General features: G+C 39.1%; 2 protein-coding genes and 2 long non-coding RNA genes across 10 annotated transcripts; 2 read left to right on the top strand and 2 right to left on the bottom strand.

Moving 5' to 3' along the window:
* Window positions 1-13917: 13917 nt before the first annotated feature.
* LOC126410034 (uncharacterized) lies at window positions 13918-15836 on the bottom strand. Its single transcript, XR_007573281.1, has 4 exons — window positions 15444-15836; window positions 15020-15203; window positions 14738-14948; window positions 13918-14349 (listed from the first exon to the last, which is right to left on the bottom strand). It is a non-coding gene; the product is annotated as an uncharacterized LOC126410034 (long non-coding RNA).
* A 20348-nt stretch (window positions 15837-36184) lies between these two features.
* LOC116252613 (uncharacterized) lies at window positions 36185-125521 on the bottom strand. 7 transcript variants are annotated; one of them, XM_031626992.2, is made up of 17 exons: window positions 125185-125520; window positions 122844-123067; window positions 109065-109201; window positions 108841-108951; window positions 108631-108732; window positions 108374-108470; window positions 108073-108273; window positions 95522-95690; window positions 95172-95253; window positions 94988-95081; window positions 83310-83406; window positions 67343-67436; window positions 61751-61823; window positions 40850-41023; window positions 40629-40751; window positions 37776-37938; window positions 36185-36321 (listed from the first exon to the last, which is right to left on the bottom strand). In XM_031626992.2, exons 1-16 carry the CDS (start codon window positions 125195-125197, stop codon window positions 37777-37779), a joined length of 1953 nt encoding a protein of 650 aa, XP_031482852.1. In that variant the 5' UTR covers window positions 125198-125520; the 3' UTR covers window positions 36185-36321; window position 37776. The 7 variants fall into 7 exon arrangements, with proteins under 7 accessions (XP_031482852.1, XP_031482853.1, XP_031482855.1 ...); XM_031626993.2 differs by lacking the exon at window positions 36185-36321 and having other exon boundaries at window positions 37292-37938; window positions 125185-125279; window positions 125374-125508; XM_031626995.2 differs by lacking the exon at window positions 36185-36321 and having other exon boundaries at window positions 37292-37938; window positions 94988-95078; window positions 125185-125521.
* LOC126409983 (uncharacterized) lies at window positions 113617-117773 on the top strand. Its single transcript, XM_050077263.1, has 2 exons — window positions 113617-115930; window positions 116023-117773. The coding sequence occupies exon 1, from the start codon at window positions 114602-114604 to the stop codon at window positions 115679-115681; it is 1080 nt and encodes a 359-aa protein (XP_049933220.1). The 5' UTR covers window positions 113617-114601; the 3' UTR covers window positions 115682-115930; window positions 116023-117773.
* A 730-nt stretch (window positions 125522-126251) lies between the features above and the next one.
* LOC126410019 (uncharacterized) lies at window positions 126252-130971 on the top strand. Its single transcript, XR_007573242.1, has 4 exons — window positions 126252-126827; window positions 130058-130217; window positions 130305-130449; window positions 130576-130971. It is a non-coding gene; the product is annotated as an uncharacterized LOC126410019 (long non-coding RNA).
* Window positions 130972-144179: the final 13208 nt, after the last annotated feature.

Here is a 144179-nt window from a genome sequence, read left to right as displayed (position 1 = left end):
CTGAAACTATTGTTTATTCAATAGATCGGTACGCATAAAGGTGCTCTTGCACATTGTTATTTTCTTCGCCTCTTCTGCGCGAGAGCATCAGTTTGGACTCTTAAGGTTTCATCTTCTTGAGATTTCCTTGCTCTTTATGAGGAGCTTCCTTTGAAGAGTCTAAGACCTCCTTACGAGTGTACAAGTATCATCAATCTCAAAAAGCCCAACTCTTTTCCTCGAATGGCTGATTACACCTTAATGGGCTCTTTTTTCACTTGTGAACTCGTCTCCCAGTGAGGAAGAAGCCCATCATCAGTCAACTCCACCCTGATAGGCAGACTACTGTTCTCATTTTTATTGTTTCCTCAATTAAATGAGGTTGACCCATCCATTTTATTAGCCTCCTTCATAAGTACTGTATCAAGAGTCCAAAACGTGTCATGAGCAGGGCCTTGAACTAGACCTAGCTATTCTCTCATGTCTTTGATATGCATGTTGACCTGCAGCGAGTGCAAAATCTAATCCTACATGCGTAATAACGTAGCTTAGGAGAGTACTTGCCTGCCATCCACACAATTTCTGAAACAAGCAAGAGCTCCAGTGATACCTCGATTTAGATCAACATTACCCATACTGCTCATCAAGACTCGGTCATTCCAAAGCTCACATGGAGCGATACGGAGCCGAATAAAAACCTGTTAGGATCATTTGGTGGGCCGACATATGTCAATGAGAAATTTCAGACATTATGGCTGTCATAATGTAAATATCCGCTTAAGTGATTGCGTTTTGGGATATTACGTCATTTTATATGGTATGACACAATTTTATAATGTATAGATACCTGTAGCAATTACAGACTCTTTGATGGGTTGAATCCGTAATTGCTCATAATATAAAAGGGTAGTGGTCCCTGGGGTCGTGCACGGTTGCTTGAAACATTGCTTTCTAGGGATGTCTCTTCCCCACACGTGCTCCGCACATACCCTAGAAGATCCTACTGCGATCTCACTGTCCGGTTATTCAAATGGATTCAGGTACGTTTCCGCTACAGTTAAAGTTTTTGATTCAATGATTTAGCATGAACAAGATCCGGTTTTGGGGCATATTTGTTTTTGTGTATGCATGAGGAAAATCTCCCTACAATTGGTATTAGAGCCATGTGTTCATTGTTGAATCATTGGATTTTTTTTTGGATGAATTTTTGTGCTTTCTTCCCTTTTCCAATCTTCTTCTTTCTTCGTTTGCAACCAAAAAAAAAAAAAATCAAAGGGGCGACGGCCTCCATTGCCCAAGGCCGTGGGCGATGGAAGCCGTCGGGCTTCCGTTGCAACCGGAGAAAGAGGCAGTGGGAGGGGTGACGGCCTGCGAGGTCACCGTCGCCGGAAGAGACCGTGCGACCCACCGGCTGTCGGGCCTCCGGCATGGGCGATGGAAGTCGTCCTCATCTCTTATTCTTGCATTATTATCATTATAATTGTATATTCATAGAATGATTGGCTCATGAGGTTGGTTCACTTCACGAGTGCACCCACACCTCCAATTGCCTCCACACGAGGTCTACACATAACATTAATAGTCATAGCTAGCCATCATATAATACGGGTACAATTACCCTCCAATTTCAATCAATTGCATTATTGCCCACGGCTAAGCTTGGGCAACGGGATGGGCTGCCGCCGAACCGGGGAAAACCTGGCCCGGGACGGGGAAAACCTAGCCTAGGCCGGACCCGGGCCTGATAGGCCGGCCTGGCCCAACTCCTGCTCTCCATCTCCACTCCCTCCCCGCTCCCCCTCCTTCTCCACTCCACTCCCGACTCCCCACTCTCGCTCCCCCTCCCCTTCTCTCCCTCTCTCTCTGCTCCCGTTCCCCCTCTCCCTCTCCCTCTCTGCTCCCGTTCCCCCCTCTGCTTCCCCTCTCCCTCTCTGCTCCCCCTCTCTCTCTCTCCCTCTCCCTCCTCCTCTGTCTCCCTCTCCCTCCTCCGTCTCCCTCCCCCTCCTCCTCCGTCTCCTCCTCCATCAGAGCGCGACGGGAGGGCGACCAGGCCCGATGCCCAGGCCTATCCACGGCAATACATATGCAAAAAATCACAACATTCACATCCATAAAAATTCACATCTTATCAAACACATCAATCAAATCTTTCAAAACTTGGCCAAATCCTAGAGAGTAGTCTCGATCCGTGATGGCTCGTAACTGTCCAATGTTGATGCTCTCTAATGCACAATCGGGGTCGAAGAGACACTCGACTCGATACCGCACCTCATCTGTCCTAAGCAGTTATCAATTCTAACATGCACATGCAAATGCGTAACAATTTTCAAAACAAGCTTCTAATAGTTTTCCAAAACAAAACTTGTCACATGATAAATCATTCACAATCACACACATCAGTCATATCTTTCAAAACTTAGCCAAACCACAAAGAGTAGTCTCGATCCGTGATTGGCTCGTATCTGTCCTAGGCAATTATCATTCTAGAATGCTTTCTAATGCATAATTGGAATCGAGGAGATACTCGACTCGATACCTCACTTCATCTGTCCTAAATAGTTATCAATTCTAACGTGCACATGCAATTGCGTAGTCATTTAACAAAAACAAAACTAATAACATATATTCATTCAATCACATTACAATTATTCAATCACATCACAATCCGAGGATCTAACGATCCTGGAACACACATTCACAAATTGGCCCCAGGTAGGGATTTGCCTGGAATGCCGCCATACCTGTCGCGCGTCTACAAAACACTTCAAAACTACAACTTGCGTTGCTCAAGGTCTACTTGACGTGCCCAGTGTACCTACAACCACAGTCAAACGATAAGTTCTCTATTCGCATCGCTTTACAATCGATACAAATATGAAAATACCATCATCGAGGCATGTCTTCACCTCAAATGGGTGTTGACCCACGAAGCCCTCCAAAAAGGGTCTCTTCCCAACCCTCGAGTTTGACACCAACGATTAGAACTCAAAACTTGTATTCGACTTATCACATGTGCGATTCTCACTTGTTTTCCTTAGTTGAGGCTGTAACGCGCGGCGTTTGGGCGGAGCGGGTCGGGTCAGGGTCCAGACCCGGACCCTAGCCCCACGCGAGTGGAGCCCGACGCTGTCCCTCCTCCCTTGCTTTCTCTTCTCCCTCGCTTTCCTCTTACCGTCTCTTCCTTACCCACGACCGGAGCACAGGGAAGAAGGCGACGACGACGGCGGCGACGGCGACGACGGCGACATTGAGGTGAACCCTGTCGTCCCCTGCCTCTTCCTCTCTTCTCTTTTCTTCTCCTTCCCGTTTGCTTTTCCCTCCTCCCTCTCCCACTGTCACTCGTCTCCCTCTCCCACTGTCTCTCGTCTCCCCTCTCCACCGAACGACTCCCCTCACTCTCCACCGTCTCTCTCTCCTCTCCCGTCCTCTCCCCTCACGGCCTTCTTTTCCCCTTTTGACCGAACCCTCTTCCCTATCAGTCCCCCTCCGTTTTTCCCTCTTTCTCCCTCTATTCGACCTCCCTCTCTGTCCACGCTTCACGCTCTCTCCCCATTTTCTGCTCGTTTTCTATTTTCTCCAATCAAGCACTTTCTCTCACTGATTTTTCACTATGCTATCACTGTTGGATCCGTTTTCAGCTTGGGGATTTGTCTTCCCCCTCGCAACAGCAATTAGAGAAGGCCTTGGTAGTGGCGGCATTGGAGGATTTTAGTCGTTTGGGGACCACTTGGACGCGTGAGGTGGCTACCGGGAGGATTACAGCAGTTTAGACCTTCAATCGGGGTGAGCAAGGCGAAATTGAACCTATTTTATGATATATTTTTCTTTGGAACGCGCATAATTATTGTTTGAGCATGCTAGAGCTTAGAATTGATTATTTGGAACACATGTTAGTGATTTCGTTTTTGGGGAAAAGCTTGCGATTATGTTGGGAAGCGAAGATTCATATATTGGATGATCATTTAAGCATGATAGATTAATTTTCGAAGCATTAGGGGAAACATGGTAGAGTTTGTGAGGTTGTGGGGAAGATTTAGGACCGTTTTAGTGAGCTTGTAGCACGCGTTTTTGTGAACGGGTGCATCTTGGAGTTAAATGGGGATAACGTACATAAGTTGGATGTATCTTTGGGGTAGACGCCTTGATTTAAGATAAAGGGAGTTTTGAGAAAGGCGTTAGTGATAGACGAATTGATGACTTTGAGTTTTGGCATCTATTGGCACGGCTAGGAGTGGGAAGTGACCCTATTGGAGAACTTGTGGGTTGACACTACCCGTCGACACCCTCTTGAGGCGATGACACGTGCCTCAATGATTTTGTTTTGTTTTTGTTTGAATTGTTGAGGTAAGTAGTAGGAATTTTATCTTGTGTTTGTGTCTACAGGTACACCGGGTACAACCCGTCGACCTTGAGCTACCGGATTCGAAGCTCAAGGCATTTTGAAAGATTCTTGTGAACTCGCCACAGGTATGGCGACATCCCAGGCAAATCCCTGCCTGGGCAAGTGAATGAATGTGTGTTACTAGGATCATGGGATCCTAGGATTTGTGATATGAATTGATTGAGTGTTCCGTGAATGAATATGTATATGCATGTACATAAAATTGATATATGATATGAATTGTTTTGAAAGGCTTATGGTAATTGTTTTGATAATGTTACGCATTGCATGTGCATGCTAGAATTGATAACTGTTTAGGACAGATGAGGCGGGGTATCGAGTCGAGTGTCTCCTCGACCCCAATTGCGCATTAGAAAGCATTCTAGAATGATAACTGCATAGGACAGCTACGAGCCCACCACATATTGAGACTACTCTCTGTGGTTTGGCTAAGTTTTCAAAGATGTGATTGTTATGATGATGAATGTGAATGTTATGTTTATTGATTACCCATTGCCGCGGGCAATGATGCAAATGTTTTTACAGTGGGTGGTTGTACCCATATTGTTATGACGGCTAGCCAAAACTGTTGTGGTTATGTGTAACCCTCGTGTGGAGGCAATTGGAGGTGTGGGTTCACTCGTGAAGTGAACTAACCTCATGAGCTAGCCAGTTAATTGTGTTTGTGCAAGTATAAGTATAAGAATGAAAGAATAAGAGATGAGAGGCCAGTGGGATGTGACTATGTGTATAGGAGTTGTCCCGCTTTCGCCACTGGTCTCGCCTGTTCGGAGCGCAGGCGGTGCAAGGCCCCAGGGTACTGTTGTGTGATGTGCTTGGAGCGTAGGCTCCCGCCTTCCCAACCTAGGTGTCCTAGGGAAGACTGAGTATCTCTCCTTGGAATTCACACATCCATGGATGAGTGCTCTACCGCTGCAGCGGATAGATAGATCCATACTGTTCTGGGCCACCACGGGGGTTGTCTCTCGGCTGTGGGCCGCCCGCGGTGTGCACGTGCCTGTATTTGCACCCACAGGAACTGTAAATTCACTGATAGTAATGAAACTGCAATGTATGTGATTGAAATATATATGATTGTTGTGCATGTGACTGTTGTGCTTATGAATGCAAGTGACATGTTGATGATGCCTTGCATGTGATTGAAATTATGTTATTGTAGCCATTGAGTGGCGTCTGCATGTCGTGTCTTGACACGACATAATGATAGATTGTTCTGATGTTTGTTTGTGTACTGAGCCCGACCTAAGAGGGCTTGGACTTTTCCTGGCTTGTTGCCATACTGCGAAAGTTAAGCCTTCAGTTGTTTTCTTTTTTCAGGTTTTGGTGTACCCGGGGCAGCAGGCTGAGCAGATGGCTACATTCACGTCCTACTGGGGAGGTTTTGGGTTTTGTTTTGTTCTTGTAGTGCCGGCGCGTCGGGTTTTTGGTTTTACTGATGCCTTGTTTTGATGAGGCATCGATGTTGTGATTTTGGGACATTTTTGTCAAATGTACAATTGAATTGAAATGCTATATAATGGAAAGTTTGCCCCATTGTTTTGAATTGCTTGGCTCATTCCTTTTTGAACTATTGTGTAGTCACACCTCGATGTTGGATGTTAGAAAAAAAAAATGTTTGAGTGTCAAAAAGGTCGGGGTGTGACAGTTTTGGTATCAGAGCCATGGCAAACCCCACTATGGATGTGAGTTAAAGCCTATTTGTGAAGCCGTGTTGCCCAGGTACGCATTCATTTGATTAGATTGTTATTGTGGTTATGCTTTTTCACGTATAAGTACGTAATGTGATCTATGTTTTGAACTTCGTGCTAAGGCAAGTTGTGATTTGATTTGTGAGATTAGTCATAGACTGGATTTGAGATTAAGGCTCTTGTTTGTACAGATGGAATATCATCGTAAGGGTAAGAAGCGAGTTAGGCCGTCCACAGAGGCACAGAGAGAGCCTAGTCCGGCCCATTCTGATGCGCATACCCCACGCGATGACAGTACGTCAGGGCACCAGTATGCCCAACTGGGTGGGGCGCTCAAACCCCACTGAGGCATACTCCACCTGTGGATCAACAGTCTATTTTGCTGACCACGTTGCAAACACTGACCTCCCTTGTGCAGTCCATGGTCAGTAACCAAAGGAGTAATGCGTCTCCTTCAGGAGACACCACTGCGCCACTTAAGGAGAAGGCGTCAGCGGTGTCGTTTCAACAATTCATGGCGATGCAGCCGCCTATCTTTTCAGGAGGGTGCAGTCACGATAAGGCAAAGCAGTGGATTGAGGAAGTTGAACGCATCTTTGTGCTTCTGAAGATGCCTGAGGAAGACAAAGTGAACTATGGCACTTACCTGCTGAAAGGTGATGTCATGGATTGGTGGAAATCAACTCTTGAGATCCGGTATGCAGGCCAACCGTCAATTTCTTGGAAGCAGTTTAGAGATTCCTTCCTCAACACCTACTACCCAGTGCATGCTAGAGACAAGAACATGCAAGAGTTTCTTGATCTACAGCAAAATCAAATGAGCTTGGAGGAATATATTACAAGATATCGACACTTGGAGGCGTATTGCCCACACTTCTACACCACAGACGGACTTAGAGCAGGTAAGTTTGTGCGCGGTCTGCGGGAGGGATTGCGAACCAAAGTTTTGACGAGCAGACCTCGTGACTTGGACGAGGCGGTCACTATGGCAAGATGTATAGAAGAAGACTGGGCGAGGACACAGAAGGATCACCAGAAGAAAACGGGCCAGCATTCACAAGGTGGACGAACCCAGGTGAAGCGCCACCACTTTGCAGGCAGGACAAGGCCTTATGAGAGGCGGGATGACCGAACTTTCAGACGGAACCAGCCAACCCGTAGTGAGGCCACCCAGGGGTCAGTGGCTACTCCGACTTCTCAGAGGTGCCCTACTTGTTCACGTGTGCACCCTGGGAAGCCGTGCTATCGAGAGATCGGAGCTTGCTTACACTGTGGAAGGATGGGGCACTTTATCAAGGATTGTCCCTTAAAGAAAGAAAGAGAGTTGAAGAAGCCAGAGGCCGGTCCTTCTAGCGCACGACAGACGACTGGACGTGTCTATGCTACTACCGTGGAGGAGCTTCAGGCACACGACCTTGTTGAAGGTACTTTACTTGTTGGTTCTCATATTGCTAGAGTGTTGTTTGATGCTGGGGCGACCCATTCGTTTATATCTAGTCGATTTGTTACTTCACTAGAAGTGTCTGCTAGGAAGATGCCGTATGTTTTGAAAGTTGTTAGCCCTATGCATGCCCAAGAGTCGTGTAGTGAGTATCTATCTGATGTGGACGTGGAGATCCATCAACATCACTTACCTGCACAGTTGGTGATCATGAGTTTTAACGAATTTGATGTGATTTTGGGCATGGATTGGTTATATGCACATTATGCTAATATAGATTGCAGGAAGAAGCAGTTGTTGACTGATGAAATGCAACCTGTGGAGTTCCATGCTCGTAAGGCCAGTCGAACTGATAAGATAATGGTGTCTGCATTGAAAGCTAAACGATTGATAGAAAAAAGAAGTGTTGCTTTCTTGGTCAACGTGTTGACCAATGAGACGGAACCGGTGAGGTTACCGGATGTGGCAATTGTGAGTGAGTACCCTGATGTGTTTCCTGAGGAACTGTCAAGTTTGCCTCCAACACGAGAAGTGGAGTTCAAGATAGAGTTGTCACCAGGAACAACTCCTATTTCTAAGGCACCCTATCGAATGGCACCAGCAGAGCTAGAAGAATTGAAGAAGCAACTGCAGGAGCTCTTAGACGAGGGCTTCATCCGACCTAGTGTGTCACCGTGGGGAGCACCAGTGTTGTTTGTGAAGAAGAAAGATGAGACAATGCGTTTGTGTATTGACTACCGCATGTTGAATCAAGTCACCATCAAGAATAAGTATCCGCTTCCTAGAATTGAAGACTTGTTTGATCAGCTTAAGGATGCAAAGGTTTTCTCCAAGATCGATCTGAGGACAGGTTATCATAAACTCTTGATACGGGAGGAAGATGTTGCTAAGACTGCATTTCGAACCAGATATGGGCACTATGAATTCAGGGTCATGCCTTTTGGGTTGACCAATGCTCCCGCAGCGTTCATGGACCTCATGAATCGGGTTTTCCAAGAGTTCTTGGACCGATTTGTTATTGTTTTTGTTGATGATATTTTGGTGTACTCAGAGAGTGTGACAGAGCATAGAGATCACTTGAGAAGTGTATTGGGTCTTTTGCGCAAGCATAAGTTATATGCCAAGTATTCAAAATGTGAATTTTGGCTAGAGAAGGTAAACTTTTTGGGTCATGTAATCTCTAAGAATGGAGTATCCGTCGATCCGGCTAAGGTGTCAGCTGTGCAGGACTGGAGGACGCCATGTAGTGTAACCGAGGTTAGAAGCTTTTTGGGATTGGCAGGATATTATCGCAAGTTTATACAACACTTTTCGAAAATAGCTACACCTATGACTAAGCTATTGAGAAAAGGAGTGAAGTTTATTTGGAATGAAGAGTGCGAGAGGAGTTTTCAAACTCTGAAGGACAAGCTTACTGCTGCTCCTATTCTGACGCTTTCATCAGGTCATTCGGGTTTTGTACTGTACACAGATGCATCAGGAATCGGTTATGGTTGTGTACTGATGCAAAATGGCCGTGTGGTGGCTTATGCATCAAGGCAGTTGAAGACGCACGAACAACACTATCCCACTCACGATTTGGAGTTGGGAGCAGTTGTGTTTGCACTAAAGATTTGGAGGCATTATCTCTATGGGGCAACATTTGAAGTGTTTACAGATCACAAGTCTTTGAAATATATATTCTCCCAAAGTGATCTTAATTTGAGGCAAAGAAGATGGACTGAATACCTAAAAGATTATAATTTCACGATATCATATCATCCAGGCAAGGCGAATGTGGTGGCTGATGCTTTGAGCAGGCAAGCTAAGGCAACGATGTACAGTATGTTAGCATGTTCTTGAAATTTGTTACAAGATGTGATAGCATGGCAACCTTACCTTTGTGGCGAGAACAAAGCAACGATGAGTGCCGTGGTACAACACCCTTTGATGGAAGAGCTTGTATTGAAGCAAAAGGAAGATCCTGATTTTGCTAAGAACGTGGAAGAGTGTAAGAAGGTAGATGCTTTCTGGCATCAAGATGAAGAGGGTTCATTGTGGTTTCGACATAGATTGTGGGTCCCTAGAGATGAAGGGGTGAAGCGACGGTTGCTTGATGAAGCTCATAAATCTAAGTTTTCTATACACCCTGGCAGTACAAAGATGTTTCAGGATATGAAGAGAAATTTTTGGTGGCCTGGAATGAAGCGTGAAATTGCAGAATATGTGGCAAAGTGCTTGGTTTGCCAACAAGTAAAAGCAAAACATCAACGGCCCGGAGGCTTGTTGCAGAGAATCGATGTCCCGGTGTGGAAATGGGAAGACATTACAATGGATTTTGTAGTTGGATTGCCTCACACCCGAAGACAGCATGATGCCATATGGGTGATTGTAGATCGACTGACGAAATCCGCTCATTTTCTGTCTATTAGAATTAATCAGTCTTTGGAAAGTCTCGCAGAGTTATATATTGGCGAGATAGTGAGATTGCATGGTGTGCCAAGGTCTATCATTTCGGATCGAGATCCACGTTTTACCTCTAGATTTTGGGGGCATTTGCAGAAGGCTTTGGGTACCAAGCTTAAGCTAAGCACAGCGTTCCACCCCCAAACTGATGGGCAATCGGAGAGGACCATTCAGACCTTAGAGGACATGTTGCGTGCTTGTGTCTTAGAGTGGAAAGGAGAATGGGACAAACATGTGAAACTGGCATAATTTGCATATAATAACAGTTACCACTCTAGTATTGAGATGGCACCTTTTGAGGCTTTGTATGGAAGGCCGTGCAGATCGCCAGCTTGTTGGACCGAATTGGGTGATGGAAAAATCGAAAACCCATTAGTTTTGCAACACTACACCGACCAAGTGCAATTGATAAGGAAAAAGTTGTTGACTGCTCAGAGTAGACAGAAAAGCTATGCCGACATTCGTCGTAGAGAATTGACTTTTGAGGTTGGTGATCATGTGTTTTTGAAGATTTCCCCTACTAGAGGTGTCTTTCATTTTGGGGTGAAGGGAAAGTTGAGCCCGAGGTTCGTAGGACCTTTTGAGATATTAGAGAAGATTGGCGAGGTGACCTATAGATTGGCACTACCACCAGACTTGAGTCATGTTCATGACGTTTTTCATGTTTCCATGCTTCGAAAGTACATACCAGATCCGACACATGTGATTGATTTTCAAGGTATTCAGGTGCAAGATGATCTGACGATGGAAGAAAAACCTATTAAAATTGTGGATCGAAGAGAGCAAGTGCTTCGCACGAAGAGAATTCCTTTAGTGAAGGTGGAATGACAGTACCATGGATTGAAGGAGAGCACATGGGAACCTGAGGAGGACATGCGGAAGAGATATCCGCACTTGTTCTTCAATTGAGGTATGATCTAATTTCGAGGACGAAATTTTTTTGTTAGGAGGGTAGGATGTAACGCGCGGCGTTTGGGCGGAGCGGGTCGGGTCAGGGTCCAGACCCGGACCCTAGCCCCACGCGAGTGGAGCCCGACGCTGTCCCTCCTCCCTCGCTTTCTCTTCTCCCTCGCTTTCCTCTTACCGTCTCTTCCTTACCCACGACCGGAGCACAGGGAAGAAGGCGACGACGACGGCGGCGACGGCGACGACGGCGGCATTGAGGTGAACCCTGTCGTCCCCTGCCTCTTCCTCTCTTCTCTTTTCTTCTCCTTCCCGTTTGCTTTTCCCTCCTCCCTCTCCCATTGTCACTCGTCTCCCTCTCCCACTGTCTCTCGTCTCCCCTCTCCACCGAACGACTCCCCTCACTCTCCACCGTCTCTCTCTCCTCTCCCGTCCTCTCCCCTCACTGCCTTCTTTTCCCCTTTTGACCGAACCCTCTCCCCTATCAGTCCCCCTCCGTTTTTCCCTCTTTCTCCCTCTATTCGACCTCCCTCTCTGTCCACGCTTCACGCTCTCTCCCCATTTTCTGCTCGTTTTCTATTTTCTCCAATCAAGCACTTTCTCTCACTGATTTTTCACTATGCTATCACTGTTGGATCCGTTTTCAGCTTGGGGATTTGTCTTCCCCCTCGTAACAGCAATTAGAGAAGGCCTTGGTAGTGGCGGCATTGGAGGATTTTAGCCGTTTGGGGACCACTTGGACGCGTGAAGTGGCTACCGGGAGGATTACAGCAGTTTAGACCTTCAATCGGAGTGAGCAAGGCGAAATTGAACCTATTTTATGATATATTTCTCTTTGGAACGCGCATAATTATTGTTTGAGCATGCTAGAGCTTAAAATTGATTATTTGGAACACATGTTAGTGATTTCGTTTTTGGGGAAAAGCTTGCGATTATGTTGGGAAGCGAAGATTCATATATTGGATGATCATTTAAGCATGATAGATTAATTTTCGAAGCATTAGGGGAAACATGGTAGAGTTTGTGAGGTTGTGGGGAAGATTTAGGACTGTTTTAGTGAGCTTGTAGCACGTGATTTTGTGTACGGGTGCATCTTGGAGTTAAATAGGGATAACGTACATAAGTTGGATGTATCTTTGGGGTAGACGCCTTGATTTAAGATAAAGGGAGTTTTGAGAAAGGCGTTAGTGATAGACGAATTGATGGCTTTGAGTTTTGACATCTATTGGCACGGCTAGGAGTGGGAAGTGACCCTATTGGAGAACTTGTGAGTTGACACTACCTGTCGACACCCTCTTGAGGCGATGACACATGCCTCAATGATTTTGTTTTGTTTTTGTTTGAATTGTTGAGGTAAGTAGTAGGAATCTTATCTAGTGTTTGTGTCTACAGGTACACCGGGTACAACCCGTCGACCTTGACCTACCGGATTCGAAGCTCGAGGCATTTTGGAAGATTCTTGTGAACTCGCCACAGGTATGGCGACATCCCAGGCAAATCCCTGCCTGGGCAAGTGAATGAATGTGTGTTCCTAGGATCATGGGATCCTAGGATTTGTGATATGAATTGATTGAGTGTTCCGTGAATGAATATGTATATGCATGTACATAAAATTGATATATGATATGAATTGTTTTGAAAGGCTTATGGTAATTGTTTTGATAATGTTACGCATTGCATGTGCATGCTAGAATTGATAACTGTTTAGGACAGATGAGACGGGGTATCGAGTCGAGTGTCTCCTCGACCCCAATTGTGCATTAGAAAGCATTCTAGAATGATAACTGCATAGGACAGCTACGAGCCCACCACAGATTGAGACTACTCTCTGTGGTTTGGCTAAGTTTTCAAAGATGTGATTGTTATGATGATGAATGTGAATGTTATGTTTATTGATTACCCATTGCCGCGGGCAATGATGCAAATGTTTGTACAGTGGGTGGTTATACCCATATTGTTATGACGGCTAGCCAAAACTGTTGTGGTTATGTGTAACACTCGTGTGGAGGCAATTGGAGGTGTGGGTTCACTCGTGAAGTGAACTAACCTCATGAGCTAGCCAGTTAATTGTGTTTGTGCAAGTATAAGTATAAGAATGAAAGAATAAGAGATGAGAGGCCAGTGGGATGTGACTATGTGTATAGGAGTTGTCCCGCTTTCGCCACTGGTCTCGCCTGTTCGGAGCGCAGGCGGTGCAAGGCCCCAGGGTACTGTTGTGTGATGTGCTTGGAGCGTAGGCTCCCGCCTTCCCAACCTGGGTGTCCTAGGGAAGGCTGAGTATCTCTCCTTGGAATTCACACATCCATGGATGAGTGCTCTACCGCTGCAGCGGATAGATGGATCCATACTGTTCTGGGCCACCACGGGGGTTGTCTCTCGGCTGTGGGCCGCCCGCGGTGTGCACGTGCCTGTGTTTGCTCCCACAGGAACTGTAAATTCACTGATAGTAATGAAACTGCAATGTATGTGATTGAAATATATAGGATTGTTGTGCATGTGACTGTTGTGCTTATGAATGCAAGTGACATGTTGATGATGCCTTGCATGTGATTGAAATTATGTTATTGTAGCCATTGAGTGGCGTCTGCATGTCGTGTCTTGACACGACATAATGATAGATTGTTCTGATGTTTGTTTGTGTACTGAGCCCGACCTAAGAGGGCTTGGACTTTTCCTGGCTTGTTGCCATACTGTGAAGGCTAAGCCTTCAGTTGTTTCCTTTTTTCAGGTTTTGGTGTACCCGGGGCAGCAGGCTGAGCAGATGGCTACATTCACGTCCTACTAGGGAGGTTTTGGGTTTTGTTTTGTTCTTGTAGTGCCGGCGCGTCGGGTTTTTGGTTTTACTGATGCCTTGTTTTGATGAGGCATCGATGTTGTGATTTTGGGGCATTTTTGTCAAATGTACAATTGAATTGAAATGCTATATAATGGAAAGCTTGTCCCATTGTTTTGAATTGTTTGGCTCATTCCTTTTTGAACTATTGTGTAGTCACACCTCGATGTTGGATGTTAGAAAAAAAAAATGTTTGAGTGTCAAAAAGGTCGGGGTGTGACAGAGGCGTCTTCCCCACTATAAGATTCTCAACATACAACATATATGTACATCAATAGCAACATATCTCTCAAGCTCACTAAAACGATTCTAAACATTTACCACTTAAGCTTGAAAGATCATGATAGACATGAATCGACGCTTCTCCAACATAATCCTAAATTTTCCCCAAAAAACAAAGTCGCTAATATGCATCCTAAATCATCAATTCTACATTTTAGCATGCTCAAACAATAATTATACATGCTCCAACAATAAATATTCAACAATTTAAGTTCCATTAAGCCTCGCTCACCCCAAATTTAGTGTCCAAACTGCCGCAATGCTCCCGACAGCCACCTCCAATGGTCGATTGAGCGTTAACACCAAGGATTCCTCGCCACCATCACAACTAATGTCTTCACTTCACTGGTATAAGGAAAAAAAATGCATCCCTAAACTGCAAATCGACCAAACGGCCACAAAAGAGTCAAAAACGACAAAAAGGGAGTTCAAGAGAGGGGTCTGTCATTAAAAGAGGCCCACGATAGTTGTGTGGGAGGCTGAAAATGAGTGAGAGAGGGCGCTGACAGAGAGGAGAGACTGAGAGTGAGGGTTCGGACAAAAGGGGAGAGACAAGAGAGGGAAGCAAATGAGAGGGACCGTGCGGGTGAGAGCTGGCGGGAAGGGGAAGAGGTGCATAGACGGAGAGGGCGAGAGAGTGGGAGAGGCAGAGAGAGGGAAATAGCATGGGAGAGTGGGCATGCAAGGGGAGGAGGAGAAGAAGAAAGAAGGGGAAAGAAGAAGAAAGAGGTAGAGAGAGAGAGAGAGAGGTTGGGAGGGTTTACCGGAGCGCCACCGCCGCTGCCGCCCTTCCTCTGCCGGCCTAGTGGTTGTCGCAACCACACCCTCTGCTGTCGGTTGTTCCTCCCGCCTCTTGTTTCTTCTTGCGATGCCACAGAGGAAGGAACGAAGAGGGAGACGAGGAAGAAGAACTCCCTTGCGTTGGGCTCACACGCGGGTGGGTTCGGGTCCAGGTCTAGACCCGATCTGGCCCACCTGAAAAAAGAGTCGAGCATTACATCCTACTCTCCTTAAAAGAAATTTCGTCCTCGAAATTTAGATCATACCTCAATGCAAGAACAAGTGTGGATACTTCTTTCGCATCTCCTCCTCAAGTTCCCATGTGCTCTCCTTCAACCCATGGTGTTGTCATTCCACTTTCACTAAAGGAATTCTCTCTGTGCGAAGCACTTGCTCTCTTTGATCCACAATTCTAATAGACTTTTCTTTTATTGTTAAATCATCTTGCACCTGATCACCTTGAAAATCAATCACATGTGTAGGATCCAGTACGTACTTTCGAAGCATGGAAACATGAAAAACATCATGAACATGACTCAAGTCAGGTGGTAGTGCCAATTTGTACGCCACCTCTCCAATCTTCTCTAATATCTCAAAAGGTCTGATGAACCTCGAGTTCAACTTTCTCTTAATACCAAATCAAAAAACACCTTTAGTAGGTGAAATTTTCAAGAACACGTGATCACCAACCTCAAAAGCCAACGTCGAATGTCGGCATAGTTTTTCAGTCTACTCTGTGCAGTCAACAACTTTTTCCTTATCAATTGTACTTGGTCGGTGTAATGTTGCAATACTAAAGGGTTCTCGATCTTTCCATCACCCAATTCGGTCCAACAAGCTGGCGATCTGCATGGCTTTCCAGACAATGCCTCAAAAAGTGTCATACCAATACTATAGTGTGTGTGTGTGTGTGCACGTATGTATATGAAAGCTTGTGAAAATGAAGTATTAACTTCAATGGAAAGGAAAAAAAATCTTAAAAAGATATATGCACATATACAAATACATACTATCATGCATACACATATATGAAAGTTTATATAAAGAGAGTATTTGCTCGAAGAGGAAGAGTTCTTAGAGGAAAAAATACAGATATATATATAAGAAATTTGTAGAAGAAGACTTTTAACTTGAAGAGAGAAACAAAAGATTCTAGAGAAAGAAAATGAAACATACATATATATAAACATTCATAAAATAATATGTTGGACCATAGAGAGACAAAGACATAGAAAAATAATCATATGCACATATATGTAAATAATGTGTATATGTGTATATGTCTTCATGAAAGTTGAAATAAAAAAAAAAACTTGAAGACATCCGACTTCGATTTTTATATAGGCCGGAGAGGAAGTTGGTCATGCAAGAGCCTAACCTAAGTCTTTAAGATTTGTTTTTGAAAATCTTTTGAAAAACATGATTTCAAATATTTTATATATGAACATAAAGTCATATTTATTTCTTTTTGTTACAAGTGAGTATATTTCTTCCACCATTGGGTATGCAAGAAAATCAAATATAAATAACATGAGGAGCAACACAACAAAACACTCATTAGGGTTCCTAATCGGATGATTAAGAAATAAACTAAACGTAAGAATGACATGAAGATGCATTTTTAACATGTACATATTCGTGAAGGGCTTTCTCGGGTTGAACATATTCCAACCTCAAAATCAATATAAGAATGAAGAAATATTCCAACCTAAGCACTCATTCTCACCATTCATTTATATATAAATGAGAAAAATCAACCAACCATGAGTGAACAACATCTCAAAGCAAAGCAACATTTAAGAGAATAGAGAAACATATTTCAATCCTAAAATAAGACATCATTTCACATTCTCATGCTCCCGATGCACTCAAAAATAGCTTTTGTGAAGAATGGATGAAATAATGAGAAGAAATGGAGTGAGATATTGATTACATACCTCTAATGATAATGATTTAGAAGATGAATCTCTTACTTTGGATGATCTTAGAGTTGCTTTAGGTGAAGCTCCAAGGTGATAAAGATATGCCTCCAAGAGATCTTGTGTTCCTTTGAAGAGTTGGACCTTGAAGAAGCTTGCTCCCAAGGTTCGAGAAGAAAAAGAGAATAAGAGAGAAATGGAGAAAAAGAGCTAAGAGAAAACTCTAAATCTTCAAATGATGGAGCACTAGAGATTCTCTGAGGGTTAGCTCATGCTTAAAGAAGAAGATTGTGTGAGCATTTATAGAGAGTTTTGAAGCCAAAACTCAAAATTTAAAATTTTTTTAATTTTACAACATTTTATCATGCAAATTCCAAGTATTTTTTGAATCATTTTTTAATGTATTTTTAAATAGGCTTTGATCACATGGGATTGTCCATTGGCCCTGCAAATACCTATTTTGGGTGTGGGTAGAGCTACTGCCCACCCAACAGGCCCAAAACTGCCCCTTAGCATGGAAATGGAGCCTACGCCATATGCAAGCCCCGACTTGGCCACATGCACGCGTCGGTGAGCAGCACGCGACAGCGTCATGCGTCGCGTGGCGCGTGTTTCTGCGATATTTTATATTGCAGCAGTGCGCAACATCTTGTTACGTGAGTGTATTTTTATTTTTTAAGTACGAAATAAATGTGAAAAGAAATATAATGCAATAAAATAAAATAAGATAAAATGGATAAATAAATAAAAGGGGTTGTTCATATAAAAAGCATAAAACCATTTTTTTCATTTAAAATATGTATAAAATTGGTTTTTGTTATAAACGGGTGGCTGACTCCGTTTTTGAGTGGCTCCATGCTCGTTTTAAATCTGGATTGAGTTTAATTGATCATGACACATTTTAGTGAGTGGTTTAGGCTCAAAAACACATTTGTGGCATGAGAGCGAGATATATACTCAAAAAGAGGGTTCATGCATGCGCATGCGGTGCTCGATAGCATCAAAGTTTGTCGTTTTGATCTCGGCTTTGGATTTTGAGTTTGAAATTTAGATCTAGACTTGTATTTTGGATCTAATTCAGATCCGATAGTTAGGTTTTGGGTAAGGGTTTAGAGATTCCTTTTGGATCGAATAGTCGCGAACTTGTTTTGGGTATAGGATTTGGCTTAGGGTCTAAAAATAAAATACAGTCTTTTGAAAAAAAAATTGGGGTGATAACAAAGATCATGCTGCTCTCACTTTGGATGACTTTTTGATAGAATTTAGGATAAACTATTACCCTCCAATATATATAGAAAGTAAAACATGGAATTTTTATCAGCTCCAAGACAACATTATTATAGATGAATATAAACCAAAGTTTACGGGTTTGGTAAGTTTTCTTACCGGTATCAAACTGGTTGTGGTAAGAAACGCCAAAGATTTGAACAAGGGCAGAATTGGAAAGTCAAGGAAAGATTGCTAACAATAGGATAATGAGAGTTCCCTCAGCGACTCCATGAGAGGTGGGAAGCTCTAAACTATGAACAAAGGGCTACTAATGTTAGACCTATACGTGGAAGTGGAGCAAGTAAAACTCAAGGGTCTCAAGAGCCATATCAGCGACTGTCTAAAATGACATCTAGAGGCACTAGTTATTTGGCAACCAGACCATGGAGAGCTCTACACAGTGCAGATAGAGGTCCTAGCTATGTTGCTTTTAGTGAAGGATCGACTGCAGGGACATCTGGATCTACAACACTATGTGACATTTCAGAGCTCCACACTCTGGGGAATGTTAAAAAAGATCTTAAGGGTGTTATGAATGTGTCTAGTTGGGATATTGCAGAACAAGTTGTCCTATTTTTCTAGAAGGCACAGTGAAGACATCATCTTCTCAAGTCTAAAATGTAGCTCTTTCAGGTTATGGCAGGTCTATATGTTTGACATCAGCCAATTGAGGACGTGCTAGCTTGTAACAGATCAGAACTCAAGGTAGAGGCCATGTCTTTACCATGTCAGTTGAGGAGGTCAGAGCTACCTAGATGTTATTTCAGGTTGCTGTCTTTTTTATATGGAGGTGAGTGTTTTTTTAGATTCAGGGTTAAATTATTTTTTTGTATCCCTTAGAGCTACGACTCGTTTAATTCAGAAACCCAACACCTTACATCCCTTTTTAGCAGTTAAATATCCTTTCAGGAATGTAAAGACAATTGGGGAGGTTTATTTTGCTTGCATTATTTATTGGGGTGACTATCAAATTTATGCATATTTCATACCCATATACATTTAAGAATTCAATATTATATTGGGCATGGATTGCTTATTCAAATACCGGGCTTCCGTAGACTGCAATAAGGAAATGCCACTTGTTGTATTTCAAATAATACTCTCTCTAGAACAGTTCGTATTTAAAAACTAAGTATATTTACAAATTAAGAACTAATTTTCATATCAAAACTATTTTTAGGCAAAAGATAACTATTTTTCCTACTAAACTATATTAAAAATTACAAAAAATTGTTGCAAAAACAAGACATGACATTATAGTGTAAACTTTCTTTCTCTAGAACTTTAAAACAGTAAATAGCAGTTCACACCTTAATTTAGCTAAAACTAATTACTATAAACTAAGTATTGCCTAAAAGTACTACTTCAAGCATAGATATTCTACTAACTATAATATAAATTGTAGTAAAAAAACTCAACAAGAAACAAAATAATATGCACAATCTATGCCTAGTACAGGACAATGCAGTAAAGAGCAGTTTGAACTGTTTAATTAGCTTTATCTAAAGATTAGCAACACTATTTACTTAAAAACTAATTCAAATGAAGGATAAATATTGAAGACAATGAGGAAAACAAGATTTAAATCAGAAAATTATAGTTAACTACTGAACACACTGTCCTAAACCAGCCATCAAGCTTGTAAACTATTGTAGAACACCAAAAACTATAAATCTAAGACTAAAGAACAATAACAAGCATAAAATTCAACATAATAACTAATTCTACTTCTAAATTATCCCACAACTTAGTAAACTGAAAAATGTTTATTTAAACTAAAAACCTACTATAGAAAATATAGTAATCACACTAGGTGCTTAAGTAGAACATGTGTCGATACTACACTAAACACTGGAAAATGTAGTAAATGAGCATCTATACTCTTAAATTAAATATGACTAACTATTACCACCTAATATTCAATTTAAAAATGATTTAAACAAAAGATAACTATGTAATTTGATGCACTATAGCATAAATTGTAGTAAATCTTAAAAAACATTAAAAAAAACCTACACCCTAAACACAGTCCTAACTTAAGCAACAACAAAATTACAAGATTTACATAACTACACTACTATTTGTCTTACTTATACATTATTCTCATAGAAAGCATAATAGACATTACCTTCTATAAACACAAAAAAGAAGCCAAAACTAATAAACTTACTAAAAGTGGAGCCTCACACTTAATCATAAAGTAACACACAATAAGCACCTAGTATGAATGCTACAACATAGTATAAAACAAGTTAATTATATAATCTACCTAGAGCAGCAGGATTTACCCTCAATCGGCAGATTAGCAAGCGTTGGGCATGTCCCACACATGCCAGCTGGTAGGTTCTAGGTGATCTACAAAAGCCCCAAATTTACTATACCATATCATTAAGAAATTAATAATTAGCTAAACACAGAAAACAAAGGCTAGAAATGCATGTAACTAAAAGAAATAAACTAAAATAAGTGTTGGTCGCAGCCAACACCTTGTTATTATTGCTGAAAGCAATGAAATCCCTAAATCTAGCAGCCAATTTACTACTTAATTAACAAGATACAACTAAAATTTACCTAATCTAGGTTAATGTACACTAACCTTAATTACTCATTGCTGGAAATAGATGACATAATAAAAAATAATTACTAAATGTTGTTGGATGCAGCCAACAGCCCCTCCAAACAGCTAGAGAGCTGCCAGTGACTACCTCACACAACCACCACTCAAAAACTCAGACCTAACTAAAAAAATACTGAAGAAAATTACATAAAAACACAGATTGCAATCACTTTCCTAAGCTGCTACAACAAGAAACAATAGAAATATAGCTGCAAATCAAATCTAATATGTTAGAAAAATAAAGATGGTACTACTGCATGGTGGAAACAAGCAAATACTCATACTAATTTACTCTAATCAGCTAACCTAGTTGAAATTGTGCAGCATAAAAAACAAAAACAAGGAATGCACCATGTTTTTAGAAAACCCAAGTGTTGGTTATCATAAAATGGACCCAAAACAAAGATCTACAAACTAAATTTTCAGCATCCTATGCTAAATGATGGAATAATACAAAAAGACCTATGATCTAATGTGCAAGGCTAAAAATCAAGAAAACATACCTAATATTGGCATCGGATGTCCTTGAACCTCAAATGGAAACCAGCTACTGATGCATAGAATCCTTCATTGACTTTACTCGTCCATCCTCCAAGCTGGGTCTATAGGTTTTAGAGAAAAAGTCATGGAGAGAATTTGGGGATGCATAGAATCCTTCATTGACTTTACTCGTCCATCCTCCAAGCTGGGTCTATAGGTTTTAGAGAAAAAGTCATGGAGAGAATTTGGGTCATAGTGGAAATGGAGGAGCTCCTTCAAGGGGCGTTGCCTGGGAGCACCAATAAGGGCGTTGCCTGGGAGCACCAATGGCTTCTTCCTCTTGCAAGCTTCACCAAGTGAAACGACCGAGAGAGAGGAGGGACCTGGTCGTGCTCCCTTTTTTACTCAAGAGCTAAGGTTTCGGGATTTTTAGTTTTTCTTTTAAAAAACAGTTATTCATTAATGCTTGATTTTCAAAATACTACTTATTTCTTTTCTTTTCTATGTAATTCATCTAGTTTCTACATAAACTAAGATTTATCAAAACAAATGCATATTCTTAATTTAATCATATGCAAGATAGATTCAAGGGCCTACATTCAACCAAAATATAGGTTTTTAGGACAGAAAAAGATGATTTTACCCTTAAGAGCTAAATTTCACTATTTTGCAAATAGTTTCTTCGTTTTAACAATAATTTCAATCAAATTCAAACTACGACAACTTAACGCTACACAAAGACAAACATGATGATTTACACATAAAATAACCTCAAAATTACATGAAATAATATTAATGTATTTCACACACTATCAAGAACCATGTTGCGAGAAGACACAAGCCAGCCAAATAATGATGTAGGCGTGGAGGAAGAAAACGAATGGCATTGCTTTAGTAACCAGCTAGTACTACCGTCTACACTAAAACTAACTAGAACTAACTTCTTGAAAAGAATACTAATACTCCTAATAATATGTTTTCATTCTACACACCTTGGAAACAAGCTTAGATGGTTTGTACATGGAGGACTGTGCCTTGGAAATGGTGTCTTTACATGTATAGCCCCTTACCATCCTTGTTGGGGCTATGGTTTCTCCACGCTCTTGCCTGCTAGTTTTGCCCAAGCGGTGGTCTCCCTTGCAACTTTCTTCATGTCCTTACATCATGGCAGATACTTTCTTTAGGATGCCATGGGTCTATGGTAATGCATAAAATACATGATATTTGGGACATTATTTGCATGTAAATATTTGTGTTTTTTAGTTTAAAACCCATCTTGTTGTTGTTCAAGTATCATGGAGTCACGTTCAAATTTAGACAAAATTAGAGTTAAAGTAAAAAAGGTAGAGACATTTCAGTGTTTGGATCATATTTAGTAGGGAACTAGATTATGACCTGCAGTTTGATAGGTTTAATTCTATCCTGGATAAATTTAGATGTCTCTAATCTCTTTAGGACTATAACTATCTAATTTTAAGTTTCATTATTTACAACATGAGTCTTATCGGATTGGATTGGATTCGGATCGGATATCTATCTGAATTGCTTTAAAAACTTTGACATAGAAAGAAATTTAACATCTAATTAAGAAATCTTATCGGATTCAAATTTAAGAAATAACATCCAATTGCATTTGGATACAAAATTGATTTATAAATATCCAATGGGATAGTAAGCATCTTAACAAACTTATGTCCAAATCATGAGCTAATATCTGATCCAATTCAGTACATCCAAATTCGAGCAATGGGCCGATATTTGAATACATCTGAATCTGAACCAATCTGAACAATGAGCTGATATATGTATACATCTGAATCCAAACCATGAGTCCATATCCATATACACTCGAATTCGAACCATGAGGATATCTCATGAGGCGGACTGTAGGTTTTGAAATTGTAACCTGTCACAATGGTAGAATGTTTTGGTAAAAGGCGAAATCACAAGTACCAACTTTACCTCCACAATATTAGATGAACATAAATTATATAAAGTCATACCTTATCTGGAGCTAATGATTTGCTTGGGTCTTGAAACATAACCCATGAGAAAGCTGGGCACTTTTGGCAAAAGCTGTTGCCAAAAGAACAAATATAAAATTTTGAAATTAGTTATGAACATAATTCTTATATAGAAATTGGCATGCAAATAGGAACAACAGCATGGGTCGACCAACCTCAGAAGGCAACGTGTTCATACAATCATACTTTGTATATTCTTCTTTACTGTTAGGTATTCTCATTGAAATATTATGGGTTTCAATTAGATTCATTATTTTTCCATTAACCAATAGAAAGCACAAGTTTGTTCTTAGCCAATCGATCTTCACCTTTCGTATCTCATATCCCCCAACCTGTAGTAAGATTGAATCAAATTTGAATCTCATGCTAATCATATGAAATCCTATAAGCTTTTCAAAAAAATATTTAAAATGAAGAACCAATATTATATAAACAAGCTTATAAAAACTAAAAAACCGCAATTTTTAAACAATATTACCATAAAATATGGTAAAGAAAACAAACTTAAGTATATGAGAATAATGACCTATGATCACTATTTGAGAGTCCAATTTTTTTAACTTATGTTTTGTATAATTGAGACTCCAAATTCATATTTCAGATAAGTTTTTTGTTTCCTAACATTTCATATAAGATTTTTATTACCTAAACAATTTTTTTAATTAAATCAAAGATGCATATTCTAATAATTAAATAAATTATTTGACTAGATAAACTGAAATATAGTTCATTCATGCAATCAATTAATAAACAAATGGATTGCCTACAAAACCAACTGCAAATAATATAAAACATTTTAAACAAAAATTGCTAACAAAGGTTGAAGTTATTTATAACAAAATACTACAAGTATAAAAATAACAATAGTAATATAAAAATAATTTGAAAACAAAAAAATAAAATAATTAATTAGAAACTGAGGGTAATAACTTAATATGAGCTAGTATTATATAAAAAATTTTAATAATAGTAATGGGTCACCAAAGTTGCCGCACACTATTTGAGACTTACAATCTCCATAACGATATTTTGCACAGGTAGACTTTAAAACATGGAAAATGTAATATACCGTAATATGTTTTAATTGATTAATAAAAACATGAACACCACCACTATAATGAACTTTAAAATATTGTTACATATGATTTTGCCAATCTGAAAATAAAAAATTTTCGTTAATAGAAAAGGTTGTTTTTTTATTTAATCAGTTAATAGATATTTCACTTAACTAAACAAATAGTTAATTTGATACAATAAAACCAATTATTTCAACAAAGAACGATCAACTGAGATAGTTTCCTAAAGTAATGCATATGTTTAATATGAAATAATATGGCTCCCCTTGTTTAAAAACTCTCAATATTCTTACCTAAGATCCTGAATAGGAAGTAGGAACTAACGTTGTAACGTTTAGGGCTGCACACGAGCCGAGTCGAGCTCAGCTCGACTTTTTGTAGGGCTTCACAACTTCAACTCAAACAAGGGAGCGTGGCTGCATGGTGAAGAGAGAGAAAAAGGATGAAGAGAGGGAAAAAAAGGAGGGAAAACTAAAAACTCAAAACAAAAAGTCGAGATTAAAGTCGGCTTGCGCGGGTGAAGAGAGGGAAGAAAGAGAGAAAACTAAAAACGCAAAACAAAAAGTCGAGATTAAAGTCAAGCCAAGTCGAGTTTAGTTGAGTTGAGTTTGACCAACTCGAACTTGACTCATTAACGTACTCCAGATTATCTTTAAGCTCGAGCTCGACTCATATAAAGAATGAGTCGAGCTAGAGTCGAGTTTATTCGAGCGAGTTCGAGTCGAGCCCGAGTTGGCTCGACTCGTTGTGCAGCCCTGACAATGACCGCCGATATCTTTAGTAATACAAAAAACTAACAATGGATATGCACGTTTTACTCAGTTAAAGAACTATTTAATAAATAAATACGAAAATAAAAAAAATGGTCTATTACATTGCAGATATGAAAATTGATATAGCTAAAAGAAATTTTAAATTCAAACGACTATTGTTGCCGCTGTCAAATTTTGTATAGTCTTCAAATGAACTTAAAATTGACTGGGTAATTAATTAAATGAATTTAATTCTTATACATGTATAATCTTATATAAAGTGGTAGCAACATATACATTTATTTTTCATTTTAAAAAATAAGTAAAACCATTTAAAAATTAAAGGCACACTGAACTTGACTTACATGTAACTATATGGTTACCAACTAGTGAGGAAAAGAGTAAAGATTTAAATATTTTCAAACAATATTGTTATTGTCTCCTTCTTTTCAAGTTCCGCTTATTCACATGTTTCTTTCCAAGTACGTTTATGGAACCATTGGCTCTTCCATTCCAGGTTTGTGGAAACTATTGGGTCATTCTCTGTCTGCGTCTCTCTTGTTTCTTCTTGGTTTGTGGAAACTATTGGGTCATTCTCTGTCTGCGTCTCTCTTGCTTCTTCTTGAAGACGCCACCCAACGAAAAAGAGTCATTGTTTCTTCATGAAGGCACCACCTAACAAAAATTATGTCACCTGAGTGCGGGGTGCGAGTGTTGGTGCGGTACATCTTAAAAAATTTAGTTGCGACGAGAGTATTTTATTATTTTTAAAATATAATAATATAAACAACAAAATTATTAAATAACAAGATCAAAATTGCAATTTGCTAATCATGATATCATTATCAATCATCAATTCAAAATTCAACAACAAATATATATCATCAATTCAACATTCAACAAGAAATATATATCATCAATTCAACATTCGACAACAAATATATACCATCAATTCACCTTCATCCACATCCACACTACATGAAGAGCCTATTGCAGGAGAATCTGAAACAACTTCTTTTCTTTTCGTTCTGTTTGCCATCTTTTGTGGTTTTACCTTCAAAGTTCAAAATAAAAAATTTCAAATATAACAAATTTAAGAATACATAGCAGCACTGGTTTTTTAATAAAAAACAAGCAGAGAACCAAAGACTATAAACATTAAACAAATTTAAGAATAGATAGCAGCACTGGTTTTTAATCAAAAACAAGGAGAGAGCCAAAGACTATAAACATTAAACAAATTTAAGAATAGATAGCGGCACTGGTTTTTCAATATAGCCTTGTAGACAAGCAAGCTCCTACGTGTGGCAGAATTCCTAGTTGACATCATACAAAGGAATGTATGCAACTTTCTGATCATGTGAACTTGCAAACTTGAATGATTGTGCTATGATAGAAACACCAACCTCATCAATAAATCCTTTTATTGTCCTACACAAAATAGAAAAAATGTACTTTGCATTTGTGTGTGGTGTTCTTTCTGTCTCAACGATCTTTTCTTTTTTCATCCTATATAGATGAAATCATGACTCCTCCTACCAAAGAGGAAGAGAAAGACATTGTGCACTCTTAATTTAGCAAGAAAACTTTTCCCTGCAGCCCTGCTGTTTCACGCACTGCATCCCATGTTCCCATGTCATTTTGATCTTACTGATAACTCTGGTGGATATTGATTATAAATGATTGATTATAAATGAATCTGTTTATGTACGCAGGATCTACTCATGTCAATTGCAATATGGATCTTAAATTACAAAATTGTGAGTGAATCTATTTATGTACGCAGGACTAGAAACATGTAGTCCCAAGAATGCTATTTAGAGCAAACAAGGCAATTGATGGCATGATTTGATCAACAAACTAATGGGATACTGTGAAGACTGAAGAGCATGAAATAAAAGTGAAATGTTGCATCCAAAATTCCTGCTTAAATGACACAACAGAAACCTACCAAGTACCAATCCATGCTAAATAAGACAAACAGAAACAGTATTGGGGAAAAAGAATCACCTCCCCAACTACAAAGGGATCGTAGGCCAGAAATGGCCGTGGGAATAAACAGCAAAGGACTGAAGTCTGAAGGAGTCGATGGCAAGCCGCTGCTTCGACCGGCAGTGACAATAGAAAACAAGAAAACCCAAAAATGAGAAAAAAAAAGAGAGAACCAGACCAAACGAGAAAACCCAAATACACCATTCTTGAAACAGAAATGAGAAAACCGGGAGAGGGAGAGTGGGCAAGAGAGATTGCCAGTCTACTTACCACTTACCAGTAACACAAAGAAGAACTGAGAAGAAGGGACGAAGAAGAAACGCCGGCTCCACCCAATGCGACGAAGAAGAGGACGGCGGCACGAAGAAGAGGACGGCGGCTCCAGCCTCCAGCCCTCCACCAATGCGACAAAGAAGGAGGGAGTCAAGGGACGAAGAAGAAGAAGGGAGTCAGGAAGAAGGGCAGAAGGTCGAAGAAGGGGATGAAGATTGAAGCCCTGCCTGAGGGTCGAAGAAGAAGAGGGACGAAAAAGGGGGAGCCGGGGAGGTCGTCCGGTCGATTGTTAAAACTTTTAACTTTTAAAAATAATAAAAAAAACCTAAAATATGGACAAAAGTATATTTATTTTCCTTTGACCGCACCCGACTCGCGTCAAATCGGGTGCGAGTCAGAAAAGAACGGTTTTGGTCTGGTGCGGATGACCGCACCTGACTCTTGTTTGACTCAATTGAGTGCGCACCGGTGGCGCACTCGCACCCGCATTGTGTCGACGCAGGTGCGAAGGCAAAATTGATGCACCCAGGTTTCATAGAACAAAAACGAGACATTGTTTCTTCATGAAGACACCAGGGAAGAAAAGAAAATGGGCGACTGCTGACTGTTGAGGTTGACTGGGAAGAGGAGATATCAGATACCAGTGGTGAGAGGGAGGAGGGAGCTTCTTATTTGGTTGAGATTGTTTAAAGTCTGATATTAGCAAGACTGTGGTTTCTTTAGAATGTGGCCAGCCTTATTCGTTTGCAGACCCCGGGTTAGGACCTTGTTCTCTAACAACTGCTTATTGTTTAGTTTCTATTATCTACCCTCTTTTTTGTCATCCTTGGAGATAATTTTTCATTTGTAGATAGAAAATGTAAAGAGCAGTGGTGTACGTTGCGGCTAGACGAACACAAGGGATTGTATAATGACGTGATCGTGAGGAGGTAAAGGGAGGAATTGAACATTTATAATGGTGGAGGAGCAGGAAAGAGATTGAGAGGCCAAAGAAAATTTAGGGGTCTGCTCCTTGTCTCTGCTTTTCCTTTTCCAGCTTTGTTAATTTGGCCACACCATTTAAGTCGATTGAAATATTAGCTTGATCTAATCATTTTGTTACTATAAAATATATGTAATATCTCTACATGGGGAAAAACTATTTTCAATTAAAGTTATGTTAAATTATATATATATATAATGATATATGCTAATAAAGCACCACATGGTGTCAATTTTGTAAATCAAACTTCCATTGTTTGATTAAGAAACATTATTGTGAACAGTTGCGAGATCAAACTGAATGTAATTAATTAATTATTAAAATCGTAACATAATTTTTTTATTGCTTATTTCATTTTCTTGTTAGATGATTTTGATTTGTGTACACTCTTGCCTAAAAACAAAGTATCATTGACATCTGCATACATTATTTGTGTTTAAGATATTTATTTAATTAAAATTTTCTTTGCATTTGATAGCATTATCCTCTATATTGCGTCAACATGGTCAAAGTATATATCAAAATATACAGAACATTAGGCAAGTTCAGGCATTGAAAGGTAGATCTTGTAAGCTCGTATTATGTGGTGAAGATGTTTTCTCGTTAAGGTTGTGATGGAGTGACTCGTTCTGTCTCATGTTGCATCAAAAAACAACAAACAAGTAAAATTTTGAAAATTGAAGTTTGAATGGTCTAGGTTATGAAGCTTGATGATGTGACGTAACATATATATACTTTCTTATATTTGTTCAACCTCTTCTCTCATCCCCTGTCTCTCTCGTCCCCTCTCAATAAGCTTAGAAAATACCGCCGGTTACTTGAGTTTCGGCTGGTGTGAAGTTAATGTTGGATTTCTATTGTTCATTTGGCATTTACTGTACATTTCTATACATATTACCTTCTTATAATTCTTATTATTTAAAATGGATAAATCCTTGCAGGCTTTATTTTGAAAGATTTGACCGTTCATTCTCTCTCAAGCAATGGTCATGTTTCGAGGAGTTGATTCAGCTTATACAAGAAGCATGTTACACACTGTTTTGTTCAAGAAAATAGTGAAAACATACGATAATTTTCCTTGGTAATTATTACTTTATTAAATTAAATATAGCACCAAGATCCAACCTAAATGGCTTGGTACTTACAATCTGAGCGTGCAATTGCACTTGTCTTTATTGGACATGTTAGTTCCTTAACTATGATGTTGAAAATACAATTTGTAGGCAACCTGGATACATTCTTTCATTATTTACTACATTACTTTAATATTGGCACATGTTTAAAAGAATATGTTATTGGCTTATATATATATTTCAAAATTAGCTAATTAATAAAATTAGATTACAGATCAAATTCCAATAGAATTTAAGAGCATATTCAAATCAGTTTTGCATATGGCTTAGAATTCAGACTCCAATCAGATTCAGATAGGACTTAAAAGTTGGATTGGGGGATGAGACTTAAAAGTCGAAAACAGATCGGATTCAGATATAACTTAAAAGTCAGATGCAGATGTAGATTTAAAAGTCAAAATTTGGATATGGTATAGTGTTCTCTTCATCCACATTCAAGTCCAAGTCCGACTTCGAATATATAAATATTTGAAAAATCGAATATGATAAAAGGTATATTTGATTTGAATCTGATCCATTGACATCTCTACTCTTAGGGTGCCAAGTCCAATACTCAAGTCCAGCCCGACACCCAGATATCTTGGTCTTGCTCCATCACAGAATCGCCTCAATGGGACCAACCCAAAGTGCCTGCCATGCTCATTAATGTATATATCGGATCAGGTCTCATTTCATGGATGCCTTTGCCCAGGTGGTTAAATTATTTTGCCCTTGCACTTGACCTGATGAAACTCATGTCCACTCTATAGACTAGTTTGATACCCTAACGCCTGTTCAATTCATTATGTAATCTATATCTGCATTCTTGGGGCACCTGTGGATATGTTGATTGTGTTTTACCTAATCCATTGGGCTCGATAACCTATCCTTGGGCTGGACATGAAGCCTCCTTTTGCTATATTTCTTGGCTCGGGCATTCTCACACTTGGTTGGATCCATACTTGCGTCTACATCATTGCATGGATGAAAACTAGACAGAAAGGAAAGAAAATGGTGGAAGTAAGGGTGTTTGGATGGGGAGAGGGGAGGGCAAGAAAAGTACTATAAAAGGGTGGGTTTTGATGCAAAGAAATAGAAAGGAATAAAAGGGAAAGGAAATGAGTCTTCCTTTCACTTTGAATCCCTCAAAAGATGGAGAGATTCATAGGGAAAGAAAGAGTTCTCTCTCTCTCTCTCTCTCTCTCTCTCTCTCTAGGTGGTCAGCCACACCAGTGCTCTTTGATGGCCAAGCTCCTGCCTTCACAGCTCCCGCCCTTGCTTCCCTCACCGCGGAAGCCAGCCTTACCTTTGCGATCGAGTCCTGCCTACTCTCTGTCGTGGCCCCCCGAGGTACCTTGCTTGCCCCTTCCTTTTTCAGCCTTGCTAGTTGGGGATTCATGTGCGTCCACCTCGAGATGCCCCGACCCGGTGTCCACCTCGAGATGCCCCGACCCGGTGTTGTCTGCTGCTCAGCCAGACCTTGGCGACGTTCGGTCCTTTGCGCTGTCACCATCGGCTGCCCACCCCTCAGCAGGGGGTCGCACCCTTGTGGTCACTGTTGTTGCTTGCTCTTCTTCGACTGAGGCCTCCACTGACTTGACCTCTAGCTTTTCGTCACCCCCAGTCAGCCCATCTCCCTCTGTTGCATGTTTCCTGCTCTTTACGTTTGTTATTGGCCCCCCTCTGCCCCCTTACCACTCAGGACCTCTTCCTTTGGATATTTGAAATGTATTTCTTCTGTTTCTTTTGACAGTAGCTTTACCACCGACTTGCTTTCTCTGCATATACTGCTCCCTCGACTCAGTCGTGGCTCTCCTAGCAACCCTGCCTGCCTGCCCCTCCCACCTGTTAGCCCTGCCCTCCCTTACATCCATTCTGTTGACACTTTTTCCCCCACCATGCAGTCTGATTCCGTGTCCACCACTGCACGGCCAACATCCCCTCTCTCTCTTGTTCAGTTGCCTGGTCCCACCACTAGACATGTTGTTTGTCCCTCCGTACCCAATAGGTTGCCACCTGGTGCCCCTTTGTTGGACGCTGAGCATGGCATCTCCCTTCCGGATGCACTGGCCGCTCTTAAGGTCTCTCTCCCGCAGGAGCAACTTGATTTGTTGCGTTCTTTTTTGTTGTCATTGTCGCACCGGTCTAACACTCCAGCCTTGCCAGGTTGCGGCGGGAATTGCGTAGGATTGGGGCTTTTGCAGCCTCTATCCTCCCTCCCAGTACTGCTAGGACGGCCAGGCGTGTGTCGCTTCACGTGGTTTCCCCATGAGGGTAGCATGTTGGAATGTGCGGGGCCTGAGTGCCCATTATCGGCGTAGATATCTCTCTTCTTGGGCCCGTCAGCATGGACCTTCAGTGCTTATCGTGGTTGAGACCAAGTTGTCTGTCATCTCTCATGCTTGTGTTTGTACTTTATTGCGTCAACCGTCCTTCGGGTTCCTGCCGGCTAATGGTGTCGTTGGCAGCATCCTGCTGACTTGGTCTCCATCTCTTACGGGGGTTGTTGTGCATGTTGGTAGATACTCTATCTTAGCTACTCTCAATGGTCTCTAGCCCAATGGCCCAGTCTTAGTTACTGCGGTCTATGGCTCTTGCGTTGGAGCTTTGCGTGACCGGCTGTGGGCTGAACTGCATCATGTTCGTCAGCTTGTTGCTTCACCTTGGCTGTTGGCAGGAGACTTCAATTGTTTGCTTAGCCTTGCTGACTCGTCCTCTCCTATCACTTCTGGTACGTCTATGTCTGTTTTTCGCTCGTTTGTTGATGAGTTCGGTCTTTTTGACGTGTCTCTGAATAATGGTATGTTTACTTGGTCCAACAATAGGAATCCTCCTATTTTTCGTAGGCTGGACCGTATCTTTCTCTCGCCTGAATTGTTCTTTGCTTTTCCTTCGTCCTCATTGGTTCTTGGACCGAGACACTTGTCTGATCATGCTCCGCTACTCCTTTCCCTTCTTTGGGGTACGGCTGGTACCGGGCGCGCCAGGTTTCGTTTTGAGCTTTGGTGGCTCCGAGATGAATCATTTGTGACTGTTGTCCCTAATTGGTGGGCTCGCACCGTCAATGGTAGGTGGGCTGCTTTCAAGCTCTCGCGGAAGTTGCACACCATCAGGAGGGAGGTCTTCGCCTGGAAACGTATTTTCTGGAGCAGCAAATTTTCTGAGGTGTCCATTTGGGATGAGGAGATCCTGTCCCTCCAGTCTTCCAACTATAGTTCTGCGGACCAATCCTCTCGTCTCCTTTGTCTCCAGTGTCTTGCCTAGGAGTGGCGGATTAGAGAGTTCATTCACTGGCAGCAGCATTCTAGGCTGGGTTGGCTTGCGTACGGAGACCAGAATTCTAGATTCTTCCACTTGGCCGCCTCTCAAAGGTGCCTTCAGATGTTGCTCCAGTCCATGGTTATCGGGCACAAGGTTTTTTTTGGTGATGACATTCTTCTGGCTTTGACCGCTCATTTTAGGGATTTCTACTCTAAACCTCTCTGCTTCCATGACCCGCTGCCGGATTTTCACCTCTCCTTCCTCTCTGTCTCGTGTGCGGTCTCTCTTGAGCGGCCCTTCCTGCACCAAGAGACCAAGAACGCTGTTTAGGCCCTTGGCTCTGGTAAGGCGCCAGGCATTGATGGTTTCCCTATCAAATTTTTTCGTACCTTTTGGGAGGCTTGTAGCGCTGATGTGTTTGCGTTTTGTGATGAGTTTGCCTCCAGTTCCATATTTCTTAAGGAATTTAACCAAGCTACCTGCGTCTTAGGCACGCCTTACAAAATTATTGCTAAGTTGCTCTCTTTGCGACTTACGCCGGTCATGCTTTCTATTATTAACCCCTTCCAGGTTGCTTTCATCAAGGGTCGGCGTTTACAAGACGCTGTTGTCCTGGCCAATGAAGTTGTTCACTCCTCCATAGTCTGTGACTTCTTTCCTTCATCATTAAATTGGACATCTCTAAGGCCTTTGATTCAGTTAGTTGAGAGTTCCTTTCTTACCTCCTCACCTGTCTTGCTTTTGGTCCGTCGTTTAGACAGTGGATCCTTTCGTTGGTCACTGGGGCCCAGCTTGCAGTCTCCTTCAATGGGAAGTGTGGTGATTTCTTCAGTCTCGAGCATGGCCTCCGTCAGGGTTGTCCGTTATCGCCCTTGCTTTTCAACTTGGTTGCTGAGAGCTTTTCTGCTTTATTTCATCACGCAATGGACGTTGGCTTCCTCACACCGCATTCACTCCCCCACTTTCAGATCGTCTCCACCCTTCAGTATGCTGATGACTTTCTCCTGTTTGGCAATGCTTCCCGTCAACAGATTGTGAGAACTTGGCTCATTATTTGGATTTTTGAGTTTATTTCGAGTCTTTCTATTGATTCTGCTAAATGTCACATTTCCCTCATTCATGCGGATCCGGCTACAGTGCTTCTCGCTGAAGCATGCTTTGGGTGTAAGGCAGCTGGCCTGCCCATGGATTACTTGGGGTTCCAGATTACGTTGTCGCCTTCTGCGCCCTCCTTTTGGAGTAGAGTGAAGCAAAAACTTATTGATCGTCTACAGTGTTGGTAGGGAAAACTTCTTTCTCTCCCATGCCGTATTACTTTTGCTAAACATTGTCTTGCGTCTGTCCCCCTCCATGCTCTAGTTGTCTTTCGGCCTCCTGGGATTGTTCTGAGTAGGTTTGATAAGATTATTCATAAGTTTATCTGGGATGGTGATCGGCCTTCGGATCGCCTTGCGCATTGGGATATGGTTGTCTTTACGCGTCCTCTTGGGGGTGCTGGGGTTACCAACCTTAGTCGGGCATGTGAGTCTTCTCTGTGTTCTTGGTGGTGGCGTTTGGCAACTAAACATTCTCCCATCATCCTATTCATCTACTCCAAATTCAACCTACCTTCCCCTAGTGTTTGGAATAGTTCTATCTCTCACACCTTTCCCTCTCACTTTTGGTGCAGCATACTTTCTGCCCTTCTTCTTTTCCTCCGCCTTGCTGACCTTTCATCGTTCACATCCCCATCCTGGCCTTTTTCACCTACCCGTGAGTTCACTTTTTCTTCTTGCTACCTCACCTCCTTTGGTCCTTCTGTTGCGTTGCTCTCACCCTGTTCTCTTTGGTTTCCTGACCCCTCTCCTCGTGCCATTGCTTTTGTCTGGCTTCTACTTACTGACCACATTAATACTTTTGACCACTTACAGTGCCTTAGAATCAGTTTGGCTAACCAGTGTCTCTTGTGTCTTGCCGTGGCTGAGTTTCGGGTCCACCTTTTTACTTCTTACCTGTTCTTCTCTAGTGTTCTTGCTTTTACCTGGCCTTCCCTTGTTAGTAGTCTTCCAGACCCACCATCCATTTGTCTTATTTTCCTGTTTTGTCCTTCCCCTCACCTGTCTGCTTTCTGGGGTCGTATTTGGAGGTTGTAGATCGTTTCAACTTGGTGGCGCATTTGAGAGGAGCGCAACAATAGGGTCTTCAGGGGCACATTCTCTTCGCCAGATTCGGTGGCTCGTCTTGTGTAGGGAGATGTCCATTTTGCCATTCAGTTGAGGCGCCGCTGTCCGTCTGCAGCTGAGTAACTATTTCGCTCTGCCTTTGCTCTCTATTCACACATCTCTTATTTCATTGTGCATTATATTATATATTTCGTCTTTTACTTCTTTGTTTGCGGTTTGTTTTTGTATCTAAGGGACTTCTTGTCCCCAAATTTTGTTATATATTCTTATTTTATCGGCTCTCTCTCTCTCTCTCTCTCTCTCTCTCTCTCTCTCTAAGGCCTCCAGCATTATATATCTCTCTAAGAGGCGTCCAGCCTTTTCAACCAGATTTGACCTTTTTTCAAGAGTTAACTACTTACAAGTGGTGGTGACAACGTCGGAAATTAGAGGTTTCAAAATAAAAGTTACAATAATCTAGGGTAGGGCCACATTTTATGGTAAGTTCCATGTAACCCACTTATGATACCTTTGTAATTTCTTATTTAGACATTCAATTTGATGATTCATCTTTAAACATAGGCAATTAAACCACAAAGGTACAATGAGATCACGAGGAACCGGTAGGAATCCAGCCGCATATTGGACAGCCTATATATATATATATATATATATATATATATATATTTCATGTATTACTATCATTTGCACATCTGACATACTTTATTTAACATTTATAAATTGTTTGAAGTTTAAGCTAATTTGCTTATATATGTAATATTTTTCTGGAAATGTCGTTTATTAAAATTGTAACAGAGGGTGAACATAGACAGGCAATTTTAACATAAAAGCCACGGATAAGCTGATTATTCACGTTGACTTTATCAACTAATAATTTCACGTCTCAATTTAGGCCTTTTAGGCGTTCAAAAACAGACAAAGGTTTGGCAGTCGGTTTCCAGGAAATTATAAGTATTTCCATGTTTGATGACTATTAAGAAGCACTACTATTGAACCATAAACTCGTTCTTTTTATACGATGTAACCTTTTAACTTAAATAATTTAACATTAATGAATTTAAAGCTTCAAACTTTTAATCATGTTTAATGGGTTTTTATAAATTTATTGTTACCGGTTATAGATTGATAATAATTTATCTTTATTGAGAAATATGCTTCTAAATACACCTTAACATTTGACAATTCATTTTTTTTTATTAACAGTTTTTTTAACTAACCAGTAAAACCTGTCCTTGCTTAGGTCCCAAGTGTCACTAACTGCTGATTCCTACCGTAATGTTTATTAATTTGTAACTATTGTTTACCTTTCTTTTCTACTTAAAGTGCACTTTTACAGTCAAAGTGTCATTTTCGTGAAAAAATAAAACACCATGTTCTCTGACAGAGCCTAGAAAACTCTTAAAAAGCGAAAACTAATATAAGGAACTACGATTCTGATAGCTTGAAAGAGACACAAGAAAAAACATCTTGTTGTTTCTTCAACAATTTCTGATCTCTAGTAAACCTCTTAGTAGCATTCAAAACCAGATACGCTAGCCACACAGACTTAACACACCGACAGCTTATATGCTCCAGACTGCAAGCCCCTTAAATAAAAAAAAATATGCATAGAAACAAGCTATATACCACTCTTCCATAGCAAGCTCAATCTGCAAGCATCACAATAGAGACATGAGATTATTGAACTCCATCTGAATCTATGAAAGATGGTTGATTAGAGGTGGACCAAGAAAAGGGGTACACGAGTTAATGGAAATCCAATCTTTGTTGTAGTTGCTGACAGCAGTGAAGGTAGCTTTGAAGCATTGGAATAGGTTTAGTAAATATAATAAGAAAGGTTACTCAAGTGAGGAAGTCTTTATCCAGAGTTCCGTCTGCTCTAGCAATCCACCTCAATGATGTTGGCCTTGCAGAGACAGAAAGGAACCTGCGCCTTCCATTTTCAAAGTCAAAGGCTTTCGTTTAGACATGGCCTCAAGCAAAGGTCCAAAGGGAAAAAGCCCTTGCAAAGCGAAGCAAGAGGGCTTTGCTCATACAAAGCACTCACAGCTTTGAATGGTTGAAAGTCATGTCACGTCAAAGCAAAACCTTCTTTCAGAGTGCTTCTTTTTTGTGAGCTCATACTTTTCATTGATTTCAGGAAAAGAACTCATCAAAGTTTGAGGGTCATTGCAATTGTCTTTCATGGTTCTTGATATTCACTGATCTAGGTCTGAAAACTGAAAAGTGCTGATCCTTAAAAAAAAGGAGAAATTACAATTGTATGTCATGTTGACCCTGACCAAAGAGTAAATATCATTATGTAATAATTAACTCATAATTGAATGGCATTAGTGCTTCTCCAAAACGACAGTTTTTTTGCATTTCAAAGGGAGTCGAGTTAAAGCATGTGATAGTCAAAGAAAGTGTGGGAAGAACTAAAAATGACGTCAGACTTTTAAGGTAAGAATCTATCGCTGTGGTGACCGTGAGGACAGTATGATGCAACCATGGGATTGACATCGTAGTAGTTCTTTGGGGTACACAAACAAGAGACAAACGCTCTCGATCAACAGTGTACAAGAAATTCATGTCGACCTCAGCATCTTCACAGATTCTAAAGAATTGAGTGCTCAAGAATGAAAACAAATACTTTCTCTAGATAAGTCTCATGGGCCGAAGGGGAAGAAGTATCCCCCACACTTTTTTGTGCTTGTACAGCGCATCTGAAAGAATATCATGTTACTAGGTGACCCTCCCGATAAGATACATAAATATGATACCCCAGTATCCTAGCTTCACTCATCAATCGACAGCCATGACATATATTCTGATGGTGTCTTATGTTAAGTTGTGTCACAAACCAAGTGACCTTGATCTTCTCCGTGCTTGCTACAATTGTATTTTGAATGTATATTTTTGTCAAAAAAATCACATGCACACATGTGAGAGAGTGAGAGAGTAAGAGATTAAGAGAGGGAAAGCTGACCCACCAACGGCAAGCATATAAACCTAAAACTGATTTCACAAACATTAGATGATTACTGAATCAAAACACACTATAAATGACTCAAGGCCAGAAAGAGAGAGAGGAAGGGAGATACTGCAAACAGAGTACCATCACCTCAGGATCTACAGGAACGAAATATTTCTGCTCGCATGACATCAATGGGCATGTGATCAAGGGTGTATCTTTCAGGACCAAGATAAACGCCTGTTTTCTCCAACAGTGCAAGTGCTTCATCTCTACCATATCGACTGGTATACAGCCTTAAATATTCAATATCCTGCACACCACATTCAGACAAATGAGCAACAACTTCCACTAATGTGACGATTCAGTTTAATAAGCCTTAAACAAGAAAAAAAACAACCAAAAAAATTTGCAATTATAGGTGAAAAAGAGGATGCCTATGCACTGGCTCGTTCAGAAACATAAGACGGAATATTACAAAGGAAAAGGTGCATAGCGAGTTATTTATGTTGGCCTTCCATTTTCTCAAATCCAAGAGCTCTGGACAAAATACACCAAAAAGGTCAGGTGCATGTGTAAACACCAGTACATCCTTGCAATGTTGTCAAAGACAACGGGTGTTGAGCCTGCTATGAGGGGAGGCATAAGCCTCCAGGCTTTGAAGCTTAAGATTCATGATCAATAGAGTAAAATATATATTAATAAAAATAATGAATAAAATCAATATAAGTTTTTAGAATTAGTAGTGAAATGGAAAAGCCCATCTAAGTCATGTAATGGATCTTTCCAATTTGTTACAATAGTTTTTAAATTTTGCTGCAACTGATGTGCCACTGATATCATATACGCTAAAAGAACATTGTTGTTGAAGCATCAAAAGAACCAACTGCTTCATGCTTCTCGAAGCTTATAATGCATAAAAATTAACAAAAAACAAAAAGGCATTTGAAAATGTACTTGTTATATGTTCCAATATAACGACCACCAACATTGATTTTCACCCCATTGAACTTGAAACAAGTTTTAGAACTCAATCTAAACAAACCTAGTAACGCTTTAAGCTAGCAGTATGTATATGACTTTTTTTAGCAAATAAGACTGTTAAAATTGAGATTTCAACTGAAAAGAAATCATCCTAAATTGTATGGACAATTATAATGCTTACAGATTATTATCCATTTTAACTTATATAAGTGATTTCCCACTTTTTGAAAGAATTCTACATATCAGATTCTGGTCATAATTACAGTGTTAAATCAATAGGAAAGTAAGAAAACGGGAGAAAATCAAGGAACCAGCAGCAACTCCCTCAACCGTATGTATATGGATCTCGAGTATTATGAACCCAGATATAATCACATCCATCTATTACACCTTAACACCATCCTTGAGTTGGTTACGAACTATGAACAATTACTTCACTAGTCAGAATTGATATTTTATTATCCCTTACTGTAAAAAAATTCAAAATGACATGGTTCGATCTCATTGTCTTCAACCTTTTGCCTAATAAAGTATTAATCTATTTCAATATGTTTTATGCAATTATGATGAATGGGATTGAAAACAATACTAATGGCACTCTATCGCATAACAAGAGGGACAGAGATTTATTCCCAGTCACGAAGCATACATCAAACCTCATGTAGCTTCAACAGTCCCCTCTCCCATGGATTTGCATTCTTTTGTACTTGATCCTGCGACAACTTTTTGTTTTTCAGTACTCCATGACACAAGATTATTTCTAATAAATATATAATACCCAGACACATATCTCCTCTCATTAGTATGTCCAGCAGAATCTACATCTGTAGCAGTAATAAGTTGAACTCTATTTGCAATTTGAGTTCTATAATAACAAGCTCCTCACCAATATGCATGTCTGACCCTTGGTGCGTATAAACTGATACGTAAAAGGGAATAGACAATGTCTAGCCAAAGCGAGATACTGAAGCATTTCAACAATACTTTGGTTCCTGATTAGGTCATCAAACAAATCTCCATCTTCAGAGCACACAGTAGGAGTATCTATAGGCTTACAATTCCTCACTTCTGCCCTACCCAATAGATCATAAGCATGATTACATTGAACTAGAGTCAAAACATCTTGTTTGTCCAGCTCTGTCACAATAAAATATCACAATGCCCAAGATCTTTCATTTGAAAGTTTGCATCAATAAGTTTTTTCACTTTTGGTTATGATTATCAATGGCATCAAAATATACAAGAAAAAACTAGTTATATTCTTCTCTTAAAGTTAAAAAGGTTATGATCATGGAAACCATAACTTTTGAATCTTGGGTGAGAAACTCTCGAACCAAAAACATGATGCCTGTCTCAAATCAAAAACATGCGGCAATGTGAAGATGAAATATACAACCAAACACACACAAGTCATCATATCCAGAATGTTGTCCAGAACACAAGCACCCATAAGAGTATCAAAGTGGGCTTCACAGAGTTATATATATATATATAGTAGTTTCACAGATATCACGATAATTTTTGAAAATATCGCAATACTAATGTGAAAAACAAGAAAAACGAAAAAAAAGTGAACAATAGGATATTTTGAAAAAAATAGGAAAATATATTTATCGCATTATTATAGTGGGCGTTTCTTTTTGTGATTTTTTTCATTTTTTAATTTTTTAGCATTAATATTATTATGGATTCAAATTTAAACTTAAATTAAATTTATGTTTCATCATTTTTATCATCATTAAAATATTCATTTTATCACTTTTACATAGTTTATCATTTTATTTATGTTTCCTATTAGTTTCTATTTTATTTCATTTATACCTTTATTTTAATTTTTTTAAAGTTTTCTGAATGTTTTCCAAGACTTTCCCAAAAAACAACTTTGCAGAAAAATACCCAAGAAAAATCTCGCCATTAGAAACCTGAGAATGATATTTGTTGAAAAATGAAAACCTATCATACAAGGCAACATGAGGAACATTTTTGATGAATAACCACCAGCACTATGTGATGTGGTACCTGCAAACCACTCAAAATACGCTCTAATCGAGCAGAAGCAACTGGCTGACTTGAAGAAGAGAAAACTTCACCCGGATAGAATAAAACTCCATCACCTGGTGGCAGGCCGCGCCGAAATCTTATCTGCACAGTCCATAATATGCGCAACAGAAAACTGTTTTGTTTAGAGGCAGATGAATTGCATGTCTCCAGTTTCTAGTCATCTAATGGGTAAGACATACCTCAGCATTGGGAACCATTGCCCTTTCATAGCAGTTTGCACCCCAATAAAGAAAGCCAGTAGCACCTTCTTTCCAGACTCGCCACATGACTGCACGATGCTGTGTGCCTCGCATTCCTAGATGCCAGTTTGGGTGAGGATCAGAAGGTCCCATGCACACATACGTCCACCATTCCTGCAAAAGAGAAATCAAGACTTAAGTTGCAGAGCATCCTCATGCACACACAGACAACCAGCTTTCAGACACGGACAACACATGAATCAAGTGTTAAAGCATATGGGTCCCTTAGTATTTTATGTTCGCCAAAGGCTATATTTGTCAGATTTGTTATAATCCGTTTTAAGGTTCCTCTCATCATAATTTTTGTTAGTGAGGGGCAGGTTGGTCGTCTACAGTAATAAGTGTGTCTTAAACTAGGGTTACAGACCTTTATTTAGTGATCTTCTTGTTGTTCTTTACTTGTAAATTGTAATTGTTGCCTGCTGCTGCTGCTGCTACACAAGCATCCTGATAATGAAGTTCTGTAACTCAAGACTCTTGTTCCTTAGTTAAACGTGGTATCAGAGGCTGAGTTTAGCAGATGGACTGGTAGCTGCTGGTTTCTTGAAGTGACTGTTTGCGTTCTCATGGCAGATGTTGATCTTTAACGTTAAATCAGTAAGAAGAAATCGAATGAGGAAGTTGAGAGAAGCTAGAGAAGAGAGAAAGAGAGAGAAGGGAGCAGTCAGTCGTACGGCTGCTTCTCTTCTATTAGAATAAAAAAAAGTAATTAGGGTTAAGTCTAAGCCCTTGCATAAATAGTCCAACAAGTAATTAAAAATGCAAAGAGCTACCTAATAGTAAAGTTCCAAAATACAAAAAACCTCAAACCAGTACGTTTTCTCAACACTCCCACTCAAGCTGGAGCTTGATCTTTTGAAGCAACATATTAAGTAGAAATAATCCCTACTTGAACTAAGTCCCTAATATAGTGATAATCCACCTCCATATGTTTGGTCTGTTAGTGGAAGACACGATTATTGGCTATGTAAATAGCCGCTTTATTGTCACAGTGCATTTTTATAGGCAGTTCTATTTGAATTCCAAGATCTTCTAGCATGGCTCTCACCCAAGTGATTTCAGTGGCAGTTTGAGCCATGGCTCGGTATTCTGACTCTGCACTAGACCGGGCCACAACAGCTTGCTTTTTACTTCTCCAAGAAACTAAGTTACCTCCAACAAAGATACAAAATCCTATTGGGACTTTCTGTTATCAATAGATCTTGCATAATCTGCATCAGAATAAGCTTTTATCTGGAATGATGAACTTCTTCTAAATAATAGACCTTTTCTAGGAGAACTTTTTAGAAATTTCAATAGTAGCATAGCTGCATTGCAATGGGCTTTTCTTGGCTTGTCCATAAACTGGCTCAGTTTTCCCACAGCAAAAAATATATCAAGTCGAGTAATGGTTACATATAGTGGCTTTCCAATCAGTGACCGATATGATTTGCTATCAACAGGTTCAGATTTATCATCATATAAGTGAATACAAGAATTCATAGAAACAGAAATAGATGCCAGTTTGGTTCAAGTCATATTATGATCCAATTTTCGTGCGTAGTAGTTCTGCTTGAGAATACTTGAAGATCAGATTTGCTCAACCCAATTCATGAAATTCTTTATGCAGATCTGCCTGGGCTATCACAAAGTAAATTGCAGCCAACTATCTTTCTTATCATAGAATCCATACCAATACAAATATAGATGTAATAATGTATATAACACATGACTGATGAACACCCTGCAGAAGTTGTTGTACTTATAATATCTGAGACATAATGATATTGGGAAGCATCAGCAGGTAACTGATCAATAGATGTGGAGAAAATGACCTAAAATCTGAAGAAAGTTGGGCAGAAACGTCCAGTATACTATGTTAAGGTAGCTTTCGTTTATAGCACAAATTTTACTTATCAATTTGATGGGTGGTAGATTCTAAGTAATCTCAGTGATTGAACTAAAAATTTCTTAAGACTGGATCAAGCCAGGAATGAATGTCTGCTGGTGTATGTGGTTCTGAGATAGTTTTGTTTTCCTTATATTCTTAAGTGGACTTTAGAACCAGAATTTTTGTGAACACAATAAACGAAATACGGACCTGTTAAGATGAAAGTTCCTATTTCCTGATACAGTACACTTAAAAGTGCAGTGGGAACTCAAATATCATGCGACCACATGTTAACACCTAGAAGGAGCCATCTCCTGGTCCCTTAATCGCAGATTCATAGAGGAGCTAGTCTACCACTTTGGGTCAATGTTGTAAAAAGCGTATCATAAGCCGTATCTGTCTCGCTTTAAGGTAAGTCGTATCGTAAAATATCGTATTTTTTCTAATTAAATAAAAAATAGAAAAAAAATCAAAAAATTCATAAAAAATTGGTAAAAAATCAAGAATAATATGTTCTTCATAAAAACATTTTTTACAGAATGATAGACTTATTATTGCTATAAAGCATTGTCTACAAAAAACGTGTACGGGTATTAAACGGCGAGGCATTGTCTTCATAAAGTTACGCGTTCATCATTCATAAGCATCAAAATTCATAACAATATCAATCTAGAAAGCACAAGTCAACAATTACAAAACATATATCATAATTTCATAACCATAGATTCATAAGTCATAAGGTCCATAAGTCAATGAGATTGTGAATCGGGCCCAAACAAGACAAATGCTTCAAGAGATACACCCTTGAATCTTCTACCAACTTTACAAAATAATACTTAAAAGACCTCAAACAAGATGAGAATAAAACATATATTGATCTCAACAAAAGATACAAGAAGAGGCTAAAAAGTCATAAGCAAAACAAGGGACAACAGTCCCTTATTATAGTACAAGGAAAGCAAGAGAGGAAGAAGGGAGATGGCTGTTGGGCCATCTCCAACGGCAAGAAATCAAGCCGTAGGAAACTGATCCAACAGCTAGTTTTCCCTTTTAATAATAAAAAAGGTGAAAACAAAAGAAAAGAAAAAGTACAAAAAGAAAGAGTAAATTACAAACACGACCTAGGTACCCTAAATTACACACACACACACACACACACAGACACACACACACACACACACACACACACACACACACACACACACACACACACATATATATATATAAGACATATATTAGTACACTAATATATGTAATATACATACATGTAGATGTATATATAGATAGGAATACATACATTCTAACTGAGATACCACATCAAAAAACAAGTTTTAAATGTTATGTATTACATCACAAGATGATAATAAAATTGAGAAAATGTTCAATGCCAATACATATGAAATGAAAGCACTCTCGACTTTAGTTCATAATCTTCATCAGATTCATTCTCATCTCCATCCCCATCTTCTTCTTCATCTTCATCTTCATGAATTTGAAGATCCTCACCAACATATCCAGCAAGCTCCTCTTCATCAGCAAATTCTGTTGCTTCAGCTTCAAGGTTGAAGCATTGAAGATCTTCACCATCAAATATTGTAGTTGGCTCTTCCTCAATCCATGGTTCTAGATCTTCAAAGTTTTCTAAGCTGATAGGATCAAACCGAAGTGTGTGCTTTCTTGCTGATGCTTTTTGTAATTGTCAATGTTAAATAAGAGAAAACTTGTTAACAGAAAATTATATATAAATATATTGTAAAACAAATGTAAATATTAAGTTATATTACCTTTGTTTCAACCTCATATTATATCGAACAAAGACAAGGTCATTCAACCTTTTATGTTTGAGCCTATTCTTTTTCTTGTTGTGGATATGTTGGAAAACACTCCAATTCCTTTCGCATTCACTAGAACTGCATGTCTGGTTGAAGACTTTAATTGCAAAAAGTCTTAGGTATGGACAATCATGCCCAAACATATTCCACCACAAATCTAAACAAAAATAAAACAAATCTCATGTAAAAGTTAAAACAACAAAAAAGAATCAAATGTAACAAATGCAAAGTAAATTAAAAATTTCTATGTATGTAGCTGGACGCATGGTTGTCCTGGCTTGAACAGCGGAGTCTATTCCCATGTCTCCAAAACAACTATCATATAGATCCAACTCATTGTGCACAATATCTTGTACTCTAGAATCTGTCATTAACACTTCAATAAATTTAACAAACCATGCGTGACTTCTCCGTGCTTCTTAAATTATTAAAAAATCTAATTGCAGGATTCAGATAGTAAGCTGCTGTATGAAGAGGATGATAAAGTTGCCCAGTCCACCTTTTATCTATAATCTTCCATATGGGCATATATAATTTTTTTCTTCTCTTTCAAGTTGTCTCGAATTGCCTCTTCTGCTTTATCCATAGCCTCATATAAGTACCCTACGGAAAGCTTATCCTCGCTGTCAGCTAACCTGAGGACTTTAACTAATGTTACATAGACCTTCAATAGCTTCACACATGATTCCCAAAATTTGTTATTAGGTATAATATCCACAACTAAAGAAGAATTTCTTTTATGAGCATGTGGATATGCAGAACATCTGCCTCAACGAAGTTCTTTGTTTCAATTATAATTTGCACAATCAATACATTTGTGGCAAATCTAGTTTGTGCAAGTTGTATTAATTCAACTCCTTTTGTAAATTTTCTAATCAACTCAATACATATGCAAGATTACAGATAAATTTTGTAATCTCTTGGCATTCGTCAACAGTTGATTTCGTATCATGCATCTAATTAAGATCTTGAAGCAGTAGATAAACACAATGAGTGGCACATAGACTCCAATAAAATCTTCTATACTTTTGAAGTAACATATCCCCTGTAGCTCTATAACTTGCAGCATTATCTATAATAAACTGTACAATGTTTACAGGTCCAACCTCTTGTACGACATTATCAAAAGCATTGAACAAAATCTCAGCAGTCTTCGGAAGATCAGACAAATCAAGAGATTTCAAGAACATTGTACCTTTAAAGCAATAAACAAGAAAATTCACAAGTGGTCTTGACCGTGTATTAGTCCATCCATCTGACAAAATGGAGCAACCTGTTTCCTTCTAGCATAATTTCAACTGATTGCAATGTTCCAATACTTCTTTCATCGTAGCTTCAAGAAGTTTGCCCCTCAACTGATCATATGATGGCATTTTGAATCCGAGGCCTATAGAAGCAATTGCATCTGCCATGGCTTGAAACTAAAAAGAATTAACTGCATTAAAGGGAATACATGCATCATAAAACCATTTCTCTACCATCAGTTGTGCCTGATGTAGCATATCTTTAGATGTCATAGCAGCACGAATCTGGGGTTGACAACCTGGGCCAATATATGAAGGTAAAAAGTTCCTAATAAAACCAACACTAGACCTACCACTAGGTCGATGACCACGCTTAATATCTGGTGTACCTCTTCTGTTCCTTCCAGATGGGTCAGTTCGACGTCCTTCATACATGATTCCTTTCCCTCTACTTCTTGAGCTCTCCACTTCTGTTCTTAGACTCCTTCATACATGATTCATTTCCCTCTACTTCTTGAGCTCTCCACTTCTGTTCTTAGATTGTTGTTATATTCATCATGTTCAACATTTTTGTTACAGGAGAGATGAGAAGAAGGAGAGAGAGAGAGAGAGAGAAACTGCACGAACTATTCCATTAAGTTGCACCCTTCTCACGTTAAATGAGAATTAGGGTAAAAGGAGGAACTTACAAAATCAGTCCAAGACTGGAACAACTATTAATAAAAGCTGTTAATACAACTTTTAAATATTCAAAAGACCACTTATTATAAATGTTATTCAACACTCCCCCTCAAGCTGGAGCGTAGATGTTAATCATGCTCAGCTTGTCACAACATCTAGAGAACTCTGTAATAGGCAAGGCTTTAGTAAAGATATCAACTCTTTGATCCTCTGAGGCTACATGCACAGTGGAGATGATTCCCCCTTGAACCATACCACGAATATAATGACAATCTACTTCAAGGTGCTTTGTCCTCTCATGAAATACATGATTATTGGCAATGTAGGTGGCAGCTTTGTTATCACAAAACATTTTCATAGGTAAAAAAGTTGGAATACCAAGACTCTCAAGTAGGGATCTAGACCAAGTCATTTCGGCAGCAGTTTGAACCATTGCACGATATTCTGACTCCGCACTAAACCTAGAAACAACACTTTGTTTCTTACTTCTCTAGGAAATGAGATTTCCTCCCACAAACACACAAAACCCTATGGTAGACTTCCTGCCATCAATTGAGCATGCATAATCTGCATCACTGTAAGCTTCAACATCAAAAGATGTACCTTTTTTGAAGAAAAGACCTTTGCCAGGGGGAGGACTTCAAATATTTGACAATCAACATAGTTGCATCTCAATGTGATTGTTTTGGTTTTTCCATGAATTGGCTTAATTTTCCCACAACAAAGCTAATATCTGGTCGAGTCACTGTCACATAAAGAAGCTTACCAATCAACGATCTGTAGGCCTGTGAAGCTACCACTTTTGAGTGATCCTCATATAGATGTACTCGTGGATTCATAGGAAGAGTTGCTGGTTTAGCTCCTAGCATCCCTGTGTCTTGTAAAAGATCAAGAACATACTTCCTTTGTGACAGCACAACTCCTTCCTTGCTACGAACAACTTCGATGCCAAGAAAATACCGTAGCTGATCAAGATCTTTGGTGACAAAGTGTTTTTGCAAAAAACTTCTTTGTTAGAGCTACCTCCTGCTCACATTCACCTGTCAAAATAATATCATCAACATACACCACTAGCACAATCCCACGAAGCATACTTTCCAGTCTTGATAAATGGTTCATCTTCCTCAAGTAAATATTTTTTTTGATGTCCAGTGACTAGTGATTGACATCATGAATGACGACCAGATTTCATAATTAAGACCATCCAACTTAACTGTGAAACCAAATGAGAATGGATTGCCTCCAATTTTAAACTCATGAGAGGAATCAGGTTTGAGATTTTCAGCCATTGTAAGTCTATCCACAAGAGTTCAACCGAAAAGAGAATATATAAAGCAGAATAATGCTGATCAAAAAAGAACCAAGGACTAGCGCCACACAGCAAAAAAAAAAAAAATTTGTAGATGAGCAGCAATGTTTCCAAATAATATATAGATGACCACAAGATAACAGCCACGCCACGACAACCAAAAACACAACAGAGATTACTGTCCACCACAAGATTGTTAAGAAATATGATTTCTTATTGTTGTTATCTCTTAATTAGGTATTATCTTAGTTAAGAGCTAGTTTAGGATTAGTTAGGAATTAGTTTAGGATTTAGTTTATTTCTTTCTTTTCTCTTTATTTTTTATTTTTTATTTTTTATTTTTTATTATTTCTGCCAAACTAGCCGTTGGCAGTTCCAACAGCTCTATTAAGAGCTGTTGGAACTAGCCCAACGGCTAGTTTAGCTCATCTCTTCTTATTCTCTCTTATAAATATCCTTGTAACAGTCTTTGTAAAGGAGAAGCTGTGTTTTACAGCCTTTATATTGTTTATTGAATGAGTATTACTCTTCTTCACTTGGCCTTAGTGCCTTTTTGGTATTGTATGTATTCTTTGTGACTGTTATAGTCACTTTTCACATGGTATCAGAGCCATTGGGCTGATTCTCAAAGCTTGTTAAAGGCTGCTGCTGAGATTTTATGTTGCTGGTTTGATTGAAGAGATTCTTTGCTGGAGGATATAATTTCTTGAAGGCCTTTTTGCTGCGGTTGCTCACCAACTGTTTGGTGAAATTTCTAGAAGAGTTTTTTCTTGACTTCCTTGGAGATTATTGTTTCAAGTATTGCTCTCATGGAAGACTCCAAAGTTTCAATTGAAGGAGGAAGCTATTATGCTCCATACAAGCTTGACGGAACCAATTATACACTATGGGCAAAATGTTTGGAAATGCATATCAAAGGAAAATATTTATGGGGCTTCATAAGAGGTACGTCTATCCCTCCCACTCTCAAGTTGACCAAAATAGAAAATGGGATTGAAAAACAACTAGATGGAGTGGAAAGACAAAATGCTATGAATGAATATTACAAAAAATTAGACGATTGGGAAGCTAAAAATTCTAGGATTAAAGAATGGATTTATGGAAGTATTGAACCTAGAATTGCCCAAAATCTTATGTATTATGAAAAGGCTAGTGAAGTTTGGGAATATCTTAAGGGAATGTTCACCCAAAAAGATATGGCCCGAAAGTATCTTTTGATTCAAAAGGCCCAAAGTATCAAGCAAGGAGAGAAAAATGTTAGAGAATTTTTCATGGAAATCTCTAGTGTATGGAATGAGTTAGATCAACTAAGTCCCGAACTAGGGTTGGACTGCAAATGCCATGAGATTAGAAGAAATGAAATAGATGAATTTCGGTTTTTTCAATTCCTTCAAGGGCTACGGCCCGAATTTGAACAAATAAGGTCAGCCCTTCTTTCTTCATCCTCTCCTCCACTCATTCATGAACTTCTTACAAAGCTAAGTGGAGAGGAAACTAGAATGAAATTATCCAAAGAAATGGATAAAGATAGTGTTCTTGTCTCAAAACAAGAAGAAGAAAGAGCCTTAGCCGCCTCTAGACCTGGAAACAACATCAAGTCTTTTAGACCTCCTCACTTTAAGAATCAAATTAGAGGAGAATATAAAGTTATTTGCCACTTTTGTCATGAACCGGGTCACATAAGACCTAGTTGCCCAAAGTTGAACAACAATGAAGGACAATCGCGGAATCTTGGAGGAAATTTTCTCAAAGGAGGAACTTCATATCCACAAGGAGGGCAACACAACCGGGGAATTTCATTTCCTCAAGGTGGACATTACAACATTAGACAATTTGATCAAAGAAAGGCCGCAAATGTCACAAATGAAGGATGTGATCTATCATCTATATCCACAACGTTGAATCAAATCATGACAGCCCTTCAACCCATGATCAAGGAGTCAAATTCCGGAGCACTAGCAACAACGGCATCCATCTCCAACACTCCTGGTATGTTTTCTTGGCTTTTAGATTCTGGTGCATCTTTTCATATGACACCAAATATATCATCTTTGACCAAATTTGAAAGAACAAGAAAAGAATCAAATGTTGTTACCGCCGATGGAACTTCTTTAAGTGTTAAAGGGATTGGGAATTTTGAAAAAGAATTTGGAAAACAAAAATTTTTTGTTCCAAAAGTTAGTTATGTTCCTAAACTTAATCTTAACTTACTTTCTGTGTCACAAATCTCAGATCTTGGATTTGATGTTGTTTTCTCATCAAATAAATGTTTGGTGCAGGATCACCAAACCGGGAGATTGATTGGGGAAGGTTTTAGAAAAGGGGACCTTTACTACATGGACAATTTATGCATCCCCAAAGAAAAGTTTTGTCACTATGTTGAAAATGTGGACATCAATGTTTGGCACCAAAGATTAGGTCATCCAAATGTTAGAAAATTGTCTATGATGAACCCTACCAAGAATATTTGTATTGAAAATTTTAAATGTAATGATTGTATACATGGAAAAATGAAATCTTTATCTTTTGGAGAAAGGAACTTCTTCTCTTCTTTGCCTTTTGAGCTTGTTCATTCCGATGTATGGGGACCCTCTCCTATCATGTCAAAAGGAGGGCTATCATATTATGTGATCTTTGTTGATGACTTCACTAGGTATTGTTGGATATATTTCCTAAAACATAAATCCGAAGTTTTTGAGATATTCAAAAATTTTCACATGTTAGTACAAACACAATTCAATGCTAAATTAAAAATTTTAAGGACTGATTCCGGAGGTGAATACATTTCAAATGAGTTCGAAAGATATTTGAAAAACTATGGGATAGTCCACCAAAAATCTTGTCCAAGAACACCTCAACAAAATGGACTTTCAGAAAGAAAACATAGGCACATAATTGAAACAACAAGAACCCTTCTTATTTCCAAAAATGTGCCTAAAAACTTTTGGGCTGAAACCGCACTTGCCTCTGTTTATCTTATAAACAGAATGCCTTCAAAAGTTTTACATAATACCACTCCGTTTGAAAAATTATTCAAGTATGAACCCGATTTCAATAGACTTCGTATTTTTGGATGCAAATGTTTTGTTCTTAATGACAAGGCTGATAAGCTAAGTTCAAAAGTTATTGAATGTGCTTTTATTGGTTATTCTGAAACCCAAAAAGGCTACAAATGTTATGACTCAATTAAAGACAAGATCATTGTCTCAAGGAATGTAAGGTTTTGTGAAGATGAAAGTGGTTTTAAAAATTGTGGGGAGTCACAACACAATAATGATTATTCCTTTTTATTTAAGTTCCTTTCTCAATGTGATGATGAAATGCATGATGGTGATGATAGCAACACTGGTGGTAATGATAGTAGAATGGCCAAGGATATAATCACTTATCATAGAAGAAACCGGCAACAAGAAGTTGGTGAAGAAGAACATCATGAGACCATTGATCTCCAACCAACTCAAAGTGGAGAAAACCTTAGGAGATCCACTAGAAATGTAAGACAACCCAATAGGTTTGTGTCTTATGAAACTTTTACTCCATCTCATAGAGCTAGAATTAATGCCATTCACTCTCACTTTGAACCTTCTACTTTTAATGAAGCATCCAAATATATTGAGTGGAAGAATGCCATGTTAGAAGAATTGGATGCCTTGAGAAAAGCCCAAACTTGGGAAATACAAGATTTACCTATAGGGAAAAAGACTATTGGATGCAAGTGGGTATACAAGGTGAAAACTAAAAGTGATGGATCCCTAGAAAGGTATAAAGCAAGGCTTGTTGCCAAAGGTTACACTCAAGAATATGGTATTGACTATGAGGAAACATTTGCCCCTGTAGCTAGAATGACTACTGTTAGGACCCTTATTGCTTTAGCATCTGTTAAAAACTGGAATATCTATCAAATGGATGTTAAAAATGCCTTTTTAAATGGGGATCTTATGGAAGAGGTTTATATGGAAGTACCACCAGGGTTGTCTGTTCCTCAAAGGAAAGTTCTTAGACTTAAGAAGGCTCTTTATGGCCTCAAACAAGCTCCTAAAGCTTGGTTTGACCGTTTTAATTCTGTTATTTCTGATTATGGGTTTCATTCTTGCTTAACTGACACTGCCTTGTTTGTTAAGTATACTACTGCAGGTATCATAATTCTTCTACTGTATGTTGATGATATGATCATTACAGGTAGTGATAAGGAAGGTATTAAAGAATGTAAGAAATTACTACAAGAAACTTTTGAAATGAAAGATTTAGGTTTTCTAACGTACTTCTTGGGTATTGAGGTTGCATACTCTACTAGAGGATATTTTTTGTCACAAACTAAGTTTGCTGCAGAGATCATTGCTAAATCAGGCATAACAGATGATAAGGTCACAGAAACTCCTGAAGCAGTAGGAAGCAAGATGAAGATTGATGATGGAGTTCCACTTGCCAATCCCACTCCTTACCGACAACTTGTGGGATCCTTGATGTACCTTAGCATCACTCGGCCTGACATTGCTCATGCAGTTCATACTGTGAGTCAATTTCAACATGCTCCATCAACCGTTCATATGGGAGCTGTTCTTCGTATCATCAGATATATTAAGGGAACAATAAACAAGGGAGTATTTATGTCTTCCTCTTCCTCCTTGAACTTGATTGCTTATACTGATGCTGATTGGGGAGGAGATCCTAATGATAGACACTCAACTACTGGATTTTGTGTTTTTCTAGGAGAATCACTCATCTCATGGAAATGCAAAAAGCAACAGAAAGTCTCACTATCCTCTACTGAAGCTGAATATCGAGCCATGGCTTCTACAACTATGGAAATTGTCTGGCTTCGCCAAATGCTCCTTGATATGGGAATAAAGATAGAAGAACCCACTGATTTATGCTGCGACAACAAGAGTTCTATCTACATTGCCAAGAATCAAACATTCCATGAACGAACAAAGCATATAGAAATGGACTGTCACTATGTTCGTGAAGAATTTTTGAAGAAGACTATCAAACTTCCATATGTCTCCTCCGAGTTCCAGCTGGCTGATTTCTTCACAAAGCCTCTATGTTCTCCCAGATTCAACTTTCTTTTAGATAAACTTTCGGTGATAGCACCGTAAGTTTAAGGGGGGGTGTTAAGAAATATGATTTCTTATTGTTGTTATCTCTTAATTAGGTATTATCTTAGTTAAGAGCTAGTTTAGGATTAGTTAGGAATTAGTTTAGGATTTAGTTTATTTCTTTCTTTTCTCTTTATTTTTTATTTTTTATTTTTTTATTTTTTTATTATTTCTGCCAAACTAGCCGTTGGCAGTTCCAACAGCTCTATTAAGAGCTGTTGGAACTAGCCCAACGGCTAGTTTAGCTCATCTCTTCTTATTCTCTCTTATAAATATCCTTGTAACAGTCTTTGTAAAGGAGAAGCTGTGTTTTACAGCCTTTATATTGTTTATTGAATGAGTATTACTCTTCTTCACTTGGCCTTAGTGCCTTTTTGGTATTGTATGTATTCTTTGTGACTGTTATAGTCACTTTTCACAAAGATAACAGTCACACAACGACTACCAAAAACACAACAGATTGTTGTCTGCCGGATGACAGCCACACCACGACTACCAAGATAAAATCTTACTCACGTGTAGATGCGCAGCACTTCTTCCCACACAGCAGATTGCTGTCCACCACCGACCAAGACTTCTGCATCAACATCCATGACTCCTCAACCAGAAGTCCTTCATTTGGCTGATCCACCATCTTATGTCCGTCCAAAAGATATTAAACGAAGCAGACTCCAAAAGATATTAAACGATGCAGACTCCCAGACAGCTGCGCGATTTTTTATTTTTATTCATTTTTTGTTGATATCCACGGTTGGAGTCTATTCACGCATATTTCTGTGCGTGGACAGACTCCTTGCTGATGTTGCCGACCAGAACAGGTTGAAGACAAAGAGGGAAAGGATAAGAGAAGGAAGAGAGATCGCCGGAGAAGAGCGCAAGAAGTTGGACAGTCGCCGGTGGTCACGTCGCCCGCTTTGATACCATGTTATAAGAGAGATGAGAAGAAGGAGAGAGAGAGAGAGAGAGAGAGAGAGAGAGAGAGAGAGAGAGAGGGAGACACTACACAAACTATTCCATTAAGCTGCACCCTTCTCACGTTAAATGAGAATTAGGGTAAAAGGAGGAAATTACACAATCAGTCCAAGAATGGAAAAGCTGTTAATACAACTTTTAAATATTCAAAAGACCACTTATTACAAATGTTATTCAACAATTTTGATAAGCTTCTTCTTCTTCATCTTTCCAAGGCTCATTATAGCAATTCATCTGTCTCTTCCATTTGTTTTTGTACATTTTTTTGACGTAAAACATTAAGCATATCTAAACATCGCTGACGCACAAATGAAGGCAAAGGTTTGCTTGGTTTTCTAACGCATGGAGCTACATCTTTGGATGTCCCAGCCAAATGGTGTTTCATTCTAATAATCTCTCCTGAAAATGTATTCCCACAAAAGCTACATTTGATTTTTAACCAGTCATTCTCCTTCACCCTTTCGCCATTGCCATGTGGGATAAGACGATGTCATATCTTCACAAAAAAAAGAAAACCTACCGTAAACTTAACGAAAAACAATCGAAATCTTTCAATATATGGTAAAAATATATGAATATATGGTAAAAACAAGAGATTTCATACCTTACGGAAAAGAAATAAAAAAAAAACCCTTTCCTCCCAATGGGAATCAGCCACCCACACACAAAATCCACGGTTTAATCGATGGTTTCCCTCCAAGGCGGCACAATCTCTAGGTTAGAAATGAAGAAGGGGCAGGTTTTCATATAGACAACTGGAAAAAGAGAGGTTCGGGCCCCCTTTTTTCGAAATTAGCCCGTATTGTATGATACAGTGCGTATTGCACTGTATCGTACGACATGGGGCCTGTATCACACGATACGTGCAACACAGGTATGATACACCCCCTATTTATGATACAGGGGTGTATTGTATCGTGTTATATGAACGATACGTACAACACTGCTTTGGGTGGTTCTAATAGTGTGACCCCGCTGGTGGAATGGTGATCTGGGATATCAATAGGCTACCTTCGATCTATGTGGATTGCCTGATGAAGTTATGTTATGCATGTGTATTGTGCCGACAGAGTTTCCTCTTCATGCTCAGCATGATGAGCATGGGTAGTTGCCATTTGGATTGTCAGTATGACTTTGTAACCCATGATGGGTCTTGTATACTTCATTTGAGCTAGTAAGTTATATTGTTATACCTCCAGGATGTGGCATGAAACATGCAGCTCATGGGCAGAAACCATGAGTTGCATATAAATTTGGTTCACATATTTGTACATCTACTTTGCTGAACCATGTTATACCCATCATTGGATATTGCCACACGAAAAGACACCTGACCCCCTCCCTTATGCCTATACAGGTAATTCTTGATGGATTGTTGGCTCTTGAAAAGACTTCCTTAGTTGTTAGGATGGACTAGCATTAGGGATCTAGCATTGAGTTGGGTTTGGGATTTTGTAAATGTTTTGCCGATGGAGTCTAAGTGTTTGCTGTATGGGCCCTAAAGGAGTTCTTTAAACAATTGTCCCAACAACTTTTGGGTCGTTGTGTACTTGTCACTACTCAAGTTTTGGTTTTGTTTTAATGGTTAAATGTTTATTTCCACCATGTCAAAAAAAAAGGGTGTCCAAAACTTGGGTCCTGACATCCATGGTTGCTGACATTTTTGAGCAACATGGGTTCGCTATTTGTTAGTTGAATAATTAGGTTAGTAGATTTGAACTACATAGTTATATGACAATCAATATGCAGTGAATATATCTTTCTACCCAATTTATCATAGTCAGAACAAACACATCTTATAGACCAATATTTCATGAGATAGAAGGTTGAGAGTAGAGAATTGAGCCACTTTTCATTAAATATCAAGTAGCTGACGTTTTGACCAAAGGTCTTAGACAACAAAGGCTTCGCTTCTTAAAGAGAAAGTTGTTCGTGGTCCAAAACCAAGCACAGCGAGGGAGGATATTAAGGCAATGTAGCACGTGGATTTGGTCATGTTGGTTACATTAGTAATATTGACTTGTATGTATGGGTATTTTAGTCCATTATTGTAACAATAATTCTTTGTTATTAGAAGATCAAGGCTTTTTCAATTATAATAGCCAAAACTTGATGTCTCATCTTCTTCTCAACTTATTCCCTTTTGTGGAAGACTTTGTGCCTTTGTGGCGAATATTGAAATTTGATCATGCAGAAACCAAAGAATAAGATATATCAAAATTTCACTAGATAGAAAGATAAGGAGGTTGTGAGCCTCAAGTAGCCAGTCTATTCAAAGAAGGATTAGCAAAGCACAATTTTTAGTATTTAGGTGGCAAGTAGTCTCTGGTTCAAAAACCTATACAACTTGAAACTTGAAAGAAAATGTTAAGACAAATTGGATCTTGATTCACTTCTAACCCGAATCTGAATGTGATATGTATTAGTGTATTCCTTTTACGAATATGGTTACAATAATGTTTATATATGATTCGGGGGCATTATTATTTCTAACACATAATTGAACGAAATTAGGTCACACCCCTTGTATTGACCCTTGTGACTTGTGTGCCTCTTGTTTTCTTTTGCATAACTTTTCTGATGGAACAAATTGTAGCAGCTGATTTTCCTGAACTTAACATACATGACAACAGCAAATATATACCTGTACCCCACAGACTACAGGACTAAATGTTGCAACTTCAGACTGCTTAATAAGCCAGAGGTCAGTTCCTTTCATATGAGACACAAGAGGTGAGGTAGTATATGTATTTTCCCCAAACAACAAAATGATAATTAACAATCAATAAGCTATGATTCTAACAAGGATTTGACAAAAAAAAAAAAGCAAGTTGTCCATTGCCACCCCTACACCTGAGTCGATATCTTGAAGGGTCCATGTTACTTCCTATGAAAATTGTTGAAACAGTAAAAGCAAATAGAAAGATGTAACGTGGAAAAACCCCTCAACTAGAGGGAAAAAACCACGGGTGAGGAGGACTGGTGCCCACTAGCCGCCAGACACTCTCTCTCTTTAATTATCATTCACACCGAAATTAGGGTTCACACAGCTTAAGTAGGGCCATAATAGTAACACACTGGATCGGGTTCAGATACAGATCCGGATCCAAACCCGGATAGGTGACCCAACTACAACATATATTAACACTCCCCCTCAAGTTGGGCATACATAACAAACATGCCCAACTTGGATACATTTCTCTCAAATGGAGTCACAGGTAAGGGTTTAGTCAGAATATCAGCAGTTTGGTCTTCAGATTTCATATATGGTAGAATCAACTCTCGGGCATCAATTCTCTCTCGGATGAAGTGACGGTCAATCTCAACATGCTTTGTTCGGTCATGTAACACAGAGTTATTGGCCAGATTGATTGCGGACTTGTTATCACAGCACATCTTCATAGGTCCTTCAATCTCTATCCCAATATCAGTCAGTAATACTCTCAGCCACAGTAATTCTGACACTCCAGTAGAAACAGCCCTATATTCAGCCTCTGCACTTGAGCGGGAACAAACATCTTGTCTCTTGCTTCTCCACACAACAAGATTTCCCCCTAAGTAAACGCAGTACCATGAAGTAGATCTTCTAGTATCAACACAGCCTGCCCAGTCTGCATCTGAATACCCTTCAATCTCAATAGGCCCTTGTTTCACATATAGAAGCCGCTTGTCAGGATTCCTCTTCAAGTAACACAAGATTCTGTCGACAGCATTCAAGTGAGTATCTGTAGGCGCATGCATGAACTGACTCATCACGTTTACGGCAAATGTGATATCAAGTCTAGTCAGAGTGAGGTAGATCAATCTTCCAACCAGACGTTGATACCTCCCGTTAGCTTCTTCACAAAGAGGTTCTCCATCCTTAATATTGAGTTTGTGTCTAACATCCAAAGGAGTAGAAACCGGTCTACACCCTAGTTTTCCTGTCTCCTTTAATAAATCCAAAGTATACTTTCTTTGATTTAGCACCAGAGTCGTACCTGATCTAGCAATTTCAATACCAAAAAAATATCTTAGTTTGCCAAGGTTCTTGAGATCAAATTCAGCAGCCAGTAAACCCTTTAATCTTGTTATCTCATCTTCATCATCACCTGTAACAATCATATCATCAACATAGACTAACAAAAGAATAACCTTACCATCCTTCTTCTTTACAAATAGAGTATGATCTCTGTTTCCTTGATTGTAGCCATGTTTTCTCATCACAAGTCTAAGACGTTCAAACCATGCTCGGGGAGATTGCTTGAGCCCATACAAAGCCTTCTTCAATTTACAGCATTTTCCTGGCTTTTCATATCCTGGGGGCATACACATATACACATCTTCTTCAAGTTCTCCGTTGAGAAAAGCATTCTTAACATCAAGTTGGCACATCTTCCACCCCTTCAACACTGCTAGAAAAATAATAACTCTAACAGTCTTCATCTTCGCAACAGGAGCAAACGTCTCCAAGTAATCAATCTCATATTTCTGACTAAACCCCTTGGCAACCAGACGAGCTTTGTACCTCTCAACATTCCCATCTGGTTTGTACTTAATGGTGTAGACCCACTTGGATCCCACCAGATGAGCCGCTTCAGGAATCTCTACCGCTTCCCATGTCCGATTTCTGCTCAAGGCTTCCATCTCTTCTTGCATAGCATGAGTCCACGTGGGATCACTCTGAGCCTCTGTAACAATCCTGGGAATCACAACCAATGAAAAAGAAGATACAAAACATTTGTAATTCGTGCTCAGTCTAGAATATGACACAAAGTTACCAATAGAGTGTTGAGTACATGACCTGACACCCTATCACAGGGCAATGGGAAGCTCCTCATTTTCAGTTTTTGTCTGATGTTTGAATGTCTTCCTCAACAGGTTTCTTTTGATCACGACTTGGGTCATCCAGGGAAGAAGTAGGATTGGGATTAGGAGTAGAATTTTCACCATCAGTCACCCTGTTTGTACGGACTCTTCGCCTAGAGTACACCTACCCAAACAAACGGTTACATTCCTCTTTCGTCCCAGTGGAACACTCTTCATTCCTCTCATGTTCAAGCACCTCAACAGCTTGTGGACTCTCTTCTTGCTTGTAATCCAAAAAATTTGTAAATTGAATTTCCTGACTCGGAAATTACTCTTCCCTTGACATAGACTTCTCCCCCTGAAGAGTATTCTCACAAAAGTAAGAGACATGTTCCAAAAATGTGACATCCTTGATAACATAAACTCGACCAGTGGTAGCATCAAGACACTTATACCTCTTTTGAGTAGGAGGATATCCAACAAAAACACCTTTAATTGACCTCGGATCAAGTTTCCTACCATGAGGACTGTGATCATGAATAAAGCAAACACACCCAAAGACACAAGGTAGAAGGAGAAAGGGTGGATGACTCTCTGGAAGCATAGAGTGAGGAGTCTGCCCATTTAGCACATGACTAGGCGTACGATTGATCAAATATGCACTAGTGAGAACTGCATCACCCCAATATTCTTTTGAAAGATTCCTTTGAAACAAGAGTGCCCTGGTAACATTGAGTAACTAACGATTTTTCCTCTCAACAACTCCATTTTGTGGAGGGGTATAACTGCAGGACGTCTCATGAACAATCCTCTTTTTTCGAAAGAAATCTTCAACAGCTTGACATACGTACTCACGAGTCACGAGCATTATCAGACCGAAAGGTCTTAACAGAACTACCATACTGAGTCTCCACATGAAGAATGAAGGTCTCTATGACATGAGGCACTTCAACTCCTTTGTAATCTTGCTGACAGACAGAAGATTCAAGGGAAGATGAGGAACATGTAAGGCACCATGCACTAAAAAATTGTTTAACAAGGAAAAACTCCATTTTCCCACCACAGAGGTAAAGGAACCATTGGCAAGAGAAACACGTTCCTTTCCTGATGAGAGCTTATACTCATGGAAGAGCTTAGGATTGCCAGTCATGTGGTGGGTGGCACCACTGGCAACAATCCATTCTCCCATATAAGAATTACCTTTTTCTCCAGAAACCGCAAGAGCATGGTTGACTTTTACATCATCTGTTGCTTCAGCCTAACCAATATCAATCAGACTCAGATAAGCACGAAGATCACAAATTTGTTCAGCAGAGATATAAGCTTTCTCTCCACTAGAGTTGGCAACATCAGAAGTAGCTTTCCACAGGTTTCCCTCGACTATTCTTCTTTTCTGGATAGAGGTCCCAACAAAAATCTATAGTATGACCAGTCTTCTTGCAGTGAGTGCACTTGCAAGGAGGTCGGGCAGCTCCTACAGGACCACGACTAACAAGGGCAGACATCTCATTGTATGAGATGTGATTCCCCTTTTTTCCAATAATAATAAGGCGTCGTTGCTCTTCAGCCTCTACCCGAGAGTAAACCTCTTCAATACTAGGTAGTATGTCAGAATTAAGGATTTGACTCCTTATGCCTTCGAAGTCCTCATTCAACCCTGCTAGAAATAGGAATACCCTATTCTCCCATTCTTTAGTTAAATGACGCACCTAATCTTGGGGACAATCCCAAGTGTCATCAGATTAGTAGTCAAGGTCCTCCCACTTAGATTTCAAGGCAGCATAGAAATTTGCGACAGAGTGTTCACCTTGCCATAGAGAATAGACATCCTTCATCAACTGATACACCCAAACAATTCTCTTCTTTTGGCTGTACATCTGCTCAAGTATAACCCACATATCCCTCGCAGTCCTCAGAATAAGGGGTTGAATCTCGGGTGACACAGAGTTGACAATCCAAGTCTTAACTTGGTTGTCCTCAAGAAACCATGTGTCCCAAGCAACATTCGTCTCATTCGGTTCAATTTTCCTCTTGTTTATATACGCAATTCTGCCTCGACTTGCGGTCCCCATGGTCATAGCAGCGGACCATTGCATGTAGTTTTCTTTGGTAAGACGAATAGTGGTGACCTGAACAGGTATATTTTCAGTTCTAACACCCCCAACCTCAGTCTGACTAGTGTTCACAGTGGAGGAGGATGATTCAGCCATGATCACGAATCAATACTGCAGAGAAAGAAACAACAAGCAAACAAGAACAACCATGCGTCAAGCAGGGCAGTGGCAGGTGTCCCCTAGCACGGCCCAAAAGCACCAATGGCAGAAGAAAACAGGCTAGGCGATAGCGGACGGCGACACGGGCGGCGCTAGACAGGATGAGAGCAGCGGCAGAGCTGGCGGCGCTCAGGCGATGGCAGAAGCTTGACGATGACTGAGGCAACGCGGACGATGGGCAATACAGGGTGGCGGCGGAGCAAGGGCAGCGGTGGCAGCGGCAGCGACGGCGGCAGTGGCAGCGGCGGCAGCGGTGATGGCGGAACAAGGGCAGCGGCGGGATCTGGTCGATGGTAAATGCTATGCGACGCTGGATATCGGAACAGTGTCGGACTATGAAGGACCAGCTGCGGATGATGAAGGGCGTCAAGCGAAGGAAAGGTCAGGGCCGGAACTTCACGGCCAGCAAAAAATTTCACAAACTAGGCACGGACTCTGATACCATGTAGAAACCGTAAAAGCAAATAGAAAGAAGAACACACAGATGTAACATGGAAAACCCCTCAACTAGAGGGAAAAAACCACGGGTGAGGAGGATTGGTGCCCACTAGCCACCAGACACTCTCTCTCTTTAATTATCATTCACACACTGAAATTAGGGTTTACACAGCTTAAGTAGGGCAATAATAGTAACACACTGGATCGAGTCCAGATACAAATCCGGATCCAGACCCGGATAGGTGACCCAACTACAACATATGTCAACAAAACTAAAGAAACAAGTAGTTGCACATGCATCAAGGGAGACAAACTGCAATCTAATAGCAGCATACCTCACCATTCTCAGGTTGCAGTTCAGATGTTATATCCTTGACCAAATCCTCACGATTACCTAAGACCCATTCACTGCAACAATACAACAATGAAATAAAATCGCTACATTGTCTTAGGAGCTACCATTAGCAAGATTATGCACTCATGATTTTTATGCCCGAAGAATTTTAAGTCAAGCATGCTACTGCAACAAGTATCCAACTACCTGCAAATTCAAATTCATGCAACTGACTCTAAACACCAAACAGAAACCAACATAGATCTGAAAATTAAAATCAGAAAGCTGCAGCAGTTTTGGATGTTTTAGATGGATTTAAGTGAACAACTGGCCTAGTTAGGTTGATACGCTAAGACAATTTCACTGAAACTCAACATAAAGAAATAATAGCTAAGAGGCAAACAAGATTCATCAATAGTTTTGCTACTATGCAACCAAATGCACTTAGTTCCAATATACAGGCTTAGTGGTACAGGCCTACCTATGACCCCCTCTCAAGATGGAACCCAGGGCTGAGAGGTAGCTGGACCAAGTGGACGATGAGAAAGGTGAAGCAGAGGAGAACATCTGAGAAGGATGAAGATGACGCCGTCCACCATGGAATGGAAGACACTGTGCCTCATTGACAGCCTGCCTTTGTTTGCTGTCAGGTGAGCGACCACTGCCAAAAGGAACCTTTGAAGGCTGCCAGCCCTTCATTGTTATTTGTTACCCTGGTTCCTCTGTTACATGCTAGCTCAGGTTGGTAAGGTTTCTAACCTCCCTGCCATCTCGCTGCCGGGTGGGAAACTTGTTCTGCAACCTTAGACCTGTCTGGTTGGCCATAGCTGACCAGTCTTGGTCTAGTGCTGGCAGCCTTGTCCTAAGGGAGTCGCTTGGGTGGTTTGCACTTTGTACACATAACTTGCTGGACTTAGGTAAGTTCATGCCAAACATCTTGCATTCTTTATTTCTTACATAATTTCTTATTATTAACTAAATCCACTCAATTCAATTACCTGTAGATAATGTTGTGTTGCTACGAGTTGTAATATGTGCCATGCCTTTATATTTTGTTTGTATGCTTAAGTGTAAGGGGTGGGAATCATGTTGTATCATGTGGGGTTTTAAGGCTAGGTCTTGTCTAGCCTGGCTGAAGTTTTACAATTACTCTTGAGGTCACGTGTGGGAGATAATAGAGCCTTGATACTAGGAGCATCCTATCACTTACCCAACACCTAGATGGGATTGCTTGGTATGCTAAACTACTTACATTGTATCACAAAACAAGAGTTAAAGAAACATATTGATTATCATAACTAGCAAACCCGTAAATGGGATTCAAGCCAGCTGACTACTAGGGCAAGAATCACTGAGTTGACACAGCAAAATAAGTTTTTATAGTGCACTTTTACTACAAGTTGATGAAAAATTGGACACATCTATAATAACAAATAAACATCAAGTAAATGTAATTAAATTACTATAGTTTATGAATGCAACTACAAATAGTAACTAATAAATAACATGCAATGAATTAGTCTATTTTTTTATAATCAACTATAGCTTCCTTCTTAGTGATATTGTGTAATGGTTAGATGTAACGTTCCAATGTCATACACAACTAAACATGAAAAGGAAATAGATATAGAGTTCTTTTTCTTTTTCTTTTTTGTGTAGTAGAAGCAGAACAATCACATACCTACGTAGTTGGTGTAGGCCCAATTTGTATATTGCGTACAGATAACTTGTCTATGTAATTAGTGCATAGCACGATTTGTCCTAACCATAAGTGTATACATTGTTTTATATGTATACAAAGTAAAAGTAAAAAAAAGCCTACTCCCCAACTGTAGTTTGAAAAGTTATAGTCACAAATAACAAGTTATTTTTGAAAAAAACGAGAAAAAAAACGTGAGAAAATGAAATGTCATTTAAAACTTTAAAAAACGGGTTTTTTTTTTAAAAAACGTGAAAATGAAAAAAACGAGTTTTTTCACTTTTTTTCATTTTTTTCATTTTTTAATGCCATTTTTTTTTAATTTTCTACTTTTTATTTGTTGCAAATCTACTTATCTTTTGATGTTTGTGTTATTATTTTCTCACTTATTTTATTTTTCCACATTTTTAGTTTTTTTAATGTTTTTAAAAAATACTGTTTTTTTCCATATTTTTCGAATCTGCTGTATTATACCCAAGAAAAACCTCGCCGTTTAAAACTCTGAGATGTTATTTATAACTATGGTTTGAAGTAGTCTCAAAGCTTCTTCTTCTTTTCCCTTCCTCCAATATTTCACCCATTCCTTTTGTTTATATACCTGCATCCACCCTATTTTTTCAGATTCAGAATGAGGATCATTAGACCCTATTGACTCTTCAGGACGATCTTCATATTGGTAGATTGAGTTATCAAAATGGTGGTATGTTTCTATTAGTTCTTCTAAGTTGTTGTCCATAGGTGGCCCGGTGATGCTAATTTCGTTGGGTGATTCAATGAGGTATTTATCTTTATTTTGGTCCCATCTCCTAGTGCTTTGGATTTATTTCATTGTATAGTTATTAGGGTTCCTAGGTGGATAACCTTGAGAAACAATAGGTTTAGTAGCCGTCAAAAAGGATAGTGGATGAGTAATATCGCTAGATGCAGGTCCACTCCAGCATTGGCAATAGTTTGGAGGTTGGTATTTCAGGGGTTTGGAAGGAATGATAATGCAACTATCTAAAGTTGTGCTTGAAAGAGCGATGAAAAGGATTTCTCCACTGGGATGTCTATGGTTCTCAAGAGACTATATAAATGCAAGGTTGTGGTGTTCTAGATAAGGAAGGTAAGGCGTTCCAATCGATGGAACTGTCGACCATTGGACGGTTTCCCTTATCTGCAGGTCCTGAAGCTTGGTTTGCCGGTTTCTTTGGCATTCCAACAAAGCAGACTCAATCTGAGCCACACAAAAACCAATCACATATGTGACAATAGAGAAAAGGAAATAAGTGAACATAGCTCGTTGGTGTATTTAGGGCGGACCGTTGTGCAACTTACAGTCCAAACACTGAGTCACCGGAAATTTGGCATAGATTGGGGTAACCACTACCATGACTCGCATTGCGTTGAGCTCAATTGTGTTAATGCAGTAACTACACCCCACACTCGTTGCCTCATGCCGAGGATGGGCTCCTCTAAGTAGTCCGGAGAAGGAGCACTTTATACATAATCCCTGCATTCAAGCAAGGTTCCAATCACATGGGTCCCCGGACCCCTGCGCCACCAACCTTGGCCCTTTTTATATTTTACAGTTGGGTTCGACTCTTTATAGTCGCAACATGTGCGGATCTCAAACTTTTCATTTCCAGTACACTGAGCCTTTCTCGGACTTTCCTCTTATACTATCAATACGGAAATATAAAACCCGCCTCAGGCCGTTGCCCACATCATAATGATAACTCAGGCCATGAGCAAACATTTGCGTAAAGTAAATAAACAACCATCATGCTCAATCAATTCAATGTTTGAGCATACTTTCACATCCATCATCATACCCTGCTTGCATTATCAAATATGTTCATCTCAAAGCTAAAGCACGAGTTTATCATTAAACAACTCACTCTTGGAACTCAATATCGAGCCTGTATAACCAACATAGCATGAGTTTCCTATTTGAGAGTGGCACGTACTTACAAAAACAGATACAACTAAATAACACGCATATATGCATGAATTCAAAGAATCAAACTCAATTTAATTAACTTAAGCCATTTGCTTAAACGTGCAACTTAATTTAAGCCTGCTAAATCTCAACTTTGCTAGTCTAAGCACTCTATAAACTACGTGATTAATCTAATTATATATTATTAACAATAAATCTTAACTAAAACTCTGTGTAGCCAATTGTCTGCCCCCGACTTCATCTCGACTTTGGGTATGGCCAAGGTAGTCTACCCAAAGCTGGATCATAGCCGACCAAGATTTACTAGTAATCATGGTCGATTAAGGCAAGCTAGGTCCAATAGCCTAGTATAGCCCACTGTCAAGTTTCACTATACAGCAAAACAGTGCACGGTTCGACATAATTTTAATGCAGCCTAGACAATTAAGCCATACGAGTACACGACCACTATTGGCACAGTTCGTTGGTTGCTCGTATGCGCTATGCGCAAACTGAGCGGGTTCAATGTTTCTAACAAAAATTCGGCAACATCTCACCTACCACTTTTGGATTATGATCTGTCGGAATCGTAAAAAATAGTAGTAAAGTGCATAGAGAAGCAATTGAAATTTCTACGGTAAACAATCTAAAATTTAGTATGTAATCAGAAAAATTGCAATAACTTTCATTATACCTGATATTTTGGCAAAATCTATGCTCCAGGTGATTATAATGAGCGAGAGAAATAATTCTCCCTCCTCTATTTTCTCTCTCTACTCTCTCTTTCTCCCTCTCTCCTTTCTCTCTCTTTCTCCTCCTCTCTCTCTTCCTCTTCCTCACTTTGGATCCCAAAGAAGGGGGGGCAACCCCTGTTTATAGCCAAAAGTTATTATATTTTTTTATCACTTATTATATTATACTTTATAGTTTATATTATTCTATCTTGAAGAGTTTAGAAAAACAATAATACATTTTGAGAAAGTTTATTCCATTAATTAAATTTAAATGATTAGTTTCAATTCTGGTTTAGCTTAGTGTCTAATAGCTTAAGAGCTATAATCCATCATTAATTGGGTGTTTAAGCTCTTAAACTGTCATTAGCTAAACTTAATCATGATTAGCATAATTAATCTCAATTAGCTAATTACTACCCCTGGTCATAGCTGAAAATTACAAGTTTGCCACTTACCAATTACCATAATACCATGGTCTCACTGGTCCTTGGACTATTTTAGACTCCCAGTTTGGCTGCAAATTTCGTAACGAGTAAGACTAGGTCGTTTACTTTTTATATGTATTATTAGTTTCAAATTCTGATGTAATGTCTTAGCAATACTCACACAGAAACATAGTAGGGTTTAGGAGCTTCTAGGGCTAAACTGTAATTCATAAATTGTTTTTGATGCCATGAAGTTGCATGTTATTACTTATTAGAACCTATGTTGAATGATACAGTAAAAATTTTGATGGTCCCGAGCCAATTTAACTGCTTCCAAGTTCCACCAATTCAGTCAATCCAGAATTGAGACCCCTAGGATTCTGTTGCATTTGAGTCAATACTCCACCCATCAGCCAGTTCGTGGGCAACCTGAGTTTATTCAGGCAAGTCTAAGTCAACTAAGATTATTACTGTTAATACAATATATTACTTTGGCAATTCTAAGCAGCAAAATTGACAGTACAAGCTAAAGAAAGATGAAGTTAACTTTAATAAAACTCCTGTACCACCTTTCCTATACTTAAGTACAATGCCACCTTGAAGCTCTACCACAAGAGTCAGTAACATAGTTCAGAAAACACATCACAAATACTCATTTGCCGGAATAACTTTTACCATCAAACTACAAGTATCATTACGAAATTCACAAGAATAACTATAAATAAATTATTCATTTATGAGATTCTGAATACAAAACATGCATAATTTTAAAGAAAGAAGTAGCATAGAAATCCGATATTGACTGAACAGTCACCTTGTACAAAAAATTTGTGTATGAGGACGTAGTAAACTTGGAACCTTTACAAAGGCCTCGAAGGTGCCAGGTGCAAGAGGTGCATCGCTTGGTCCTGCAAGGAAGAAGTCAACTAATTGATTGTTTACAGCATGTGTCTGTATTTAAAAATTGAATAATTAGTGTAAGTCATATCTTCAGTCACCCATTTCAGTTTTTAAACATAGGGGAGCCCAAATTAGAATATGCAACTCATGAAAGCCTTGCAGCGAACACTCCAAATTTATTAGTAATAAACACATTAGTCCAAGCCTTTTGGAGAAGTGACTTCGTGGTTGTCCACTTACAATTTATGCATATTGTTGCAGAATTAGAAAAATTTCCATGGGAAGGAATTGACATAATTATAGGCATATAAATAGATGAGTAAAGCAAGCATTAGTTCATATGGTGGCTGACAAAGATTGGAAATTCTACCATGCTGAATATGAGGTGAAAGCTCAAACAATTAAGAACATTATTATAGATGATAAATAGAAGGATAGATTGACATATTTTTTGGAGTTCACATAGTCAATTTGGTGCATGCTGAGGGAAGTGGATAAGGATGAGTCTATGCTTCATAAGGTTTATGACGAAACGTATAACTTGTACAAATCTCAGCCAAGATGTGGGATAATATGGTTGAGCAAAAATCAGTCTATAATTTTCAAGCACGAAAAGAAATGTATTGCACTTGATAATTCAGAGTTTTTTATCGCATTGATTCAATACTAGTAGAAAGATGGGATAAGAGCAATACTCTCCTACACTGCATGGCTTATTCTTTATATCTTAAATATTATTCAAAAATATGGCCAGAAGGAGCTCCTAGATGTGTCCCTCCAAATCAAGATCACGATATATCAAAGAATAGAATATCATTCATGAAGAGAGTTTATTCAGATCCCTATGAGAGAAAACATGCCAATTATGAATATTCAAAGTTCAATGCTAGAAGATTTGATTCTAAAAATGTATGAATTTGGTAGGCTTCAAATGTGAGCAACTGGAGTAAATTCAAATACAAAAAACTTACTATTGTACTAACTAGTTTCCTAGTCTAGTTATACACATACAATTTGACACCGAAAACTCATGAAAGAGTTTCTTTTTTTTTCCACAAATACAAGAACAAGTCTAAGCCTTGCTATTACTACTATCTGACAATTATGCCCTAGAAGTCTTCTTGATAAATAATGAATTGTCTGATGGTAACATGTTAAACCCAAAAGCTGACGTACAAAAAGAATTTAAAACCACATAACATACCAAAGATCTATTTCAGCCCATGTATAGCCTTTTTGATCTTACATACCTTATGACTCCAAACCTCAAACGCTAACAGTTGTTGCAGGTCCATAGTATCAATCAAGTCACCATACAAAAAGGCACTATTCACATCTAACTGACATAAACTCACCCATAGTGCACAACGCAAACAAGATTGATAGTTCCAAGACGTGCAACTAAGGAGAATGTAACAAAGAAATCTACTCTGTACATACTAAGTATCCTTTCACCACCAACCTTCCTACATTTGATAGACTCATTGAGATTGTATTTAATGGTGTAAATCCAATTGTACCCAATAATATATGTGTATGCAAGAGGCACCACTAAATCCCACATATCACAATATAGCAATGGGTCCACTTTTTTCTTGCATGGCTTGTATCCGTTCGAGATCTACGAAACACAAGTGATGAGTTAGAGGAACCAAAATGGCAGACAATGTAGATATAAAATCTTCCATATATCATCAAAGTCTTCTTTCTAAAGAAACTTGGAAGATGGGATGCAAAGCTCAGTCATACAGGTGCTTTGAAATGCACCTTAACACCCATGTCAACATGATGTGGGTGTGGGTGCGGACACAGGTGCGGGTGTAGATATTGGTGCAGCTCCGACACGCACTCAAGCCACACCTGATTTTAATTTTTTCTCTCCCTGTTTTCCACTTTTCCTCTCCCCCTAAGTAACATGGGTGTGCCAAATATGGTGGCGCACCCACGTCGTCTCAGGTGCAGGTGTGGGTGTGGCTCGACATGGCACCCAACTTGGCCAAACCGAATCGGGTGTTGGTGACCGCACTCGTTCTTCTTTTCTCATGTTTTTTTTTTTTCATTTTTTTCCTTCGTCTAACTTTTTCTCTTCCTTTCCCCCTCTTCTCTCTCTCCTTCCCTATTTATTTAATAAAACTTTGAATTTTGTATGAGATTAAGGTAACCTTGACAAAAAAAGTTCATATGGTCTTGCTGCATCCTACACCAGCACCCGCACCCCGCACCCTACACCCATGTCACATAGCTCTCCCTTTTTTCGTTTCCCTCCTATTTTTCCCTCCCCTCTCTCTTTCTTTTCAAACTTTCAGCTTTCTCTCTCTCTTCCTAAAAAGGAAGAGAGCCAAAGGCACAACAATCTCTCTCTCTCTCTCTCTCTCTCTCTCTCTCTCTTTTTTCAAACTTTTAGCTTTCTCTTTCTCTTTAAAAAGGAAGACAGCAAAAGACTGCTATGCAAACAGACTATTATCCCTTCTGTCCTTCAACCAAGCTGCTTACCTTTTCTTAAAAAAAAAGCTTTATTTTATTAATTTAAAAATTTAAAAATTAACTGCTCTTAAAATGCACTATATGCCTGACTGCCTATATTTTAAAAGAGCTTTACTTTATTCAATTTAAAATTTTAAAAATAAATTACATTCTATTTCTATGTGCCCTTAAAATGCACTCAACATTCGCATTCAATATAAAATGCACCCAGCAAGCAAAATGACCCTTGAAAAAAACTTAATTTTCAGTAAAAATAAATAAATGTAAACATTAGCATTATATATATATATATAATTATATATATATCATAGTTACAAGAAACTTTCTCGCATTTTAAACGCAAAGTTTTTCTCATGTATAAGACAGCGAGCTTGAACAAAAAGAGAAAAATATGGAAGAAATATAGTAAATTTTTAAAAAATTAAAAAAATACAAATGAGGGAAAAATAAAATAACTGACACATTAATAACACAAACATAAAAAAATAAGTATATTTGCAACAAATAAAAATTAGAAAATGAAAAGAAAACAGTTCCACATTAAAGAAAGTGAAAAAATGAATAAATGAAAAAAGGAAAAGTCAAGAAAAAAACTCGTTTTTTCACTTTTTTTTATTTAAACATTTTTTTTCAAAAAACAGCATTGTTGTTTAAGTTTTAAATGGTAATTTACTTAATCATGTTTTTGTCACATTTTTTTCAAAAAAAAAATCATTTTGTGACTATGATATATGCATAGCCACACGCTCGCACCCAAATTTCTTTGACATGTGCCGCACCAGCACCCGCATCTACACCGGCGCCTATGTCACATAGATGCAAAGTACACTATTTTTTCCTTTTCTCAAAGCAATAGGCTTGTCATCAACAATAGTGTTTGTTAACATATCATGTATAGGGAACCGGGTCTGGATCCAGACCCGGTCCCATGGGCACGGGTACCGAGAGTGGCTCGGTACCCTAGACGTTTTTCCCTCTTATTTAATCCCACTTATGGTGTAATTGTTGATTAAGTGGAATAACATTTTCTCTCTCCTAGGGTTGCGGTTGTGCACCTAGGTTAGAGCTTCTCCGTGGTTTTTCACCTCTCTTTGAGGTTTTCCACGTATATTGTGTGTTCCTTTTCTTTCTCTCCATCTTGGTGTGTGTTTCTACATGGTATCAGAGCCAACGCGTGAGAGATCGTTGGTGTGATAATCGTGTTTCCGCCGTGTTTCTTTGCCGCTGCTGTTTCCGCCGTTTTTTTCTGCCGCTGCTGCGCCGCCGCCGTCCAGCGCTGCCAGCTGCGCCGCCATCGTCCAGCGCGGTTGTTCTCTGCTGCGTTGCCGCTGTCCAGCGCCGCCGTCGCCCATTTCAGCGCCGCCGCCGTCCCGCGCCACCGCTGCCCACCGCCGTCGCTCTCTTCCACACCACCGCCGTCCAGCGCCGCTGCCTCTTGTTTGTCGTCTCTGGTGCTGGGTATTCTTTCTCCTTGGTGATTGTGATGGCCGAGGAGATGTCCCTCAAGATCGATGATGCCCTAGACTCGGGCAGCAATACCAAGAGCGAGATCTTGCCTGTTCAAGTCACCTCCATCCGGCTGAACAAGGATAACTATCTCTCTTGGTCGGCTGCCCTAGAAATTGGGATAACCAGTCGTGGTCGCCTGCCCTACATTACTGGGGAGAAGCTGCACCTTCAAAAACCGATCCGCGATGGGCTACTTGGACGTTGGAAGATAGTCAGGTTAAAGTATGGATTATTAGTTCTGTTTCTGCAGATATTCAGCCTTTGATCTTGCGTAAATCGACTGCCTACGACATGTGGACTGTGCTTGCACGGATGTATGGCCGTAAGAAGAGAGTATTGCGTACGTACCAAATCAAACGTAGCATATACTCTCTTAAACAGGGTGACTTGTCTGTAGCCGCCTTCTTTGCAGCCCTAAAGACTAAGTGGGAGGAACTTGACTACCATGTGAATGATGACTGGCACTGTGGGTCTGATCATGCCTTGTACTGGGACAAAGAATGGATGGATCGGACGTTTCTTTTCCTCGGAGGCTTACGCGATGAATTTGAATCCATTAGGAGCCAAATTCTTAATTGTGACGAGGTCCCCGGAATTGAAGAGGTGTATGCCCGTGTGGAATCTGAAGAACAGCGTCGACAGGTGATGCATATTGACACCAGTCAGGGGAGTTCTCCTTCAGCCTTTGTTAGTCGTGTTTCTGGGATTGGACAGCGTCCTGTTCGGCGGTGTAGCCAGTGCAACAAATCAGGACATTCTGTTGATTTTTGTTGGGATCTTCATCCTGAGAGGCGGCTTGTCCGGGGTCGTCCTCCTTCTAGCCACCGGAGTCCTTCTGTGCCTGAGCCTAGTCAGAGTAGTCCGTCAAATGTTGCCAAATCTAAGCTTTCCTCCGATCAAATCAAAGAACTGCAAGCGTATATCAGCCGGCTGTCTACTACTCAGGAGGATACTTCCACGTTTGAGGGGGCTAAGTTAGCCCAAGCTCTCGTGGCTACTAGTGACCAAGGTAATTCCTCACATGGTGATTGGATTGTTGACAGTGGTGGTACGCATCATATGACAGGGGACCCTAAGATGTTCCAAGAATACAAATTGTCTTCGGGGCAGCAACGTGTATCTATGGCTGATGGTTCTTCTATCTCTGTGGCTGGAAAAAGGAGTTTGTCCTTGTTAAATAAATACTGTCTTCATAATGCTCTTCATGTTCCCAATATTCCTGTGAATTTGCTATCTGTCAGCAGTATTACTAAAGAACTGAACTGTAATCTGATCTTTTCTGCTGATCGGTGTTTTCTGCAGGACTTGGTGACGGGGCAGAAGATTGGGATTGGTTCGGCTATTGATGGACTCTACAGACTGCCTGTGCAGGTTGCGTCCGCTCTTATTTCAGCCACTAGTGGACAGTTGTCAGGCGTAGAAGACAGATCTACTATTATGCGATGGCACGAGAGGCTTGGTCATCTTCCGTTTCCATTGATTAAGAAGTTGTTTCCTAGTTTGTTTCATTCTGTTTCCATGGACTCCTTCACCTGTGAAGTGTGTCAGTTGGCTAAACATGTTAGGGCCTCGTACCCTATTTCATTCAATAAAACCACTCGTCCATTTGCTTTGGTTCATTCTGATGTTTGGGGTCCTTCGAGAGTACCCACTTGTCGTGGTTTTCATTACTTTATGACCCTTATTGATGATTACTCCCGTTGTACGTTCGTGTATCTGTTGAAAGAACGTAGTGAAGTTCCCGTTATTGTCAAAAACTTTGTGGCCTTTGTTGAGACTCAGTTTCAGACGTCTGTCCAAGCTTTTCGCATCGATAATGCTAGAGAGTATGTCTCTCAATCCCTAGATGATTTCTTGAAGAGCAAGGGTATTGTTCATGAAACGTCATGTAGTTACACACCTCCCCAAAATGGCGTGGCTGAACGGAAGAATCGCCATTTGCTTGATGTTACCCGGGCCCTTCTGTTCCATCGTCAGGTTCCCAAGCGCTACTGGGGTGATGCGCTTCTCACTAGTGCCCACCTTATCAACCGTATGCCTACCCGTGTGTTGCAGGGCCATTCCCCGTACTCTATGCTTTGGCCTACTCAGAATCCCTGGCCTCTTACTCCTCGGGTGTTCGGGTGTGTCTGTTTTGTTCATGAACATAGTCCCACCCTCAAGAAACTTGATCCTCGGTCTGTCAAGGCTGTCTTCCTGGGGTATTCCTCCACTCAGAAGGGATACAAATGTGTTGATCCTACCACCTCTAAAGTCTATGTTTCCCGAGACGTCACCTTCCATGAACATGAGGCATACTTTCATGTGAATCCTCTTCAGGGGGAGTATCTAGGGCACAGTAGTGAAGAGTATTCCTCAAATCAGTTGATTCAGTTTACGGATTTCTTGGATTACAAGGCCAGTGACAGTGTGGCAGACACAGTCAGAGATGATAGAGACCGTCACATGGACGAGGGTCTTGTTGATAATCAGCCTACAGCCCGTGATCATTTGTTTGGCCAGGTGTACAGAAGGAAGAAGACAGATGTGATTGAAAATGTTGATGTAACCAATCCCAATCCTGTGAGCTCCCCGGATGACCCAAGTCTAATCAATGAAGAGCTTCCTATAGCCCTGCGCAAGGGCACCAGGTCTTGTACTTCTCACCCTATTCAGAGATTTGTCTCTTATGCGAAATTGAGTAAGAATTACAAATGCTTTATAACATCCTTGTCTAAGTCTGTTATTCCCAGGTGTGTGGAAGATGCTAGAGAGGATCCTAAATGGCTACAGGCCATGACAGAGGAGATGAATGCCTTGGCAAAGAATGACACTTGGGAAGTTGTGGATATTCCCAAAGGGACTCATTTAGTTGGTTCAAAGTGGGTGTTCAATGTGAAGTACAAACCAGATGGTACTGTGGAAAGGTATAAGGCTCGGCTTGTTGCAAAGGGGTTCAGTCAGAAATATGGTATTGATTATCTTGAAACCTTTGCCCCTGTTGCCAAACTGAAAACTGTGAGGGTCATATTAGCTCTTGCCGTGAAAAAGGGGTGGAGCATGGATCAACTTGATGTTAAGAACGCATTCCTGAATGGCCATCTAGAAGAAGAGGTCTATATGAGTATGCCTCCTGGATATGTTCAAAGCGGAAAATGCTGTCATCTCAAGAAAGCCTTGTATGGATTAAAGCAGTCTCCTAAAGCATGGTTTGAAAGACTGAGGATAGTGATGAAGACAAATGGATACAAACAGGGAAATGGTGATCACACCCTATTCATTAAGCAGAGAGATGGCCTGGTGAGTCTTCTTCTTGTGTATGTTGATGATATGATAGTCACAGGTGACGATGAAGAAGAGAAAAAGAAGATGAAGGAGAGGTTAGCTGCTGAATTTGATCTTAAAGATTTGGGTAAACTAAGGTACTTTCTGGGGATAGAGATTGCTCGGTCAGAGAGGGCTGGTTATGAGCCAAAGGAAATACACTCTGGATCTTCTAAAGGAGACAGGCAAACTTGGGTGCAGACCCTTTCTAACTCCAATGGAGTCTGGTACAAAGATAAGCATCAAAACTGGTAACATCCTAGATGAGGAAGGAAAAGGGCGGTATCAGAGGCTGGTTGGTAAACTCATCTATCTTACTCTTACTCGCCCTGATATTACTTATGCTGTGAATGTGTTGAGTCAGTTTATGCATGCTCCTACTGATTGTCACTGGAAGAGTGCAGAAAGAGTGTTGGGGTACCTAAAGAATGACCCAGGAAAAGGGTTACTCTATACTCAGCAAGACCAACTTAATATTGAAGGATACTCTGACGTAGATTGGGCAGGATGTATTGATACTAGGAGGTCTACCACAGGGTACTGCATCTTTCTGGGGGGTAACCTGGTTGTTTGGAGAAGTAAGAGGCAGGAAGTATGCTCTAGATCCAGTGCTGAGGCTGAATACAGGGCTGTGGCTATGGGAGTTACAGAAATGTTATGGTTAAAGATTCTCCTAACAGATATTGGTGTTGAAACAGAAGAGAAGATGAGGATGTACTGCGACAACAAGTCTGCAATTAATCTTGCGAATAATCCCGTTCTGCATGACAAAACTAAACATGTGGAGATTGATCGCCACTTCATACGGGAACGCATAGATTCAAAGGAGTTGATCCTACCTTATATGAAGTCTGAAGATCAAATTGCAGATGTTCTAACCAAAGCCTTATGTACATCTCAATTCGAGAAAAATGTAAGCAAGCTTGGCATGTTTGACATGTATGCCAAGCTTGAGGGGGAGTGTTAACATATCATGTATAGGGAACCGGGTTTGGATCCAGACCCGGTCCCATGGGCACGGGTACCGAGAGTGGCTCGGTACCCTAGACGTTTTTCCCTCTTATTTAATCCCACTTATGGTGTAATTGTTGATTAAGTGGAATAACATTTTCTCTCTCCTAGGGTTGCGGTTGTGCACCTAGGTTAGAGCTTCTCCGTGGTTTTTCACCTCTCTTTGAGGTTTTCCACGTATATTGTGTGTTCCTTTTCTTTCTCTCCATCTTGGTGTGTGTTTCTACAGTGTTGAACAAGAAAAGTTTTATGTTTTAGGAGGTTCCTTGTAATATTAAAGAGTTATAAGATCTCTTTAATATTTTCCTTATTTTCCATTGAGTTATTTTGTAAATCCCTTTTTACCCTAATCTCTTTTATAAGAGAGATGAGGGTTATCGTAATAGAGGGTTCTCAAGGTTCAATCTCACGGCAGCTTCTCTCTCTCACTCTCTTCTTCTCCGCTGCAACATGGTATCAGAGATACGGACGTGACTGGAGACTTGAAGCACACAGCCAGCGCGCCGGACGTGACGCACACCGTCGGCGATCCTCCGTCTCCTTTCAGGCTTGATCTCTTCTACTTCCTCCGTTTTCTTTCTCCTTCACCTCTCGCCTGTTCTAGTTGCTGTTTTCCAGCAACGGAACAGTGTGGAGGAGTCTATTCACGCTAGGAGAGATGCGTGAATAGACTCCAGCCGTGGATTTTTCAGAAGTGTATATAGTATCGCAGCTGTGTGGGAGTCTGCGCTGATTAATCGCCTATGATTTGATATGTTATATGATCAACGCAGCCAAGTGGAGGACTGCTATCTATGACGTCTATGGCAAGTTTATGTTGATGGTTTTATTTGCTGTCGTTATTCATGATCTGTGAAGGATAAACTGTGGTACAGCAGCGTTAGATGCATAAATAGATAAGTCGTTGGTCAGCGCAAACAATACAAACAGTGGGGATTCGTTTTCAGTTGTGGGCTTGCTGGTAGCAGCGTTTTTCTGTCTTCAGATTGCAGTCTTCTTTGTTGTGGTATTGCTGTCAACAGTTGGACAGCAGGTTGATTGTTTCTGCGCATCTAACGTTGCCGTGTGGGACGTCTGTTCTTCTTGATCAGTTTCTTTTTCAATAGAAATATATATATATATATATATATATATATATATATATATTCTCTCGCTATTGGTGGTTGATCTCTTGTGGACAGATTTATGATGGCTGAAAGTAATAAATCTGATTTTTCTCATGAAGTTAAAAGTGGAGGAAATCCATTTTCGTATGGTTCTACTGTAAAGTTAGATGGATCTAACTATGAGATTTGGTCTCGTGTGTTTATGATGTCTGTGATTGGACATCAAAAGGAGCATGTTATAGAAGAAAACCAACCTGTTGAAAAGAGTGGAAAATATAGTTCATGGAAGGGAGATAATAATATTGTCATGTCATGGATCATGAATAGTGTGCAACCCCAAATTGCATCAACTATTGCATACTACACCTCGGCTAAGCAAATGTGGGATTTCTTGAAACAGACTTACTCGAATGACAGGAATATTAGCAAAATATTGCAGGTAGAGGAGGAACTACTTAATCTGCAACAGGGTGATCAAAGTCTTGCTCAGTACTTCGCTTCCCTTAAGTCCATCTCTGAGCGACTTAAAGCATTACGTCCTCCATGTCCAACATGTTATAAGACCCATGGTGAACAGTCTATGGTTGCGAAATTCCTACAGGGTCTCTCCTCTGAATATGCAGTAGCAAAGGCTCAGATGCTGACTGGAGCAGAAATCCCTGATCTAGCTGAAGCCTACAACTGTACAACAGGCTTAGTCGTCTTGCTGTGACCCTCTCTTCACCGGCCAGTGATATCCATGCCTCTGCCTTAGCAGCTTCAGGAGGACGTGGACGCGGTTTCTTCAGGGGAAGAGGCATGGGCCGTGGGTCAGGAGGAGGTCGGGGGAGATTTCAGTGCACTTATTGTGGGAAAATAGGTCATTTGGAAGACAGATGTTGGGATAAACATGGTCGTCCTACTGCAGCGCCATTCTTAGGCAGAAATGTTACATCAAAGCTGGGGAAGAACTCTTTACAGTCTTCTATTGGAGCGGCCCAAGCAGCGTCATCAGTAGTAGATGGGTCTTTATCTTATTCTCAGCCTGAGACAATGACTGTGAGTATCAATAAGTCAGAGTATGAGGACTTTCTAGCACACAGATCTACTCAGCCATCGGCCTCCACAGTTATGACTGACAGGTGACAGCGCTATGTCTGTTGACACTATCTCACATGATACAGGTACTACTTGGATTATTGATTCAGGGGCATCGAGGCACTTTTGTAGTACGCCTTCTATGTTTACTGTGCTACACTCACTACCTCAGATACGTTATGTGAGACTTGCAGATGGTAGATTGTCACCCATTATGGGATATGGAGATATCAAGATCTCTCAATCTATGACTATTCCCAATGTGTTATATGCTCCTAAGTTTCCCACAAATTTGTTATCTGTTGGACAATTGGTTAATGATTTACATTGTCGTGTTACGTTTGACTCTGGTTTATGTTCATTTCAGGACTTGCCAACTGGGAAGACGATTGGTGGAGGCTATGAGAAAGGGGGTATCTACTTCCTGTCGGATCCCGTGGGTATTGCAGCATCATCGATCACATCATTGTCATCCTCGTTCCAGTGGCATCTCAGACTTGGTCATCCATCTGTCTCCAAGCTCCGTCATCTCCTTCCACATCTCTCCTTACCAGAGTCGTTCCAGTGTGAAGCTTGTCAACTTGGCAAACACACTCGTAGTAGTTATTCATCGAGTCTTAGTACGTCCAGTTGTGGACTATTTGATCTTCTTCATGTTGATGTGTGGGGTCCTAGCAGAGTTGCTAGTAGGTCAAGATTTCGTTATTTTCTTGTCATCGTAGATGATTATTCTCGAGTCACCTGGGTTTTTCTTTTGAAGGAAAGGTCTGAAGTCGTATGTACTCTCAAAAACCTTATTATTGAAATAAAGACCCAGTTTGGTATTCTTGTTAAAAACATTCGCACTGATAATGCTCTTGAGTTTAAGGCATCTACCTTAATGAAGTTTTACTCAGATAATGGCATTTCTCCTCAGTTTACATGTCCCCATACTTCCCAGCAAAATGGAATAGTTGAGCGAAAACATCGTCAACTTTTAAATGTGGCTCGTTCCCTTATGCTTCATACTAATCTCCCTGCATATTTTTGGGGAGATGCTATTCTTACTGCTTGCTACTTAACCAATCGTTTACCCTCATCCTCCATTGATAACCAGATCCCCATTAAACTTGTGCACCCACAAAGATCCTTGTTTCCAGTGGCTCCCAAAGTATTTGGTTGCACATGCTTTGTTCACATTCTTGGACCCACACGTGACAAATTGGGAGCCCAAGCCATTAAGTGCATTTTCATTGGTTACTGCAGAAACCATAAAGGCTACAAATGCTTTGATCCATTGACTCAAAAAGAGTATATCAGTGCGGATGTCACATTCTTTGAGTCTCAACCTTATTATAGCCTCACTCCTATGTCTACTGAGATGCCACGGTCTCCAGACCCACTACCTATTCCTCCTATTCCTTTGGAGTCGTTCCCTGTTGAATCTCCTTCGTCTGTTGTGTCCAAGTTTCGTGATCCACCGCTGGTCTACACACGTCGACAGGACCCTTCTCATAATCTTTTGCCAACCGTGTCTCAGGAGGTAAGTACATCTGAAGCGCATAGCCCTACTCATTCTGATCTTTGTCAAGACTTACCTATTGCTCTTCGCAAAGGCAGACGACAATGTACTTTACATCCTATATCTCATTTTGTGTCTACTGATGGGGTTAGTAAAAATATGCAACAATTCATTCATGCTTTGGCTGCTCATACAGTTCCTACGTGTCACCAGCAGGCCTTATTAGACACCCAATGGAGACGGGCTATGCAAGATGAGATGGATGTCTTAGTGCAGAGGGGCACTTGGGAACCTGTTGATCCTCCTCCTCGATGTGATATTGTTGGCTCAAAGTGGGTATTCACAGTTAAGTATAATTCTGATGGTTCTTTGGAACGATACAAAGCTCGATTGGTTGCTAAGGGCTACACGCAGACCTACGGTGTGGATTTCTTTGAGACTTTCTCTCCAGTTGCTCGGTTGGGAACCATTCGTCTTATTATTTCTGTGGCTGTCCACCATGACTGGCACATGTATCAACTGGATGTCAAAAACGCCTTTTTGTATGGTGATCTTGATGAGACTGTCTATATGCAACAACCACCGGGATTTGAACGACAGGGGGAGTGTGGAAAAGTGTGCAAGCTGAAGAAAGCTATTTATGGACTCAAACAGAGTCCTCGTGCGTGGTTTCACAAGTTTTCCGAGGTAGTCTCACAGTGTGGCTTTGTGAGATCTCCTCTTGATCATTCCTTGTTTATCAAGAAGGCTTCCCGAGGTATAACTGTTCTCGTGGTTTATGTTGATGATATTATCCTGACGGGTGATTCTGATCAAGCAATTTCTGATGCAAAGTTGTTTCTTCAAAAACACTTTGTGACGAAAGATCTGGGTCCTATACGATACTTCTTGGGAATAGAAGTTGCTCGCAATGGGGAGGGTGTTGTTCTCTCTCAACGGAAATATGTTCTTGATTTATTGCAGGACACAGGGATGCTAGGAGCTAAACCGGCAAATTTACCTATGAATCCACGTATACATCTTCATGATGACCAAACAGAATTAGTGGATTCTAGATCTTACAGATCCCTTATTGGAAAACCTATCTATGTTACCGTGACAAGACCAGACATTAGTTTTGCAGTGGGAAAACTAAGTCAATTTATGGAAAAACCAAGGAAAGTTCATTGGGATGCTGCTTTGATGGTGGTTAAATATCTGAAATCTTCTCCTGGCAAAGGCCTTTTGTTCACAAAAAGCAAGACTCTGGAAGTGGAAGCCTATAGTAATGCTGATTATGCTGGCTCAGTAGAGGACAAAAAATCTACCACAGGATTTTGTGTATTTGTGGGACGCAATCTCATATCGTGGAGAAGCAAAAAACAAGGTGTGGTGTCAAGATCTAGTGCAGAATCCGAATACAGAGCTATGGCTCAAACAGCAGCAGAAATGACGTGGGCTAGATCCATGCTATCCAGCTTAAGTGTGTCAATCACACTTCCCATGAAGATGTATTGTGACAATCAAGCAGCCACACACATTGCAAACAATCCAGTTTTCCATGAAAGAACTAAACATATTGAGGTGGATTGCCATTACATTCGAGATCTCGTTCAAACAGGAACCATTGCCACTGTTCATGTTCCTTCAGAAGATCAAGCTGCAGATATCTTCACCAAAGCTCTTCCTATTGGTGATTTCTCTAGATGTTGTAACAAGCTGAGCATGTTTAATATGTATGCTCCAGCTTGAGGGGGAGTGTTGAACAAGAAAAGTTTTATGTTTTAGGAGGTTCCTTGTAATATTAAAGAGTTATAAGATCTCTTTAATATTTTCCTTATTTTCCATTGAGTTATTTTGTAAATCCCTTTTTACCCTAATCTCTTTTATAAGAGAGATGAGGGTTATCGTAATAGAGGGTTCTCAAGGTTCAATCTCACGGCAGCTTCTCTCTCTCACTCTCTTCTTCTCCGCTGCAACAAATAGGAAACTCAATAGCATTGGGAGTATTTACATCATTAGAAGATGATGACAGAGCAGCGGAGTCAGAAGGTGATCTACAAGTGTATACCGAAGGGAGGGCACTGAACCGAGTAGCCAAAGGGGGTTATACTAGGAAGTTGATGAGGAAAGGACCAGCAGAAAGTACGACAATAGGTATTGGCATGAGGTCATCTTGTTCGACAAAAGCATAGATGCAGTTCTAGAGAAATATGGAATGGGCTCGAAGAAAGATACACCCATCATTTAAATACTCTATGAAAAATAGGGTCATAACACTTATATCTCTTTTAGTTTTCAGTAGCTTGAGAAGCCAACTTGTCAATGTTAGGTACATTCGGTTAATTAGGTAACAAGCTGTTTTATATTGTCCCAAAAGGATGTAGGCATTTCATCTTCAAGCATTAGAGTGTGTGACATTATGAAATGTTTCCTTTCTGAAACCTGAAATGTTTCCTTTCTGAAACCTCATTATATTAGGAGATATGGCCTATGGGCAAACATAGGTTGAGGATAGATACCACGATTGTGAAAAAAATGCAGCAAATCAATGGTTTTAAATTCAAAAGCACTATCAGTGCAAATGATCTTGAAAAATCAATCAAACTAAACACTTATTTCAGTGACAAAGGAAGGGCAATAACTTCAGATCTTTCTTTTATTAAAAATAACTATGACAGCGATGGGAAATCGTTAACAGTTACAAGGTAATCGGCGACACTAGGAACCCTACAAGGTCCTGTAAATCAACGTGAAGAAGCTTAAACATCTATGACTAGATGGACTCTAATTGGAAGCAGATGAACTTCAATGATGTTTGCACAATTGACGTTCTTCACGGTAGGAAGATGTTCAAGTGTGAACTTGAAGGACGACTACACGACGTTTGGGCAAAGAAAGATGGCCAAGGAAAAAATGCCAGAACTACAAGACACCTCAACAGCAAATCCAGTCACTCCCTCTGATTGGTTGAGATGATAGACACCACCTTCCTCATGGCGTCTACCAATCCTCTTCCCTATCAATAAATCTAGAAAAATACAGCAAACAGGGTCAAAGATCACTTAACAATTTAGCTCCTTAGCAGCATAACTAAAAAAATTTTGAGGAAATGAAAGAAAATGAAACACATTACTTAATTGCAAAGAAGGAAATATGGAAGTGTTTCCTTGACCCACAACCGAACACAAACTCCCATCAGTACACAGCATTATGGTATTCATTAGAAGATTCTATTGTGTAAACTTTATGTGGGTTTTGGGAGGTATCTACAGGAACCAGACTCTATAATCCATCTGCAATATCAATTATTCTATCTACTCCTCGAATATATGAATATTGCTTTTAACAGGCATCATCTATCAAACTAAAGCAGCTATGAGATCATCCAACAAAATGAATATCTATGAATATCATCTATGAGACTAAAGCAGCTACCAGAACATAATATACTGTGATGCAACACCTCATTGCCTTTGAATATGCAAGTCATATCTATTTCTTGCTAGATTAGTCCTGTACTGTGTTTTCTACACGGAAAATTTCAAAAACTTTTGGCTCTAACTGATTACATACATCTCTTGACAAAGTTTAGACTCTAGAAGGATCAAATTAACAAAGACATTGTCTTTTCCGTCCATCTTCATAGGAATTGATTACTGTGAGACAAAAATTCCAGAGAAACAGAAAAGAATGCCAGTCAAGAACAAATTACATAATAGTAAAGCCATCATCCTGCAATGGTTTTCCAGTGAATTCATGGATCAAGAAGACGGAGTAAACAACAATTAAGTCATAACAGAGGAAAGTTATGAAAATAACTGACATGAAAAGTTAAGATCCAACAAGCTAAAAAAGGGTATCATGAGCTGTTTCAAAATTTTAATAATTGGGTTGAGAAGAAAACCTACCAGCATAATATGTAGTAAGAACACGCGCATCAGGTGCATATGATCGTATCTCAGTGGACATTCTACGAATGGCTTCATACTGTTGCAGATTCAAAGGCTGATATACAGTACAAAAAATGTTAAAACTCTAGAAGTAGCAAACATTTCAAATGCATCCATGGAAGACCCACCAAATAACTGATAGACTATGTCAAACAAAAAACAAGCATTCAGTGCAGTGTAGTGCAGGTGCAGCCAGGATTAAGACAACATGCCATCCAGTCCCACTAGCTGTTCTTGTCCAGTTTTTAGTGCACACCACACTAAATGCAAGGTGGGTGACACTGTGCAGCCTGTTTTTGTCTCAAGTCTCAACTTAAAAAGGAAAAAATCAAATTAGGGTTCGATCAGCCAGCTCCCTCTCTCTTTCTCCTTTTCACTTCTTCCTCTCTCCCTTTCTCAGCTCCGCCTTCTGATACCACTTCCACCAGCCAGCTTCTTCTGGCAGTGGTGACAGAAAGCAGCATCAACCTTGCTCTCTCTTTCTCTCTTTCTATATATATATATATATATATATATATATATATATATATATATATATAGACAATTAGGCCAAGAAAACAAAAACATTAAATATCATATTATATATATTTTGCATCTATTATCGTTAAGATCATATTGGTCAGGTAAGATTTCAAAAAAAGAAAAAACAAAACATTAAATATCATATTTAAACGGTCTGGTTTTTGTCCATGAGCTACATAAAGGGTGGGTGGGTGGGTGTGTGTGGGTGTGTGTGTGACATGGGTATAGATATGGGTATGGAATATTTTTAAAAAGCTTGCACGTGAGGACATGGGTGTACATATATATATGTATATATGTGTATATGTATATATATACATACATAATAAGATTTTAAGCAAATAAAGTTAATAAACACATAAAAATTCATTGATTACATTTATAAACTATATATTACGGACCAAAAAATTGCTACAATAGATCAAAAGCATATAAAAAATACAAAAATACCAAAAACATTACAAAAGTTGAATTTGCCATGTCTAAACAGTGTCCGGTACCAGCACCAGTGTCCCGTTGCATCGACTGTAAATCAGGCCAAAAACATAACAACGTAAGTGCTTCAAGAGATACACTCTTGTGGCTTCCAACAACTTCAATGAGTAACACATAATAAACCTCAACCTTGACAAAAAAAAAACGTATATATTAAACCCAACAAGATATACAAGAGGAGGCTAAAAGGCCATAACAAAACAATCCCTTATTTATAGTACAAGGGACAACAGTCCCTTATTTATAGTACAAGGAAAGGAAGAGAGGAAGACGGAGATGGCTGTTGGGCCATCTCCAATGGCTAGAAATCTAGCCGTTGGAGAGTGGTCCAACAGCTAGTTCTCCCCTTTTATAATAAAAAATGGGGGGAAAAAAAAGAGAAAATTACAAACACGACCTAGGTAGCCTAAACTCTATATATATGTATATATATATATATATATAAGACATATATTAGCACACTAATATATGTAATATACATACATATATATATATATATATATATATATATATATATATATATATAGGAATACATACATTCTAACGCCCCCCCTCAAACTTACAGAGTCATAACCGAAAGTTTGCCAAGGAGAAATTGAAACCTGGCAGCAGCAAGAGCCTTGGTAAAGAAATCTCCTAGTTGATATTCAGAGGGAACATAGGAAAGATCTATGTTTTTCTGAAGGAACTCTTCACGAACATAATGGCAGTCCATCTCTATATGCTTTGTCCTTTCATGAAATGTGTGGTTGCTAGCTATGTCACATAGGTACGGCTGCAGGTACGGGTACGGACCATTTTTAAAAAACTTGGGTGCAGAAGTACGGCTGTACACACACACAGATATATATATATATATATATATATATATATGTCAAAAAAATTCAAACAGAATAACATATTCAGTATTCACACATATATATTCAGCATAGAAGATAGAACAAGGATTAAGAACCAGAGATCCTTCTGAAAATCAGCAGGCTTTGTCACCTATAAAGAGAACTAACAATAGTCTGCAACAATCAAGCATGTAAAATCAATATAGAAGATAGAACAAGGATTAAGAACTAAGAATCACCAAGCAATAAAACAAAAGAGGAAAAAAGTGAAGAAAGAATCAAGAAAGAAGTCAAACAAAGAATCGGGAGAAAATGAAGAGACGTCAGATTGCAACTCTGAATGGAGGGAGATGTCCTCTCTATTCACACTTCTTAAGAATGCATTAAACAGACGTATAGATTTTATGAAAATAACAAATGCATTTAAGATGGACTGATAATCAGAGCTAGATGGGGTCTAGGCTGCATGCCGCAAATTCTCATATTGTTTCATAATTCACTCAGAAAGGAAAACAAAGGACAAACGAAAGAGAGGAAACATTAAGCCATATCAAGTACTACCCTTCTCCCTCAGCTACGCGATTCAACACATGTGAAATAGCCAAAAGTTCTGATGGTACCTGAAACTACAGAGGGCAAAACCAATCAGCGAGAGGAAGAGCGAAAGACAGAGAGAAGGATAATCGCAGGCAACACAGAGAGAGAGAGAGAGAGAGAGAGTCTCTGTTCCATGCCTAAGGAGAGGGTGAAGAAAACGGTGCGCTGCTAAGAAGAGAATCCTACAGTAGCGATGGAAAAAGGAAGAAGCTAAGAAGAGGATGAAGTCACAAGCTCGCCTGCGAGTACACCGCCTGCCGTTGCCGTTCGCCACTTGCCATCACCGTTCGCCGCCTGCCGTCACCGTTCGCCGTCTGCCCTCGCCGGTCTTCGGTGAAGTGTCGTGGGTCTTTCATGAAGAGTGAAGAGGAAGAAGGTTAGTCGATGAAACAAAAATAGGGTTTCGAAGATTTTAACGTGAAAATGGTTAAAAACGTCAAAATGAAAAAAACGTTAAAATTTAAAACGAACAAATTTGGACTTGGTCAAAGTTGACGGAGTCCAAAAATGGTCAGAAATGACCCCGGGTATGTTGACCGTACCCGGTGCTGCGTTCACCGCACCTGCGCTGTAACGCTCGGCTTTTGTTTTGGCAGAACGGGTCGGGTCAGGGTCCAGACCTGGACCCGAGTCCCACACGCGTGAGGAGCCCGACGCCGCAGCCCGTCTCCCCTTTCTCGTTCCCCTTCTCCCTCGCTTCCCCTCTGCGTCTCTCCCTTACCCACGACCGGAGCTCAGCGTAGAGAAGAAGAAGGAGACGGAGGTCGGTGCGGCAGCGGCGGCGGCGACGGCAGCGGCGGCAGTGGCGACGGCGGCAGCGTGGGTAGGCTTCCTCTCTCGCCCTCTCTGTCTGCTTCTTCTCCTCCCTCCCACGCAGCCTCTCCCTCCTTCGTCAGCACCCCCGGCCACATGATTTCTCCCTCTCCCTCTCTGCTAGAGCTCCCTCCTCGTCCCGTCCGTCTCCTCTTCACCATCTCCCTCTTTTGCCCCACTCGATTTCCCTCCCCTTTGCCGTCTTTCCCCTTTCTGTCCGAACCCTCCTTCCCTCACTCTCTCTTCTGTCCGTCTCTTTTGTCAGCGCCTTTCCCCTACCCTCACGTTCCCTACTTGAGCTCTTCTCCCCATTTTCTATTTGTTTTTCCATTTTTCCCCAACCGAGCACTCTTCTTTACTGATTTTATCACTGTTTGATTGGATTCCAGTTTGGGGGACGTGTTCTTCCCCTCATAACAGTGATTAGAAGGCCTTGGTGTGGCGGCATTGAAGGATTTTAGCTGGTTGGGACCATTTGGACTTGTGAGGTGGCTGCCGGAAGGATTGCAGCAGCCTAGACTCTTGATTTGGGGTGAGCAAGGCGTAATTGAACCCATTTTATTGTATAGTTTCCTTTGGAGCATGTGTAATTATTGTTTGAGCATGCTAGAAGGTAGAATTGATGGTTTGGGATGCATGCAAGCGACCTTGCTTTTGGGGAAAGTGTAGGATTATGTGGGAGAAACGATGATTCGTGTTTATCATGATCATTTAAGCATGATGTTGATTTTCGAGGTAATAGGGAAGCATGGTAGAGATTGTGTGGTTGTGGGGAAGATTTAGGACTGTTTTAGTGAGCTTGTAGCACACGTTTTTGTGAACGGGTGCGTCTTGGAGTTAAGTAAGGAAACTGTAGGTAAGTTGGAGGTGCCTTCGGGGTTCACGCCTTGATTAAAGAAAGTTGCGAGAAAGGCATTAGTGATGGATGGATTGATGACTTTGGGTGTTGATGTTGGTGGCAACGTCGAGATGTAAGGAGGAGGTCTTTTGGAGAGCTTGTTGGTCGACACTACCCGTCGACACCCTCTTGAGGCAATGACACGTGCCACAAGAATTTTGTTTTGTATTTGTTTGAATTGTTTAGGTATCTAGTAGAAGCCTTACCTTTTGTTTCTGTCTGCAGGTACACCGGGCTCGTCTCGTCGACCTTGAGTTTGAAGCTCGAGGAATTTTGAAGAGTTTTGTGAGCGCGCCACAGGTATGGCGACATTCCAAGCAAATCCATGCTTGGGCAAATGTGTGATTGTGTGCTCCTAGGATCACGGGATCCTAGGATTGTGATGTGAATTGATTGATTGTTTCGTGAATGAGTATATGTATGCTTGGATATATAACATGAACTGTTTTGAAAGGCTATTAGTAGTTTGTTTTGAAAATAACGCATTTGCATGTGCATGCTAGAATTGATAACTGTTTAGGACAGATGAGGCGGGGTATCGAGTCGAGTGTCTCTTCGACCCCAATTATGCATTAGATAGCATCATAGAATGATAACTGCATAGGACAGCTACGAGCCAATCGCAGATCGAGACTACTCTCTGTGGTTTGGCTAAGTTTTCAAAGATGTGATTGATGCGATAATTGACATGAATGTGTATTTTGTTGCATATACATTGTCGTGGGCAATAATGCAAATGAATGGATTGGAGGGTAATTGTACCCATAGTGTATGACGACTAGTTATGACTGTTAGTGTTATGAGTAGATCTCGTGTGGAAGCATTTGGAGGTGTGGGTGCACTCGTGAAGTGCACCAACTCGTGAGGTGTGGGTGCACAGGTGTGAATACATTCTTCTAATGATAATAATGAATGATTAAGAGATGAGAGGCCAGTGGGATGTGGCTGTGTGTTTGGGAGAGTCCCGTTCTCGCCACTGGTCTCGCCTGTCGAAGCGCAGGCGGTGCAAGGCCCCAGGGTACTGTTGTGTGTAGTGCTTGGAGCGTTGGGCTCCTGCCTTCCCAACCTGGGTGTCCTAGGGAAGGCTGAGTATCTCTCCTTGGACTTCACACATCCATGGATGAGTGCTCTACCGCTGCAGCGGATGAAATGGATCCATACTGTTATGGGTCACCACGGGGGTTGTCTCTCGGCTGTAGGCCGCCTATGATGTGCACGTGCCTGTGTTGCACCCACATGAACTGTTAATTCACTAAAGTCAATGAAAATGTAATGTATATGATTGTACGTGACTGATGTGCATGTGATTGATGTGAAAACATGTGATTGAAACTATGTACTGTGGCCCATTCACTGGCTTGTACGTGTCGTGCTCTGACACGACATGATGATGAATGATTTTGATAATTGTTTTCTCATTTGAGCCCTATCTAAAAGGGTTTGGTATTTTCCTGGTTTGTTGCCAAACTGCGAAGGCTGAGCCTTCAGTTGTTTTCTTTTTCAGGTTTTGGCGGACCCAGGGTAGCAGGTTGAGCAGATGGCTTCACTCACGTCCTACTGGGGAGGTTTTGGGTTTTGTTTTCTTGTTTAGTGCTGGCACGTCTTGGTTTATTGGTATTGATGTCTTGTTTTTGGATAGACATCAATCATATAGTTGGGGCATTTTTGTTATACACATAGATGTGGTTTGTATATACAAAATGGTTATATAAATGAAGGTTCGCCCCATTGTTTTGAATTGCTTGGCTCATCTCTTTTGAACTGTTGTGTAGTCGCACCTCGATGCTTTATGTTTAGAAAAAAAAAAATGTTTGGGTGTCAAAAGGTCGGGGTGTGACATGCGCCACCCGTACCGGTACCGGTGTCGGACCGGTACCGTGCAGGTACTCCTCTTAAAGAGGAGTACCCGTGTGACAGAGGTTGCTAGCAATATAAATGGCACTCTTGTTGTCACAACAAAGCTTAACAGGATCCACAAGATGAAGGCTCATATCTTTCAATAAACTTTTGAGTCACACTATCTCCATTGTCATAGATGCCATGGCTCGATATTCAACTTCAGTTGATGATAGAGACACCTTGTTCTGTTTCTTGTATCGCCAGAAAATTAATGAATTCCATAAAAACACACAAAAACCAGTGGTAAAGTGCCTATTATTAGGAGATCCACCCCAATCAGCATCGGTATAAGCAACTAATTTTAATGTAGACGAGGAAAATAAAAAAAGTTCTTTGTTGATTGTGTTCTTCACATAACGCACAATTCGCATTGTCGCTCCCATGTGTACTCGAGTGGGCTTTTGTTTGAATTGACTTATGACATGAACTGCATGAGAAATATCTGGCCGGGTGATAGAGAGATAAGAGAGAGCACCAATAATTTGTCGAAAATGAGTAGGGTTCTCTAATATCTCTTCATCATCATTCTTCATTTTTACTCCCAAAGCTTCTGGAGTGTCTATAATTTTGTTGTTAGAAATACCTGCACTATCTATTAATTCACTAGCAAACTTCATTTGCGAAAGCAAATAACGTCTTTTGCTATAGGCAACTTCAATTCTAAGAAAATATGTTAGTCTTCCCAAATCAGTCATTTGAAAGCAATTTTTAAGAAATTGTTTTATCTCTATTATTCCTTTACCATCGTTGTCAATAATTACCATATCATCAACATACAGCAATAAAAAAATTATACCTACAGAAGTATTTTTCACAAACATGGCTGTATCAGAATAGCAAGATTGAAACCCTTGATAAAAAATGACACTACTAAATTTATCAAACCATGCCTTGAGAGCTTGTTTTAAAACATAAAGAGCTTTATTAAGTCATAATACTTTGTTCTGAGGTAGACCAAGTCCAGGAGGAGCGCTCATGAAAACTTCTTCATTTAACTTGCTATTTAGAAAAGCATTTTTAACATCCATTTGAAAAATAGACCATTGTTTAATTGAAGCAACGACAATAAGAGCTTTAACAGAGGTCATATGGGCAACTAGAGCAAAAAGTTTCTTCATAATCAATCTCATATTCATGGGCATATCCCTTAGCAACATGTCTAGCCGTATATCTTTCTAAAGTCCCATCACTTTTAGTTTTGACTTTATAGATCCATCTACATCCTATTGTCTTTTTCCTTATTGGTAGAGAAATAATATCCCAAGTCTCATTGCTTTCAAGGGCTTTAAGCTCATGATTCATGGCACCAATCCAATTTAGGTCATCCTTAGCCTCAAGGTAAGATGATGGCTCATAAAAACAATGATGTGCCATAAGGAAAGCTCTATATTTAGGAGAAAAAGACTCATATGAAATGAATCTTTGAGGAGGCCTAATGTGTCTTTGGGACCTCCGAGGATTGAATTGATTATTTTCTTGGGTTGCATGACCTCTTCTCCTATAAACTATAATGTCTTTTGGAGGATTGATATTAGTAAGACTATCTTCTTTAACTTCTTCAACTTGTTCCTCATCATCGGAATCATCATCATCATAATCCGTCCATAGAAAAACATATTCTAGTTGTTTGGGCTCATTTTTAAAACCATCTTCATTTTCCAAAAATATCACATTTCTAGTAACATATACTTTATCTCATTCTATATCATAACATCTATAGCCCTTTTGTGCTCCCGAATACCCAATAAACACAATTAATAGCTTTGGAGGAAAGCTTATCATCTTTGTTACTTAACATAAAATATTTGCAACCAAAAACCTTAAGTCTATTGTAATTAGGTCTTACATTGTGTAATTTTTCAAATGGAGAAATATGTTTCAAAAGTTTGGTAGGCATTCTATTAATCAAATAGGCTGATGTCAAAACAGCCTCGGCCCAAAAGTTTTTAGGAATGGATAAAAGAAGTGCTCTTGTGGTTTCAATAATGTGCCTATGTTTTCGCTCAGCCACTCCGTTTTGTTGTGGAGTGTTTGGGTAAGTTTTTTGATGTACAATGCCTTTATCTTTTAGAAATCGTTGAAATTCGTTTGACAGAAATTCTCCTCCCGAATCACTTTTAAAGATTTTAATATTGGAGCCAAATTGGGTTTTAATCATGTTATAGAAATTCTTGAAGTTTGCAAATACCTCCGATTTGTGTTTGAGAAAATAAACCCAAGTATGTCTAGAATAATCATCAATAAAGATCACATAATACAAATCCTCCTTTTGACATAATAGGAGTGGGTCCCCACACATCCGAATGCACCAATTCAAAAGGCATTTGGGTAACAAATTTTCTATTATCAAAAGGTAAGGCTTTCATTTTTGCCTTGATACAATCATTACAACAAAAGTTCTTTTGACAATACTTTTCAAGAATGGAAGATGAGACATTTTTTCTAGATTTGAATGTCCAAGCATTTGGTGCCAAGTTTGAATGTCACATTCTTTGATGATATTGCATGAGGGTCTTCAAAGGTCCAAAAATTTTATGTAGTAGAGGTCATTTGTTATAAAACCTTCCCCAATCGTCTTCTTGGATAGACGATCTTGTATCAAGCATTTATATTGTGAAAAAATTGTATCAAAACCAAGGTCATCTATTTGAGAAACGGATAATAAATTTAAGTTTAATTTAGGAATACATCTTACTTGGGGTACTTTCAAAATTTTGGATTCAAAAGTTTGATCAAGATTTTCAACAAAATCAATTTCAAGAGAAGTTCCATCAGCGGTTTTCACAAATGGATATGAATCATTTTTAGTGCATTCAGTGAGTAGGATCCACAAGGAGTCGTATGAAAAGATGCACCTGAATCAATAATCCAAGAATACTTACTTGAATAAGAAGATGCCACGGTAGCCCCCAATGTTGAAGGTGTGCTTCCTCCCTTAAGCAAATGTTAAATGGATTCAATGAGCTTAGGTTGAAGAGCACTTATGAGTTGAATGATTTGAAAGGAGCTTGATTCTTTCTTTTCTTCTTGGATGGGAGCCGCCACATTACTTCTCTTGTCATAAGTTCTTAGTTTTGGACATTTGGGTTTCGTATGTCCTTCTTCTTGACAAGATAACAAATAATTCTTCTTTTTGCTCCTTCATTTGTTTGGTTGAAGCGTGGAGGTCTATAAGACTTCAAGTAGGCCCCCGGCCTAGATGTGGCAAGAACATTCTTGGCTTTTTCTCTATCAAGACAAAGTCTATTTTCTTCCATTTGAAGTTCTACAATAGCCTCATTCATGGTGTTTATTCAGGTCTAAGGCCTATGACAAACTTATAAAACTTGCCACATTGGATTTGCTTTTCTCTAAGTATAAGATCTTGTGCATCAACCCAAGGTGGTTCAAAGATGCTTAATTCATCATACAATTGATCCATTTCAGCCACATAATCTTTAATGGATCTATCTCCTTGTTGAAGATTGTGAACCTTGAGTTGAATATTATGCATATAAGCAACATCTCTCATAGTATGAGTTTTCTTTAGATATTCCCAAGACTCTTGGGCAGAATTTAATTTAGAAATCTTCCCACTAATAGCATTGTCAACACAAGTCAATATCCATGCGATAATCTTGCGATGACCTACACTCCATTCTTCTCATTTCTTATTATATTCAGCCACAACTTTCTCTTTTTCCGTTCCATCCAATTCCACAGCCCTTCCATCAACAAATTTTGTTAAGACTAATTGTGGTTCAATTTTTGTTCTATCAACTAGTCCTCAAAGGCTTTTATTATGAATGAAATGTTTCATAGTTTTAGTCCATTGGATATAGTTTGTTGACGAAAGTTGGGAAATGAAAGAGAAGAGACTTTGTGATCCATTGAGCACAATCAACAAGGAAAGCCCACTTACAATTTATGGAGAAGCTTGATGCCACATGAAGAAAGCACCACCGGTCCACCACGTGAAGAAAATCACAGCAACAATAGAAAAACAGTCACAATTTCAGCAGCCACGGAAGCTTGATATGATAAGCTCAAACCCGTCACGAAGATCACCTTGAATCCACAAGAAATAATGGCCAAGAACCAGCAAGAAGAAAAGCACCTTCTTGAGCCAAACCACAGCCAGCAATATATCAGACACTTGGTGTGCTTCATAGCTCGAAAGGGACAGTACGAGCTGATTCTTCAATCTTTGAAAGGCAGCAAGTCGAAGAGCCAAAACAAGGCTCTGATACCATGTAAATCAGGCCCAAAACTTGATAAGATAAGTGCTTCAAGAGATACACCCTTGTGGCTTTCAACAACTTCAATAAGTAACACACAATAAACCTCAACCTTGAGGAAAAGAGAACATATATATTAAACCCAACAAGATATACAAGAAGAGGCTAAAAAGCCATCCCAAAACAAGGGACAACAGTCCCTTATTTATAGTACAAGGAAAGGAAGAGGGAGATGGCTGTTGGACCATCTCCAACGGCTAGAAATCTAGCCGTTGGAGATTGGCCCAACAGCTAGTTCTCCCCTTTTATAATAAAAAATGGTAAAAACAAAAGAAAAGAAAAAGTACAAAAAGAAAGAGAAAATTACAAACACGACCTAGGTACCCTAAACCTAACTATATATATAAGACATATATTAGCACACTAATATATGTAATATACATACATATAGATATATATATGTATAGGAATACATACATTCTAACATCGACATGGGTACATATACCTTTTAAGAGTGCCTATGCTACCCAAGGTGCAGGTGCAGCATCTTTCCAGAAAAAAATGGGTGCGGGTGCAACAAGGATACACATACATATATACACATAGATATATATATAAATATATGTATGTGTGTGTGGGGGGGGGGGGATTCAAGTCTACTGGATACGGATGCCAAATGTTGCTGGATGGCTAAGCATTAAAAGTACTTGCTACAGGAGCATTAGTAATGGTTTATAACTTTATAGTGCCTTTAGAGATAGGATTATAACTTTTAAATACACATACACATATATATATATAGATGCACACACACATATCAAATTGTCCACAAAAACCAAAATTAACAACTAACAAGCTATATTCTAGCAACAATTTAACCAAAAAAAAACTGTTGGTTGCCACACTATAGCCATGCATGCAACCTAGTCATGTCAAGTTGGGTGTGGCACCCATTTTGAAGAATCCATGTTACTTAACCTTACACACACACACACACACACAACCTCCTCGGCGTTCTCTTTCCTAGGTATGTATCTGTGCAGTTTTATTCAGTTTTTGTGTTTACTGTGCAGAGATCATACCAAGTCATGGTGAATCACATCAACGAGCTTAGTATGTTAATAATCTGTTCTAAAAAAATGAAGCAATAGTTATCATCTTATTCATAGTACCATACTTCTATTGATGTAAGGAAAAACCTTCAAGATGAGAGCAGTCAATCTAGCTTATTGTGTTTTCATGGTATGCAAACATTTAACTTTTAAATAATATATAATATGTTTGTCTGGTATGCATATATGTAACTATTAAACCTGTATGCACAAACAAACTTAAGATAATGTATGGAGATCATACCTCATCCCACAAGTAGAAATAAGAGTTTCTCCAGTGCGGCTTTGTTTTCAAATTTTCAACCTCTTTCCTAAGAGTGTCTTTTGCTGCATCGCTACTGTTGCAGATCCAGGATGGGAGGCTGCTTAGTAATCCAATAATGCTCATAAGCAGGGAACCATGTCAATATGAACAAGAAATAACAAACCAGGAAAGAATAGGTGCATAAGGTACTGCATATGCAGCTAATCGTGGATCTGAATAGTATTCTTCAGATTTTGGATGGTCAGCTGCACACCAATGGAACAGGACATCAATATTTTTTCAATGAAATTAGCAACCAGACAAATGATTTGTCGGACTTGCATTTCAACATTTAAGCTAAAAATTATATATGTCCAAATGTCCATTCGACATAGAAAAGACAATTTTCATAATATGAGGAACAGAAATCAGAATCGATTCTAAATGTTCATTAAAAGCTAAGTATATATTTTCCATGGAATAATAAATGTTCATCAAGTTACTATCAGCTATTGTTAGCAATTAGCATGATACCTGGCCAAGGGCAGGTGTATGCTAGGATACGCATGTTCTCCCCCCATCTGCAAAAAAAGGGGCTAATCCTGTATTGAAGAAGCCACTTGAAATGTCTCTCTAGTGCATCATACCAGTCATCACTACCATGTTCCACACCAAAACGGTCCTCAATCACCGTCTCTGAGACCTAGATGTAAACAACAAATCTGATCAGTTCACCAGATTCCAGATCTTGAAATAGTAAAAGGAAACCTAATCTAAACAGCAGAAGGGGAGAAACGGTATTTTCAGATTTTTTTTCTCTTAAAATCATGTAAACCTGATTTGCTTCAACCTTGAGGTTTTAACAGAAAATAGGAATTCAGAGAGTTATCTTATAACATTTCAAAGAGTTGCATTCTTGAAATATATAAACATACATAGAGGTGATGCTTCTTGGTTTGAGCAATTCAAATGAGTAGTGTTCTTGCAAGTGCAAACAAATATGGAGGTGATGCCTCATACTTTTCACAGGAACATGGCACCCAACTTGAATGCAAAGAAACAGAATTCAAGACCTGACCTCACTTGCTATTTATGCAATAAAAAAACTCATACTGAAGCGATTACTATGTCATACAGATTCAGGGTGCAGGTGCTGGTGTTAAGAAATAAGATACATATTATCTATACTCATGTATACATAATACATATATGATTATAGGATATATATATATATATTTCATTTGTAATGTAGGAGTTTTCTTGTATTTTTGTAGTTATTGAGTTATTAGGTTTGTATTTTTGTTTTTATATTTTTTACTTTCTGCACTAGCCCAATGGCTAGTGCTTGCTGGGCCTTTTTTAGAAGTGTATTAGTCATTGCCTATATATATGGCACAATTGATTCCTCATTGTAAGCTGTAAATTTACAGCAGATTCAATAATTCAACAAGATATTCTTCGTCTTCTTTTTTTTGTGGCCTTAGTGCCTAAGTGACTGTTATAATTACTTTTCATGGTATCAGAGCCATTGGGCTGTTATTTGAAGAATTTTTAGCAGCCCTTGCACTGATTTGAGCTGCTGGTTCGCTGAAGAATTTCTGAAACTGGCTGTTGCTGAGATCTAATCAGATTCAAGCCATCATCAGGTGCACAATCTGTTCATTATTTCTGCTCACTATTTTGGCAAATACAAACAGCAATTTTGCCGAATATAAGCAGTTTTCTTCCCTGCACTCCAAGTGCATGCCTGATTTCAGCAGATTCAGGCTTCAAAATTCTGTGCTTTCAAAGAGTAAAAGCCTTTTATTGCAGCTGATCATCATTTTCTCAAAACTATTATTGCTGCTCACCAACTGTTTGATGAAATTTTGAGAAGAATTTTTTAGTTCTTTCAAGAAGTAAAAGCCTTCATTGCCACTAATCATCATTTCCTGAAGATTACTATTGCAGATCACCAACTGTTTGGTGAAATTTTTAGAAGAACCTTTTTTTGTCTTTCTTGGAGATTATTATTCAAAATCTTGAAGATTGCTTTTATAGAAGATTTCAAGATTTCGTTTGAAGGCGGAACCTATGTCGCTCCACACAAGCTTCATGGATCCAATTAAACTTATGGGCCAAATGGAAATGCACAACAAAGGGAAACATCTATGGGGCTTCACAAGAGGTATGACTACTCCTCCTTCTCTCAAGTTAACAAAGTTGAAAATGGTGTTGGGAAAGAATTAGATGGAGTAGAAAGACAAAATGCTATGAGTGACTATTACAAAAAACTAGTTCATTGGGAGGCCAAAAACTCAAAGATTAAAGAATGGTTTACAGAACATTGAACCAAGAATTGCTCAAAATCTCATGTACTATGAGAGGACAAGTGAGATATGAGAATATCTTAAAGGCATGTTCACTCAAAAGGATATGACCCAAAATTATCTTTTGATCAAAAGGCTCAAAACATCAAACAAGGACAGAAAAGTGTAAGATATTACTTTATAAAAATCTCTAGCATTTGGAATGAGTTGAGCCACAACTCAACCCCAAGCTTGGAATGGATTGCAAGTGTTATGAAATTAAAAGAAATGAAGTTGATGAACTTAGTTTTTTTCAATTTCTTCAAGGGACCCCAATTTGAGCAAACAAGGTTTGCTTTATCGTCTCTAGCCTCTCCTCCACTCATTCGTGAATTTCTTACCAAGTTAAGTGGAGAAGAAACTAGAATGAGTTTGACAAAAGAGGTGGATAGTGGTCTTGTATCTCAAAAAGAAGATAAATTTCTACCTGCTTCAAGACCCGGAAGCAATATTAGAACTTATAGACCACCTCATTTTAAGAATCAAAACAAAAGGAGAATATAAAATTACTTTTCATTTTTGTCATGAGCCAGGTCACCGAAGACCCCATTGTCCAAAACTTTAAGATAAACAACAACGAAAGACAACCACGAAGCTATGGAGGAAACTTCAATCAAGGAGGAGGAACATATTCTCAAAATAGGCAAGGCAACTCTAGACCATTTGATCAAAAGAAGGTTGCAAATGTTCAAAATGAAGGATGCGATCTTGCAACAATTTTCCCAACATTGAACCAAATCATGACGGCTCTTCAACCTATGATAAAGGAGTTAAATTCTAGAGCTCTAGCTACAAGGGCATCCACTTCCACCACTTCCGGTATGGTCCCTTGGCTTTTAGATTCTGGATCATCATTTCATATGACACCTAATATATCCTTTTCGACTAAGTTTGTACAAGCAAAAAGGTAGTCTAGTGTACTTACCGCTGATGGAACATCTTTGAATGTTAAAATTTTTTGGAAATTTTGAAAAAGAAATTAGGGAAAAGCAAAAATTTTACATACCAAAAGTTAGTTATGTACCCAAACTCACAGCGAAAAAGAGGAATGAGATATCACTTCATTTGTATCGTAAATGGGGAGAGGCTGAGGCTGAGCAACTTTTCTTATCTCAAATTTTAGATCTTCATTTTGATACAATTTTCTCATCAAGTAAATGTTTGGTGCAAAATTATCAAATTGAGAAGTTGATTGGGGAAGGTCTTAGAAAGGGAGATCTTTACTACATTAGAAAATTGTCTAAGATGACTTCTACCAAGACTTTTTCTATCAAGGACTTCAAGTGTAATGAGTGATACATGGAAATATAAAATCCAATATTACCTGTATCGTACGATATGCACGCGTATTGAACGATACGTATCGTATAGGTCTTAAAAACCTATACGATACGTTAACGATACACGATTCGCTCTTTTATCGTTAGCGTAAAAACGTATTTTTGCGTTATATTTCAAATCCTACACTCCTCTCTCTCTCTCTCTCTCTTTCCTTGTTTCTAAATATTCCAAGAGATGTGAGATGGAGAGATTTTGCCCATTTTCATCAAACATCACTAAGGATTCATAAAAAAATGAATGATTATAGTTGAATCATGAAAGATGATAACTATATGTTTTGAACTTATGAATTGTGATGTAATCTATAAAATTTTCAAGTCTAAAATGGTGATGGATGCTTATTATGTTATTTTGAATTTCTTATTTTTGAATGTGTTGTTGATATACATGAATGTAACTTTCTTCCTTATTTATGGTGTTTTTTTTATATATATTGAATACATTTTTCTTGATTTTTTTCTGATTTTCTGTTTACTTGTTCGGATTTTTCTCCATTTTTATGATTTTTATGATTTTTTATGATTTTTTAATATTTTTTTAATCATAAAATTAATTTTATGATACGTTACGATATGTTTGCAATACGTTACTGTTGAATTAGAAGAGTTTATGTTTCTAGGTGGTTCTTTGCAATATTTAATAGTTCTGAGGTCTCTTTAAACATTCCTCTATTTTCTGTTGATGTACTTTGTAAATCTCTCTTCAACCCTAATCTCTTTATTATGGAGATTAGGGTTAGTGAATGTAGGAACGTTTCTCTCTCTAAGGCTGCTGGCTGTAACATGGTATCAGAGCCGGTGATCTCCACCCTTCTCCGCCGGCGGCTGTCGTGATTTTCCCCTTCTTTCTGGAAGAGAGTCAACCCGCTGACATACTTGGCTGAAATTCAGCTGGAAAAGTCAATCAGATTCAGATATCATGGCAAATAAGAACACTGGACCTGATTTCCCTTTTTCTGATGTGATCAATCAATTTCTGACATCTTTAAACAATATAGAACAATAGAAGCTCCGGTTCCAGATCTGCATGAGAAGTATTCTAGTCTCAGACGACTGATTTTCAGTATCGTATTGCTATGACAAACTTGTATGTTCTTTTAGCCAGACTGAATTCAGATTGCAGACAAAGGATTGAAAAACAAGATATCTTGTGGCAATTAGAAACAGTAACAGAACGATTAGCAAGGAAAAATTAGATGATAATGAAGAAAGAGAGGTGAAAATATGGAAACAAAAGGAAGTTTTTCAGATTAATATTCGGAGGTAGGTTTGAGAATTCAGACACAGCAGCGGAAAGTGTAATTTTAGGTTTCAAAGACAGCAGAAAGTATATCTGAATTTCATATTTAAGATGTCTAACAAATTAGGAGGCGTTTGATTGCCTCCCATCTTAAGGATTTTAGAACTGTGGGTTTAAAATCAGACCCACCTCCCTCCGGTCTTAACCCTTTTCTCAAGGCAAAAAGCCAAAAGAAGGATTTCAAGTGTGGATCTTAGGTCCGGCCTAAGATCCTAAGTTTGATGAACCATGGGTTTTACTGTGGATCTTTTGCTAGAACAGCAGAAGCATAACACATATATCCATAGCAATCCATGGATTTCAAATCTGAAGTAATGAAATGCCCTCTTAGGGTTTCAGAGACTGATGCCTTTAAGGATGAGAAAGATCTGGAAGAAGGCAGAATAAATTGACATTATCGGCAGAAAGTAAGAGGAGATCATAGAGGAAGAAGGCAAACTAGTAAAACTGATAGAAGGAAGAATGATAACCAGAAAACCCCATTGCAGCAGACGAGAGATCTCCAGTTCACTCCAGTGGCAAACTGCTCCAATTCTAACACCGATCTAATAACATGTTAGAATTCAATGTCCAGATTCATCCATGTGAAGAAGAGGAGACGACAGAGAGCAAATGGATTCTTTCAAAGGTATGGCCGTAGTCACAAAGATCTTATACATGTTCTAACCTTCATTAAATATGTGCAATCATTTAGATTAACTAAAGAGGATATGATGGTGTACAAAAAATAACAAGCCTGCCATTGTGCACAATAAATCACAGGCCGGATTGGGTTTAAACCCAGATCCAAATGCAAACATATACAAATATAAAGGTAGACAGAAAGGAAGAAGAGTTACCCCTCTTTACACAAGCACATACTAAGTAAAGAAGGAATGTCAAACTGCAAGCCACTAGCCATATCTAATGTGATCAAACACAAGCACAACCTTTAAAGATGGAGATCTGTATCATGAGCTCACCAGGTATCAGAGTTTGGCAGGCACACATACACTAAAGCATCTTACTCTAATGGACCGGATATTGTTTATATTGTGAATCAAGTGTCCCAATTTTTGCATAAGCCAGAGACAGGACACATGGATGCAACTAAAAGAACTCCTGTGTTTCAACTAAAAGTCACTTACTAACTAAAAGAACTATTCTCTCATTGTTTTTCTTTGTTTTCTGTTCAAGACGGATTCTGACACGATCTTTAAATTTCTAAATGCTATGCATTGATTAGGAAGACTCTTTTGAAATAAATAGCATCTTACCGTAAAGAATGGCACAAGCTGATTATTCCACTAAATGATGACATTTAACCAGAACAGTATGCTTAATAAAAATGACTGCAATCTTACATCTACCAGCCACAAGCTACTTTTTGCAATTGACTTAAGTAGAAGTAGAGCATCAATGTAGATGTATTTTTTTTGCTAAACCCAGTTGATACTTATTTCACAATAGAAATTAGAGTAGGCAAGCTAGTTCATGCTTTATTATTTTTTAGTGTAAGCTAATTCACTGATTGACATATACTTGCAGCATATGGACACACTCAAAAGAACACAAGACATGCCTTTTTTCCCATCTGTGTGTATGTAACTTCACAACTACATATGGGGACATGGGCTTAAGTTGAAGGACCCCTATGAATAGACTTCCAAGAGGCATCCAAGTTTCACGCCTGAAGCCTGGAGCTCAAAGTTGTCTACAAGCTTAACTGATAAGCTGGGCCGTTTCTATTGTCCTAAATTTCCTTAAGCCAAAGATTGAGAGGCAACTTCACATGGATACTCTTTCTATAAATTCTACACCCATTTATATAATAAAGGAACTTAGTGAAAACAGCAGTTCCCTTGAATACATATTCACATCCATATAACATTTGGAAAAGTTTGGCACAGTGTACCACCAGCCATATTAATGTCAATTTTCAATGTCTAGCTTTTCTAGTCTTCCACTCCAGACTAGGTCAATTGCTCTACAAATAGGAAGTGTTCTCCAGAATTAAGAGAAAAAGATACAATTTTAGCCAACATGAAACTGCCACATTTGAAAACAGTGAACATGTAACGCTTTTGATTTCTCGCAAGTGGAGTTGGAGCGGGTCCAGATCCGGACCCGAACCCTTTGGCGTGAAGGAGCCCGACCCGAGGGCTCTTCTCCCTCGCCTTTCCCTCGTCTCCCTCGTCTTCCTCTCAGTCCCCTTGTTGCCTCTCGTGCCAGCGCGTAGAAGAAGGAGAAGACGGAGGATTGGTGCAGGGCAACGACGAGAGCTGTGGCAGTGGCGGTCAGGTGATGCTTCAGACTTCTCTCCGCCACCTCCTTCCTCTTCCTTCTTCTCCTCCTCCCTCTATCAACGCCTTCCCCTGCCACACGTTTTCTTTCCCTCCCTCTCTTCTCGAGCTCCCTCCTCGTCTCATTTGTCTCCTCCTCACCATCTCCCCCATTTTCCCTCGCCGTGCTATCCCTCTTCCGCCTCTCTCACGCCTTCTCACCCTCCCCGTCTGTCTCTCCTCTCTTTTTGAACCCTCTCTGCCCACGTTCTCTCTCTCCTGCCACGTTTCCCCTCTCCTGCTCATGCGGTCTCTCTCTCCCTTACCCGAACACTGGGTTTCTCCTCTCTCACCGTCTCCCTCACGTGTGCAGCCCCACTCCCATCCTCTCGTGCCCTCTTTCTCTCATTTGACTTTAGCCTCCTCCCTCGCAACTACAGGAGGTCCTACTCAAACGACAGACCCTTCTTTTGACCTCTTTTTCACTAAATCTCACCCTATTTACGATTGTTTGATCGGATTTCAACTTAGGGGACTGGTCTCCCCTTTCATAACAGCGACTTGAAGGCCTTGGTGGTGGCGGCATTGAAGGATTTTAGCCGCTTAGAGATCACTCGGACTCGTGAGGTGGCTGCCGGAAGCATCGCAGCAGTTTGGGCTCTTGCATTGGGGTGAGCAAGACCTAATCGAGCTTAGATTGTTGAGTAATATTTATTAGAGCATGTATAGTTATTGTTTAAGCATGCTAGACTCATGATTTGATGTTTTGGGTAGCTTTTTAGCGATGTTGCTATTTTGGAGGAAGTTTATGACTATTTGTGAGAAGAACAAGAATCCATGTGCATATCTACCTCTTTACCATGAGTTGTTGATTTTTGAAGTTATTGGAAAACATGGTAGAGGTTGGACGTGGTTGAGAAGATATAGGACTGTTACTACAACTTGCGGTTCATAATATTGCGATGGGCGTATTTCTTTGTCAGTTGGAGAAGAGCATGCAAGTTGGGTGTATTTTTGGGTAGGCACCTCAACTAGAAAAAGCTATTGAGAAGTGTGTTAGTGATGGATTGATCAAAACTTTGAGTTTAGATGGTTGGTCACAACCTCAAAGGATTGGAAAGAGGCCTATTGGAGGGTTTTGTGAGTCGATACTACTCGTCGACACCCTTTTGAGGCAATGACATGCCTCAACGATTATATTTTTACACTTGTATGAATTGTATAGCGAAGCGAGTGTAGAACTTACCTTTTCATTGTGTTTGCAGGTACGCCGGGCACGTCTAGTAGACCTTGAGTGACTAGGTTGTAGCTTGAGGCATTTTGGATATCTTGGCGACGTGCGACAGGTATGATGGCATTCCAGGCAAATCCCGGCCTGGGGCCAACTAGACTGTGTGTTTTGAGGATCATTGGATCCTATGACCATGATGTGATTGAATGATTGTATACATGAGAATTGAATGTTTATGTGATAAGTTTTGTTTTGAAAATTACTACGTAATTGCATGTGCATGCTAGAATTGATAACTGCTTAGGACAGATGAGGTGGGGTATCGAGTCGAGTGTCTCCTTGACCCCAACTGTGCATTAGAAAACATCCTAGAATGATAACTGCATAGGACAGCTACGAGCCAATCACGGATCGAGACTACTCTCTGTGGTTTGGCTAAGTTTTGGAAGATATGATTGATGTGATAAGTGATGTGAACGTTGTAATGTTTTCGTATGTTTTGCCTTGGGCATGATACAATGAATGGAATTGAAGGGTAGTTGTACATGTATTGCTATGACGGCTAGCTAAGAATGTTAATTATATATGTAGCCCTCGTGTGGAGGCATTTGGAGGTATGGGTGCACTCGTGGAGTGAACCAACCTCATGAGCTAGCTGGTCATCTTGTGATTGTGTTTTTAAAATGTTAAATAAGAAATAATAAGAGATGAGAGGCCAGTGGGTTGTGGCAATGTGTTTGGGAGACGTCCCGCTTTCGCCACTGGTCTCGCCTGTTCGGAGCGCAGGTGGTGCAAGGCCCCAGGGTACTGTTGTGTGTTGTGCTTGGAGCGTTGGGCTCCCGCCTTCCCAACCTAGGTGTCTTAGGGAAGGCTGAGTATCTCTCCTTGGAATTCACACATCCATGGATGAGTTGTAACGTTTGTTATTTTGGCAGAGCGGGTCGGGTCAGGGTCCAGACCCGGACCCGAGCCCCACTCGCATAAGGGGGCCCCGACGCTGCAACCCATCTCCCCTTCCTTGTTTCCCCTATTCTCCGTCATTTCCCCCTCTTCGCCTGCTACGACCAACACAGTGAAGATCGAGGACGGTGGGTGGAGCAGCGGCGACGGCGACGACAACGGCGGCGGTGGCGACGGCGGCAGCGTGGTAAGCTCTCTCTCTCTCGCCCTCTCTATCTGCTTCTTCTCCTCCCTCCCACGCAGCCTCTCCCTCCTTCGACAGCACCCCCCTGCCGCACGTTTTCTTCCTCTCCCTCTCTGCTAAAGCCCCCTCCTCATCCCGTCCGTCTCCTCTTCACCATCTCTTCCATTGCCCCGCTTGATTTCCCCTTCCCTCTGCCGTTTTACCCCTTTTTATCCAAACCCTCCCTCTCTCGTTGTCTCCCCTCTCTATCAGCGCCCCTTTCTCTCTTTCATTTCAGCTTTTCCCACTACTACCGTGGGTCTCTCCTAATGACAGATTCTGTTTTGAACTTCATTTGGACGATTGTTGACTCATTTATGGCTTTTTGGGTCGGATTGCAGCTGGGGACGCTTTTTCCTCTCTTACCAGCATGTAGGGCGTGTGGTGAGGAGCGGCAGCAAGCAATCTTGGGCATTGGCACTTGACCGGACGCGTGAAGTGGCTGCTAGAAGGGTTGCAGCAGTTTGGACGCTTAGATTGGGGTGAGCAAGGCCTAATTAAGCTCAAATTATTGAATATTACCTATTAGAGCTAGTATAATTATTGTTTGAGCATGCTAGGGCTTAGAATTGGTGTTTTGGGACTCATGTTAGCGATTTTGTTTTTGGGGGAAAGTCTAGGATTATGTTCAAAAACGTTGATTAATGCCTATAATGATCATTTAAGCATGATATTGATTTTCGAGGTAATAGGGAAGCATGGTAGAGATTGTGTGGTTGTGAGGAAGATTTAAGACTGTTTTAGTGAGCTTGTAGCACACGTTTTTGTGAACGGGTGCGTCTTGGAATTAAATAAAGAAAGTGTACGTAAGTTGGAGGTGCCTTCGGGGTTGACGCCTTGATTAAAGAAAGTTGCGAGAAAGGCATTAGTGATGGATGGATTGATGACTTTAGGACTTGATGTTGGTGGCAACGTCGAGATGTAAGGAGGAGGTCTTTTGGAGAGCTTGTAGGACGACACTACCCGTCGACACCCTCTTGAGGCGGTGACACGTGCCTCAATAATTATGTTTTGTATTTGTTTGAATTGTCGAGGTATGTAGTAGGAATCTTACCTTTTGTTTATGTCTGCAGGTACACCGGGCTCGTCCCGTCGACCTTGAGTTCGAAGCTCGAGGAATTTTGAAGAGTTTTGTGAGCGCGCCACAGGTATGGCGACATTCCAAGCAAATCCATGCTTGGGCAAATGTGTGATTGTGTGCTCCTAGGATCACGGGATCCTAGGATTGTGATGTGAATTGATTGATTGTTTCGTGAATGAGTATATGTATGCTTGGATATATAACATGAACTGTTTTGAAAGGCTATTAGTAGTTTGTTTTGAAAATGACGCATTTGCATGTGCATGCTAGAATTGATAACTGTTTAGGACAGATGAGGCGGGGTATCGAGTCGAGTGTCTCCTCGACCCCAATTGTGCATTAGATAGCATCATAGAATGATAACTGCATAGGACAACTATGAGCCAATCGCAGATCGAGACTACTCTCTGTGGTTTGGCTAAGTTTTCAAAGATGTGATTGATGCGATAATTGACATGAATGTGTATTTTGTTGCATATACATTGTCGTGGGCAATAATGCAAATGAATGGATTGGAGGGTAATTGTACCCCTAGTGTATGACGGTTAGTTATGACTGTTAGTGTTATGAGTAGACCTCGTGTGGAGGCATTTGGAGGTGTGGGTGCACTCGTGAAGTGTACCAACCTCATGAGCTAGCCAGTCAATCTGTGAATACATTCTTCTAATGATAATAATGAATGATTAAGAGATGAGAGGCCAGTGGGATGTAGTGGGATGTGGCTGTGTGTTTGGGAGACGTCCCGTTCTCGCCACTGGTCTCGCCTGTCGGAGCGCAGGCGGTGCAAGGCCCCAGGGTACTGTTGTGTGTTGTGCTTGGAGCGTTGGGCTCCCGCCTTCCCAACCTGGGTGTCCTACGGAAGGCTGAGTATCTCTCATTGGACTTCACACATCCATGGATGAGTGCTCTACCGCTGCAGCGGATGAAATGGATCCATACTGTTATGGGCCATCACGGGGGTTGTCTCTCGGCTATAGGCCGCCCATGGTATGCACGTGCTTGTGTTGCACCCACAGGAACTGCTAATTCACTAAAGTTAATGAAAATGTAATGTAAATGATTGAATGTATGAGATTGATGTGCGTGTGAATGATGTGTTTATGAGTGCAAATGAGATGTTTAAGCATGCCTAGCATGTGATTGAAATTGTGTTATTGTATCCATCAAGTGGCCTCTGCATGTCGTGCCCTGACACGACATGATGATAGATGGTTTTGATGTTGTTATCATATTTGAGCCCTAAATGAAAGGGTTCGGTATTTTCCTGGCTTGTTGCCATACTGCGAAGGCTGAGCCTTCATTTGCTTTCTTTTTCAGGTTTTGGCAGACCAGGGGTAGCAGGTTGAGCAAATGGCTTCACTCACGTCCTACTGGGAGGTTTTGGGTTTTGTTTGTATAGTGTCGGCGCGTCTTGCTTCGTTTGTATTGATGTCTTATTTTGTTAGGCATCAATGTTAGGATTTTGGGGCATTTTTGTCATGTATAGGGATGTGATTTTGTGTGAAATGATGTTGTTCTATAAATGAAAGTTAGTCCCATTGTTTTGAATTACTTGGCTCATTTCTTTTGAACTGTTGTGTAGTCACACCTCGATGTTTGATGTTTAGAAAAAAAAAAAAAAATGGTTGAGCGTCAAAAGGTCGGGGTGTGACATGAGTGCTCTACCGCTGCAGCGTGAATGGATCCATATCGATTCGGGCCACCACAGGGGTTGTCTCTCGGCTGTAGGCCGCCCGCGGTGTGAACGTGCCTGTGTTTTGCACCCACAGGAACTGTCAATTCACTAAAGTTAATGAAAATGATAAGAATGAGAATGATATGTTATGCATAGTTGTATGTTATTTGTGATTAGATCATATCTGAGCCCTTACCTAGAGGTTTAGGGATTTTTCTGGTTTGTTACCATACTGCGAAGGCTAAGCCTTCAGTTGTTTTCTTTTTCAGGTTTTGGCGGACCAGGGGCAGCAGATTGATCAGGTGGCTTCACTCACATCCTACTGGGGAGGTTTTGGGTCAAATGTCGTGCTGGTGCGTCTTGTTTTGGTTTTATTGATGTCTGGTTTTGAATTGTTGTGTCGTCGCACCTTAATGTTTTATGTTAAAAAAAAAAAAAATTCTTGTGAGGCTCAAAAGGGTTGGGGTGTGGCAAAACAAGATATTGATAATGAAATTAAATGTATCAGACATTGTTCTGAACCTCAAGAAATTCAATAGAATTAGAGTTTTATTGCGCCCTTGAATTCTACTTCATATAAGCAGCTCTTATAAATAACAGTCCAGATGTACGATAGATTTTCAGATGCAACATTTTTATGAACAGGAGGGGAAAAGAACAGGATACCCCAAATACAGCAGGAAGGGATGGGGTCATTGGAAGAACAAAATCCCAGACTGTCACATTCAACTTAATATGGACTGAGAAATTTGTTGAAATATCTTCATCCATTATGTCCACTGATCCAGAATCTGCAGAAAATTCAGAAAATGCGGGCATTTGCAATATCTTCTTCAAGGTAGCAGATGTAGCTTGTACTCTTTTTAACTGCAAGGCATAAATAACTTATTTATAAGCAAAAGGACATGGTGAAGATTAAAGGAACACGAGACCAAAACCCGGTATTGAATGCATAACTGCAACCCACCACTTCTTCCATTGGTTTTGCTTCCAAATGTTCCATTAGTGAAGTACAATGAACAAGGTCGCTTCGGATTTGCTGCAAATCAGTTTTGCATGCTCTGCTGGAATTCCATAATTTTTGTCAGCATTGATGTAAGACTATCATTGGAAAAAGAAAATATGACTATAAACCAAAAAGTTTAAAACAAGGTTTCTTGCTAAGAAAATATGCACAAGATCGTTCAGAACGCATGCAGAAAAAAGAAGAAAGCAGGATCTTACTCTGACTCAGACTTCATGGCAGTAATAATGATCTCGCCTTCATATTGACCAGGTGATTGTTCAACAGCTACATCTACAGAAAGCCAAAGTGTTGATGTTTCTCTGCACGACAAACTATGTATTACATGCAGCCAGGAGGAAAAATATTTGTAGGGTCACCTGGCAGTGATATTACAAGGCTATTCTTTCCACAAATCAAATGAGCAGTACCCAGGCAATACGTTTATAAGAGTCACTGGCAGATCAAGAGGTACAAGAGCATCAGGCACACCTAAGACGGGCACCACATGACGCAACGTCAGGGATTCTCCGGCCACTAACCTGCCAATACCAAGCTGCAGTGTTGAGTTCATGGAAAAGACAATATCAATCAAAAGAAATTGACATCCTAAGAATCTACACAAAGAAGCACAGTCTGGGATCAGTAAGCAAACCTATCACCAGAATTGGAGCACAAGTCAGAAATCTGGACTTGTACAACACCACCAACACCAGGTCCACCCCAGGAGACTTTAGGGCGCAAAGAGATTTGTGCACTCTCCCTCTCATTTCTAGCAACCAAGAATGATATCTGTGGAGTAGATATGCAGATATTAAAAGAACATAAAAATCAAATATTCAGTAGCAATTAAAAGGCAAACGAATCAAAAAGCTTATATACTTAAAGAGCCAAGGACTAGTAAAAATATTCTTAATAGAATGTGAAAACGTTCTTACATCTAAAATATAAATGCTGCAGCTAGGCAAGTTGCATAATTAGAAGGTAAAGAAGTCCAACCTAAGCGTCAACACAAATGCCATAACCACAGATATTGATGAAGTGGCCATACAGAGCAGACCTGGTTAATTTTTTATCCACAGATTGAATTAATTTAAGTTTTCATGTATATTAACCTCTTACTTTTACTTTTTGTTTATTAGAATTATAATAGAGGGCAGTTTTATTGCATACAACATTAACATCAAAGGTCCGAGTATACTGAATTTATTCCCTTTCTTTTAATTAGATCATTAATTTTAAAGTTTGCTTTAAGATTTAAGTTTGTCAAATTGAGATTGTAGATTTACAAGTAGGCATTTGGAAATAGTAATATTTTGCATGCTCTATAAAATTGAAAAGCATTGGTATTTGCTTTTAAGTTTTCATTTTATGTTACATAAGTTGTGTTGAATTTAGTTTTAGAGAAAGGGAGAGGAATAAGACGTGAGAGAGAGAGAGAGAGAGAGAGCTCACACACCTCATTAGATTTCCCTAATCACCTCATAAGGTCGGCTGGAAGCTTACATAAACAGTCCAGAAAATAAATAAAAAATACTAAAAACTGCCGCGCACACTTCTAATTTACCCTGTAACCCCTTTTTCTAATAGTTATTACTTCTCAACACTCCTCAAGCTGGAACATATATGTTAATCATGGTCAACTTGTTACAACATTTAAAAAGTCTGAAATAAGAAAAAGCTTAGTAAAGACATCTGCAACTTGATCTTCAAAAGAAACATGTATAGTTGAAATGTTTCCCATTTGAATCCTATCTTTGATATAGTGTCAGTCGATCTCTATATGTTTTGTCATTTCATGAAACACAGGATTATATACAATATAGGTAACAGCCTTGTTATAACATATCATCTTCATTGGAAAAGGCATTTGAATGCCCAAACATGAGAGGATAGTTTTTATCCAAACCATCTGTTTGGCATTTTCAGCCATGGCCCTATATTTTGAGTCAGCAGTCGATCTTGTCACTACTCCTTGTTTCTTACTTTCCAAGAGACAAGGTTTCCTCAACAAAAAAACAAAATCCCATAGTAGACTTTCTACCAGAGACAGACTCTGCATAATCAGCATCAGTATAGGCAACAACCTCAAGAGGTGATTCTTTTGCAAACAATAATCCTTTTCTAGGAGAAGATTTGAAATATTTAAGAATCATCATCATCGCATTCCAATGTATTTTCCTTGGCTTTTATATAAATTGAGTGAGTTTTCCTACTACATAAGATATACAAGCGATAATGCAAGAAATGCATTAAATTTTAATAATATTTTCATTCATTTTTTAGGAGATTTAATGTTGAAACCTCTGTGTTTGTGCTTGTACTGGGTCTAAGGAGCTGAAATTCGAATTTGTTCAAAAACAAAGTCAAATTGAGTGAAATATGCTTAAACCATAAAATTTGGCTCAAAAGGGTAAAATAACCAAGTTTAGACAACTTTTGTAATGTAAAATACTAAACACCAGTTGGCACTTTGTATTAGCAACCTGTTAGCACACACGTAAAGGAGCTTACATGGAAAATGTCTTGCTTTTGCACATGGGAAACATTATATAGTTGCCATTTTTCTTCTGACACGATTGTGCAGCTGAAGTCTTTTTTCTACATCTCACAACCCACTCGAGAGGAAACTGAAGCCTAAGTCACATGGGTGCAGTAAAATGCATTCAGCACTTATGTCGACATGATGCAGGGGGAGTGCGGGTGCAGACACGGATTTGGTTCCGACACGCACCAAAGCTACACCTGATCTTTTTCCTTTTCTTTTCTTTTCTTTATGTTTTTTTCTTACCCTTTTTTCGATATTTCTTCTCCCCTTTTCCATTTCCCTCCTATTTTCCCACCTCTCTCTCTTTCTTTCTCAAACTTTTATTTTCTCCCTCTTTAAAAAGGAAGGCAGCCAAAGGTGCAGTAGTCGTCCTTTTTAAAGGACGGCCAGTCTGTTGTACTTTAAAAAGGATGACTAGACTATGCATATTTAAAATAAATACTTTATTTTATTTCCTCACTCTCTCTTTTCTCTTCCAAACTTTCAGCCTTCTCTTTCTCTTTAAAAAGGAAGACAGAAAAAGATTGTTGTGCAAAAGGCTCAGTAGACTGGTCGTCCTTTTTCAAGGACGACTAGTCTGCTGTCCTTCAACCAGACTGCTTACATTTAAAAAAAAGGCTTCATTTTATTCAATTTAAAATTTTAAAAATAAATTACATTCTATTTTCATGGTCCCTTAAAATGCACACAATACTCACATTCAATTTAAAATGTCACCCAGCAAGCAAAATGACCTTTGAAAAAAACTTACTTTTCAGTAAAAAATATATATATAAGCACACAACATTATTATTATTATTATAATATATATATATATATATACTCCCGCACCCAAATTTTTTGAGATGTGCCGCACTGGCACCCACACCCCGCACCATGTGACATAGAGTGAAGTGGTGACAAGGAGAATGAAGGCCGCACACGTTGAAGGAGATCGAGGCACCATTGAAGATCAAGGAGCTCTAGTGTCTTTAAAAGATTGTCACATTTAAAATGTCAAGTCTTTCTCTTATTTTATTTATACCTTGTGGAACATTTTGTATAAGTGTCTATGCAACACCATTAAACATTGTGCAACCATGTAGAACCCTAATTGTTGCAATAGGAGTATTTCTTCTAGTATTATAATTCTTGTCTACCTTGGTTCCATTTGAATTCGTCAGGTATTAATTCTATATACTGATACTCAATTGTTGTCCCCAAAGTTGCACACATAAATATAACTAGTGTGTGATTCCACATTGTATTACAACATGTTATTTAATTTTATATAGTTAAACAGGGTTTTGAAATAGATTGCAAAATTGCTTCTATATCCGAAAACTGCAGCATCATGCCTAGCCACAGTCATAACTTTCCAATCAATGACTGATATGACTTGTTATCCACAGGGTCTGACCGCTCATCACACAAGCAAACTTTAGGATTCATGAAATAGAGGCAGGTTTTGCGCCAAGCATTCCAGTCTCCTATAGGAAATCAACAAATATACTTTCTTTGATATAACATCATAACTATGTTATTCCTTGCAACCTCAAGCCTTAAGAAGTATTTAGTTCTTAGTATGCATCATATTTAGTTCAATAACACCAACCAAAATAATATCATCAATGTAGACTACCATAACTACAATACCTCCAGAATATCTCACAAAGGGAGACCTCCGAAAACCAGCTGCAGACATTACTTCAAAGTTCAAACAGCTTATGAAGCCAAGCTCAGGACTTGACTTCAACTTCTATATTGCCTTCTTCAACCGACACACCTTGTCATACTCCCCTTGTCGCTTAAACCCAAGTGGTTGTTGCATGTAAACTGTCTCAGTCAAATCACCATATAAAAATGTGTTCTTCACGTCTAACTGAGTCAAAGTCTGCCCATAATGAACTAGCACTGGTATCACTAGTCTAATAGTTCCTAATCAAGCAACAAGAGAGAAAGTTTCAAAGAAATTTATTTCATATGTTTGCATGTAGCCATTTGCAACCAATCCTTCCCTATATCTTTCTACAATCACATCAAAGTGATACTTGATAGTAAACTCCCACTTGCAGTCCATAACATCTGCTTGAGCCAGGGCATCAACAAATTCTCACGTGCCTCGACAAACTAGGCAATCTATCTCTTCTTGCATAGCTTTCTACCACTTGGGATCAAGAAGGGCCTACTGATGACTTACTGTCATAGAAGTGGCAAATAATGCAAAGATAAACTTTTGCATGTAATGCCCGAGCCTCTCCATAGAAACATAGTGAGAGATAGGATGCAAAGTGCAATAGTGTCTGTTCCAGTGTTGTACGTATCGTACGATACGAGCCCGTATCGTACGATGTGAGCCCGTATCGTACGATGCGTACCGTACCGTTTTGAAAATACGGTACGATACACCCCCCGTATTGTAAATAGGGGTTGTATCGTTCTTGTATCGCACGTATCGTGCGATACAAGGCCCATATCGTACGATACGGGCTGATTTCGCAGAAACCTGCCCGAGACCTACTTATTCGACTTCTTTTTGAAAAATACCCTATGTTCTTCATTTCTCACGCTCGGATACTGCCGTCAAGGAGGGCGATTGTCCATTTTCACCATCAAAAAGTTGATTTTGACCGTGAAATCGAAGATTAAGGGGTCGATTTGTGCATGGGTGGTTGAGTTTCGTTGGGAGGAAAGGGGTTTTCTTCATTTCTTCTTCGTAAGGTATGAAATCTCATGTTTTTACCATATATTCATAACTTTTTACCGTACAATCATAGATTGAAAGATTTTGAATGTTTTTCATTAAGTTTACCATAGGATTTCGTTTTTTTTTTTTTTAAAGATATGGATCCTACATGGCAGTGGTGCGAAAGGGTGAAGGAGAATAACCGCTTGAAACTCAAATATAGCTTTTGTGGGAATACATTTTCAGGAGGGATTAGTAGAATGAAACACCATTTAGCAGGGACCTCCAAAGATGCGTCTCCTTGTGTTGGAGGACCAAACAAACTTTTGCCTCCATTTATGCGTCAGCAATGATTAGATATGCTTCATGCTTTACGTCAAAAGAGGATACAAAAAGAAATTGAAGAGGCAGATGTAGGCTATAATGAGCCTTTGGAAGATGAAGAAGAAAAGGAAGAAGCTTATGAATGTGATGATGAAGATGATAGCAGTCTAAGAACAGATTTGGAGACCTCAAGAGGTAGAGATCGTAGAGGAAAATGGATCATGTATGAAGGAGGTCGATCTGGCATAACGAGCATGAAGAGAAGAGGCACAGCAGATATTAGGGCCAGGTGTGGTATGCGACCACCTAGTGGTAGAGTTCCTACTGGTAGGTCTAGTGTTGGTTCTATTAAGAGTTTTTTCCCTTCATATACTAGCCCAGGTGGTCAGCCGCAGATTCGTGCTCCTATGACATCTAAAGATATGCTATATCATGCACACAAGATGGTAGGGAAATGGTTTTATGATGCATGTATTCCATTTAATGCAGCTAATTTTTTTCAATTCCAAGTCATGGCAGATGCAATTGTTTCTATACGCCCCGGATTCAAAATGTCATCATATCATCAGTTGAGGGGCAAAATTCTTCAGGATATAGTCAAAGTGAACATTGCGATGAGTTGAAATTATGTTGGAAGGAAACAGGTTGCTCCATTATGTCAGATGGATGGACTGATACAAGGTCAAGAACACTTGTAAATTTTCTTGTTTATTGCACTAAAGGTACAATGTTCTTGAAATCTCTTGACTTGTCTGGTGTTCCTAAGACTACTGAGACTTTGTTCAATGTTTTTGATAATGTCGTACAAGAAGTTGGACCTGCAAACATTGTACAGTTTATTACAGATAATGCTGCAAATTATAGAGCTGCGGAAGATTTGTTATTTCAAAAGTATAGAAAATTTTATTGGAGTCCATGTGCCACTCATTGTGTTAATCTAATGCTTCAAGATCTTAATGAGATGCATGATATGAAATCAGCCATTGACCAATGTCAAAAGGTAACAAAATTTATCTGTAATCATGCATATGTATTGAGTTTGATGAGAAAGTTTACAAAAAGAGTTGAATTAATACGACCTGCACAAACTAGATTTGCCACAAATGTATTGACTGTGGAGAGTGTGGTGAAACAAAGAACTCCTTTGAGGCAGATGTTCGCTAGTGAAGAATGGGCTGCATATCCACATGCTCATAAAAGAAATGCTTCTTTAGTTGTGGATATTGTATTCAATAACGAATTTTGGGAATCATGTGTGAAGCTATTGAAGGTTTGTGTTCCATTAGTTAAAGTTCTCAGGTTAGCTGACAGCGATGATAGACTTTCAATAGGGTACTTGAAAGGCAACTTACTATCTATTGATAAAGCAAAAGCGGCAATTCGAGACAACTTGAAAGGAAAGAAAAAGTTATATATGCCCATATGGAAGATTATAGATAAAAGGTGGACTGGACAGCTTCATCAACCTCTTCATGCAGCAACTTACTATCTAAATCCTGCAATTAGATTTTCTCCTACATTTAAGAAGGACAGAGAAGTCTTAGGTGGTTTGTTGGATTATATTAACGTGTTAGTGGCAGATTCTAGAGAACAAGATGTTGTGCACAATGAGTTGGATGTATATGATACTTGTTTTCGGAACAGGGGACAACCTGTCACCATTCGAGCCAGGACAACCATGCGTCCAGGTAAATACATAGAAATTTTTAATTTACTTTGCATTTGTTACATTTGATTCTTTTAAAACTTTCACATTGATTTGTCATATTTTTGTTTAGATTTGTGGTGGAATAGGTATGGGTTTGATTGTCCAAACCTAGCACGTTTTGCAATCAAAGTCCTCAGCCAGACATGCAGTGCTAGTCGATGCGAAAGGAACTGGAGTGTGTTCCAACATATCCATAGCAAAAAAAAGGAATAGGCTCGAACATAAAAGGTTGAATGACATTGTCTTTGTTCGATATAATATGAGGTTGAAACAAAGGTAATATAGGCATATAGCTTAATGTTTACATTTTTTGTATAATATATTTATATGAAATTATATATTAACAAGTTTTCTCTTATTTAATGTAGAGAATTAGAAAAATCATTAGCAAGGAAGCACACATCTCAGTTCAATCCTATCAGCTTGGAAAATTTTGACGATCTAGAGCCATGGATTGAGAGAGAACCAACTACAATATTTGATGATGAAGATCTTGAATGCTTCAACCTTGAAGAAGGCTTTGTTGATGAAGGAGAGTCTGCTACTGCTGGTGCTGAATATGTTGGTGAGGATCTTCAAATTCTTGACGATGAAGATAAAGAAGAAGATGAAGAAGAAAATGAAGATGAAGATGATGAAGACTATGAATGATGAATCATGGATGAGAGTCAAGTCAAGAGTGCTTTCATTTTATATGTATCGAACGGCTTAAGAGTTATGAATCTATGGTTGTTGAACACTTGAATGTTTTATCACTTTATGGCTTATGCTTTGTTGAATGATATTGTTATGAATTTTGATGTCTATGAATGATGAACGTGTAAGTTTATAGCAATAATAAGTCTATCATTATCTCAAACATGTTTTCTATAAATAATTTATTATTTTTAATTTTTTCTGATTTTTTATGAATTTTTCGATTTTTTTAAATTTTTTCTGATTTATTAATATTTTTTTTTTAAATTTACGATACCGTTACGATATTTTACGATACAGCGTATCTTAAAGCCCGACCAATAGGCTTACAATATGCGTTTTACAACATTGGTTTGTTCTTTCTCAGTGCAATAGGTAAATCATCTTTGACTACTTGTTCATCTGCACACTTTTCATCACAACCACCACCATTAGAGGGACTTACCTCAAGATCAAAAGATGAGGAGGCATGTCATGTGTAAACCAGAGGGGAATCATGGAACTGAGAAACAACTGGAATTGTAAGTTGTGGGGATTGAGCTGGTGTAGATTCTAAAGGAATAGAAGTAGGGCTGCAAAACGAGTCGAGCCAACTCGGGCTCGACTCGAACTCGCTCGATAAATTCGACTTGAGCTCGACTCGAACTCGGGCTAGGATTCTATGTTATAGTTAATATCCTTGTTATATGTGAAATCTCCTAGGATTCTATGTTGTAGTTAATATCCTTGTAATATGTGAAGTCTCTTAGGTTTCTATGATGTACTTAATGTCCTTGGAGCTTGTGAAATCTCCTAGGATTCTATGATTGGAGACTCTTAGAATTCTGGAAATGGGATTATAAATAAAGGCCGTGCAAACCATTTTGGCTACGACTTCTTCTCCTCAGTTTCTTCTTGTTTTCATTCTCTCTCTCTCTCTCTCTCTCTCTCTCTTTCTCTCTCTCTCTCTCTCTTCCTGCGTGAGTACTGTTTTCTGGTTACAGATATTGGGGATAGATTTCTATCATGGTATCAGAGCGCCAGGTTACGTTATCTCTACCAAACGAAATACCCAAACAGGTCTGATCTGGTTAGAACTCTTTTCTCATCTTGTCTCTATCCTGAATTTACTTTTCTCTTGCGCAATTCTTGTTCCTTTTTCTTCTTGCTTACCTAAGGACACATCTTGTTATATCGTGTCTTCTTTCCCTCTCATCTTCTACCTATATACCATTCCTTTCTGCTGTCAGGCATGTCCTCAAGTTTTCTTCCTCACCATATTACCGAAAAACTCAACCATGAGAGTTATCTGATTTGGAAAAGGCAAATCATGCCTTTCATAAGAAGTCAAGGCCTCTTTGGACATCTCGATGGTTCAACAAAGGCTCCACCAATATCCGTTTTACATGAAATAAAAAATGAGGAAAGAGAAGTTATTGTTGTTCATGAAGACAGCAATCCTGAACATGCTATGTGGATGAGACGTGACCAAAGTCTGGTTGCGTATATTTTGTCCACTTTATCTCAACAAGTGTTACTTTCAGTTTCTGATGATTGTACTGCAGAAGAATTATGGGAAACCCTTGCTGATACCTTTTCCCAAATATCAGAAGCTCGAATTATGTACTTAAAGAAAGAATTTCAGAATTTGAGCAAAGGTTCAACGTCTATCATGGATTATTTGGGGCGTATTAAGGCCGTCGCAGACCAACTTGCTGCCTCAGGGAATAACATTTCTGATAAGGAAAAGGTGCAGCAAACCTTGAATAGACTTGGGCATGATTATCATGCTTTTATTACAGCTCTTGAGGTCCTTCCTGTTTTGCCTTCCTTCAACGAACTACAAGGTAAACTTCTCCAACACGAAATGAATATGAAAAGAGTCATTGAAAGGACTGATCAAGGGAACTCCCAAAATGTGTTGGCTATGAATGTAAAGTTTGGTAAGAGCCATGGAAACTCCAACCATGGTGGTCGTGGCATTCTACCAACACCACATAACCAAGGTATGTCTTCTTTGGATACTTCAAGAAAAATACCAATTTGTTTTCAGTGCAACAAGAAAGGGCACATGAAGGCACAGTGTTGGTTTAATCCTCAAAATAAAAACAAAGGGGTAAGACATGATTATAAACAAGGAAGACAAAGTTCTAAATCCACCGCTCAAGATATGCAACAGCTATTGATGACCGCATTCTCAAAGATGACTATAAAGCAAAATGAGCAGGGAGAATGGTTCTTGGAATCAGGTGCAGCTACCCATGTGACAGGAAATACAGGTAAATTGACTAACTTATCCCCTCATTACAGTAGAAGTTGCATTATAACAGGTGATGGAAAATCTCATCCCATTACACATATTGAAAATGCACATATTCCATTGTCATCCTCGTCTCTATCACTGTCCAATGTTGTTCTTGCTCCCAATATAAAAAAGAACATCATATCCATTTCTAAACTCATTGATGATACAAGCTCTTCTATTGAATTCACACCTTCTTCTGTCTATGTCAAGGACCTCCAAACGAAGAAAATGTTTGCTAGAGGGGAGCGTCAAGGGAATATGTACGTCCTCAAGGAATGTCTACCCAAGGATTCATCCACTTTTGATATAGGATTGAAGACATTTTCTCTTTCTCATAATGCGTCATCAGTGCCAAGTTCTTGCCATTTTCAATCAAAAGTAAGGGGCCCTAACCAATTTTTGGAGTCTGATTTGTGACATAGTCGGCTAAGACACTGTGGTCGACATTTCATTGAAAAACTTGTCACAGATAGTCTCATTCCAAGATCAAGCTTACCTCTTACTTCAAGTGTCAAAAAATGTTCAAGTTGTGGACTTTGTAAGAGTCATGTTTTACCTTTCCATAATATAAATCAAAGGGCTTCCAAACCTTTTGAAACTATTTTTTCTGATGTATGGGGGCCAGCCCCTATTGATTCCATGTCTGGGTCAAGATATTATGTCTTATTCATTGACTCTTACTCACGTTTCACTTGGATTTACTTCATGAAACACAAATCAGAAGTACCCCACATATTTCGAAACTTCTATGCCATGATTCAAACTAAATTTTCATCCAATGTGGTGCATTTTCAATGTGATGGAGGGGGAGAATATTCCTCGCTTGATTTTATTGAATTTCAACGTGAAAAAGGGATAACTAGACAAATTTCCTGCCCTTACACACCACAACAAAATGGTGTAGTTGAGCAGAAACATCGACATATAGTTGAAAGCGCCATGAGCATGATGCATGACACTAATGTGCCCATTTCCTTGTGGACTGAAGCCTTCCATACTGCTGTATACATAATAAATTGTTTGCCTATGAAACTCTTGATGTCTAAATCGCCATATTTTACACTCTTAGGCAAACAACTTGATTACAAGAACTTGAAGGCTTGTATGCTATGTTCACGTTGATGCTGCCTTGAGGAACAAGTTTCAAGACAAAGCTATTCAATGTAGATTCGTTGGATATGCTGATGAATATAAAGGTTTTCGATGCTACGATCCAACAAATAAACGTATCAAAACTTTAAGAAATGTCATTTTTGATGAACATAGTTTTGATAATACAAATGAAATGCCTATGACCATTGAATCTTATGATCCCTGGACCAGTACATAGTTATTCAATGCAGATCCTGTTATAGAAAATGATGTGCCTCAAAATGAAGATCCAGAGAGAGCAATACAACCGTCGGATATGGCTCAAAGTGAAAATCAAGAAGATCCAACACAATCATCAAGTCATCATGAAAGCAATAATGAAGAACAGAGCAACGATGCACATCGGTATTCGGGTCTTATCTACAGTCGACGACTAAGGGACAAAGATGCTCATAGTGAAGAAGACAACATGCCCCACCTTAGAAGGTCTCAACGCATTCGTCATCCCGTTCACAGGTGGGTTAGCTATGATTCTTTATCACTTGATTTTCAGTTATTCATGGCAAAAGTTGGGAAGGAGGAAGAACCTACTTCATTTGATCAAGCATCAAAATCATATCATTGGAGAAAGGCTATGAAAGAAGAAATGGATGCCTTGCATGAATGTGGAACATGGGAGATCGTTCCGAGGCCACACGAAAAGAACGTAGTGGGCTCCAAATGGGTATACAAAATTAAATACAAACCTGACGGCAGCATAGAAAGACACAAAGCAAGGTTAGTAGCAAAAGGGTTTACACAACAATATGGAGAAGATTATGATGAGACATTCAGCCCTGTGATCAAAATGGGAACAATTAGCGTGATTATATCATTGGCAGTTGAATATGGATGGAGACTACATCAAATGGACGTGAAGAATGCTTTTCTTCATGGTGATTTAAGGGAGGAAGTATATATGGAACAACCTCCAGGATACACGAAAGGAGACTCTCATGCATGGGTTTGCAAACTTAGAAAATCTATTTATGGACTTAAACAGGCCTCACGTTCGTGGTTTGACAGTTTCTTCTGCAAGATTCAAGAATGTGGTTTTCGGAGATGTCCTCTAGATCACTCTCTTTTCATTTATCGAAAGGAAAACATATTTACTTTACTTCTTATATATGTTGATGATATTGTTATCACAGGCAATTCAGAAAAACACATAGAAGAAGCTAAAGTTTTGATGATGCAAAACTTCAAAATGAAAGAGCTTGGTGATATACGATTCTTTCTTGGAGTGGAGATTGATAGGCACAATAATCGCCTCACATTGACACAACAGAAATAGACGTTGGATCTGCTGAAAAAGTCAGGTATGTCTGATTGTAAGCCTGTTGGAACTCCTAGCATTCTAAATCAAAGACTAAGTGCTCAGGATGGGGAGTTATATGAAGATCCTACGCAATATCGAAGTATTGTTGGGGCACTTCAATATCTTACATTTACTAGACCAGATATTATATATGCTGTGAATCAAGTATCTCAATTTATGCATGCACCTAGAGATACTCACATGGATGCTGTCAAAAGAATATTAAGATATCTTAAAGGGACAGCAGGAGATGGCTTAGTTTATGGTAAGAGTGAAAATATAACTACTGGACATCAACTTATGACATTCACAGATGCAGATTGGGTTGGAGATCCCGATCAAAGAAAGTCCATTTCTGGTTTTTGTATTTTCATTGGACGTAATCTTGTGTCTTGGAGTTGTCGAAAGCAAAAGGCAGTAGCAAGATCCAGCACTGAAGCTGAATATAAATGCATGGCTGCAGGTACTGCTGAAGTTACATGGGTTAAACATTTGCTAGAAGACATTTGAGAAAAGATTAAAACGTCAATGTTAATGTGCGATAATCAAAGCGCTATTAACATTGCCTTTAATCCCATACAACATGGTCGAACAAAGCATATTGAGATTGATCAACACTTTGTTAGACAAAAGGTGGAAGACAAGGAGATTCAGCCTATTTATGTTCGTACAGATGAACAAGTTGCAGACTTATTTATAAAAGAATTAACAAAGCAACGATTCTGGTTTCTAAAAGGCAAGTTGTACATGGTGCAAAACTATGCACAACTTGAGGGAGGGTATTAAAATATAAATCATTCACCAGCACGTTGAAGAGGAGTCTCTTAGGATTCCACCTCCTTGTAGAATGTGTTAAGATATTTAATTACCTTGTAACATGTGAAGCTTGTGAAATCTCCTAGGATTCTACGATTAGAGACTCTTAGAATTCTGGAAATGGGATTATAAATAGAGGCCGTGCAAACCATTTTGGCTACGGCTTCTTCTCCTCAGTTTCTTCTTGTTTTCATTCTCTCTCTCTCTCTCTCTCTCTCTCTCTCTCTCTCTCTTCCTGCGTGAGTACTGTTTTCTGGTTACAGATATTGGTGCTAGATTTCTATCAGAGCTTAAGCTGACTAAACATGAGTCGAGCCGAGCTCGAGCCGGCCAAGCTCGAGCTCGACTCGGCTCGTGTGCAGCCCTAAATAGAAGGAATAGGAAGAGTAAAGTGATCACTAGTTATAGACTAAACATGAGATTCATTATGGGAGAAAAAAGAGAGACTCATGAAAGGTAACATCCACACCATTTATACCCCTTTTGATGTTTGGCATATCCAAAAAACACAATTAGCTGCATGGGTTGAAAATCTGTCTCTGTTAGCTCCAAGCGTATGAACAAAACATATGCATCCAAACACTTTGGGAGGAGGCAATCGGAATAGTGAATGATTAGTATATCGCATATGATTAATAAGATAAAAGACTATCAGGTATTTGGTTACTCAACTCAGTTCATACACAATAAAGGTATTGCATCAATGCTACAGCGATTTTTCATCTAAATAATTTACACCATTGAAAATTAGGACAAAATATGCCACAATTTCATATATTGCATTTCAGTCTATAGGAATAAAAAAAAACAAAATTCAGTTTGGATATGAAAACAGGCAACTTGACACCAGTACTTGAAGTAAAGTTGCTAAAGCAACATTGATGACAATTTGCTAACACTAATAATTAAATGTCGAATTTGCAAGAAATATGTCCAATACTTACAGGTTCCAGTTGTCTAGGCATTTCTTGCTGTCCAACATTTGCTGTGCTTGGCAAGCACCAAACATGCAATAAATCTGAGGTGGGAACCTTTGTAGGATCCACCATCCTATTGGGCAGCTTTGAAAATTGCAAGCCGCCATCACTCCATCCATAACTGGTCCCTCCACCAGATACACCTTCAATAGGAGGCACAACGACATTCTCGGTGCTGCCACCAGGATATCCTGAAATAGGATCATAATGGATCTCTAAATTTACATGTTATAGGAAGATCTATTCTTTTGCAAAAGATGTATGTTCATGAAAATGTTTGTTATTTATTTTAATTCTAATAAATTACCATTACTCTATCAATACTTCATCATTAAAATTTAAATATCTTTTGCACACATAGTATGAGAACGATTTACCTGAAAAAGAAAAGATGTGTGTGATTTATTTCAAAGCCATATTGGTTCATCCAAAGTTCATACATTATAAAAAAGAATACCAGATTTCAGTTTCTAGATTTTCAAGGTTTAGCAAACACCATATTTTTCCAGAAGATGAAAAACCATATTTTTGAGAACCTAGGAAGTTAAAAACTAAGGAAAAAATAGGACTTGCTACCAAACTGGCCCTAAGGGTATATACAATGAGTACACGTGTCATGGACTCACATTTTCGCATTTTGAAGACCAACTAGATGAACTAGGCCAGGGGTATGCCAAAGACAAGGTTAGGCAACGATGGCCAAGATGACAGTGCACAATATTTTGGCAACTTGAAGTGATAGATAACCATATTGACAGTGGCTTGGCATCTCCTAGACTAGGACAGCGGTGAGGATAATGACAGAGTTGAAATGCAAATACTTGGTTTTCTTGGCTTGGATGCTTGACAATGCTATCAGACTGGCATGCCAACAGCGTATAGAAGATGGTTGTGCCATTGGTTTGAGAATCAGGCTATGTCAGGCATGCCAACAGAATATAGAAGATGGTTGTGCCATTGGTTAGAGAATCAGGCTATGTCAAAATGGTACGGTCCATCTATGTAATTTAGGCAGAAGATTCCCATAAATAGTGTTAGGACACACGCAAGGGTGTACATTGGTTAGGGGCAATTAGCCCAATAGTGGGATAGGCTGCAACGACACTGCATAAGACGGTGTATGGGTCGATGAGTGAATGGCGAGTAACAAATTAAAGTTTTAGTTGATGAGCTTTGTACGGATACCATAACCTTCAACAAGCCCATCATGACGAGGAGTTCATCGGTCTTGGGAAGTGAACTGATGGAGCCCATTATATGGCAATAATGCAGCAACAAATCACGAGACTTGGCAAGGTGGCCAAGCGAATGTTTGCTGGTGATGGCAACAATGCGGTAGTGATTGCGTGAGATATTGCAAGGTGGCCGAGTGAATGTGTCCTAAGGCAAATAACTAATTGCCATAAATCTTGTCAAATGGGGAATGATGCTTGAGTGTAGTGCACATTGAGGTGGCAATTCGACACAGTGTAAGGATCAGCGGTCAGAGACATATAAGCTTGATAGAGGTGAATGACCTGAAGTGGCCTTAAGTTGGAAAAGAGACAAGGCATGCTGGACAGTATTAGGTGGCATGGGACGGCTAGCACTATGCAATTTGATAAGATTCATCCATACATTGTGGGTCATCATCATCATAATTATTTTATTTGAATAACTCCAACCTACATAACAGAGATTACGTGTCCTTGATGGTAACTCGTTGTCAAGTCATGAGAATTATATGATTGGAGCGATTCACTTAACACTACACATAAAACTGGTTAGATTGCAAGAGTGAGGATTCCCATCTTCCACCAGAAATGAAGCACGGGATAGCAATTCTAGCAACCGTATTCTTCCTTTAAACATTGAACTCCAAAGAGGCAGGCTAGTATATACAAATTCGACGAATCTATGCCAATCCCATTTCATACTTCCAATCATTAGGAACCCAACGTTTCTGCAATGAAAAAGACGGGAAAATTTATCCGGAAAAGTAGCACAGGGGAACATCCCCCGTTAACTTTTTCCTAGTGATTGATTGAATATTCCTAAAGATAACCAATTGTTGATAATCCACCCATCCCAATCAACCCAAAAAAAAAACTAATTCCTCGATTCTGTACACATCTTTCTGTCAAAGTTCTCCCTTCAAGTCTGATTAGCATCAAACAAAAAAAAAAACACGGCAGGTAAAGTAGTTTGCATCGGAGAAATTGCGTGCCCGAAACCCTAAGCTCATGGAGAGAGAGAGATGAAGAAAGATCACATTGGGAGAAAGAGACGAAGAACGATCAGATCGCGACGTCCGTGGAGTTTAACTCACCTGCACCTTCCATCCTGCGCAAGGTGCTGTACCTCAGCTCTTCCTCCGCGCTTTGTAGTTTTCTGCAGAGGGGATTCCGGGCCCGGCAAATCGCTCTATCAAAGAAAAATATAGTGGATTAGGTCTGATTTTGTCATGTCCAGGTACCAATGAACGTGATTGCGGCCCGAATTTCAGCGGAATTTGAACCGGATTTGGTGTCGGTCACGAAATCGGCGAAGATTCAATGCGGCGCTCCCTCGGGGCTGAACGAGTCCGGAGTCCCTACAATTTTGAGCTTCGACCGGAAGGGGTTGAATGTGAAAGTTATTACTTATTAGGGACTACTACTGAATCCGAAGGACCCTCCCTAGTGAAATATGTTATATGGTGGGTTCGCCAAATGGGACCCAGTCCGTTGCCTCTTGCGAATAATGAAAAACCCACCTGGATATTGAATGACGATATCTACCCTTTTTTTTTCAATTCATAGAATCGTACCAGTCAATTCGAACGATCACAATCTTTCTCTCTTCAGAGTTCATATTCAACATTTTTTACATTGTTGGAAGTTTTCCCATCAATCATCGCTTTTGGTGAAGGCTTTTAATTTGCATCATCGTAAATGTGTTGTAGAGATGGGTTTTTAATTGAACGGTGAGATATTTATATTATTTGCATTGAAATTCTTCTTCCTTTCATGGTATCGACAAGAACAGTGAAGGGATTGTCAATTGATGCAGTGGTATATATAAATACAAGTTGCAATCTATTCCCATGTATAAAATCAAGTAAGAAGAACTAATAAACTATGAAACCATGCACCACTAGTTTTTTGGATTTCACAATGACAAATTTAGGTCAAAATCAAAGGACAAAGTATTGAATATCAATATATTGTAAATTCACTGTAAAATCAAGAGAAAACAAAAAATACACAAAAGAAAAAAAAATTATTTCAGAAAAGTAAAATTCGCAAGAAAAAAAAAGGCATAACGGCGTGTCATTACCGGGTGGATATGGGTGCCCGGTGAACATATTAATATACCGACCAAGATTTCCGGTAATAGAACTATATGGGTGGCGTAACCACACAGTACAAATGAGGCATTATTCTGCTTTCGACCTAGGGCTTCGCGGCTCTTATTAAAAAAAAAAAAGAGGAGGAGCATTCCACTTTCCTTGTTTTTGTTCACGGATGCTGGAAAGGCTAGGGTTGCAGAGCGAGAGAGAGGGGCAGACGAGGCATTCATCTCCATTTTGCAAGGTGGTTTTCCTCCTTTCATGGTGCTCCATCACCAAATCATACGTCTCCTTCTCTCTCCCTCTCTTTCTCTTTATTCTATCCCTTTCCACTACTAGAAATTAGCGGAAGTCTGCATTCTACGTTTGATTTGTTTTTTTGTTTTTGTTTTGGTTGCAAAGAGCTCATATCTAAAAACAATTTTGATTTGTATTAAACACCAATAGCTCATTCACAGTTTCACTTAACGCATTTCTAGCTGATAAGGTGCTCAAATTCTGGATTTGAAGAGCAGCAAGCTTCCACAGGTCCAAATGATGCTTATTTGTCTACGTTGTCTGGAAGCAACTTATCATCCTTCTAGATTCTGTTATGTTAATGACATGGTACCAGCCATACTGAGATTATTAAGCAGCACAAGGTTCGTGTATTACTGAGTGTTTTCATTCTATTTACATGCTAAAATAGACTGTGTATGCATGACAACACCAGTAATTTGTTAGTTTCTGGGTGGACCATTCGTTCAATGGCAATTCGGATGGGTTTTGATGGTCTGCTTCATGTATACAATTCTTTAATGTATATGTATTGGAAGTCTTGAGAATTCAGTACCGCACGTCGACTGTTTGATCAGATGCTTCTAAGGGACTGTGTTTCTTTGAACACGATGATATCAAGTTATTGTGCGTTAAATCAAATTGAAGAAGCACTGAAGTTGTTTTACCAGATGCAAGTGGAAGGATTGGAGCCGACACCAATGACTGGAACATACTGATCGCATGATATAATCAGGTTGGCAATTGTGATTTCACAATGGAGCTGATGCAGAGGACGATGAGCCATAGCTGCACGCTTGATGTTTATACATGGACCACAATGAGATCTCGGTATTCTCAGAAACAGGGGAAATGAAGCTCCGAGTCTCTTAGTTGAAATGTTAGCAGGAATTAAAGTACCATTGTCATGGAAAACGTACCTTATTAAAAAAACACATATAATATGTGAAAAATAGGTCAGCCGTATAAAACATGAAAAAATGCATTTAAAAAAACACCAGAAAATAAAAAATGTGAAAAATCACGTATTATACACATTTTTTCACGTTTTTTTGTATTTTTATGTTTTTTTATTTTTTTATAATTTTCAAAATTTATTAAATGTTTTAATTTTTTTAAAAATTTGTTGAGATTTTTTTTGACATATTCCTGAGATATACTACTTTATTGTATTATACATGAAAAATTTTTCACTGTATAATACAGGTACACGATATATATGACAATGAATTAAAATCCAATGGTTTGGTAGTAACAAGTGCACTTTTAGTTAGTTTGTGCTGACATGAAAAACCTTAGAAAAGGTACATAGATACACTCTGTTCAGAGAGCTGAAAATAGATGAGCAAATTAAACCTGTGAATAGAATTGAATTGGGAAATGAATGGAACCTCTTCCTTCCAGGCAAGCTCTCGACTGGTTATAATCCAGTCCTCCTGACTGGGAACTGACTTGAAGTGGCTGAAGACTTCATGAGTATGAGATATCAAGATGGATTCTAGCAAATTCATGTTTCATTGAAGTAGAAGTAGAGTTAGGAATTTCTTCGTGGCAGGGTTGAACTATTTTTTTTTTTTTTGAAAGTTTATGATGGCTAAATTATATTTTTCAAAATATGTATACAATCCAAATTAAATTTTTTGAAAACTATAACAAGTTATTTTTTTAATCTGACGGAGCCATTGCCCCTGCCTGCCCGCTTGCTCTGCCCCAACCTCTTTAGGAGTTGGTAAAAAGGTGGAAGTGAATATTGATGCCAATATGTTTAATGTTTCTTTAGTTTACTATATGTGATATATGTTTTGAAAATGTAGTTTTCCTCGTCTCAAAAAGTTATGTATATTACATATACTGCCAATTTTTTAATGTTTACCTAGGGTTTATAGTATTTAAGGCTTTTCATAAGTTGTTATATCAAATTTGTTGTGCTCTCTTTTTCCTAGGTTTTATTCTGCTTTTTAATGTGAAGAAGACTTTCAATAATAGTTGTTCAAGGTTCACAACCTTTGGAAGCAAAGATTACACGTTTACATGTGCCACCATTAGCCATACACCAACTTAGGTTTTCAGGCTTTGAATGGGGAAATCTCAAAGATTACACACCAATTAAGTTACTATATAATTTCTTTTACAAAAGGGGGAAGGGGGGAAGCCTATCAATCCATGTCAAAGAATCTGGGTTCAGGTATTACTTTGAAACATGCAAGGAGAACAGCATCCGAAAGGTGACAGGCTGCACCCCACGTCAAGTCAGATCCAATTTCCAATCAGCCTGGTTTGGCCCTTGTCCAGATCCTATCTCTGAGCCAAATCTCATAAAGGAGGCTAAAGCCCCTCCCCTTTTGTAACTTCTTAGCTAACAAGAGGAAATCTAAGGGCTCAGAGCCTCCTAGCCAGCCACACTACTCAAGCAACCCAGCCACCAGAAGCCCAGAGTTAACCCCCTTTCGACTTATATACAACTTGATATGGTTTGGGTTTATTACATACTGGGTCTATATCCGACCCGATACTCCCAACTCTTAACCCCTATCTAATAACTCTGTAACTACTACTATATACCAGCACTGAGTAAGTTTGACGTCTCACAATCTGCCCTCCCCTCAACAGCACCTTGTCCTCAAGGTGCAAACACTGGAAAACGCCTTTGTATCTGTTCAGCTGGCTCCCAGGTGGCTGGCGGTTCGTCGTGATTGGACCATTCCACCAGCCACTCCGTTTGTAGTCTGGTGCCTCCATTGGTCTTCCTTATGTCTAACTGCCTATATGGTGTGATGGACGATGGTTCTATTAGGACAGTCGCAACTGCTTCTTCTTGGAAGGAGGGGGGTGACAACTCTTGAGCTTGGAGGCAGGGTGAATCAGGCTTTCCTCTTGCAGAATCAATTCATATGCCAAGGTCCCTATCTTTCTCTTGATCTGGTAAGGGCGGATGAATTTTGGCCCCAATTTCTAAAAACCAAGTGGGCATTGAATGGACTAGTGAGGTTATCGTCGCAGATATACCTAGTCTTCCTTTTGGAACTGTTGGTCTCGATGTCGTCGATTATACTGGATCACCATTTTGTTTTTGGCCACTGCCAAGTGCTGCTTGAGGTCCTTGAGGATGGCATCCATGCACCTGAGCTAGATGTCGATGGCCTCCTCCTTGGCAGACCTTGGCTGGTAATGCCTAAGGCTCGGTGGCTTTCTGCCATAAACAGCCTCAAACGATGTCGTTCCTGTGGCATAGTGCCAGCATGTGTTTTCTGCCCATGATAGGTAATCAACCCATTATCTTGGGTTGCTGCCCTGCGAAGCAGCGCAAGTAGGCTTTTTTCTGCCCATGATAGGTAATCAACCCATTATCTTGGGTTGCTGCCCTGCGAAGCAGCGCAAGTAGGCTTCAAGGCTTTTGTTAACAATTTTTGATCGGTCGTCTGATTGTGGGTGGTAAGCTGTGCTCATCTGTAATTTGATTCCCTAGAGCCAGAAGTACTCTTTCCAAAACAAGCTAAGAAACAAGGAATCCTGATCGCTTACAATGGACCGAGGAAGGTTGTGAAGTCTTCTCACTATATCTTGAAATGTGCATGCCACTGTCTTTGCTGTGTAGGGGTGTGATAATGCTATAAAGTGTGAGTACTTGGACAGATGATCGACAACCACCAAGATAGTAGATTTCCCTCGCGACTTCGAAAGCCCTTCGTTGAAGTCCATCGAGATGCCTTTCCAGATCTGATCAGGAATTGGTAGTGGCTGCAGCATACCAACAGGTCTCATCGTCTCTGACTTGTTCCTTTGACATACATCACAGGCTCTAACATACTCCCTGACCGCCCTTTTCATGATCTTGAAGTCAGGCATTCGGAGAACTGGTGTTGTAGTGATCGCCTGCTTTAGAGTGTTGAAGGCTTCTTCACTGGCCTGCTTCTATACAAATTTGCTTCCCTTGGTCAGCTTGATCAGTGGTGCAACGATGATCCCAAATTGTTGTACAAATCCACGGTAGTATCTTGCTAGACCTTAGAAGGATCTGACCTCCTTCAGCGACCTTGACTGCTTTCATTCACGAACTGCCTGCACCTTCTCCTCCTCCATGCTAACTTGTCCTTGGCTGATCATGTGTCCCAGGTATGTGATTTGTGGTGCTCCAAAGGAGCGCTTGGACAGCTGGGCATGGAGCTGGTGTTCTTGTAGTGTCGCCAACACAATCTGTAGGTGTTGGAAGTGCATCTCCTCTGCTGTGCTACATATAAGAATATTGTAAAAAAAAAAAATAGCACAAACCTGCGAAGATAGGGCCTGAAGACGTCGTTCATCAGCGACTGGAGCATAGATGGCACGTTCATCAGACCAAATGGCATCACCCAAAATTCGTAATGTCCGTCATGTGTTTGGAAGTCCGTTTTTGGGATGTCTTCTACAGCTACGTAGATCTGATAGTAACCCACACGTAGGTCTAGCTTGAAAAATGGGTGGTGCTATGGAGTTCGTTGAGTAGCTCCCCATAGTGAGTATCGGGTACTTGTCCTTCACTGTCACTGAATTCAATGCTCTGTAGTCAATGTAGCTAAGGTCCTCAAACCTCTCCTGTTAGTCAACAACTAATCCCTTCTGTCTGATCTTGGAGAGTTCGACATTATAGTCAAAATAGGAGGAAGGCCAAACCTGCTTTCATGGCCTCCACTAACCCTTCCCAGTTGGGCTTTTCTTGGTGCAACAATAACCAACGATACACTGAATCGCCGGTCCCTCAAAATGCACTGTTGTGCAACTCACCTTTTGAGCATAAGCAATTCCTTGGCATTCGAAGAACTATTTTGATTTGAAGATCTAGCTTAAGGTGTTTTCTCTTGCGAATTTGGGGAAATACATTTTCATCGACCTCCATCTGCATGGTCCCCCGAATTCCCCCATCTCCCTTCAGACACCGATGGATTGGGGTCCCATTACTTGGAGGGTTGGAGGGCTCCCTGTTATTTTCTGTTGGGTGATCTCTTGTTGGTTCACCTATCTCTGTTCTCCCTATGCTGGGGGAGTTAGAGAACCTACTAGAGGATCTCCTTCATCATGGTCACCAGCGATTGCTGGTCTGCCACGAAGGCCTTCATCCTTTCATTTGCCTCTTGGTTCTGTCGTTCAATCGTCTACAGGGTGCAGTTCATGGCTTCGACTGCTTCTTCCTCTATGTGCGATGAGTTTCCACCGCAGCCATGACCTCACACAAGGTTACCCTGTCGCCCATTTGGCTTTGATACCATGAGCTTCTTGTTAACACCCCAAAATTTTCCACCCTAGTTGATTGAAGCAATATCAGAATTTTATAAAAGAATTGTGAAAAAATGTAATTTCAAAGCGAATTTCGAATCTAAAAAACAATTTAGATTGAAATAATGAATTTAACTCGTGACACGAATTTCAATGCAAGATTACGAGTCCAAACTAGGTCCAAATTAGGATTAGAAATCCAAATCCAATCACAAATGTCATTTGAAATCCATATCCAATTACAAGATTCAAATTTTGATTTGAATATGAGAATTAGATCTAATTCGAACTAAAAGACTATGTGAGACCCACGTGTGGGCACCACCTGGCTCGTGTGGTCAGAAGCCCACCCAAGAGGTCACGCACCTCCTTTTTCAAAAATATCTTCCCTCAATTAAATGAAAAGATCATTTTCAAAAAGAAATAGAGAGACATTAATCTCTCTCTCTCTCCCTTAGTTAAAGAAACGTCAAATTCCAAAGAAACAATAAGTGTTAGAATTAGACTCACCTAACCTACTTAATCCAAGTAGGTTAGACCTTGGTGCACCCAAATGTGGCGCCAACTTCAGCTAGGCTCAGTCAACACGAGCTTAGCTCAGTCAAAAGGGTAAGTCTATCCCATGACCCAATTAGTGGACAAAAATAGACCTTGACCACATCAAATCCACTTTGATAAACTGAGTTAAAGTACAATTTAGCTCAATTAAAAGCTTTCTTAGCTCAAATTCATCGAATTACCTCAAGCAAATTCAAACTACTCGCAAATGAGCTTTGAGTTTGGTCAATTGGTCAAATTTGACCAATCTAGATGATTTGTTCATTCTAAGATCAAATTGAAATTACAAAACTTAAATTAAGATTTTATAAAAAACAAATATACATTTGGATTTGTCAAATTCATAAATCAAATATCAAATTGAAATTCAATATTTCAAACAAAAGTTTGATTCAATTAAAATCCATCTTCAATCAAGTTATGGACGAAAATACATTTTTAAATCAAATTTGATAGAATTTTCAAAATTTATTCAAATTTTAATTAAATTATTATAATTTAATTACATTTAGAGCGACTAGGTTTTAACCTAATAAGCTTAATTCTAAGCAAAATAAATAAAATAAAATAAGGCAAAACCCTCCACAAAGGTATTTTTGTCCAAATTTTTTGTCAAAGTTGGGTAGCTAGGTATGAACCAAGGTAGACCACACCAAGCCCAGCCCACGTAGCTCGTGTAAATGAGCTAGGTGTGGTCAACTAGGATAATTAAAATCCTATTTAATCATTTTACAAGTCCCCAAAGTCTTAAGTGAGTGTCCAAGGTGAGTTAAGAAGGTAGTTGAACTCATCTTTTCCTCTATATAACCCCTCCCCCTAGCAACCAAGGAGGGGGACAAATTTTTGAGGTCTTCATCAAATTGCTCCAGCCAATGAGTTAGGAAGGAGAAGCCAACTAAGAGAAAAAAAATTTGTTCAAACCCTCTTTCCCCTTTCTCTCATTCTCTTCTTCATTTCTCTTATTCTCTCTATTGATTTTGCTAAGTTAGAGTGCTTAAATAAACATTTACTTAGGATTTTTGTGGTGACAAGCTCTCTCTTTCCCATTACAAATTTCAGCAGGCAAGTCATTCTTCTTCTTCTTGCTTTGCTATGCTCAAATCCAAGCGAGTATTCTTGCTTAAAATTGTTTGATTTAGAAAACAAGTAAAGAAGAAGATTAAGCATCAAGACCAATTGCAAGGTAGGTGATTTTTAGCATCTTCATAGTTCATTTTAATTTCAGCAATTTATGGGAGTGGTTTATTTTCACATATTTTATGGCTGGAATGATGTCCAGCTAGGGGAAAAACCACAAATCAAATGTACACATTAATGCATGATGCATGCATGAACCGATTTTTCTAAAAATAAACATATGAATCAAGTTTCGAAAAGGGCCCCATGGCCACGTCCCATTCAAAATAACCAGCTTAAAGTCATTTTGAACCTCTCATCATGAGAGAATCCCATAGTGAGAGAGTGACTTTGCTACAACATATATAACGAAAAAGCTTATTAAGGATGGATGCATTCTTATGAATGTCATCCACCTTTGCATTGCAAAACTAAGGACGGACCAGCTTGAGCATTCATTCATCTCTTTCTATTTAAAGTCATCTTGTTTTATGCTTTTTCAATTCAATTGATCAAGGGTCGTAGGGAATATTAGGAACAAGTTTTCAATCTTCCTATATAAAAGAACTCAGCCATGAACCATCATGATTCATGAGTTATCTTAAATCATGTTATCGTAGAAACATTTTTATAACACATTTGATCGATCATTTTATTTTTTCATGCACCATGTGCAGGTGCAAGATAAAGATCACAAACCATCACTAATGAAATCCTGTATAATGTCATCGTAGCAAAGTTTGGATGCTTCTAGGTACACGTACAACCATCAACATCACTTAAATTAGGACCTTGGCAAGATGTCTCTACTTTATCTAATCTCACAACTTAATCAAATAAGAATTCACTTTGACTAGACCCTGACTTAATTCTCTAAGTAAACCTTAGCCATTTTGGCCAAGCTCTAGCTAGGTCTACCCCGAGTCACTAAGTCATAGTCATGAGAATTTAGGATTAATCAAGAGTGGATCAAATCCCAGTTTGAATATTAGAATTTGAATTGGGACCTAATTGTAGATTGGATATAAATGTTGGATCTAATCCCAAACTTTGGATCTACATTGTAGAACCTGGATCATAGATCTCACAATTCGATCAAAATAATCTTCCAAGGCTTAACCATGTGGATTTATTTCAAATCAAGATCAATTGGATCAAACCTTGATCTTTTAGCAAATGGATTCAACTGTTAGAACTCGAATTTCAATTTAATCATAGATCGAGTGTAGAGATTAGATCACATACTTAAACTTTGGATCAAAACTTTCAAACTTGGATCATGGATCTTACAATTGGTTAGAGAAAACTTTGGATCTTAAACTTAGACCTCAAACCCTACCTGAATTCAAACTGGACCTATATCAACCCATTTTAAGTTTGGATCAAGAATGATTTAGTATTGGATCTTTGATTTGATTAGATATAGATCAATTAAATTCAAAATCTGGATTATGAATCATGATATTATACTTCAAGTCCTAGATTTGGATCCTAAATGTTATTGGATTTATGATTTTGGACCTTATAGGATAGGGTTGGATCAACTTGAATATTCAATCAAGGTTTAAGTGGTAAATCCAAATAGTGGGCTCAGTGCCCGTTTCGGTTTAGACATTGAGTGATGGGATCACTAAGTTGAGTCAAGTTTTTTTTTTTGTTTGGGGGTTGGGGGGAGGGGGGTTAGGACTGGTCTGAGCTAGGTCCTAGAAGACTCAAATTTGGTCAGTCCTAGACTATATCTCAACCATATATGAACTTACGTTTTGTGAGAAAAATAGTTTAACATGCGTTTTGGTATTTACAAAACGATTATTTGAAAACCGTGTTTTGAAAGTGTTCCCATGCAAAACCTAGGTTGAGCTGGGTTTCACGTCAGGACTGTTGTTGCATGGCCTGCTGCTATTCAGTTAAGAGTAACTGCTACATTGTCATAGATGTAGGTGTGTAATTCAAAATGTAATGCACATGCATGATCTTAATATACTGTAATTAAAGAAGAAAATAAATTAAGTGATAGAAAGCATTAATTTCTAAGGCATACATATATTAAAAAGAACAAGATAGAGATAGCAATGGGTCACTCGTCTCACATCCCTAACCTAGGAGACACTTAAATTAAATCTATCTTCTAGAAAATGGATATGAACATGGACTTGAGATTAAGATCAAGTTCTGATTCTAGAAAAGTTCTAAATATGGATCTTGGATGTGATGGGAGATTTAAATCAGAGATTTAAATCATAATTATGCACAAGGGATTTGGGTGACAATAACTCATGGATCTAAAAATGTAGATGAAGAGATTATAATTGATGCTCCAAATATTATGAACTAAGAATATGTGACAAATAACTTAAGGATATAATGATATTTTTGAAGATGAAATTGTTGTATTATCCTTGGGCATGGGTAAGTGATTCAAAAAAAAAATGTTGAAAGGAAAAGCTTTCAAACTAGTGCTCTAATGATCTGGATCATTTGTTATGTGTTTGAAATGAGGAATGGATTTGAAGCTAGAGTTCCAAAGATTTAAAAATGATGAACTTCTTAAACTTATGTATGTGTGACACATAATCCTAAGTTCAAGCAGAGAATACAGATTAAAATTTTACCCCAGGGTGTGATCTTGGACTGAAACAGGTTCAAATCATGAATTTGTCTTGAACCAAGATTCTAAGAATCACAAATGTGGCATATATCCTATGTTTAAGCAGGAGAATTTGACTTAAAAGAAAACGAGAATTTGACTTAAAAGAAAACGACCTTTTTACTCTTGTGTGTAATTGTGGAGCTTTGGATGGGTTTTCTCAATCTGATTGGATCAGCCTATGGCCTACTACGAGATCTGCTTTGGTTAAAATTTATTGAAAAATTCCTCCCAGATTGTTCTAAAGATCATTTTTCTAAAATTTACGAGCTTTAAATGTCATTTATATAGGTAAATTGAGAAGGGTTTGAAAATTTAGTTTAACATTGAAATATTCATTGATGGAGCTGGAAATACTTAGATCAGCCACATACTAGTAAGGATATGCTGAAAAATAAAAAAAAGTTGATATGATTTAGCTAAGTTGAGTTTGATTATTGTGTGTAGAGTGTAGCTAATACTAGGAATGAGCTCCAAAACCTATAAAACTGAATTAAATTCAAACCAAGATTGAACTCAAACTGAACCAATGGAATGTTGATTTACACATGGTCCTAGCTTCGATTTTTGTCTTACTCTATTAAGTTGAGCTCAAATTCAACTCAAACCCTTGAAAATAGGAGAGAAAGTGAGCTCTGGGACCTTCAGATCTAAATTGGACTCAAGCTAGGATGAAAAAACTTAAACTGAACTAAGAAAAATAGTTTTACACATGATGAACATGACTCTAGCTTGGTTTCAAGGCATTCTATTAAGTTGAGATGAAATTCAGCTCAAACCCTTGAAAATAGGAAAGCGAGTGAGCTCCAGAATCTTCAAAACTGCATTAAACTCAAATCGGGATGGATGAACTCAAACTGAACTACGAGAAAATTAATTTATACATGATAAATATGATCCTAGCTTGGCTAGCTTACTTCATCGAGTTGAATTCATATTCAACTCAAACCCTTGAAAACAGGAGAGAGTGTGCGCTTCAAAACTTTTGGAACCATATTGAACTCAAACTGAGATGAATGAACTCAAACCACACTAATAGAAGATGGATTTATACATGATAAACATGATCCTGGTTTAGTTTCAGTTCACTCCATCAAGTTAAAATAAAATTTAACTCAGACTCTGCTAAATAAGAGAAAGTGTGGTCTAGCAAAAACTTGCAAGTTACTACAAGATTGAAATTTTTATTTGGTAACTCAAAGTAAGTGAAATAATATTTTCTTTCTACTAAATTAAACTTATTCTAAACTTGGTTAGACTTAAGGATACACAATCCAGTGAAAATTACAGGTTGAGGTTATAGTGAGCTGATTTCAGCTAGAGTGAGTTGACTTAAGTTGGCCAAAGAGCAGTGAGATTATTTCAACTATCCTTAAGAGACTTGTAGAGCCAAGATTGCCTTATTTGATTTTCTTGTAAATCAGTTTTAGGCTTTTTGATATTTTTTGATACTATTTGACATGGCAGCAAATTTTAGGGTGCTTACACTTGCAAAGGTGAGAATTATCCTAATTGCTCAAGTATTAAGCAATTTTCAGTGTTTTTGGGTAAAATTCTTGATTTTTGGGCAAAAATGGCAGGTTATAAGGGGAAAATGGTCTTTTTTAAATGATGGCAACCTAGGTGATCTAGGTGTAGGTTCCGCTATCATGACTCTTAATCCAATTGAATTTAGTAGATCTAGATCCAATCAAATCAAAGATTCAATACTGAATGGTTATTGATCCAAAATTAAACTGGGTTGATCTAGGTCCAATATGAAATTTGGGTAGGATTTGAAATCTGAGTTCAAGATCCAAACTTTTCTTGATCTAATTGTAATATCTATGATCCAAGTTTAAAGTTTTAGATCTGAAATTTAAGGATTCTATCCAAGACATATATTCGATCTGATATTATATCTCAATGTGAGTTCTAACATTGAGTTCATTTGTTCAAGAATTGAGGTTTGATCCATCGACTTTAATTTGATACAAATCCAGATGGTTCTCTCTTGGAAGATTATTTTGATCCCATTTCAAGATCTGTGATCCAAGTTATATATTGTAAATCCAAAGTTTGTGATTTGATCCAACATTTATACCCACTCCAAAATTAGATGCCCATTCAAATTGTAAGTTTCAAACTGGGATTTGATTCAATTTTCTTGATTAATCCTAATTTCTCATGACTAGGACTTAGTGACTTGGGTAGACCCAGCTAGAGCTCGGCCAAAATGGTTAATGTTTTCTTAGATAATTAAGTCTACGTCTAGTTAAATTGAACTCTTATTGACCAAATTTTGAGCTTAGGCCAAAGCAGAAACATCTTGACTGGGTTATATGTTGATGGTCAAGGATCAACTCGGATTGGATCAGGTTGACTATGACCTAAGCCTGAATCAAGTTAAAACCAATCCTAGTAAGGTTTAAGTGGTAAATCCAAGTAGTGGGCCTAGTGTCTGGTTTGGGTTTAGACGCTGAGTGAATCTAATGGGGACGACTAAGTTGATTGAAGTTTTTTTAAAAGTTTTAGGCTAAATCAGGTAATGTTCTAAGTCTGGTTTGATCTAGGTCCTAGAAAACTCTAATTGGGTTTGGTCCTAGACTATATCTCAACCATATATGAACTTAGAAACACTCCATAGAGACTTCTTATATTACCTTTCTTCTTATTTCTATTTCTTTTAGGGCCGAGGATGAGAAATTGGTTTCAGCATCATGGATAGAGCGCTCTCCGTAGCAGCCTTATATTTCCTGTTTTATTAATCTATATTTGCATCCTTTTACATATCCATGGCACATGCATGAAGTAGAGAAGGCAAGACCGCCTTTATGGATGATTGCTCCTTCTCGAGACACATATTATCTCACCTTTTTGCTTTCTTGATTGCTTTATGTTACATATGGTATTTTGCATGATCTAAGGCCGCTAAAAGGATGACCGCTGCCTCCATGGATGTTGCTTTCTCTTGGCTGACATTCAAATTAGCGACTTGTCTCACTCAATTATGTGTCATGCTTGGTTTAAGAATATGGAGTCATGAACATCCCATGATTTCCGTTTAGTAATTATGCTTTTCTTCAGTTTTCTATGTTTTACATGTGTTTTCTTTGGTGATCTATGCAAGCTTCCATGATTTTTGTGGACTTATAGCAATGATCACCATAGGATTAACTTAGTCCATGTGAAGTCATGAATGAGATGCAATTAGAATTTCAAATTCCTTGGATGTTAACTTAGATGTTATTTTCAAATTCTAGCATCACACTTGTTATGTTCATCTTATTTTCTTCGTTTTGCATTGTAGACATCCCCAATTTTTACAATCAAAATCACCATTTTTCCCTTCATAAATGAGGTTTTGAACTGATTTTGAGAAAAAAGTTCAAATGTTTGGGCAATGAACTAAACCATATCAAATCATATACTCTAGGTATTAAACACCAAGACCTAGTCCATCCCAGGTTGTTGCCACCTAGAAAAATAACCATTTTGCCCTTAATTGGCACATTTTGCCTTATTCTCCTCCAATTTTGTATAACAATCCAAAAAATCCTGAGAATTGTTTTACTCAAGATCAGTATGGGTTGTTTTCATCCCTACAAGTCATCTGTAATCCTTAAACCAAGTTTATCAGCTTGTATTGGATAAAAAATGGTCCAGAAATGATCAATTTCTCTAGTTTTTCCATCATTTCTTAGTTTAAAAATACAACAGATCTGATAAGACCCATGATAGGTTCTCTCTAGTGTCATCAGAGTATTTTTTACTTCATTTTCAGTTTTCAAGCTTGAATTCCAAACCCATTTTTAGGAAATGATGTCTCATTTCCCCATTTTTGTGTGTCTAATCACCATTTTTGCTTGATTCGAGCAAGCCCGAATTCAGCTAGAATAAGATAGTTTAATGCTGGATCTAACCATGCTAAACTTCAATTTGAACAACTTATATTTCAGATTGAAGTATTTGCACAATCCATGGATGGTGACATTTCCCAGCCATTACCCTCTGCTTAGCTCTCTTCTAAGTTGGTTCGCATGAAAGTGTTCATCGCAGTTGCAATGGTCATTCACCAACAAGGTATTCTCATCTTCTTTTCAAACCATCACTAGTTTTCCCAAATGAAAAAGTGGTAATTGGTCATGTAGTATTGTTATCATTCTTCATGTATAAATAACTATCACAAGGGAAAAATGTCTAGATGGATGGTAACAAGTGGTAGGGGTGGATGAAAACAAATTTGTAACCATGTGCTTATTTATTCCAATGAAGGCCATAATGCATCACTGGCCAACAAGTCATGACATCCATCTACAATTAGTTCATGTATCACAAGTTACATAAAACTTGTAATAATGATCAAGCAAATTGGGAGGATAATCTAGATAGAGGAAAGTTGCTTTGAATAAGCAACTTTTGCTAGTGATTTTGGCTGCATGCCTTATGTTAGTTTGTAGTTGCAGTCCATATTAACTAGTGAAACATAATGCAATACAGATTTGTAACATTTAATATATTTATTTGAATAGAGGGTGGGAATGAATAATTTGCCAATTTCTAAATATTTAATGCAAAATCTTATGAAGGAAGAAGGTATAGGTTACTTACTATCTATACTACAAATCATAACTACAACAAGTTTGTAATAAATGAATGTATGATGAAATGCCTGAACGCTTAAGTAAATTTCAACATAAAAATCAAACAAATTTGGATGATAAATTAATTCGGATAGACGTTAACTGATCTGAATATGAAACTTTTGTAAACAAGTTTGATGTGGGCATGCGATATTGCATTGTGATACTAGTTCATATTAACGAAAACACTAGCAAAAATGAAAAACAAATCTAGGTCATGCAGTCCTCTATCCCTTTATTGCCAAAAAATAGGAGATGTTTACAAACAAAATAAATGAAAAGGGACTCCAAACATTCCTACAGCATAATGTAAGTTTCATGTAAGGATTCCAGTATCACCGTTGTTCCAAGTGATCGTATGCAATTATTGTTGAAAAATCAGAGCATATATACATTAAAAAACATGTACGTGGTTTAAATAATGAAAACAAATTATTGTATGTACCAGCAACCTCATATAGCTGCAATGCAGTGTCACTTGCTCCACCATAAAGTCACTTTGCTCTTTGGGCAGCAAGTCTTCATCATATGTCTACTTAGTTTCCCGTGGCCCTGCTTTAACTCTTGTTTTCATCTTTTTTTTTTCAATAATTTTTTGATATGCTTCTTCCTCTTATGCCCACGATCAGTACACAACTTTCTCTTAATTGCTTTTATAGTGATGGATTTTCAGCTACCTAAATGATGCAACATAATCACTGGTAACATGCTGCAGTGAGGTATGTCTCATCCATACCTCTTTGAAGGAGGTTGCATCTCAGCATGTCACTCTTTGCATTCCTAGTCCATGTCTACTTCACATACCTTGTAGGTAGCTCATTGTTCTCACAACTTCATCATGCCCCAAATTTCTCATAGGTCAAAATGACCATTTGGCTCTTCATAAAGTGATTTCGAACAAGTTTTCAAAGTGAGATTTCAACAATTGGGGCCATTTGTCAGAACGTAAAGGACCTAAAGCCACATGTCAAACGACAATTTGGCCTCTAAATGTCAAAAAGTATCAAAAATCCTTATAGTGATTTAGAAAAACTCAAAAAAGGTGATTCTTCACTCTAAGTTTTTTTAGGATAGTTGAAATCAGCTCACCAACTCTTTTGGCCAGCTTAAATCGTCTCATCCCAGCACAAATTGGCTTACTGCAACCTAAACTTATTTTAGATCGACTGTGTATAGAACATGTTTACCTTAGTGGAAATAAAGTATTATTTCATTTACTTTGAGTTACCAATCGTGAAATTTAGTTTTAGAGTAACTCACATGTCTCCACTGGGTCTCTCTCTCTCTTACTTAGCAGGGTTCAAGCTGAACTTCAGTTCAACTAAGTTGAGTGTGAACACTCAAAAACTTTATAAGTCCAAATGACCATTTTACCCTTCACCATGAGATTTCCAATTTAATTTTGAAAGTCCAAGTTTCAAGAATAAAGGGTCCATTTTTGAGTTAAATAAGTACTTTTCACACTAGCATTGAATACCTATTGGAAATTATCATTTTGCTTCTGCATCTTAGCATCTCGATATGGAAATATTTTTCACCAAATTTTTTTAGAACTACCCAACCTTTGAGCAATTAGGCATGTCTCAATTTTGCATGACCCCAGAGTTGCCAGAGTTAGCTCACTAGGGTTATTCCAGTCTGAAGCTTACTCCCTGTAGCTCAATTCAGCTCTTGAAACTTAAAACTATGATCTTTAACTCAACCAAGTCAAAACAAGTTTAATAGAAAGAGTTTTGTTTCACTTATTTTGAGTCACCCAACCCAAGTTTTAGTCATATACTAGCTTGCAGATTGCGAACAAATCTTTCTCTCTCTCCTATTTTCAGGGGTTTGAGATGATTTTGAACAGATTGAGCTAAAACCAAGGTAGGACCATGCTTATCATGTATAAATCAAGTTTTCTTTCGTTTGGTTCATTCATCCCGGTTTGAATTCAATTCAGTTTTGCATACTTTCTTTCTCATGTTTTCAAAGGTTTGAGTTGAATTTGAGCTCAACCCAATAGAGTGAGCTGAAACTGAGTTGAGATTATGTTCATCATGATTAATCAATACTCTTCAATTCAATTCAAAAGGACGTGGAGCTCATTCTTAGTACTTGGTACACACTGAAAACTGCTGTTGAGCTCAATTTTGCAAAATTAAAGTGAATTATCCGATCTTTTAGCATGTCCTTACAAGTAAGTAGCCTTTTTAGGTACCCTCAGCTCCACTTGTGAAAAATCCAATAAAATCTGATTTTTATGACCTCTTGATTTTCCATTATAAATGTGTAGCGTACAACTTGGTAAAATTTTGTTTTTAATTTTAAAAAAATCTAGGAGGAATTTTTCATTAAATTTTAACTAGAGCCTATTAAGGAACCTGACCCTAGGCTAGTTTAGTCAAATCAAGAAAATTCATTCAAAATTATGAAAACACACATAGGGGCAAAATGGTCATTTTAAAGTCATATTTTTCTGCATAAACATAAGGTATAGGTCACATATACCTTGATTTATGATTTTATTTGATTCTAAAACCTTAGTTCAAGCTAATAACCTCATTGGTACCCATTTCATTTGGTACCATGCACGTCTATTTCACAAAACCTAACTTAGGAGCCACATGAACCTAGGTTTTCACATAAATTTCATGGATTTGTTAGGCCTGAGCACCGGCTCAGCCTACCCCAATTTCCCACTAAAACTGAATTTTTTGAAGACGTCACTAGGCTAAGGCTACATTTGGCCTATGTCTAAACATACTTTTTTTAGAAACTGAACCTCGCCAAGGTTTAGTCCATGTCATACAGCTTGAACCCACCTAACCCAGTTCACTCTAGATCCACGTCGATACTATTTTCAGATCTCAATGTCATATTTTCTGATCCAAATCATATATTCCAAAGTCTTATTTCCATGTTTGGATCTCATGTCCATGTTGCAATTCCAATCTATCTTTACAGATCTAGATCCATTATTTCCATTTCAGATCCTAGATATCAAATCATAATTCTAATTTGAATACCTTATCTGGATCCATCTTCTAAAATTTTTCTTGGTTTTAGACCTGGATTTGGGGTTCAACATCAAACTTAGATCTAGGATCCACATGTGAGCTCAATGCACATTATATCTCAAAGTGTATGATGTTGTACACTTAATGTTAATTTGCACATATCACACATGCACTTAAAACATGTAGAATTCATTGTTGAGCACTCCAACACAAGCAAACTCGAAATTGGTATTCACATGTGGCCGCAATGAACATTTTTCTACTTAGAATGAGGTTTTAAAAGTGTATTTTCTCCTCTTCATATTCTTGTGTCGTTCATCCTCCACACTCAATGTCAATATGAATACTTTATAAAAAATCGATCAGCACTTTTCCATGCATATGTGGCTTTTAACGGAATTGAGTTTGAAGTCCATACAAGATCGCAACGAGCAAAATTCGATAGAGAATATGCTTTTAACTTATGGTTTGTGCATTTGATTGAAAAAATAAGTTTAGTCCTGTATTGATCATGGGATAAAAATC

This window comes from Nymphaea colorata, chromosome 4, assembly GCF_008831285.2.
Source record: "Nymphaea colorata isolate Beijing-Zhang1983 chromosome 4, ASM883128v2, whole genome shotgun sequence".
NCBI classification, from domain to species: domain Eukaryota; kingdom Viridiplantae; phylum Streptophyta; class Magnoliopsida; order Nymphaeales; family Nymphaeaceae; genus Nymphaea; species Nymphaea colorata.
Note: the sequence above shows the minus strand (reverse complement) of the source record. Positions and strands in the feature narration are given on the sequence as shown.

Bases quoted from the DNA above. Each gene is read 5' to 3' on its own strand.
- LOC126409983 (XM_050077263.1), top strand. From the start codon at position 114,602: ATGTCAGATGGATGGACTGATACAAGGTCAAGAACACTTGTAAATTTT.
- LOC116252613 (XM_031626992.2), bottom strand. The intron at 95,691-108,072 runs GTATCCTGTTCT...GTTTACATCTAG, and splicing joins CCCTTCCTGCTGTATTTGGG to GTCTCAGAGACGGTGATTGA. The intron at 61,824-67,342 runs GTGACTGTTCAG...GTATTGTTGCAG, and splicing joins ACACAAATTTTTTGTACAAG to TGAATGGGTCTTAGGTAATC.